Source organism: Saimiri boliviensis, chromosome 16 (assembly GCF_048565385.1).
Source record: "Saimiri boliviensis isolate mSaiBol1 chromosome 16, mSaiBol1.pri, whole genome shotgun sequence".
NCBI classification, from domain to species: Eukaryota; Metazoa; Chordata; class Mammalia; order Primates; family Cebidae; genus Saimiri; species Saimiri boliviensis.
In genome coordinates this window covers 79,014,569-79,158,747 of record NC_133464.1, presented here as the reverse complement: position 1 = coordinate 79,158,747, position 144,179 = coordinate 79,014,569, and the positions used below count along the sequence as shown (strand labels likewise).

At 39.0% G+C, this 144,179-nt stretch overlaps 1 protein-coding gene, 1 long non-coding RNA gene and 1 pseudogene across 2 annotated transcripts in view; 1 reads left to right on the top strand and 2 right to left on the bottom strand.

Moving 5' to 3' along the window:
• Positions 1-38,328: 38,328 nt before the first annotated feature.
• On the bottom strand, positions 38,329-120,865 carry UBL3 (ubiquitin like 3). Its single transcript, XM_003919713.4, has 5 exons — positions 119,734-120,865; positions 50,211-50,319; positions 45,099-45,185; positions 40,302-40,379; positions 38,329-40,009 (listed from the first exon to the last, which is right to left on the bottom strand). Exons 1-5 carry the CDS (start codon positions 119,773-119,775, stop codon positions 39,957-39,959), a joined length of 369 nt encoding a protein of 122 aa, XP_003919762.1. The 5' UTR covers positions 119,776-120,865; the 3' UTR covers positions 38,329-39,956.
• LOC101032770 (anamorsin pseudogene) lies at positions 59,836-60,801 on the top strand (annotated as a pseudogene).
• A 22,350-nt stretch (positions 120,866-143,215) lies between the features above and the next one.
• Positions 143,216-144,179, bottom strand: part of LOC101032229 (uncharacterized) — a 16,546-nt gene continuing 15,582 nt past the window's right edge. Inside the window, exon 3 of the long non-coding RNA XR_163816.4 lies at positions 143,216-143,752. This is a non-coding gene — a long non-coding RNA (uncharacterized LOC101032229). The remainder of the gene's footprint in view (positions 143,753-144,179) is intronic.

Sequence of the window (144,179 nt, the reverse complement as noted above, 5' to 3'; positions counted from 1 at the left end):
TTTGGATGGACTGAGCAAAAAGTGCTCTTGCTTCTGCTGGGTTAGTGATGGGCGAACGCAGGCAGCTGGGAAGATGGACCCTCAGCCCAGGTCACTGACAGGCTGCGTGCTTTCCCCCAAGTGTGGGCAGTCTGTGGCTGGGTTGGGGAAAGCCCTGGCTGGGTCCCCACAGGCGCTCTGATGCTTTTGGGGACAGAGGGTGAGCGGTCTCTCCATGCAGGCTCTTCCCTGCTGTCGATGCGGTTCGTACAGGTCGAGAAGGCCCGCTGGCCTCTGGCCTCCCCTCCGAGGCCACTCCCCTCCTCCTGCATCTGCCCCAGCTGATCACTGTCCGCTCACCTTTGAATGAACCTTGTTGTCCTGCTCTTGTCAGGGCTTTGCCTTTTGAGTCACTAAAAGCTCTGCTCTTAAAAATCAGAGCTTTGGCTATTTCTATGATCTCTGAAGTGGCAGTCAGTGGTGAAGCCTCGACCTGGCTCCGTGTTGTCTTTCCAAGAAAGCACCGTCTTAACTCTCCCCAGCAAGGGATGCTCTGACTTAAGAGTGCAACAGAAGAAAGCCCAGCCATGCATGACTAGCTTTAAAACATCCCGGTGCACGCCAGCACCCCTGCACCTCTCCCACTTGGAAGAGTCCATGGCTTTCTATTGTGCTCAAGATAAAAATACTCAATATGGCCCCAAAGAGCCCGAATGCTCTGGTTTTTGCCTTTCTGTCCATGTAGATATTTGCACTGCAGCCACTGTGGCCTGCTTTCTTTACCTCAAGTAAGCCATGCTCTCTCCCCCTGGAATCTCCTCTCCTCTTTCTCTGCCCCTAACTAACTCCCTCTTCTCCTTCTTCCAGAAGACACCTCTCAACCCACCCAGCTCCTGCGGTTCCTCCGAAATGAACCCCCATATCCTGCCTCCCTTTGTCTCAGGCGTTTCTTTTGCTTCTTGGGTGGGTTGGTTGGTTGGTTACTATGGCTCTCTCTCCCCGATTCTGTAAGCGGCTGGAGAACTGACGTGTATTTCTCTTTCTCATCACTGGGCTTTTGCAAATGAATGAATGGACTAGATGGGTGAATGGACTGTAGTTCCTCACGGAGAACAATCCTGCAGTATTTAAGTTTGCAATATTCTGGTGGCTTGATGCCAGACTAAGTCTTTGAGGCTTTGCCACAAATAGGGAAAAGATGTTGATGTGCAAAGCAGAGGTTAACCGGCTGGTGATATGAGAATCCATTGGGTCCGAACCCAATTTTATTATTCATCAATGTGATCAGTGGGCAGACTTATGAATGGATGGAATATATAGCCCCCTCTGGATAATTTTAAGTAGGAGAATTAAGTCTTCCTAAGTCACCTGCTCCTCCCCTCTGGAAATATAACCACTGTGGGAAATATTACCAATGTGGGCTGCTGTTCAAGAATCTCCCACTAAATTCAAATAATTCTAGGAGGGCTCAGTCCTCATCAGCTACACTTTAGGCAGCTGAGTGGCAGCTGAGTCCTGGAGACCAGGGGAGTGGGATGGGAAAGCAGGAGTCAGGCAGGAGGAAAGAAAAATGGAGAGGTGGTGGGGAGGCAGGCACTGCGGATGAGACCCTGACCAGGGAGTCGGGCATCAAAGGCTGTCACCCTCGCAGATTTGCCACACTCTGGTCCTTTTACTTTCACGCTTCATGATTTGACAAAAATGTCATTTCACCATTTTGACTTTTTTCCCACGTCAAGGAAGAAAGATAGCAAAACAAACAGGATAAATTTCTTTAGAGGTAAATGGAGGCATGGGGACCTTGAGACAGGGTGTTTGACATGTGAATATCTCCTCTGGAAAAGCTTCACTGATTCATCCATGTATTCCTTCTAGAAATGCTGTCAGGTGTCTACCACGTACCAGGCACTGTGCAGCCTGTGGAAGTAGAGAGCGAACAAGATAGACAGTTGTATGCCATAGAACTTCCCATGAAGGCTTTGAGACGAAAAAGCATGCATTCTCCAGTGTCTGCCCACACTCCGATGGCTCGGAACCGCCCGAGTATGATGGGATGTGGGACTTGGGAAATGCTGAGGAATATATTGTATTGCTGGGAGGCGTAGCAAGCATATGCCTGAAAAGAAAACACTCTTCTTTCCCATCATGTTTCAGTTTTGGTGAGAGGGCATGGGGAGATGAGGGATGTGAGTTAGATGCTGGATTCCAAAGAATGTCCTCACTCACGTTTGAATATCCTGACAGCCTGATGCCAGCCTGAGGCTTTGAAGCTTTGCTGCAGATAGGGAAAAGCTGTTGGTTTGCAAAAGAGACTCTAACTGGCTGGTGATATTAAAATCCATTAAATTTGTCATCTTATGTTATTTATTTCTTTTTGTTCCTTATATCCAATTTCTACACTTCTTCAGTTATGTAAGAGCTAGAATCCTCATGTCTTAGCATCTTACCCTTAATAAAATTCCTTTTCTTTCCTCACACTTATTACACATTCTCCCCCTCCCCAGGCCATTATAGTGGGCATGTGCAAAATAAAGCTATCCTGAGATTTCAATACAAGCCACATAACCTCTTTCCAAAGCACTACTGTGCTTTGAAAAGTCAATATTCTTCCATTGGCAATTTCCCACAATGCGATTAGTTTAACCAAATAAAATTTGAGAAAACAAAACATTGTGAGGACGATTGTGTTCTTACAAGTTCTCCTTAATTTTCTACTCTTTAGCATTTCTTAGAATTTGTCATGTCCTGCATCGCTGGCTAAGTGAGAAAGCCGGGGAAAGCCGGGAAAAGCCGGCCTCGAGCCTTTTGAGAGGAAGGGGTGAATTCGTTAGGGTGTCTTGCTTGTAAGTGAGAGAAACTTAATTTGAGCTAGCCAGAGTCATAAACGAGGCAGAGTAGGGATTGGGGCTCATTAGCAGAAGGAGAGGAGATGAATCCTGGGCAGCAGGATGAACAGGTGTCCACGTGGAGGCCAAAAGCAGGCGGCTCCCTCCCCTTCCCACCCACATCCAGACCATCAGGAGAAAGGTGGGGGGCGGAGGCGGAGGGGAGGCTTCTGCCATTGGGGAAAGGTGTCCAGACTGAGGGGTTGAAAGTGGTTAATTGGGAAAAGTGATTGTATTTTTTTTCCTGGTAGTGTGGAGCTCTCTTCTGCACCCCTTTGCTGGCAAAAAGGAAAACCTCTCCAAAGAGCTGTCTGCAAAAGTAGCGTGCGCTCTCACCAGCGCGCTCCTGTATAGCATTCACGCACCCGATACATTTACCTCTCCGCGAAGCTGTGCGGGACTAGATCACCAAGAGCCTCCATAATCGCCAACTCCAAGGGGCGTTTTGGCCCTTAAGTTGCCCTGTTGGACATACTCGTCCACTCCTCTTGAAACCTGATTCTTTCTTGGGCATCTGGGCCTCTGTCTTGGCCTTCAAGGTCCTGCACTCTCCTGGTTTGCACCTACCGCGTGACCGCTCTCATTCTCCTCTGCAGGCTTCTTCTCCCCCTGCTCCCTAGCTGTTGGGCATCATCAAGGCTTGGTCCTGGGTTCTCTTCTGGTCTCTGCTCCCTTTAAGTAGTTTCAGGTATCAGCATTTCCATCTAGAGGTCTCATAGGCATCTCCAATTCAGACTTGAAAACAGGACCTTTGAAGCCCTTCACTCAGTCCAAATCCAACCCTCCCCACATCTTCTCGTCCCCCTAAGAGGCATTGCCATCCGCCTGGGTACTAAGGCTCCTAATTACTGCGCACCATCCCTGACTCATCACACGTCTGTTCTCCTCTAGCTGACCTCTGTCTAACCCAGTGGCAAGTTCTGTTGGCTGCATTTTAAAGCATCATCTATCTGGTACAAGCCCATCTCTCTTTACCTCCACCGCAGCCATCTGGGTCAAAGTCACGGTCCTGTCTCACACAGCGGACGGCAGCAGCCTCCTCACTGGTCTCTCTGTTTCCTCTTTTGCCGCCTCCCACCATTTTCCACAGTGTACTTTGAAAGGCAGATTATGTCACTTCCCTACTGAAACTCTTTCACTGATGTTCCATCGTCCTGAAGATAAAGGCCAGCAAGGTTCTGCTTATTCCAGCTCCTCTGAACCTGACAGCCTCATCCCTTGACGGTCTCCTGCTCTTTTGCTCTGCCCGGGGTGTTCCTGGTCTGCACAAAGCTCTTCCCTGCCCTGGGGCCTTTGCACTCACTCTTTCCCCTGCTTGGAAACACTTTTCTCTAATTGTTTAGTTGTTGTTATATTTTTTCTAATCATTTATGATTCAGCCTAAATATCACCTCCTCAGAAACACGATTGCTTTCTAGCACTCAGCTATTTCTCTCCGAGTACAAATGATCATTTGCAATCATTTATTTGTTTAATTGTTTATTGTGTCTCACATTAGAGAGACTCCAAGGACAGGAATCGAAACATCTGTCATGTTCTCTACTTCTCATTAATGACTAGCCCAAGACCTGGTAGATAGTATGTGCTCAAGGAATGGTTTTTGAATGATGAGTAAAAATAGCATCAAGATAACTAACAGTATGCCAGTCAGGGCTCTAATTTTGAGTGCCGGACTATAAATGTTCTGTGGGTGAAACTTTTTTTGAAATATTTAAATGACCTAGAATTGAGATCATGTTATGTCTTAAGATGAACTTGGAGAATTCCATGCTGTATTTATTTATTTATTTATTTATTTATTTATTTATTTATGTTGAGACAGAGTTTCATTCTGTTGCCCAGGCTGGAGTGCAATGGCGCAATCTCTGCCTCCAAGTTCAAGTGATTCTCCTGCCTCAGCCTCTTGAGTAGCTGAGATTACAGGTGCCTGCCACCATGCCCCAATAATTTTTGTATTTTTAGTAGAGACAGGGTTTCGTCATGTTGACCAGGCTGGTCTTGAACTCCTGACCTCAGGCGATCTGCCAGCCTTGGCTTCCCAAAGTGCTGGGATTCCAGGCGTGAGCCACGGCGCCCAGCCTGCATGAATATTCAAATAGAACAAAGCTACATTCCTTTGGTAGGTATTAGAGGAGGAAAATTTTTTAGTTCCTAGCAAGTAGGATCTAAGCAGAAAATTATTGAGGTGGATAGGAAACTGCCATGGAATCTGTATCTATATGTGAAAAAAGGAAGAGTGAAAATAAAACTGATATTCTTTTTTGGAAACAAAGCTACAATTTACTGTCAAAAAGTTTCTGTTGCTGACCTGCTGCCCACCCCACCCTCCCCCGCCAAAAAATAAAACCCCAAGGAGTTATTTAAAAAGAATCCTTCAGAGTTATCAAGCAGGAGATTTGATTCCTTGAAGCGGGGTCTAAGGAGATATTCCAAGTTATTTCCTCTCAATGTCTCTAGAGGAAGGGAAGAAAGAGTTTTTCCAACGGTTGCAACATTTTCAACAAAAATATACTCACTATTCAACAATGACACCAGTGAGATCCTCTATTTTTTAAGCTAAATTTATTTTTTTCAGATGAACTTTACGAAAAGATCAAATTATATTATTTTCAATTATTTTTTATTAAATATTCTTCATTTTATGTTTTTTTGCTTATTTTTAATCTAATTGTTAGTCTTTAATAATTTAGTGTTCGGTAAAATATAACGATTATAAATTGTTCTTGCTGTTTGTAACATGTTTATAATTTCTCTGATGTGTAAAGTATTAAATATTTGCTTTCACGAATTTCTTTTTTTTTTTTTTTTCCTGAGGCAAGGTCTCATGCTGTCACGCAGGCTGGAGTGCACTGGCATAGTGTCAGCTTGTGGCAACCTCTGTCTCCTGGGCTCAAGCAGTCCTCCCCCGTCAGCCTCCGGAGTAGCTGAGACTGTAGTAGGCCTGCTCCACCACGCCCAGCTGATTTTCATAATTTTTCTAGAGATGGGGTTTCCCCATGTTGCCCAGGCTGGTTTTGAACTCCTGGGCTTAAGCGATCTGCCCACTTCAACCTCCCAGAGTGCGGTGATTATAGGCGTGAGCCACTGCATCCTGTAGTTTACACTGATGGTTAAAATAAATTCCTGACACTCATAAAAATGTCAGTACCAGTGCTACTACTTTATTATAAATCTAAACAGAGCAGACAACATGACAGCCTTGTTGTTTCGTTCCAGCGCTGTGATTGCCACCCCTGCCTGGCACCTGCAGCCGACAGTGGATGGGGCGCCCTGTCTATCACAGGATGCTTCCTGTTGATCAAGGTTTGGGATCAAGGTGTTCACAGCTCATCTCCTCTAATCTGGACTGGGCTGATCCAAATATGCCTGATCCAAGCTGAAGTTCTGCTGTTGCTCATCCAGGGAAAGAGGAGGACCCTGCATGGGACACGTGGTGTGTGTTCCTTTAACCGCCACAGGCGTCCTACCGTGTGGGTAGTATTGGTACTCTTTTCAGTTGAGGACTGTAGGGTTTAAAGAGGTTAAATAATTTCCCCAGATCCCACAGCTAGTGAGTGTGGGAGCCAAGAGTTGAGCCCAGTCAGACATCAAAGCCTTTCCAATCCGCCTCCCCTTCTGATGCCAGAAGCCACTGGAAACTGCACTTCGGCAATAACCAACTCCAACGTCTCTAAGAGACAGGGGTCGGGTGGCTCTGTGCTGTACTGGACCTGGAATAGAATTTCAGAAGCAAGTCCAGGGTTGCAAAAAGTGATCCCAGCAATGGACCAGGGAGGGCACCATGCAGAACTGCCCTGCCTTCTGTCGCTTGCTCCTAGCTGGACAGAAAATGGAGAAGGATGGTCCCTTCCTCGCTCTTGCCCCCAAGAGCACTTGACCCACTAGGAGAGAAGAGAAATTTCTTGATGGGAACTTCTGTGGAGGCTTTCTCTAAGTTCAAATCCCTGTAAACACCAATAATTCTGTACAATTTTAATTGCAGATATTTCATTCATTAAATTAGATAATAAGTACTCCTGTTATTAGTATCTTGTTATTGCTATCAATACTACTACTGGTTAACATTTTCAGAAACCTAACTTGACTCCTCCACTCCCGCTTCTTAGCTAATATATAATCTGTGGAGAATTTGATGAAGCTTTGGAGGGAGGGCGGGGAGTGTTGATGATGATTGAAAATAAACTTTTACTGTTTTGTGCACAGAACTCCAAGGTTCACATTTTAATTGATACTGTACGTATTTGAAAGAATTATCTTTAAATTATTATTATTATTATTTTTTGAAACAGAGTCTCATTCTGTCACCAAGGCTGAAGTGCTATGGCATGATCTCGGCTCACCACAACATCTACCTTTTGGGTTCAAGTGATTCTCCTGCCTCAGCCTCCTGAGTAACTGGGATTACAGGCATGCACCACCATGCCCAGCTAATTTTGTATTTTTAGTAGAGACGGGGTTTCACCATGTTGGCCAGGCTGGTCTCGAACTCTTGACCTCATGATCCCCCCTGCCTCGCCCTCCCAAAGTGCTGGACTTACAGGCATAAGCCACTGAGCCTGGCCAATTATCACTATTTTTAGTAAGGTCCTATATTCTAATTACAATCTAGGTACTTGTTAATAATATCAACTTGCATTAGGACATTTTGTATGCCGTTTATCTCAAATTGATTTTTAAATAAAATTCCTAGATTTTAACATTCAGCGCACATCCTAGCAGATTATGCTGTTTGCCTTTGCTTTCGACTTCAAATAAAAGTTGCTCCATGCTACATTGGATGGGTAAAATGTCCAAGTAGTAACTGACTAAGCAGTCGTGACTGTAGCAGCGTGCTTTACGACGACTCACTCAAGCACATCTGTAGGTACATGTTTTGAACTGGCCCAGCCTTTGTTCCAGAGTCAGGCACAAGTTGTGCAGTTACATTTATTTCTGGATTTTACTCTTGTCTATAATCTTGGAAACCAAGATAAGCAGACCAGGACTTTACAGATAAAGTAAAAATTCCTTTGGAAATAAATGAAAACAATTGTATGCACCCAAAGTATTGTAAAACACTTGGTCAGATCTCTCAAAGGAAAAGGCAAATCCAAGGGGTTGTCACATCTAGCATGTCACGCAAAGCCTGAGATAAATTATATCAGCCTTTCTCAACCCAAGGGTTGATTTCTCTTCAAAATAATTCAGAACCATACTAGGTTACAATAAAATGCAAATAGCCACTGGGTCTTCTGCATTCTAAGTATTCTAGCTAAAGACTAAAAATGAAGAGTTGGCCAGGCCTGGTGGCTCATGCCTGTAATCCCAGCATTCCAGGAGGCTGAGGTTGGCAGATCACCTCCTGAGGTCAGGAGTTTGAGACCAGCTGGCCAACATAGCCGGTCTACTTAAAAAAAAAAAAAAAAAAAAAAAAAAAAAAAAAAAAAAAAAAAAAAGCAAAAAAAGTAGCCAGGCGTGGTGGCATGCACTCGTAATCCCAGCTACTTGGGAGGCTGAGGCAGGAGAATTGCTTGGCCCTGGAAGGTGGAGGTTGCAGTGAGCCGACATCGCACCACTGCACTCCAGCCTGGGCCACAGAGTAAGACTCTGTCTCAAAAATAAAACAAAATATGCAGAGTCCCACCAAGACTTGCAGGCCACATTTTATCCACACTTCAGGGAATTCAACACTAAGAAGTCAGAAATACATTTGGTTTGCATGTAAGTTCTGTCCTCACATGGCCTTTCCTCTGTACACAGGCAGCCTGGGGCCTCCTTTTCCCTGTGTGTCCCCATCCCCTTTCCTTATGAAGACACAATCATATTCCATTAAGACCCACCCTATATTTTAACTTAAAAGACTTTGTCTCCAAACACGGTTACATTCTGAGGGCCTAGACCTCAGCATAGGAATCTTTGGAGTACCATTCGGCCCCTAACACAGTGTTTCTGTTTTCAGTCCTAACCTGTTTGTGCTGCACAGTGCATTGGTTTTAATGACACTGTGTAGTTTTGCACTATAGGTGGGCACCTGACTTTGAAAATGTATTCTCAGAAATGAAATCTTAGATATGGAAGTCCCCCTCAGCATCACTAGGATACAATGCGAAGGTTCTGCCACTTCTCCAAGCCTCTCCGTGCTCGCGTGGAACTTCATTCATGTTTCCATTACCCCGCCTCAACCGTGTCCTGGGTGCCTCCTCTTTCTCTCAACATGCACATGGGTTTGCCACATAGTAGCTATTACAAGTTGAATCATGTCCTACCAAAGTTCATATGCTGAAGAAGTCCTAACCCCAGGACGTCAGAATGCGACCTTATTTGGAAATAGGGTCATTGCTGATGCTGTTGGTTAAAATGAGGTGACGCTGGAACAGGGTGGGCCTTAATCCAAGATGATGGTGTTCTTAATAGAAAAAAAAGGAGATTTGGACTGAGACACATGCAGGGAGAATGCCATGTGAACATGAAATCAGAAACTGGGGTGATGCGTCTGTAAGCCGAGGAAAGCCAAGATGGCCAGCCAGCCACCGGACACTGGGTGTGGCAGCTCATGCCTGTAATCCCAGCACTTTGGGAGGCCAAGGTAGGTGGATCACTTGAGGTCAAGAGTTCAAGACCAGCCTGGCCAACATGGTGAAACCCTGTCTCTACTAAAAATACAAAGGTTAGCCGAGTATGGTGGTGGGCACCTGTAATCCCAGCTACTGGGGAGGCTAAAAGCAGAATTGCTCAAACCCGGAAAGCGGAGGTTGCAGTGAGCTGAGATCACACCACTGCACTCCAGCCTGGGTGACAGAGCAAGATTCTGCCTCTAAATAAATAAAAAATAAGTGAAAAGGAGCACCGTTAACAGCTACACGCAGGCCATAGACGTCACTGGGACATATGGCTCCCCTTCCTACAAATATTTGCCGAATTTGATTCTCTTTAGTTTCTTGTCCTTTTTTGCTGTCTCTCCTCCTGATAAGAATGTGTAGGATCTGGGTGACAGGAAAAAAGTCTGTTTCTTGTACTGCAGAATCTCGCATTCTACCTCCAACGAATCAAATGTCTTCCTAAGTGCTACACAAATCGTCATTTGCTTAAAGCAATGCAGACCAGTGAGAAGAGTTCGGATCAGAAGCAGCTAGCTTTATATAGATACACTCAAGCTTACCAGCATAAGCCTATCTGGAGGTGGGTGCGTATTTTGAACTGGCTCAGCATTTGTTCCTGAGTCACACACAAGCTGTGCAGTAACATTTGTTTCTAGCTTTCACTCTTGTCTATGATCGTGGAGAACATTCTGAAATATTTACAGCTACAGTTCTTACTTCTTACTTGGGAGTTCGTCTTGGGGATCCCCAGAGCAGTTTTGGGCAACTGACATCAGGGGTCAAATTTGCATCTGTGGCTGGTGAACCCACCCCATCCGGCAGGGCTAGACTCTACCTGTCCTGATGCTTAAAATTTGGGCATTCTTGCAGCTGTGGATCAGACAACAGAAAGCCCCAATTTTAATGTTTATTTTCCTGTTTGGTGTGGATACCCTGCCCATCTCTGCAATGCACTCATGACCACATAAGCAGCATATAGCTGTGGTGGGTCAGAGGTCAAAGCAGTTCATGAAGATAAATAAACTTTCTGAGAAATTTCTACAAAAATCTTTTGCAATTATGGGATGAGGATCATTATGTCTGATGTTTTCTACCATTCAGGAACTGTGTAGTCTCCCTCCCTTGGGAAGTGGGGCCAAGATGATGTGGGTTCAGGTTGTAGGAGGTGTCAAGGAGTAGGGGCAATATGTGGGGTGACTGGCAATAACTAGAAAGAAAAAAAAGCCCAAGGCAGTCCCAGGCCAGGGTCAGAATCAACCAGCACAGACCTCGCAGACACATGAGTCTGGTCTGGGCCAAGGTTTTGTGTGTGTGTGTGTGTGTGTGTGTGTGTGTGTGTGTGTGTGAATGCCCCAATGCATTGCAGAGAACAAAGAAGACAGAAATAGGATAAAAGTCTGGAGTCATTCTTGACCCCAAATGAGGCCACTTAAGTGCTTTGTTTGTTTGTTAAAGTAGCATCCATGGCTTCCGAGATGCATATGTAAGGTGCATATGAAGAAGCAGGGACGGCAGTTTCCAGCTGGTTATTATTTTTTTTTTTGAGACGGAGTTTCGCTCTTGTTACCCAGGCTGGAGTGCAATGGCGCGATCTCGGCTCACTGCAACCTCCGCCTTCTGGGCTCAGGCAATTCTCCTGCCTCAGCCTCCTGAGTAGCTGGGATTACAGCCACTCACCACCATGCCCAGCTAATGTTTTGTATTTTTAGTAGAGACGGGGTTTCACCATGTTGACCAGGATGGTCTCGATCTCTTGACCTTGTGATCCACCCGCCTCGGCCTCCCAAAGTGCTGGGATTACAGGCTTGAGCCACCGCGCCCGGCCTGGTTATTTTTTATATTGTCCCTTGATCAAAGGTCATTCTAGCACTTTGGAAGGCAGAGAGTAGAGGATCACTTGAGCCAAGGAGTTTGGGAACAGCCTGGGCTACATAGAGAGACCCCCATCTCCACTGAAAATAAAACAGTTAGCTGGGCATGGTGGCACACATGTCCCAACTACTGAGGAAGCTGAGGTGAGAGAATTGCCTGGCCCCAGGAGTTTGAGGCTGCAGTGAGCCACGATCGCACCACGGCACTCCAGCCTGGGTGACAGAGGCCCCATTTCTGAAAAATAAAAATAATAATTAAAAAAATAAAGATAACACTGGCTGAGCACGGTGGCTCATGCCTGTAATCCCAGCACTTTGGGAGGCTGAGGTGGGTGGATCATCTGAGGTCAGGAGTTCGAGACCAGCCTGGCCAACATGGTGAAACCTTGTTGCTACTAAAAATACAAAAAATTAGCCTGGCATGGTGGCAGGCACCTGTAATACTAGTTACTTGAGAGGCTGAGGCAGGAGAATTGCTTGAACCTGGGAGGCAGAGTTTGCAGTGAGCTGAGATGGCACCACTGCACTCTAACCTGGGCAACAAGAACAGAACTCTATCTCAAAATAAATAAATAAATAAATAAATAAAACACTGCAGTGAAGTTCTATGAATGCCTTCCTTGATATGATTCAAGTCATGTGATATAGGGATGTAGCTCTTAGCTAAAGAGTAGTCTAACAATAGTTGGGACAAATGGGCGTAGAAACTAGCTGAGCGTCTCCCACACCTGGTGAGTGGCAGACCTGCTTAGAGAAACTTCTGGTGTGCTCCTTCCACCAGAGGACTGTGACAACCTCTGCAGTGCTGTGAAAATCAGCACATTCTCTTTCTTACTCCAAAGGAAAAGGCTGGAAATGATCTCACACCAAGACCTAAGTGTTCTGCCAAGTCAATCAGCCCCGAGGCTCCGAAGTATTGGCTCCTCGGTGCTGACTTTCGTGGAGCCTCTAATGAAGCCCAGCATGGCCCAGCCTCATATCCTCTGGGCCTGGTCATCTGCCTTTCTTGGAACCTGGACTGAGAGGCTGTTTCGGATCCTCACCAATCAGGCCTTCTCTGTAGCCAGGAGGTCTCAGTAGACAAGCTGGGTAATTGAACATATGCAAGTTGTTTATTTTGCCCATAAAGCAGTGACCACACTCAGAGGAGAAATTGCCTTGTTAAAAAAAATGATTCTGTTCCTCATCACTCAATGCCTGGCTTTGCCAGCTGCGGGGACTTTCTTTCCAGCAATTAAAATAAACAATTCCACATGTGCACAGTCAACCTTGCAGAAAAAAGGTGTCAGGAAATAAAGATGTCACAGAATTTGAAATAAAATGTGTTTAAGAACAGCCTGGCTCTCTTGAATTGGAAAATGGCTTTTCTTGGAACTGTAAGAGTCTTAACAACTTGGGAATTGGAAGAGAATGCCGTGTTCATGATGTGGTCCAGCCTCCGTGTTGGTTGGCAAAGCAAACTGAGGCCTGGCTTTTCCCGGTTTTCCCAATCGGGCCATGGAAGAGCCTAGAAGACTATAAACCTGCTCTCGACTCTCAGTCTGTGCCTTCCTGTCCCTCAGAGATGGTCAGTGGGAACCATGGGGTGGGGGCGGGGGGCGGTCGAAGAAGGCTCCAGGAGACAGAGCTGGCTCTAGACCTGGCTCCAGATCTGGAATCAGAGGACCCAGTGGAGATCTACAGGGAAGGGGACAAATGAGAAAGGGAGCGAAGGCCCAGGGGCAGGAGTGAACAGCATATATTCCTGGAACCCGACAGGAGACTAGCCTGGTAAGTTTTTTGGGAAAGTGAGGATTACAGTTGGATAGTAAAATAAATACATTGATTGGTCAGAGGCAATATTCGCAGGAACCAGGTGCCAGGCTAGATAGTTAAAGCGGAAAGAATTTAGCAGTATATGTTACTTGGACAATATAAGAAGAAACAAACAATCTCTAGTCTTTAGGTTAAGCTTCCAAGAACAACTCTTTTTAAAAAATATATATAAATATTTTGACATGGAGTTTTGCTCTTGTTGCCCAGGCTGGAGTGCAATGGTGTAGTCTCAGCTTACTGAAACCTCTACCTTCTGGGTTCAAGTGATTCTCCTGTCTCAGCCTCCCAAGTCACTGGGACTACAGGCATGCACCAGCAGCCCGGCTAACTTTTGTATTTTTAGTAGAGATGGGGTTTCATATGTTTCATATGGGCCAGGCTGGTCTCGAATTCCTGACCTCCAGCGATGTGCTTCGCCTTGGTTGGCCTCCCAAAGTGCTGGGATTACAGGCATGAGCCACCAGGTCTGGCCAACCAAGAATGACTCTTTTTTTTTTTTTTTTTTTGAGATGGAGTTTCGCTCTTGTTGCCCAGGCTGGAGTGCAATGGCGCGATCTCGGCTCACCACAACCTCCGCCTCCTGGGTTCAGGCAATTCTCCTGCCTCAGCCTCCTGAGTAGCTGGGATTACAGGCACGCACCACCATGCCCAGCTAATGTTTTGTATTTTTAGTAGAGACGGGGTTTCACCATGTTGACCAGGATGGTCTCGATCTCTTGACCTCGTGATCCACCCGCCTCGGCCTCCCAAAGTGCTGGGATTACAGGCTTGAGTCACCGTGCCTGGCCCCAAGAATGACTCTTAACCACACAATAGAAGTGGTCACCAAGAAAGAAGAGGACTCTGTCTTGACCAGGCAGCTGCCACAGTAAGAAGCTGTCTCCAGACCAGGAAGCCACTGCCTCCAAACCAGAAAGCCACTGCCTCCAAACCAGACCCTGCCCTTGCCACAACCCGCGCTGGCGAAATGGGTGCGTCACCCCCATCTCTCTTCCACGTACCTCAGTTTTAAATCAAATCTCACCAAGTGCCTCTGACAGAATCTCCTCATGGCTGGGATTCTAGCTGCAATAGAGTCAGAAAAATGTAATTTTTAGCTCTCAATTCGAGCAGCTTATGAAAGGAAAGCTGGAAGGGTTTGGAACGGATGCTGAACAAACCGCTCCACGCTTTTCACGGCCCGTGGAGAGCTTGGGTTTGTGTGGTCAGAAGTAGGGAGTTGCTGATAATTTCTTGGCCAGAAGAGAGTCATGAAGAAAGTGATTTTGAAATGATTTCTCTAAAAATATTACGCAGGCTAGATTTGTCACCAGGAATTCTCGGTCAAAGAGGAATGTATAGGAGGTGATGGCATAATGTAGGTAAGAGATAATGAGGGCTTGGAGCAGGCTGACAAGAGTAGAGAAGACGAGGATAATAATAAACAGCAAATTGAGAAGATGTGATGATTAATGACATGGGAAAATGAACCATAAGCCCCATGAGCAGAGACTATGTCACTTGTCCTTTTACTGCGAGTATCTCTCCCCGGGCATCACATGTGATACACGCCCAGTGAATGCCTAGCAAATGAATCAGAAGGAGAAGTCCAAGAGGGCGGGTGATCACCGAAAGGAAAGTTTTAAAATAACTATTTAACACAGAGAGAGTCAATAGACTTTGCTATTTTCCCCTCTTTGTGACCACCAGCCTGAGAAGTAAATAGAGCACTTTACAAAGAGTCAAGGGAGAGACGGGATCCTGAGGGGCAGAGGAGTGGAAGAAATGGGCGACAGTGAAACATAGAGCAGACCCCATAGCAGAAAGGAGGGTTCCAGGACTACGCCTCAGCTGGAAGAACAGTGTGAAGCTCCATGTGGTCATGTTGACACCTGCCATTCCCACACCTCCTCTGCAGCCAGGCAGAGTGATCCCCGCTTCCGCACAGCAACACGGCAGCAGAGAGAGGTTCGCAGCGTCTCCAACAGGCTGCACATGGCCACAGTGGAGCTTTCTGCCTTTTCCTCCTATTCCCTCACCCCATTTCCTCACACTCCACAACACTGTAATTAGACAACAAAAGTGTAGATTTTTTAAAAAATCAAAGGACTAGGCCGGGCACAGTGGCTCACGCCTGTAATCCCAGCACTTTGGGAGGCTGAGGTGGGCAGATCATGAGGTCAAGAGATTGAGACCATCCTGGCCAACATGGGGAAACCCCGTCTCTACTAAAGTACAAAAATTAGCCGGGCGTGGTGGTGCGCACCTGTGGTCCCAGGACTCGGGAGGCTGAGGCTGAAGAATAACTTGAACCCAGGAGGCAGAGGTTGCAGTGAGCCGAGATTGCACCACTGCACTCCAGCCTGGAGACGGAGCAAGACTCCATCTCAAAAAAAAAAAAAAAAAAAAATCAAAAGACTAGACATAGCTGAAAATCCAAGCACACTGACATAGAAGAAAGGTTTCCGGTAATTTCAGTGCACACAAATGAAGATAACAGAAGTGTTAAAACAGAGAGGAGAGTGGATCCGGTACAGAGGAGAAAGCAACATAAGAATACTTGTGTGTTCCTGAAGCAGAGGATTGACAAGGGGTGGAGAAGGTTTACTCAAAGCTATCTACATGGGCTCTCCGGCAGGAATGAATCTGCAAATTAAAAGCACACCCCATGTTCTTAGAGATTTTGATATTCCAGGAGGTTCTGTGACAAAAAATTGCCAGGCATCCAGAAAAACACAAGTCAACTGCAACAGATATCAACTACAACAGACACAAATTAGGCCAGCCTGAGAATTCTTCACAGCAATCAAAGCCATAAAGCAATGGAGTAATGTCGACAGAGTTCTGAAGGGAAATGTGACCTGAGGCTTTCATACCTTGTCAAAATGCCATCCAAATAGAAAGGCAACAGGCAGACTTCTCCACACAATCTCATGAAACTTCTTGAAAAAATGTTTACAATAAAACGTCAAGAGTTTGAGACCAGTTGGGCCAACGTGGCAAAACCCCATCTCTACTAAAATTACAAAAAATTAGCTGGGCGTGGTGACACGTGCCTGTAATCCCAGCTACTCAGGAGGCTGAGACACAAGAATTGTTTGAACCCAGGAGGTGGAGGTTATAGGAAGCAAGATCATGCTGCTGTCCTCCAGCCTGGGCGACAGAGCGAGACTCTGTCTCAAAAACAAAAAACAGAAAAAACAAGCAAAAAAGTTACCAACTTTAGATGAATCATGATTTAGAAACAAACAAAAACGACAAGGAGTAGGGAAGCTCTGATAAAGGACTGGCTAGTAAGTGGAATCCGTTTAAATATTGAATTAAAACTGAACAATTAGGAGAACACATAACTATAGAGCATGGTGCAAGTGTTGGAAACCTGGAACGTTTTGAAATGAGCATGTAACCTACAAAATATGAAGGGGGTCAGGTGGAAGAAGTATTAACATCTTTGTCTTTCATAGTGGGGAGTCAGTACTTTGTGAAATTGATATGTAAAGCATAATACAAATAATAATACCAGCCTCTTAGCTTCTGTTTCCCCCATAATTACTCTTTTCTTAATCCTGGACAGATCTTTAAGAAATGATCCTTTGGGTTGGGCACGGTGGCTCATGCCTGTAATCCCAGCACTTTGGGAGTCTAAGGCAGGCAGATCACAAGGTCAGGAGTTTGAGACCAGCCTGGTCAACGTGGTGAAATTATATCTCTACTAAAAAAATTAAAATAGTCAGGCATCATGGCATATGCCTATAATTCCGGCTACTTGGGAAGCTGAGGCAGGAGAATTGCTTGAAGCTCGGAGGCGTAGGTTGCAGTGAGCCGAGATCACACCACTGCACTGCAGCCTGGGCAACAGAGCAAGACTCATCTCAAGAGAAAAAAAAAAAAAAAGGAAATAATCCTCTGGTAGTGAAGACATTTATACATGACGGTCAGTGAGTACTTCGGTTTCACTGTAGTTTCTTTTGTTAAATTTAACTAAAATTAAATACCTAAAATTTTTAAATGGCTTTAATTACATGATATCAAGTTTATAAATGTGATTTTATTAATCATTTCAATTATCTATATGAAAGGAAAATATTCTGTTAGTATTCATACTTAAGAGTCATGGGCCAAGTGCAGTGGCTCACGCCTATAATCCCAGCACTGTGGGAGGCCGAGGTGGGAGGATCACTTGAGGCCAGAAGTTGCAGACCAACCTGGGCAATATAGGGAGACCCTGTCTCCTAAAAAAAAAAACAAAAAAAAACAAAAAAAAACAAAAACTGAGGGCCTTGGGGTAACGTGAAACATTTTCATCTCTTCATGTTTAAGACTGTTTAAATTCATTATAGTAAGCATTTTTAAAACAAAAATGTATAATTTCTTGCAATATAAAAGCTGAAGGGAAATATGCCCAGGTGACAACCAGCGTTCATTCCACGTGATGTGAATGTGGATGATACTTATGCAACTGTCTTTGAAAAAAGCCCAAACCTCAAAGTCACTGGCAGGGTTTCCAAGCTTCCTCAGTCATATTCTTTGCTTACTTTTCCAGCCTCCCCTTTCTTAATTCCTCCCCATCAAAATCATGCCTTCCATGCTCTAGCCATATGGAGCTGCCTGTAATTTTCTGGTCATTTCACCCTCCCCGACTCTGGGCCTTTGCCCATCTGCTTACCCCACACCTTTGCCTCCTCCATCTGACTCTACACCACGCTCCTTTTCCTGGTTCATGCCTACTCTTTTGTTTTTTTAATTTTATTTTTTATTGTGGAAAAATGCTTATAACAAAATTTACCATTTCAACCATTTCTTTCTTTCTTTCTTTTTTTTTTTTTTTGAGACAGAGTCTTACTCCATCACCAGGTGCCAGGCTGGAGGGCAGTGGCATGACCTTGGCTCACCCCACCCTCCGCCTCCCGGGTTCAAGCAATTTTCCTGCCTCAGCCTCCTGAGTAGCTAGGACTACAGGCGCGCGCCACCGCGCCCAGCTAATTTTTTTTTGTATTTTTAGTAGAAACGGGGTTTCACCATGTTAGACAGGATGGTCTTGATCTGTTGACCTCATGATCCGCCCGCCTCAGCCTCCCAAAGTGCTGGGATTACAGGCGTGGGCCACCGCACCCGGCCTCAACCATTTCTTTTTTAAGAGCTGGGATCTTGCTCTGTCACTTAGGCTAGAGTGCAGTGGTGTGATCATGGCTCACTACAGCCTCAAACTCCTGGGCTTGAGTGATCCTCTTGCCTCAGCCTCCTAAGTATCTAAGACTACAGGCATGCACCACCATGCCTGGTTAATTTTTGTTTTTGTTTTTGTTTTTTGTAGAGACAGGATCTTACTATGTTGCCCAGGCTGCTGGGCGGAAACAAGGTCAGGAGTTTGAGACCAGCCTGCGTGGTGAACTGCTGGGTTCAAACAATCCTCTGAAAGTGCTGGAATTATAGGCATGAGCCATTTCACCCAGCCCCATTTTAACCAGTTATAAGTGTGTAATTCAAAGGCATTAAGTACATTCACAATGTTATGCATCCATCCCCACTTTCAATTCCCAGAATCTTCTCACTGTTCTAAAGTGTAACTCTGTATTCAGCAAACAACAACGCCCTATTCTTAGCCCCTGATAACCACCATTCTACTTTCTGTCTCTATAAATTTACCTATTCTTGGGACCACACATGAGTGGGATCATACAGTATTTGTCTCTTTATGACTGGCTTATTTTACTTAGCATAATGCTTTCTAGGTTCACACATTTTATAGCATGTCAGAGTTTCCTTCCTCGTTAAGGCTAATATTCCATTGTACGTGCTACATTTTGTATATCCATTTGCATTTTGTATATGCTACATTTGGTATATCCTTTGATGAACATTTGGGTCATTTCCACCCTTTGGCTGTTGTGAGCAATGCTGCTATAAACGTGAATGCACAAGTCCTACTCATTTGTAAGGATTCCTGTTGAATATCCTCTTCTGAAAGCCATTCCGGGTTTCCTTGTTTCGGGTTGGGTGCCTACCCATTGTGTTCTTGTGATGTCTTGTGTATACACTGTCTTGTTAGGTTATACTACGATTGCTGGTTTGTAAGCCCTGCTTCTTCTCCACTAGACTACGGGCTTCTTGAGAGTAGAGATTACTTCATTTGACTCGGAATTCTTACTGGCTCACCTAATGCTTAGAACACAGGCAGCAGTCAATACTATTACAGAAAGGGTTTTACTGTCCAGGTTTGCAACATGTTCTGGTAATACAGCTGGACCTCTGATGTCAGAGGGCACAAGAATCCCACAAGACAGATATGGTGGCTCATACCTATAGTCCCAGTACTTTGGGAGGAGGTTAAGACAGAGTTCAAGGCCAGCCTGGGCAACATAGACATGCTAGACTCCAGTGAGCCGTGATCACACCACTGCACTGCAGCCTGGGTGACAGAGCAAGATTCTGTCTCAAAAGAAAAATAAGAATACCTCAGACAAAGCCAGAAAACCAAATAAACAAGGAAGAGTGAGGCAAGGTCTCCAAAGATGTCCTATTCTTGGGGGCAATTATGGCAGGAGCCCCCCACCCATGTTGCTGAATGTTTTACCTTTCTTGAGAATTCTCAGTTGCTCAGTGCATCAGTCAGGGTTCTCCAGAGAAGCAAAACCAACAGGATGCATACATAGAAAGAGATTTATTACAAAGCACTGGCTTGCACAATTATGGAGGCTGGCAAGTCCCAAGCCCTGCAGGGGGAGTTGGCCAGCTGGAGCCCCGGGAGAGCCAGTGGTGCAGTTCCAAATGCTGGCAGGCTGGAGACCCAGAAAGAGCCAACATGTCAGTTCAAGTCCAAAGGCAGGAAAAAGCTGATGTCAGGCAGGAAGAATCCTCTCTTATCCTACGGAGAATCAGTCCTTTTGTTCTAGTCTAGCCTTCCGATGATGGGATGAGGCCCACCCGCATGGGAAGGACAATCAGCTCTGCTCAGTCCACTGATTCCAACACTAACTGCGTCCACAACATCCTCACAAAAGCACCCACCATAATGTTTGACCAAACATCTGGGCACCCTGCAGCATAGTCAAGTCAAACATAAAATTAACCATCACACATAGCTTCTCAAGTCATCCACATGCCTTTTTCTGATCCAAAATGAGGACAAGGCAGAAAATAACATTAAGAGGGTGTGAACCCCCAAAATTTGAGACAGGTCTTAGTTAATTTAGAAAGTGTATTTTGCCAAGGTTGAGGATGAATGCCTGTGACAGCCTCAGGAGGTCCTGACGACATGTGCCCAAGGGACACAGCTTGGTTTTCTACATTTTAGGGAGACCTGAGACATCAATCAACATATGTAAGATAAACATTGGTTCCACCTGGAAAAGAAGGACAACTGAAAGCGGGGAGGGCCTTCCAGGTCTAGGTAGGTAAGAGACAAATAGTTGCATTCTTTTGAGTTTCTGATTAGTTTCTCTGAAGGAGGCAATCAGATGTGTATTTATCTGCATGAGCAGAGGGGTGACTTTGAATAGAATGGGAAACTAATTTGCCCTAAGCAGTTCTCAGCTTGACTCTTCTCTTTAGCTCAGTGGTTTGGGGGTCCCATGATATTTTCCTTTCACAGGGGAAGCTAGCTTATGTCCCAGGAGGTGAAGGGAGCTGCCTTTGAAAGCATGGGTCCAGGGAGTCTGCACTTATTGCTGTGGACACAGGCTACCATCATCAGACTTAGCAGCTGGGGGATGAATGAGCACAGCTGGCTAGGAAAACACATCTAAAAGTAGGAAACAGGCCAGGCAGGGCAGCGCATGCCGGTAATTCCAGCGCTTTGGGAGGCTGAGGTGGGTGAATCACCTGAGGTCAAGAGTTTGAGACCAGCCTGGCCAACATGGTGAAACCCTGTCTCTACTAAAAATACAAAAATTAACCAGGCGTGGTGGCATGTGCCTGTAATCCCAGCTATAATCCCAGCTGCTCAGGAGGCTAAGGCAGGAGAATCACTTGAACCCAGGAGGCAGAGGTTACAGTGAGCCAAAATCATACCATTGCACTCCAGCCTGGGTGACAGAGCAAGGCTCTGTCTCAAAAAAAATAAAAATAAAAATAAGAAACAAAGTTCCCCGAAGCCATGATTACTACTTTGAAATCTTTTTTTGAGAAGACTGTATTCTATAGTTGAGTAAGCAAAACTGGAGAAAAATGAGAATAAAGTAAGACCATGGAATACAAGGAGCCCAGCCTTCTGTATGGAGCCTGGTTCATATACATTTTCTTTCCACAATATTTCCCCAGTCTTGGCATGTACGTATTAGGAATAATAAGTTCCTCTCCAAAAGGTTTAATTGTGTAATGTTCCTATCCTTTGTTTAAAAGCCCAACCTCCTTGTACTTTCTTGTTTCCAGCCTGCAAACCACCCTCCCACTCTAGTTGTGGCTGGACATGTCCAGACATGCCTTGTGCTATCACAGACAAACCACTCCCACCCCCTCCTTCCCTTACTAATGGAGCACTTACCATATTCAGAAGAGTTTAAGTCTTAGCCAAACAGGATCAGCTTAGATTGTGCGGTCCAATCCTAGCCAGCAGGGGAAGGACACAGGGACAGGAACTGCCTTAAGGATAAAAACCCCTTCTCTCCTTTGTTTGCTGTGCTCTTGTGATCATGACTGATGCAGGCAGCAGACTACTGCAGAAGTAAATTGCCTTGCTGAGAAAACTTTTGCCCGAGTGCTTCTTCGCAGCACCAAGCATTGCCCAAGCCTCTATTCTGTGGGAATCTGGGCTTAGAGAATATACTAAGGGATGGTCACATTTTAGTTAAAACATGAAAATGGTTCTTTGGAGAAACTGATGGTGTAAGGAAGTTTTTGTAGTTAAGTACAAGTCCCAAGATCATCCTGACGCGGCAAGGAAAAACATACTAGAAAGGAGATGGCAGGGAAGGGATGGGCTGCCTAAAGATGAAAATAGCAATGTGTGTAGGCAGGAAAATAACACTGAAAAGGGAAGAAAGGCAGGAACTAATGGAGAAATTAAGGAGGGATGGAATCAGATTTGAAAAGGTGCTTGGATGTAAACTAATTCATCCTTATGCCCAATACATGAATCTCTTCTCTATCCTTCCTACAAGGCCAGGCATTTTTGCTTTCTGACAGCTTCTGCTTGAACACCTCCTGCGATGGAAACTCACTATCAAAAATAGCTCCGTTCCTTTTTGCACAGTCCTGAGGCAAACTGAAACAAATTTCGTCTACTTGTGAATTCTGCCCATTAGCTCTGTTCTCACCACTGCAGCAACTCTTAATAGATACGATGCCTTTTGACATAGCAGCCCTTCCAGTATTTGAGGTGTCTTTTCTTTGGCTAGGGTTAAACATCTCCGCTTCCTCTGACAGCCCCACCTATGACACCATTTCTAGATCTTTCATGATCCTGCCTGGTCATCTGTGAACATGCTTCAGATGTGTCAATAACCTTGAAATGTGGAACCTAGGACAGAACACAAACATTCTATGTAACCGATGAAATTGGAGCACAACATCATTGCTTATATCCTGAGACTTACTGCTGTGTTAATAAAGTCTGGGATAGAATTTGCTTTTTGGCAGCCCTTCAACAATGTTGGGTCACACGGAGCCTAAAATCAGTTTTAAATTACTGCTCTGTCTTCTGATCATATCATATATTCCACGAGCTCTCTGATTATTTGGACTTTATTTCAACACTAAAAAAGGTTGAGAACAACATAGCAATATGGGAAAAAAAAAAGGTTCCAAGGAAGGATATTTTAAAATGACAAAATATTGGAGAAAAATGGTATCTGATGGAAAGTCATACCTAATGTAGAGTTTAAGAACTGGTACATATGTGAGCAAATATAAAAACATTTCCAAAGCCATCTTTTTATTTCTTTAAAAGATTACTGGCTGTTTAAGACAATCATTATACATTCTGAGATTTATAACATAGAAAGGCAAAATGTATGGCACAATAGCACAAAAGACAGATGTGGAGAAATGGAAGAAATCTGTTTTCAAGTCTTGAATTACATGTGAAGTAGTATAATGTTATTGAAGGTAGACTGTGAAAACTTAAAATGTATATTGTAAGCCCTAGAACAGCCACTAAAAGAAAGGAAATGGTACAGCCATTAAGCCAATTATAGAGTTAGAATTAAAAATATCTTGATATAAGCTTTCCATTTATAAATTTTAAAAAAAGAAAAATACTTGATCTAGAAAAAGTCAGGGAAAGACAAACAACGTAACAAAGAACAGGTGAGACAATCTTTAGTTTGTCACAACTGGTTTTCACAATGCCAAGACTTTAAACTGATATGTCCATAATTACATTGAATATAAGTAGTAAAAAGGTTGGGAGCAGTGGCTCACACCTGCAATACCACTACTTTGGGAGGCCAAGGCAGGTGGATTGCTTGAGGCCAGGAGTTCGAGACGAGCTTAGACAACCTGGTGAAACCCCATCTCTACTAAAAATACAAAAATTATCTGGGTGTGGTGGTGCATGTCTGTAATATCAGCTACTTGAGAGGCAGAAGCAGGAGAATCGCTTGAACCCAGGAGGCAGAGGTTGCAGTGAGTCAAGACCGTGTCACTGTGCTCCAACCTGACAGAGCAAGACTGTCTCAAAAATTAAAAGTAAATAGTAAAAGCACTCCAATTAAAAGGTAGAGATTGAATAGTTTTTGTAAAAAAAAATGTAATAACCTACTATACACAGTATGTAAGAAATACACTTTAAAGACACAAATAGTTCAAAAATAAAGAATGAAACAAGATAAACAATGTAAGCTCTAGTCATGAGAAAACTGAAGTGGTGATTTTGTAACCACCCAATGGTTCACCTTGCCTGCTGCCTAGACAGAGCTGATTTATCAAGACAAGGAATTGCAACAGAGAAAGAGTAATTTATGCAGAGCCGGCTGTGTGAGAGACTGGAGTTTTATTATTATTCAAATCAGCCTCCCTGAAAACTCAGGGATCAGAGTCCATTCCTGGATGGGGTACACAGGACTGGTTGGCATATCCAGGCTGGGGACACCCAGTTGTCAGAAATGCAGAACCTTGAAAAGACATCTCAACAGATCGATCTTTGGTTCACGATGGTGACGTTATCTTCAGGAGTAACTGGGGAAGTTGCAGATCTTATGACCTCCGGAATAACGGCTGGTGAATTAAGAATTCCAGCCCCTCTCTTCCTTACTTTGTGGCTGATGGCATTTCATTTGTTTTGCAAGAACAGTTTAGCTTTTGGGAAGGATGATTTAAACGCTAAACTAAGTTCCTTCCCAAGGCTAGTTTGGCCTATAACCAGGAATGGACAAGGATAGTTTAGAGGTAAGAAGCAAGATAGAGTTGGTTAGGTCTGATATCTTTCACTGTCATAATTTCCTTAGTTATAATTTTGCGAAGGCTGTTTCAATGTTACTATTAGGAAAAAATAGAATTTAGGACAAGTAACATTGAAGTAAGAGATGGGGCTCAAACACTGGACCAAATAGAGGACTAGCTAAAACAGGAACAGGGCAGAAATACCTTTCCATCAAGATTACCAGTATGCCTGTTGGTTTATCATTGCCATGGCAACACCTAGAACTTGCTACCCCTTTCCATGGCAATGACTCAGTGACCAGAAAGTCTGCATAATCCGCCCCATCATTTGCATATAATTAAAATAAATGTAAATACATCTACAAAACTGCCTCTAAACTACTACTCTGGACACAGTGACTATGAGGTATCCCTCCCTGCTCCGTAAGGAGCAGCCCCTCTGCCACTACTTCAATAAAAGTTGCTGTCTAATACCACCAGCTCAGTGTTAAGTTTCTTCCTGGACAAAGCCCAAACCCTCTCCTACTAAGCCTCAATTTTGGGGCTCACTTGCCCTGCATTATCATCACAAATGAAAATAAATGTAATGATAGAAGGAACAAAGAGGTATACCAATACTGATTGCGTATGCACCTAATTACCCAGCTTCAAATGCATGAAGCAAAAACTGACAAAATAGAAAGCATAATTAGACAAATTCAGATTTATAGTTGGAAATTTCAACAGTTCTCTTGGTAATAGAACAGACAGAAAATCAGTAAGACCTGAACAACACTATCAACAAGTTTGACCTGATTGAGATTTATAGAAAATAACATTCAACAATAGCAGAATTCACTTTTATCCAGAATTTACATCCCATTAAAGGGCACGTGGAATTTTTACTAGAGTAGACCCTGTGTTCTGGGCCATGAAGCAAGTTTCAGTACACTTAACTAAAATTATACAGAGAATATTTTCAGTCTCTAGTGGAATTAATTTAAAAATCAATAATTAAAAAATATATTTAAAATTCCTACTTGGAAAGGAAACACATATTGATAAATAACCCGTGAATAGAAATCACAAGGGAAATTATAATTTTTTTAACTGATTGAAAATGAGAACACAATATAGCAAGGTTTGTAAGCTGTAGCTTAAGCAGGACTTCCAAGGAAAAAAATTCATCTAAGCTTTCTATCTCAAGAAGCCAGAAAAAGTAAGAGCACATCAAGAAGCAGAGAGAGAAAAAAAGAAGTAGAAAGAGAAAATAAAATAACAGTGGAGATCAATGAAATAGAAAATGAATAAGTAATCTAAAACAAAAAACAATGAAAATAAAATGCTGTTTCTTTGAGAGCAAGAAAATATACAAGCCACTAGCTACACTGAAAAAAAAAAAAAAGAGAGAGAAGACAAAAATTACCTGTATCAGGAACGAATAAAGAAGATATTGTCAGAGATTCTATGAAAAGTATAACAAGTAAACTGATTATTAACAATTTTATGTCAATTAGTTTAACACTTGGATGAAATGCACGCATTTCTCAAAAGACACTAATAACTAAAATTAAAACGTGACGAAATAGAAAATATGAACAGCGATTTGTGATAGGGATTACAAGAGTGTAAATGTAACCGAGGGAGCGTCCCCAGCTCCCAGTTCTGAAGAGGTTCTTGGCCTCTCTAACTCGGAAGAACGGGGAAAGGGATCTCTGAGGCGCAGTGAGCTTACCATTCAAATAAATACCATAGACCCAAAGAGTTTTGCAGGAGAGCGATTTATTAGACAGAGAGAGAGAAAGAGAGAGAGAGAGAGAGCTCCCACGCTGCTGTGGGAGGGGATCCCAGAGCAGGCTATCCGTTCAGGTAAGGAGCAGCTGAATTTTAACACTTGAGTTATTCCGGCCCCATTCATGTTCTCGTCCAATGAGAGGAGTTCTTTCAAACTTCCTCTGGAGTCATTGATCTTTGAACTCTGATACCGGATTGGCTACTTGGTCCACAGCCCTGAGTTAGAGCCCCCTCCTCCCGGAGCTTTTGGCGGGATTTTTGGAACAAAGGCGCCCCACCTGGTTTTCCCTACCCGCATGGGCGAAAATCAAAGAACTTTACATTTGAAACCACTGTGGTTCCCAGATGGAGGCGTGGAGCCGGGCAACTCCTGCCTTTGAAACCACGCCCCTCGTGGACCGGGGAGAGAAGACCCTCATAAACATTTGTCAAAAGGCATGGACTCATATAGTTAAAATAGGTACGTTTTATTGTGTGTAAAGTTTACCTTGATAAAACTGATTTTAAAAATGTAGGTAGCAATAGAAATGTAAGTGGAGAGTAGTGTGTCCATATGTCCGTATGTATTTGGAGAGATGATATATTTGTTTATATGCTAAGGGAAATGACCTGGTAGAATGGAAAAAACTTGATGCTACATATGAGATAGAGAATTGCTAACTGTCTTTGAGGGGGTAGGGTTGGCCTCACACAGGAGCATCTAAGAGAGGAGGCTGAGCGTATGTTCACACATTCTGGTAGGTTGTACATATGGCAGAGGAAGAAGGAAGTTGGAAAGTTTCTCTTCTGTTTTCTTCTATTTACTCTGAATTAGAAAGCAGGATGGGGGAGAAGTTGTTGGCCATTTGGGAGAAGTGGTGCCCCTGTCATCCAGTGAGGTGAGTGGGAATGGACCAGGAGAAGATAACATAATTTCTTGGTAGCACTAAAAGCTCTCTTGAGGTTGTTACCCCGGTATTTCAGATTAGACCATGCAGTATAGTTTGTATTTTTCTTTAGTCCTACTTGGTTTCACAGATGCAAATGTAGAGCAGGTGAAGAGTTGGATTTAATCAGGCTTAGGATTTTGTCAACACGAAAAGCAGGAGCAGAACAAGAGAGCTGAGGGTGTGTGCAGGCAAAAGGGTGAAGTGTGGTTCAAAGACAGGAGGAGCAGTGGCCGGCTGCCTTGGGGAAAGCTGTCTTTGATGCCAAAGACCCCCCAAATCCTGAGGGTGTTGTAGGACCTGTGGCTTCTTGTGAAGAGGGAGACCCAGGCATCTCAGATCAGCTTCCCCTTTTCATTCCTAAGACTATAAACTTCCCCTTTTCATTCTTAAGACTGTAAACTGAAACCCTTTTCATATGTAATTCCTAAGACTGTAAACTGAAACCCTTTTCATATGTAAGTCCTAAGACTGTAAACTGAGACCCTTTTCATATGTTAAGCTATAACCTTAAGATTCTCCCACGTGTAACGTCTAAGTATAAGCCTATATAAAGAAGGAAACTTCCTTTGTTAGGCAAGCTTGGATATTAGGCAAATATGCCACCTGGCTCCCGGCCGAATAAACTCCTTCCTCCAACATTCGGTGTCTGAGAGATCCGTTTCCCGCGGCCGCTCCTGCTACACTTGATTTCACGCAAGAGAGAATTCTGGAGCAGAAACCAGGTGCAAAGCAAAAGTAACATTTGTTGAGAGTATTGCCCCATAGACAGACGAGCGTAATCTCAAAGGAGATGCCTGGGTCTTGGATTGGCAGTTTCATTGATTACATTTAATATATGCAATTAGGGAAGGGATTATTTATTCATAAGTATTTTGGGGAAAGAAGTGGGTATTTCCAGGAACCCGACACAGCCTCTTCTGTCACCATGTAGGGCTTTTTCTGGTGTTTCTCATTGCAAATATACACTGTCATGGGCAACGGGGTATGTTTTTACTATGGAAATGCCTAACAGTGAGCAAATGATGTCCCTCAAGATCTGCTTTCATCCAGACATTGGTGGCCATCTGGGATCCTGCTGGTTTGAAGTGGTCTCCAGCCCTTTGTTCCCTTTATAGAGTGGTTTTCACGGTCACAGGGTGTTTTCATGCCATGCAGGCAGTCACACAATTATGTAGCACAAACCCCTGTGAAGTCCTTATCAATACAGGCATTGGGGTGCTGGGTGGAGTGAGCCGGACAAGTGGGAGATGGTGGTTGGAGAGCAGGAGGTTTGATGTTGAGCTTATGGAGCAGTTGCTCTCATTGGCAATGAAAAGATCTAGAGAATCAAAATGGAAGGGAATGGTTGAGCAGTGGAGAGGACAGAAGGACACAGTAATGGGAGGATCATCTATGCAGGTTTTGAAATCACCAAGGATTTAAAAGAAGAGGAATTGATTTAAAAGAAACAGGTTTGGAGAGAGACAGTGACAGTGAACCAAGAGCTACAGCAGAAGGAGTGAAGAGTGTCAGGGATCAGTGGCTGACTACCAGGAGGAGTGACAGATACCCTTGTGTGATGACACGCGATTCAGATCCCCGGGGTGGGGGAGTGGCCCCTCGGGAGCAAATTGGCTCAAGAAGCACAGGGATGTGGAATTAAAAGACTCAAAGCCTCTCAAGAGACTTTGAAAGAAAACTCAAGTGCTCGCTTCGGCAGCACATATGCTGAAAGAAAACTCCAAGGCATTCTCCCAGTGATAAAAGACGGAGGAAACATAACAAATGAAATGCATGACACCTGATTGGGGAAAAACGGAAACAGTTTAAAGAGCATTAATTGAACATTTGGGGAAAATTTAATATTGGCTGTATTGCAGAGAACGTACTTTGAATCGATGTTAAATTTTCGGAACGTGAAGTGAAAAGGAATGTCCTTAGTCTTAAGAAATGTATGCTACAGTATTTAGGGTTCAACTGTCATATAAGATCTGCACTTTGAAAAGACAGCTCTTGGCCCCAAATTCTGTCTCTATTACGTTTTTCTCTCTCTCCTTAGCTATATGGAACAAATGTGGCAAATGTGAACCAATGCCAAATATATAGATGAAGGATACCCTTCACCTTTTAAAAGTTTTTATTAAGCTATTTTGACAACTTTTCTCTAGGTTTAGCCTTTTTCAAATACAAACTTGTATAGATTTTTACATTTAACATCCTTCGTAGAGTCAAGCATTTGACACATTCCTTTACTATTTCTATCAACTTATGTGTAGAAATATTTGAAGTAGTCTAGATGTTCAAAATTCAGCTAATGGTTGAAGTACCCCAAGATCAGGGGCGGCCTGGACTGCTGCCGTGTATTCCTACTGCCTTTAGATTCCCCGGCACATGGTAGGTGCTCATTAACTGTCTTTCTTTTTGCTTTGTTTTGCTGAGATTTAACTTTATACATCCCGAAATTACATACAATAAACTGTATAAATATTACAGGTACAGCTTTGATATAGTCTGAATATTTGTCCCTGCCCAAATCTTGTATTGATTTGTGATCCCCAGTGTTGGAGGTGGGCTAGGTGGGCCTCATGGGAGGTGTTTGGGTCATGGGGGCAGATCCCTCATGGCTCAGTGCTGTCCTCGAGGTGAGTCCACATGACAGCTGGTGGCTGCAGTGTGTGGCACCTCCCCTGTCCGCCTGGTCTCTTTCTTGCTACTATTTCACCTTCCACCATGAGTAAAAACTCCCTAAGGCCTCCCCAGAAGCTGACCAGATGGTGGTATCATGCTTCCTAGACAGCCTGCAGAACCATAAGCCAATTAAACCTCTTTATAAATTACTCAGTCTCTGGTATTTCTTTATAGCTATGCAAGAATGGCTGAATACCAGTCTGATTAGTTTTATGTGGGAGTAATAATACCCATGGAATCACCATCCATTTCAAGATACAGGATATTTTCAGCACCCCAAGGAGTCCTCTCATTCCCTCTGCTGGCGAATAGCATCCCCCACAAAAAGTGGCTGTTTTTCTGACTTCTATCATCATAGACTAGTTTTGCCTGTTTATGAACTTTATTTAAATGAGCTCATACAGTATGTATTCTATGTCTGGCTTCTTCCTTGATACTGTTTTTTCATGCAGCAGTTGTGTGTTGTTTTATGTTGCTTTGTGGCATTTCATTGTCTGAATACACATTACCATTTAAAAATCCATTCTGTTGGCTGGGCATGGTGGCTCAAGCCTGTAATCCCAGCACTTTGGGAGGCTGAGGCGGGTGGATCACGAGGTCGAGAGATCGAGACCATCCTGGTCAACATGGTGAAACCCCCGTCTCTACTAAAAATACAAAAAACTAGCTGGGCGTGGTGGCACGTGCCTGTAATCCCAGCTACTCAGGAGGCTGAGGCAGGAGAATTGCCTGAGCCCAGGAGGCGGAGGTTGCGGTGAGCCGAGATTGCACCATTGCACTCCAGCCTGGGTAACAAGAGTGAAACTCCGTCTCAAAAAAAAAAAAAAAAAAAAATTCATTCTGTTATTGATGGACGATGTGCTGGTTGTAGTTTCTTAATGAATTGGCTCTCTTGTGCATGTCTCCAGTGGACAGATGAATTCTTCCTGCTGGATATTTATTCTGGGGTATAACTGTTGCATCGGAGGGTATAAATATATATTTAGCTTTTTTAGATACTACAGAAGTTCTGTGAAATGATTTTTCAACTGACCTTCCACCTAAGAACATCTGAGTGTATTAGTCGCTCTGAACACTGACACTTGGTATCGTCAGTCCTTTGCATTTTAGCCATTCTGGCAGGGCTGTAGTGCTATTTCATTTGTTTTTAACATTAAATGGTGAAAATGGCATGCCTATAAAATGGAGTATTATAGAGCTATATGCAAATGTGTTTTCAAAGATTTAATATTCTGAGAATATGCTTGTGATATGTAAAGATGAAAATCACATACAAACTCTGTATATAGTACTCTTTTATTTTTATTTTAATGTATACATGTTAATAAAGAGGACTAGTGGAAATTCACCAAGATAATTAAGAGTTGATTTTGGATAGTGGGATTCATTTTCTTTCCCTCATACTTTTCTGTAATCATGAGATTACAGTCCTACAATGCGAAAATACCAATTTTAAAAAACAGAAAAAAAAATCATAAGGCATACTTTTAGGAATAGTCTTTGCCTGGGAACAATAAATCTTCAATGTTCAAAGGATAAACGGTACTTCTCTGGGCCTGTTTTATCATCTGTAAAATGGGCCTGTGTCATGAACACAGAACAGTGCTTACCATCTAAGTAAACAGTTATTAAATGATAGCCTTAAAATACAAAATACAGGATGTCCTGGAGCCACAGGGAAACTCCAGTGGGGACACTGAGAGGTGACGTGGCTGTCTGCAGTTCCTTGTGGTCTCAGAGCAGATGATGGTGGTAAGGTTGTCGAGAGTGCCTGGGTCTCACCCTCCACTTCTGACAATGAAACTGGGAGAGGAACAGGTTACTCGGAATGCAAAAGTTCCTTTAGAACTTGGAAATATAACTGAAATATAACTTATCTGGGTCTGGTGACTTGAACCACGGTAGCTGGGCACCTGCTTCCTGTCTTCGTCACCTCGGTTGGTTTCCAGTTCCACATTAACTGTCCTTATTCCCAGCTTTACAGGGTGCTGCCTTCTACTCTTGATTTGTAAGTGTTTCTGTTCTTAGTAATCTTAAAAAATAAGGCATCTGCTCCAAGTCACAGGTGTTCAGAATTAATGCGGTTGGTATGAGGCCCAGGCATCAACATTAAAAAGTAAAAAAATTATAATTCTCTAAGTGATTCTAACATACAGCCACAGTTGAGAACCATGGGGTGTATCCCTGCTGTGTTTTTTTGTGTGACTACAGCAAACATGTACTTTTTACTCGTTTTCTGGATATAGGAATGGGCAAAGATTTCATAATGAAGACACCAAAAGCAATCAAAACAAAAACAAAACCAAAAACTTACAAATGGGATTTAATCAAACTGAAGAGTCTCTGCACAGCAAAACGGCTCCGGCTCATCCCAGGCGTTTCCAACGTTATTCTCAGAGGTGTTTGGCACTTACTATCTTCCTCTTTGATTTACACATTTGAACTCCCATCTTCTGTTCATGTCTTTTAAAATTGTGAGATTGGAGAGCTGACGTGTACCCACAATGGTCTCTTCAGATGCCTCTTTTCATCAGAATAATTTGTGACTATACAGCAGATATTTATTTTTCAGAGATCTGAACACACAGAATCATCTACATATTTTCTCTCATCTTTTTATAAGCTAATTTCATAAGGTTTGGAGTAGATGTTGATGTCTAACACTCTCTTTATGTATATCGTGCTTTGAATTGGAAGAAGGAAAAAGCTCCAGTGAACAGATTACTTCTCAACAAGTACAGAGCATCGGGTTCCACACGGAACAAAGTCAGCAGCTCCTCCAACATATTGATTCATTGGTGTTCCTATCAAACTACCCATGACGTTCTTCACAGAACCAGAAAAGAACTATTTTAAAAATCATATGGAACCAACAAAGAGCCTCAATAGCCAAGGCAATCCTAAGCAAAAAGAACAAAGCTGGAGACATCAGAGGCATCAAGCCACCTGACTTTAAACTATACTATGGGGCTACAGTAACCAAAACAGCAAGGTACTGGTACAAAATCAGGCATGCAGACCAATGGAACAGAAGAGAGAGCCCAGAAATGAGGCCGCATTCTATGACCATCTGATCTTTGACAAACCTTACAAAAACAAGCAGTGCGTAAAGTTCACCCTACCTAATAAATGCTGCTGGGATAACTGGCTAGCCATATGCAGAAGACTGAAGCTGGACCCCTTCCTTACACCACAAAAAATCAACTCAAGATGGAATAAAGACTTAAATGTAAAACCCCAAACTATAAAAACCTGGAAGACAATCTAGACAATGCCATTCTAGACATAGGCATGGGCAAAGATTTCATAATGAAGACACCAAAAGCAATCACAACAAAAGCAAAAACTGACAAACAGGATTTAATCAAACTTCTTTGCACAGGAAAACAAACTATCGACAGAGTAAACAGACAACTTACAGAATGGGAGAAAAAGTTTGCAAACTATGCATCTAACAAAAGTCTCATATCTAGCAATCTAAAAGGAACTTAAACAAATTTACAAGAGTAAACAACCCCATTAAAAAAATGGGCAAATGACATGAACACTTTTCAAAAGAGAACCTACACGTGGCCAACAAGCATATAAAAAAAGCTCATCACTGATCATTAGAGAAATGCAAATCAAAACCACAAGGAGATACATTTCACATCCGTCAGAATGGCTATTCTTAAAAGTTAAAAAATAGGCTGAGTGTGGTGGCTCTTGTCTGTAATCCCAGGTGGACTGCTTGAGCACAGGAGTTTGAGACCAGCCTGGGCAACACGGAGAAATCTCATCCCTACAAAAAATATAAAAAGTTAGCCAGGCACAAGCCTGTAGCCCCAGCTACTCACAAGGCTAAGGTGGGAGGATCACTTGAGACCAGGAGGCAGAGGTTGCAGTGAGCTGAGATCACGCCATTGCACTCCAGCCTGGACCACAGAGTGAGACCCTGTCTCAAAAACAGTAACTAAATAAAAGTCAAAAAATAACAAATGCTGGAGAGGCTGTGTAGAAGGGAATACTTATATACTGTTGGTGAGGTGTTAATTAGTTGAACCATTATGGAAAATAGTGTGACGTTTCCTCAAACACCTAAAAACAGAAATATTATTTAAACCTAGCAATCCCATTACTGGGTATACACACACAATAGAATATAAATCATTCTATCATAAAGATACATGCATGCATATGTTCAGTACAGCACTATTCCCAATAAAAAAGACATGGAATCAACCTAAATGCCCATCAGTGGGCGACTGGATAAAGAAAATGTGGTATATATGCACCATGGAATACTATACAGCATGAAAAAGAATGAGATCATGTCCTTTGCAGGGACATGGATGGAGCTGGAGGTAATTATCCTTAGGAACCTAATGCAGAAACAGAAAACCAAATACTGCATGTTCTTACTTATAAGTAGGAGTGAATTGATGAGAACACATAGACACATAGAGGGGAACAACAGACACTGGGGTCTTCCAGAGGGGTAGAAGGGAGGAGGGAGAGGATCAGGAAAAATAATGGGTACTAGGCTTCATACCTGGGTGACGGAATAATCTGTATAACAAACCCCTGTGACACGAGTTTACCTACACAGCAAACCTGTACATGTACGCCTGAACTTAAAAGCTAAAAAAATTAGCAGCTCTGCAAGGGCAGGTTTTTTCCTTTCTCCTCTACACCTTCAATGTGCTGGCTTTGCCCTAAGGCTAGCTCCCCTCTGAGTCCCAATGTGGCTGTAGCAGTTTCAATCATCACATCCAGGCAAAATAATGTCCACAGGCAAAAAGAGTCTCTGGAAAGGTCTCCTTGGGAGTGAAGGAACTTTCAGCACAAACACCCTCAGCAGAGTTCCCTCGTGTCTCCTCTGCCAGGATGGAGTCCCACGGCCACTTCTAAAGCAATTACACCAAAGGTAACAGAGCTGGGAACATCCTACTTCCCTAAGCCACAAGAAGGGAAAGCAAAGTGACCCCTCAATATCCCAGCAAGAAGCAGGGATGCTGGCGAAGCAATCACCAGCGTCCGCCTTAGTTTCATCATTACCAGCGTTTGGGTGCACACCTATTTTCACTGTAGGCTCAAAACATTTTCTCTAGAATCATTCTTTCCCACTTGGCCAAAATGAATCCCAGAGGTTTTCTTTTGTTACTTTTGGTAACTTAACGGCATTATCGCAAGTCAAGAGTTAACCGGACTCTTAGGAAACAGGGCACCCAGCGAGGTCCAGTATAGCCAAACTACTGCATCACTACCATGTCTTGTCTCGGTGTTTTCCTGTTGCGGATTCAGAACAGAAATTCACAGCCTTAATCTGATGAAGGACAATATAACCCAACAATCATATTTTTGTCTTTTTTCATTATCCACAGACTCCCCATTTAATTACCCTCTCAGGTCTAAGTTTCCTTTGTGTATTCTTGCTATATTTTCCAGCTTTATTAGACCCATTTCTTTTTAACAGTAATGCATTTTTGTACCCTAGTAACAAACAGCATCTCAAATTATCACGGTCATGTTTGTCTTTACGTTAACATGTCCAAGCTCTATGACCTGGTACGTTGCATATATACATCTGAAGCTGAGTCACTACTGGGTCCCTGTTTTCCTTCCATTCCAAGAGCTTATTTTTGAGATCTCCCCACTCATCTTCCTTTTAAATGAACACAGTATCATTCGCATTTTCTCTGGCCTCTGGCCATTTCATAAGTTACTCTCTCAAAGTTTAGAGTATATCTTGGTGCCCAGCACTTTATTTCCAACATAAAGCCTTTGGACAGGTTTGCTAGTTTGTCATGAGTTCTTGGGCAAAGCAGTGCCCTGAATATTTATTTAAAAATAATCCTTACAACCACTCTCTAAACTAGGTGTTATTTTTATTTTACATATGAAAAAGCTGAAGCTCAAATATTAAGTAACTTTTTCAAAGTCACCCAGAGCAAAGCCAGGCTGACTCGAAAGCTCAGCTGTTCTTGAGGTTTTCTGAACTCTGAGGACTGAAGAACAGTATCAGTCAAAATGCAGATGTGTTAAAATTATCAGACTTAAAAAAAATGCTTCTGAGAAACACTGGGGGAGAGTGGCACCCTACCTAATGGAATCCAGGTAAGCGATGCCCACGGAAAACCATGTGATAAGGAAGGACATAAAGAGAACCAGGCTTCAGCATGCAGAGAAAAAGAAAAACCATCTCATCTGGCAGAAAATTGAGAACCGAACTCCCAGATGTCTTCTGTATGTTCCAACAAGAATTCTGAGGGTCTTGCTCTGCTACGGTTTGTCCTGGCTCCCCTCTAGGTTCTGCTGCCTCCCTGTATTATTTAACTATAGATAAGCTTCTCCCACTACCACTGTAAGACTTCCCTTACATCAAATAAGCTTCAAGAACATGTGTAGAAAATAAAAGACACCAAATAATGTTTGAACGTATAATTACATTCTAAAACCGGCCAGACTCTTGGCCTAAGACTTCCAACAACAAACCACTTCCAGAGCCATTTGAGAAAATGTGTCTACCCAACTCCTTTTTTATTGGTTGACTCATATGAAAGAGATGGGCATTTCCTTTCCCCAAATGGGAATTTACTATGCCCACTCCATATTTCTTGAAAGCTGTTATTTAAAAAAAAAGAGGCAGAACAGGAAAAATTAAAAGACAAACATCTGACATCACTGTCGAAGACTACAAAATAATGTAATTAATGAAATTAATTTTCACAGTTTAGTACTGGATGAAACTCTGATATTTAAGAATTAGATGTCTCTCAGTTCTATCCATGATCTCTTTCAGAAGTCACCAGCACCTCCTGTGTAAAGGGCTTCCTAGAAGCTGCTGCCTTCTCAAGAAAGCATACCAAGTGGTGGGGGTCATGGTAAGCCAGGAGTTACAGCCAACCACCAACTGCTCATGCCCAAGAACCCCACCCTTCCGTGGTCATAAAAACTGTGCCTAGGCTCCAGCACAGCCTGCAGCTGTGTTTCAATTGTAGCTGTGTTTGTAATTATAGGTCATGTGCCTTCTCTCAAGCCCACCTCCCACCCCAATCATTCCGTTTGGCTACCAGTGACCACATAACAACACACAGATGAAAAAAAAAAAAAAAAAGCAAAACTGGAATGCTCGCAAAAGTTACAAATAAAGACGGTATGAAGGCATATTGAATTTTGGCTGATACTTCTCTTTGATTTTGCTAAACCATAGCAAAGTCTAGCCCAATGTTGAATTTTACTGAAGAGTATCATAAACTGACAAAGAAAAAAGACAAAAATAGTAGAGAAATAAAGAACAAGCAAATACACCAGAATTAGGAATAGAAGTTGTTTTAAAGAAGAGAAATATTCTACAACAGATGAAGAAAGTTTTAATTTCTTTGCACATTAAACATTGTTTACCACAATCAGCTAACAGAAATTACTGTAACATTGGTCAAGATGAATTCATAAAACTTAAGATAAATGTTACGAGGAAATTTCATTTAACGTGAATAGTAATGTTAGATACTGTATTTTTCATGGTAAAATGTATCTTGAAGAGAAAGCAAATAGTTCAGATCAGGGAGACATGCTGAGGTTTTAATAAAGAAAAGCTTTGCCTTGTCCAGAACACCTGACAACGTTGAGGACAATTTAGGTAAAAGAGATGAGTGAGATGCCAGCGTCAGGCCGGGGCGCAGGCTCATCCTTCAGGCTTTATGTACATTTCTGGATCTGTGCAGCCCTCACCTTTAGGTAAGTGAGCTGTATTTCTGGCACAGCGATATTCAAAAGTAGCCTTGGATATGAGTAATCGTATTCTAACCATCAGGCAGTCCAAGGAATTATTTTTAAAGGGACAGCTGAGTATTTTCACATATATACTTATTAAGGCATCTAAATTTTTGGTGTTTTCAAGTATATAATTTTACTGCTACTTTTATTCTTTTTTCATTTTGTACAACTATGATATTAGGTATTAAGCAACACAATTCTTTCTCTACTAGTGAAACAGTTGATCCCACATCAAAAACTCTAAATTGAGGGAAATATATAATCTGAGAGAACACAGAAAAATATATTGAAAAATCGAGAGAATTATTTTTAACCATCATAAAAACAAAATCTTAATTAACTGATAGTCTTTAACTTAAAAAAAGTAATTAGAATGAAAATAGGCATTAAAATTACTAGTTTGTTTTACAAAACAATAGAGCCATAAATTGTTTAATTGCCCAGTTAAGCAACTACCAGATTCTTTAGTCAACACTAACAGAATTCACATTTCAGCTAGTCAACAAAGCATATAAATATTTAACATCTCTTGAATATAACATTTTAGTGATAACAGAGACTACATAATTCTATCCACTGTCGTGACTGTGTACAAATTAACCTGTGTTAATTAACTTGCGTACAGGTTAAATATCAAAGATACATTGGGAATACCCCCCAAAACCAAAAACAGAATATTAAATGAATTTTAAAAGCGTAAGAAATAAAAGAATGAGACAGTGCTTAAACAATTATTGACCTAATCAAGACCTTTAAAATTACCACCAAAATACACTATGATTTTTTGTTTTTATTTAGTTTACAGGAAGAATCTATAAGTACAGGTTGCAGAAAGCAAATGTTTAGTGCTATTTACATTTGTTTTAAAATTCTGCTCTATACAAATTTAATTCTGATCAGTATGAACAATATTTCTGTAGATCTACTGCATATAAAGCCTTTTCATCAAAGCATTAACAATGAATAAAATAACCTGATTACATTTAAACAATGCTGCCCATTTGAAACCATTTACATTTAATGTTTGTAAGGGCTGTTGACACTTAGTAAGTACAGAATGTAATGTCAGCCTGCAACTTCATTTTTATAGAGGCTAAAGTTATTTATATGGAATATTGTTCTATATACTACACGCCAATCTATATTTAAGTCCTATAGTTAGGTATTTTATAAGTCTTTTATTAAATATATTCTACACATATTTGTAATTTCATCCAGGAAGAATTTCTTCCCAGTGAAAAAATATAAAATCTTTCATATTTTTACAGGTTTAGATGAAACTAGCTCATGCTTTAGTGCTGTGCAAATTGTTTTTAGCATATCAATCTTTAAATTATTGGTACAAAGTAAAAGTGGCATTCCTATTTGTGTATGCCATAAAAATCAGCTTTTGATTTTAATACAATTGCAAGCACTAATATCAAATGCAAACTATATAAAGGAACAAAATTAGAACTATGGAGTTTTTTTTTTTAATTTTAAGAATTCATCTGAACTCTCTAAGGAGTAAGCATGACACTGGATGTGGTTACAAATTAACGATAATTATGGAAAATTTCAATTCGCTGATATTCAAATACATAAAATTGATCAATGAGGTTTTCTAATATTTCTGCACAGTAATGAAAGCCGACGAGTGACTGGAACTACCCTCCCACATTAAGGCTAGGAGTCGCACTCTCACCTCTTCTTGTGCTGTCTAAACAAGCCCTCAGTTACTGTAGGATTCAAGAGTGCATTTCTAAAAGGAAAAAATCAGCCCTCTACTGAGTGCTTTAAACAGGCACATTTTTTCATTTGTTGCAGTGAAAATAGTCACACTCAGTTTAGTATTCTGTGCCGGTGCAGCTCCCACAGCTGACTTTGGTAGAATTCACCCAACATTTTAGTTTCTTTTCCATTTTTTCCTCTCAAGTTTGCCCAGTAATTAACTTCATTAATTGCTGAGTGTCTTCTAGTGTGGAATTATATATATGTATTTCTAGGTACCATAAACTGTTATAAATTCTGCTGATGAGGAAAATAATGTCAATCTTTTTTAGTGCAAATTGTATTTGGAACACTTGATTTATTAGTTCTGATGATGAAAATTTTGTGGCAGCAAAATGGTTTCTGCTACGAAAGATAACTTGCTAGTTTTTCCCCTGGAGACTGACTGCATTCAAAAACCAACATGTTTTAAAATGGCTCAACATAAAAATATAAGAAATAAAAAATCAGTGAAAAATGTTCTTGGGTTCTTTTTACTTTCATGAGAAAAGATGACAGTGTTCATGTGGTAATTCAGTTCCATGGATTTACAGGCAGACTGTTCTGAACAGTTTCTGAAGCAATGTCGGGTCTTTTCTGTCCCAGCAGCATGAAAGACAAAGACTGTATCACATCACACTAGGCAGACAGTGATTACAGGATTACACAACAATTACTCTCTCCAGTCTTTTCACGATTCCTCTGACCTAGAGAAAACGAAGAAGAGTCTCATTTATAAAAATTCTAGAATTGGAGGGGAAAGGCAATCAAGTGTAGGAAGTAGTTTTGGGTTTTTAAAAATGTTTACATTTTTCAAAATTAGGAAGCTGCAATAAATGTTCTTTTAATTTTAGCATGTTTCAAAAATGTCTGGTTACTTGCTTGACAATCTCTATTCATGCAAACTTCCCTTCCCTCAGAATGTCCAAGAAAAACCCAGAGTTTTTGAATGCCTGTCTTTGTGCATCAAATGAGACACTTTTCCAGGGCATGGCTTACCTTGAGAGTTTGGCTCTGGCAACGTCTCTCTGGCCACCAAATGCATCACTGTAGTTTTGCCAAAAGGAAGTTTTAATGCTATGTGAAAAGCAAAAGACGATTAGTTACACATATATCGACGTATTAAAATCACTAACCAGATTTAAACCCATTTTAAAAATTGATTGCCTTTTTATGACTTTCTCAACAGATTGAACTTCTCAACTCAGAGTACCTTTACAAAATTAGATTAATATTATCAGAAAAAACATTTAAAATTTAAAAATTATTCTTCAGAGTTATAGCCATTTGCTTGACACATTTATCTCTATTATTTAAGAAATGATATAAGAAAAAGTATGCAATTAGCTAATATCAGAGACAACCTTTAGAGGAGAAAAAAATTAAACATTTTTTTAAAGAATACTCTTTTCTAGACTACGGAAAAATTTAGATTAAGAGATATTCATTTCTAAATCTAATTACTTGTCAATTGCCTAATAAAATTACTGCACTGAACAGGCTACTATGATGTAGAAATGCAAGAAACTAACTTGATTTTAAACACTTATTCTCACTCCTTTATTTGTCCATTAGAATTTTCTTAAAAAGATTAGGTTAAAATAATCACTGTCTTGGCATTATCAATAATCATTGTTTCCTAATCAAGTCTTTATGACATTTTTTTCACTCATAAATTTAATAAATTTTATTATGAAATATTTCAGACATATAATACACACCCATGTCCACTAAGGCAAATACAAACACCGAGCTTCATGGCAAATCCCTTTGTTACTCTGTGTATAAAATCAGAAGCAGCTGGTATATTTAACTTCCATAACTGTTTCTATAGTTGTGATATTTTAGTTCTGACACCTCTTCAAAAACTACAAACTGATGTAAGGCTTATGTTCATTATTTAGCAAGAAGGATCCTCTAGCTGCCTGCTTTTTAAAACTTGCTCTATAGGATGATGGTTAACATGCATATTTTTAAGATAATCATAATTATTATAATTATGATAAAATCTTAATTTTATAAGATTTAATTAAATCATAATTATTATAAAATCATAATTATAAAATCTTATTATCATAATCATAAGAATCATAATGTTCAAGATGAGTTCTCATCTTATTTAAAGTTAGCCAGCCGTTATTTGTTCTACACTTTTAACCTCTGATGTTCAAATGAAGCACCATGGCCCACAAATACATAATGAAAAAAGGGAGGCTTTTCGAATAACTTCCTAGGCCTGACTTAAATTAAAATGTAAATAAGACTTTATGTTATTAAAATTTTCACTAAATACTTGGGGAAGCCTGATCAACATCTTAAACCTTGAACTGAACTTAAAATGCACACATACCAAGCTGTATATCATTCTCATAACCATCCTCTTGACTCTAATAACAGACCTGGATTCAAAATTTTCATCTCTGCTACTTCCAACTATGTAACTGTCAGATAATTACGTACCCTCTCTCTAAGCTTCTGTTTCCTCAATTGAACTGGAGATACTAATTCTATTACCTGCCCTTTACAGCTGTGTCCATTAAATGAAACAATCCAAGCAAAGTACTTTGCCCAGAGCTTGGCACAAAGAAAGCATTCGGTGTATACTACCGTCATCATTTTGAGATACCAAGGAAAATGAATCCGAGAAAAACGGTGGGTGAACTGAGATATAAATGTAAAAAAATGTCAGACAGGCCTAGCGAGCTCCTGAGAGGCTTACCATTTGAAGTTACAAATGTAATGCATGGGAGCTGTTATCTTTCTTCTTCATCTGAATTTTAACTAGAAACAGTAGGTATTGATGTTAATAATATTTAAAAATGTGAAAGAAGAGGAATACCAGAATCGAAAATGATTCTCTTCCTTTCACTGTGGGTGCTTCTGCTTTCTCCTATGACATTCGTACAATATCCAGAATAGAGGTTTCCAACCTTTAGCATATATAAAAATCACCCAGGAATTCAATTCAGTAGTAGAATTAGGAGATGGGGGTTAGGGACAGAAGGCATGCAGAAATCCGCATTTTAAAGTAAGTATCCTAGATGAGTCTCATGCCCACCATTTCAGAACCACGTTTTTGGAAATGCTAATCTGGGACATATTGAATGCCAAAGCTCTAGCTGATCATCTTCACCCTCCAATTAACAAGGCTGCTGTCACACCTTTCCTTTAATGAACTGAAACTCTCTCTGACTATAAAGGTTCATCTCAAAAGGGGGGTTCAATTCAAGAATGGCAGAGAAGGCCCAGGCTTCCTACTTTAACTGTCCGCATAATGGCTGAATTCCACTCATGGCTGTGTCGTGGTAATTCACTGCTTGACCACCACCTATAACAAGGATCTCACTAACTTTCCCTGACAGTCTATTTGTTCTTTAGGTAGTTCAGTGTGTTCACATATTCTTTCCTATATTGATTTCCAGTTATTAATTCTAAGTCTCATTCACAGGGCTATATAGAGTGAGTTCTAGGGCCACGCAAAGCCTTCTTCCACACCAGTCACTCAAATATTGAAAGAAGGTTGCATTTCCTGGTGTGCTCTCTTCTTTATTATTCACATTGAAGGACACAGGGAGGCTAAAAAGAAAAACTGAGACCCAAAAGACAAATAGTTTAATGTTCTTATCCAAACTTGCTCAAACACACAACTACAATGATTAACGTGGAGGTCCAGGCCATGCTTCTACACTGTCTAAATCACTAAGGCCAGAGATAATTTATTGTTCTTGAAAAGAAGGACAGCAACACAGAATGACAATAATAATTACATAAGTCAATCTGTTAATTATTCTAAAACAAATTTCAAAAAAAAATACTGGTAAAAATTTACACTTTAGTGGGAATGAATCAATAATTTAGATTTTTAACAAATTCTATGATTTTTAATATGAAGTTCAAACTTTGAGGTCACAACAGAAAAGACAATTAAGGAATGCAGTTGGTGGGAAATTGCTCACATGGATCAATACTCAAAGGGAAATGGAGCATTTCAAGGTTCACTCATATAATCAATAGATTAAATTCAACCATCATTTGCCAATTTTTAATTCACATAGATCTTGTATGAGCCATAGAGAATTTTACAAACACTACAACATGGCCCCATCCTTAATAAATGTACAATATAGCCAGGGAGCTTACAGTCATTTCTTATATTAAGAGCATTAAGAGTTGGTCTGTCTATTTACACAAAAGCTATAAAAAGAGCTACAAATTTAAAAAGCTGTATTTTAAAGTACCAGATATCTCTTGGTAGACAGCAGCATTTTTTAGACCAGTTATACTACTACTACTGAAACTCAGTGTGAGATTATATCCCAAAATTTTTTCTTATGTGATATTGCCTTAAAATCATTTGCATTCATCTACTTTAGCCCTTATTGCCCAGTATTTTTACCAGTGAATTTTATCTGTTTGTCCTGTGTAATACTAGAACATCCTCAAGGGAGAGCTTCTGTTTTATTCAATCCTGTATTCCCAAGTGCTAAGCACAGTGTTGGCACATAAGAATTTAAAAAATACATGCTGTGTTCTTACTCATAGGCGGGTGTTGAACATTGAGAACACATGGACACAGGGAGGGGAGCACCACACACTATGGTCTGTTGGGGGGAAATAGGGGAGGGACAGCAGGGGGTGGGGAGTTGGAGAGAGATAGCATGGGGAGAAATGCCAGATATAGGTGATGGGGAGGAAGGCAGCAAATCACACTGCTACGTGTATACCTATGCAACAATCTTGCATGTTTTTCACATGTACCCCAAAACCTAAAATGCAATTAAAAAATAAAATAAAATAAAATAAAATAAAAATGAAAAAAAGAAAAAGAAAAGAAAAAAACCAAATACATGCTGAATGAATAAATGTAAATATTCTACCTTTAAGGAAAAATAGATTAAATATTAGCTTTTGAAGGGAAAATTCAGACTATATTTAGTGGAATAAATACATATTTAAATAGATCATTTCATTTGCCTATAAATTTCCACTTATCTGAATATATTTAAAACACCTATTTGCAAAACAAAACAAATCCAGTTGATGGCAGAAAATGTACCCCATAAGGGGGCACTACTGAGCTACATTTCTGCAATCATAAAGAACAATAATAGCTAACAATTAAGGTGTTTACTATGCGCCAAGCACAATTTATGCATGCAAGCACTTTGAATATATAAACTAATTTACCCTTTCTTAACCTATGAGGCAGGCACTACCGTAATCCCATTTTACTGATGAGGACACTGGAACACAGATTGGTTAAGTCACTTGCCCAAGGTTTACACAGCCAGAAAGTAATGAAGCTAACACATTAACAGTCTAGTTCCAAAATCTGTTCCTTCAGCTACTACACTAAAATGTTGCCCTAATGTCAGCCACTTACTTTTATTCTCACATGATTAGCATGATTAGCAATTGTGTCAGATAGAAACATCTGAAACATCCCTTCATATATCTGAAAACTATCATAAATTTTTCCTAGTTTGTGTGTCCAGTCTTAAGTTTAAAATACTATATCTGAATTACATTATTCAGAAATATAATAACATTACATTTATAAAATAGTAGGTATAGAATCCTACCTATACTGGGATAGAGTTTATTTCACAAGGTAGTAAATCCTAAAATTAAATTTAACAGAATATACAATATGAAGGAGTAGGCATACCAGAAATAGGCAGAATTCAGTTTGAATTTATCATTTTTTAAGTAAATTCAAAGACATTAGCATTTAAAACAAGTGAATCATGCTACCAAGAGACAGACATTAAATCCCATTACAAAGGTGGCTGTTACCTCCTAAAGTGACATTTCCATGTAGAAATCGTCCTTGATAAATAAGTCGTAGAATATTTGGACTGCTGACCTGCTCTTCTTCCCAGTCTGAAAAGAATCCAGTGAACTGGTTAGGTATATTCTAACAAAATAATTAGGGTACTAATATATTGTTTTAAAAATGCAGGCACAAATCAGAATACAAAGAAGACTCTTGGAGCTTCCAACTATTCAAAACGGTAACTATTCATATATTCACCACAACCTTGGTTCTTGCTTACTCTTCTTGTTAAGTAACAAGAGCTACAAAAAGACTTGTTTTTGCTTCTTAAAGAATACTAAAATGTACCAAATTGTAGTCCCCAAGTTTACAAAGTTAACACAAAAGTTGGGAAAGACCTACTGAGTAGTAAAAAACAGCAGGCTTAACAAAGATCTAAAAAACAATTAAAATATCGATACTGAGAATAACAAAAAAATTAAGTATTTACTTTTGGATAATATTGATTTATTATCTTACTGTCTTTTTGAAGTCAGTTAGTAAACATTAGAGAAGATACAACTTTAGTTCACCTCACCCAAAATGAAGACTTAGAAGAAACCCAAAAAATAATATATATTAGGAGGTACTGTACAAATATGAAAGCCAGAAAAGTGTACAAAGAAAATCAAAAGAAAAATTAGCAGGCATAATAGGTAACAGAATATTTAACTTCAGCCTATAATTTATATTATAGTAAAATATGGAAACCACTCCATTAAAATAAAGATTTAAGGATACCGATGTTATGATAGGGTAAGGGTTAGTAATTTTCATGAGCTTGTAGATGTAACAATTTAACCTTTGATTTTATTAATGATATGAGAATTCCTTTGTCTTTTTTGTCAGTAATTCTAATATGTTTGTTTCCTATAGAAAGGGATAATGGTCAACACAAAAAATAAAATATTCTGAAAAGAGACAGTGATAGAAGAGAAAGGAAGTAATTACAGACTTTTTTTTTTTACTTTTATTTTTTGACTGTTCAAAAGGACAAATATGAATTTGATAAAACCACTGCCTCTAGGTGACTTAGGCACAGCAGAAATCGGCAGAGAAATGAATCCCAATCATTTCCTGCCCCTGCTTACGCCTTTAGTCTGTTTCCCCTTCTCTCTTCAGGAAGCCTTGGTTGCCTTCTGATCCCATTGCTCCCAGGTCCCTCCTATTCTGGAAGAAAGATCAAATGTCTCTAACACTATAGTATGAATTGCTTTGAATTCATCACTTCCTAAATTATTGTTTAACAGAATATTTCTGGTCAAGATGGAAGTGCTCCATAGATACAAAGGTAAATAACAGTAATTGTTTAATTCACAGGAAACAAAGACTAATAATCTAAAAATACTTGAAAAATTTTTTTGAGATGCAGAAACCTGAAGCCACGTTTCATTATCTTACACAGAGTGTCATGATTTCCATGTACACACCCACCAGTGTAATATGCTATCTTTCTTCCCCTTGCCAAGGATCTGAAATTTAGAGAAACCTTAGAATATAGCTTAAATGAAGAATTTCAGGTGTTATTAGCATATCCTAAGTGTATCAGATTTTTTTGAACCTTTGATCCAGTAACAGCTATGTGTCTAACTATTCCACCCGTTAGTAATATTTCCACTAAATAACATAAGGGTATATTAAGAAAAACTATTTTTTTCAACAAGTAAATTGCACAAAGCATTTTCTTTTATTGATTTAATATTTGCCACACATTTGTTATTAGAATCAGTAAGTGTTTACATTTGCTGATCTTTATAATGTTATGTGATACAATATAGACTTACATTTTTAATTTAAATACTTTAAATAAAATAAAAATTAAAGTATTTCTCTTTATTCCTTGCAGTATCTAAAACTGCTGAATAGATTGGGCAACCTGAGGAAATACTGGGAATCAGAATCTTTTTTAAAAAAAAAAAAAGGGAAAATCCACTGATACCATCAATTTTCAGTACTGGTAGATGGTTTGTTCATTTGGGATTCTATTTATGGCAAAGACTTATACTTGAGTTTTGCTTACCTGTAATCAGGATCTTTTTAAAAAATTTAAACTAATTTTAATATCTAAGTAATTATGAAAGTATTTATTTTACCTCGTTATAATATTGCCCAAATAAAATAAATTTCAGAGTGATTACCCTTTTTTGCCTTGTGTTATCTCTTCTGTAATATCCATATATCAAAAGCTATTTCTACAACCACCACCCCCCAAAAAAAAAATCCCATAAAAGTAATCTTTTTGTATCTCACTTAGAACAACATCACTCTCAGATATTTTTAAATGCTTTTCATACTGATAGTTATCTATTACTGCCTGGCTATAAAGAATAGCCAATATTCTTAGAGCCCAAATTTAGTCTTCCTTAGCTTTTGTAAAATTCCTTCTTAGCTATAACCTTTATAGCTTCAGTATCTCCCTGATTTAGAAACTAGCCCCTTGGTTACTAATGGGAGGAAAGATCCAGTAGTTCAAAGTATTTGTGTGTAAATCAGTATTTCTTAAATTTAGGCCTGTGAATCCACAAAGACATGTGTTCTTAGGGTCTAAAAGTCGTTTTCAATAAGTTTTAAATTCTATTTTCATTTTAAATAAAATCTGTAAAATCTGTAATGTTTATGAAATCTGGAAGAGATTATGTAGATGATTTAAATAGTCACTTTATAACCAAGTGCAGCCTTGGGATTTTAGTACTCACGTGTGCATTAAATTTATGATTGTACCGGTGCCAAGCACTCAGTAATCCTTTAATTAAGAGGCTAAAGAGATAAGAACAGAGGTTCACTTAACAGGCAAACGATGCATTCTATCTAAGAGAAAACTGAATGACAATGTTATACTGTATAAATAAAGGTTTTACAGTGACTCTACAGGTAACTTGGTCATCAAACACTATGTAGGAACATAGGCATGACAAACTCAACAGTATTCATGGGGTAAGCAGTGAGTAGGCTTTGGCAAACATACATCATCTAGCACATTAGTGTTGTTAATTTGAACATTATTAGTTTCAGAGTTATATTTGCATTTTCTGAATCGATCTTTGTTTTTACGATTGTGTATATGAGTTAACAAGAATAAAGAGTTTGGGTTTATATTTCCACATTTTAAAATATGCATTATAATAAAAATAATTTAAGTCAGCACTAGAAATCTACAAGAATTGTCCTCCTCTGGAAAAGTTAAATATATTATTTAAGGCTGAGAAACACTGACCTAATTGATTCATTGTGTATATATACCATGCTGTCAAAACAAGTCTTGTCCTTTAAAAGTTCAGATTGCTTCTGCTAATAAAATTAAGTGAAATCAGCTGAAAAAAATCATATCACTATGATACATGACATAGGATCAAGATGACATTTAGGGAAGTTCAAAGGAAGAAAATAAACCACAGATTGATTTGAGGAAGGCAAGTTTTTTTGTTTTTTTGGGTTTTTTTCCCCTTCTTCGAGACAGAGTCTTGCTCTATCGTCACCCAGGTTGGAGTGTGCAGAGGTGTGATCTTGGTTCACTGCAACCTCTGCCTCTTGGGTTCAAGAGATTCTCCTGCCTCACCCTCCTGAGCAGCTGGGATTACAAGGGCACAACACCACACCCTGCTAAATTTTCTATTTTTAGTAGAGACAGCGTTTCACCATTGTTGGCCAGGCTGGTCTTGAACTCTTTGACCTCAAGTGATCTGCCTGCCTCAGACTCCTAAAGTGCTGGGATTATAGACATTAAACCACCATACCCAGCCAACAGTCTTAGCATTATATAAAAAAATCAGAGAAAGGAAGAAATAACACACACATTTTACAAGACTGTTATGGTTACTGGCTTGAAAATACAAAGCACAGACGGATATTAATAATCTTGACCTTGCAGTAGTTCAGAGAACATAAGAACTGACATCAATTAGAAGTTAACTTTGTTTCAAACTCAGTTTTAAATAGACTAACTAAAGAAGATCATAGAGAATGTATTATCATCTGTTAAAAATAGTGGTTCTTTGCTCTTTGTCTTTTGGTAAAAATGGGTTTATTGATATGAAGGTGTGTGTATATTCACTATTTTGTGTTTTTTCTTTTCTTTTTTTTTTGAGACAAGGTCTTGCTCTGTTGTCGAGGCAGGAGTGTAGTGGTGTGATAATTGCTCATGGCAGCCTCAAACTCCTGGCCTCAAGTGATCCTCCTGCCTCAGCCTCCCAAGTAGCTGGGACTACAGGAATGTGCCTGGCTAATTTTTAAATTTTTAGTAGAGATGACATCTTGCTATGTTGCACAGGCTGGTTGCAAACTCCTAGCTTCAAGCAATCCTCCTGCCTTGGTCTCCTAAAGTGCTGGGATTACAGGTATCAACCACCATCCCTGGCTGCATTTTTCTTTATTAAAAATATTTTTTGGCTGGCCGTGGTGGTGGCTCACACCTGTAATCCCAGCACTTTGGGAGGCCGAGGTGAGCAGATCACAACGTCAAGAGATCAAGAGCATCCTGGCCAACATGGTGAAACCCCGTCTCTACTAAAAATACAAAAATTAGCTGGGTGTGGTGGTGTGTGTCTGTAGTCCTAGCTACTCCAGAGGCTGAGGCAGGAGAATCACTTGACCCTGGGAGGTAGAAGTTACAGTGAGCCGGAGGTTGCAGTGAGCCAAGACTGTGCCACTACACTCCAGCCTGGCAACAGAGTGGAGTATTATTATTTAATTTAAATACTTTAAATAAAATAAAAATTAAAGTATTTCTCTTTATTCCTTGCAGTATCTAAAACTGCGGAACAGATTTGGCAACCTGAGGAAATACTGGGAATCAGAATCTTTGATTTCATCTCAAAAACAAAAAAAATTTTTTTTAGTGTGTTCACTTACATTTAAACAGTTCTAAGGCAGAAGCAGAGCCATTGTATCCTGGGCTCCTTTACCATTTGAGAATGAGACAGCTGAAGAGCAAGATAAGGAAGGATACAATGAACCTCTAAATCTGAGCCTTATACTCTCAAGTTTTGGTTGTTCTTTTAAAAGTTGCATGTTTATAAGAGTTTCAAATGTTTGTGAGACAAGGTAGGGCATAAAGAATCAACATTATTCATGCTCAAGAGAAAAATATCACTCACCCATTGGCCAATTGTCATATACATGCTTTGCAATGTCAGAAGCAGAATCGTTAGGAGAAAACAGGAACTCTTTTGTTTTTCCGCTTACCAGAATGAGGCGCAAATTTATCTGAAAGAAGACAATGATTATTTTAGTAAACATCTAAAAATTTTTTAAGTTAAAAAGACTCACAGGCTTTTCATTTCAATCACATTCTAAATTATTACCAATACCATATTGTGCCTTTTATTTGATTAAATTCTATAAAACTTTTTTTAAAAGAATGGGAATTTGATACTTGATTTTATTTCCTATTATTTAAGGGAGGGTTGTGTGTGTGTGTGTGTGTGTGTGTGTGAGAGAGAGAGAGAGAGAGACATATTTACCATAATAAATGAACATAGGAAAACCAAAATTCATTATGCTTTTAATTATTCCAACAATGTTCAGAATGGAACTTTTGCAAGTTATCACTGTTATTATAGAAAATACATTTTTACTCAAAATTAATAAAAATGTTGGCACTGCAGATCTCATCACTAACAGAAAAAATTTAGTTGATAGTTTACTTTTTTTTTTTTTTTTTTGAGACAGAGTTTCACTCTTGTTGCCCAGGCTGGAATGCAATGGATCTTGGCTCACCACAACCTCTGCCTCCTGGGTTCAAGTGACTCTCCTGCCTCAGCCTCCCGAGTATCTGGGATTACAGGTATGCACCACCACACTCAGTTAATTTTGTATTTTTAGTAGTGATGGGGTTTCTCCATGTTGGTCAGGCTGGTTTTGAACTCCCGACTTCAGGTGATCAATCTACCTTGGCTTCCCAAAGTGCTGGGATTACAGGCATGAGCCACCGCGTCCCACCTGATCCTCTACTTCTTAAAAAATATAAAAAAAAATAAATAAACTATATACAACTTTTTCTCCTATGAAAATTAAAACCTAAACAAACTCTCTCTCTCTCTCTCTCTCTCTCTATATATATATATATATATATATATATTTTTTTTTTTTTTTTTGAGACAGTCTCTGCTCTGTCACCTAGGCTGGAGTGTAGTGGTACAATCTTGGCTCACTGTAACCTCTGCCCCTTGAGCTCAATTGATTCTCCTCCCTCAGCCTCCCAAGTAGCTGGGATTACAGGTGCCCACCACCACATCCCGCTAATTTTTGTGTTTTCAGTAGAGATGAGATTTCACCATGTTGGCCAGGCTGGTCTTGAACTCCTGATCGCAAGTGATCTGCCCACCTCAGCCTCCCCAAGTGTTGGGATTACAGATGTAAGCCACCGAGCCTGGCCAAGAAACTTTAATTTTAAAGACTTTTATCATGGTTAAAGGAGGAATCAATAATAGTAGCTATTTTAGTCCCAACTGCATGACCATATTATTTTTAGGGGGAGTAGGGTGGGACACATGGGAGAAAGGATATAAATTCATCCTCAATGATAACCCTATGGGGATAATAGAATAAAAGTATTTGAGATCTACTGGCTTCACATTTCCAAGTCAATATATATTTCCCTATAACATTGTTAATATATTTCTCAAATGTTTAATTTTTATGTTATAATTAATTTAATATATTTTTTTTAAAAACACTGTATCTATGTATTGCCCTATAAGTCACAGAAATTCAAGTATTGTTTCTATTACTCCTGGCTTTTGTTAAAAGAGTAAGATCTTACTAAGAGTTGGGTCCGGTCCAGAGCTGAGCCCTGGGATAAGGCAATCTAGCCTACTTTCTTTATATATAAAGAACAGAGTATCTCATTGTACCAGTTTGAATTGTGCCAGGTCCCAAGTTACCCAAGCTCTCCTTTTCAGTTACTAATATTTTTTCTTATTAAAAATACTAGAAGATCTTTAAGATGTTAGAGTCTACAATGAATCAACTGGTGCCTATTTCAGCAGTTACTGATTTACTATCTTCACTACCACCATGGCCAATGTCACTCCCAGCACCTCATCAATTTGAAAATTTACTGTTTGAAAATTTTGTTGAAAGCTATAAAATATCTCCCCTATAAAAAGTTGTAAACACAATTCTGGATTCAGTGGTATCTGAATTTCCTATTATACGGAGTGGAAGTAGATTTCATATTAGAATCTGTATTCTATCTACATATTTCAATTAAAGGTTTTTTAAAAGATAAAAGAAAAAAATCTACATTCCAGGTGAAAAGTCCTTTCAAATATGTCCATTAAGAATTTCTTGTTGCTTTTCCTAATTAGAATGAAATTATACCAAATAGCTAAATACAAGAAGAGATCTGATAAAATCATGTTACAGTAAAAAAGTGATCTAAAAACCTTGTTGAGTTCCGCTTCAACAAATTCAAGTAGTAGTCTGCAAGAATGATTACATTCTACAAAAGAAACCACCTTATTTATTTCCTATAGGAAATAAGTAATCAGCAATTCTTCAAGCAAGGAACCTAACATGTATGCAACACAGATACATTACTACTCATGGCTTTCTCTTTAAGTATGAATAATAAATATATGTTACCCTGTGAACTTACATGCAATCTTTAAGGTTATTCAGTCATTAATGGCCAAGAAATTCTACCCCTAATAGATCAGCCACTTGTGTTTAACTAGAAAAAATATAATTAAATTCAAGCTTCCTAATTAAGAGTTATGCAAATCATGTGAACTTAACTACTTCTTAAAATTTTTTAAGCTTAAAATTAATTTCCACTGGGCTTTTACTCAATATCTTACAATATTTTAAAATTACAAAAGGAAATAGATTTAGTCTTTAGGACTGTAAAGGTAACACCAAAGCCTACTTTTGATTTTCCCTGATGTTTATCAATATGGAAATAAGAAAATAAATGATGGTATATCCTTACCATGGAAATCCATGCAGCTGTTAAATAACATGAGATAAAGATCTGTATGATCTGACATGAAAAAACAGCCACAATATATTAAATGAGAGAAAGCAGCCAGGTAAAAAAACGTATGTCGGAACAAAAGAACACATGCCTATTTGCTATGGACTGACTCATGTCTCCCCAAAATCTCTATATTGAAGACTCCCAAAACAACTGTATCTGGAGGATAGGGTCTTGCATAGTTCATTAAGGTTAAAGCAAGATTTTAAGGGCAGGATCCTCGTCTGTATAACCGCGGCCTTATAAGAAGAGAAAGAGTTCAGCTCCTGTGCTCTCTCCCTCTCTCTTCCTCCCCTCCAAGTGGGGACAGCAGGAAGGCAATGGTATTTTGCCTGTCTATTGTATTTTGCTGTGGCAGCCTAAGTTGAAAATACACTACTCTAACAAAGACAAATATAAAATGAGACATGTGATGCTCCCTTTAAAATGGGAAGCAGCTTTTTATAAAATAGAAACTATGGTGAGAAGACTGACAAAAAAAAATCAACAGAAACTAAAAACTAAATTACTTGAATGTAAAAACATCTTGGTCATTCAACTTTTGTGTTATAAATTCCTTTGCTATGCTGTAAGAGGCTAGAAAATATAGAATATATTCATGGGTTGCTAAACAAGTAACCTGTTTACTAATAAGGTTGAGAAAAGGTGTAACTAAGATTACATGTAACTATCCTATATTTTCTATCTTCAGTGACAAATTTTTCTACTTTGTTTTCCTGTCATTCCACATAGAAATCAGGACCCTCTTGCTAAAACGTTTTATTACAGCAACTTGGTTTCTTGCCTCTCTGGTACAGCAATCTAAAAGGTTATAACTTTGAATTAAGTAAAAGTGCTGGCCAGGCACAGTGGATCATGCCTGTAATCTCAGCACTTTGGGAGGTTGAGTCGGGTGGATCACCTGAGGTCAGGAGTTCGAGACCAGTCTGGCCAACGTGGTGAAACCCTGTCTCTAATAAAAACACAAAAAATTAGCCAAGAGTGGTGGTGTGCACTTGTAATCCCAGCTACTTGGGAGGCTGAGGCAGGAAAATCTCTTAGATCCAGGAGGCAGAGGTTGTAGTGAGCTGAGATCACACCATTGCACTCCTGCCTGGGCAACAAGAGCGAAAGTCTCTAAAATAAATAAATAAATAGTGCTTCTGACAGTTTAAAAACTTGAGCAACAAGAATGAAACTGTCTCTACATACACACATACATACATACATACATACATACATACATAGTGCTTCTGACAGTTTAAAAGCAGAACTTTGTTTACACCTCAGTAGTACTTATGTGTTTATCTGACACATATATACGTACAAACTAAAGTCTTGAAGGATATGTACCAAATATTACAGTACACATTCCATCTTTAGTTTCTTCTTTGTGTGAATTTTCAAATTTTTACATTAAATGTATATTACTTTTAAAATAGAATAACATTTAATTCAAAGAGTATTCAATCAATTCAGGATATTCATAATAAACTATTAATATTTTAAAAACATTAAAGCTATCAGTACTGTTTTGGTATGGGCTCTTGAAGAAATAGAAATGATTTTCTTAAATAGACATTCCTTTTGAGACTATAAAATAAAAAGTTAATAAACATATCAATTGTAAAAAATATACCAATCTGGTGGGGGAATGCTAATAACAGGGGAGGCCAGGTATGCATGGGAGCAAGTGTGAAGTAAATGGGAAACTGCCACCTTTTCAATTTTGCTGTGAACCTAGAACTGCTCTAAAAATAAAGTTGGCCAGGTGCATTGGCTCATGGCTGTAATCCCAGCACTTTGGGGGACTGAAACAAGAGGACAGTCTGAGGCCAGGAGTTCAAGACCAGCCTGGGCAACAAAGTGAGACCCTGTCTCTACAAAAAATTTTAAAAAATAAGCCAGGTGACGCACACGCCTACAGTCCTAGCTACTCTGCAGTCTAAGGCAGGAGGATTGCTTGAATCCAGGAGTTTGAGGCTGTGGGGATACAGTGAGCAATGATCATGCCATTGCACTCCAGCCTGGGTGACAGAATGAGACCGTATCTCTAAAAATAGAAAATAAAAATAAATCAACAAAGTCTACTTTTTATAGACAACATTAAGCATAGAAATACAGAAATACAACATTTAAAAATGAAGTTACAAGATATTCATGAATCCTCTGAAGATGGAACCGACGACCTTCTGTTGTAGATGTCTGGCTGAAGAAATTATCTTTGAACATTCCCAATTTCTTTTTTCCTCTTACAAGCTTAAAAACCAAAACAAGACAAAACAATACACACATACCGCACTCCATAAATTTAACTGTCTGGGTTCATGCCATAAAATTCTCAGTATTTCCTATTTTAAAACTAACATCACAGTTGCAAATAAACTGATATTACACTTTCATATTTCAAAAATCAATGGTCTAAAGAGTTCATATTTATCTAGATGTTCAGAATGTTGGAAACTTGTAGCCTCTAAATGTGTTTGAACTAAGTTCAAAAAAATTTGACTGGCTTTAAAAAAATAAATAAATAAAAATTTTAAAAATATATTATTTCAATGTTATAGGTAGCTATGACTCTTCGGTTTGACACCAACCCTACTACTCCCTCCTTCTCCGCCCTGGTCTGCTTCAGACACTCAGGAAACTGCCTAGTTCCAGAAAACATTTGAGTTTAACTCACAATAGAGTTTGAAAGTGGTTTGGGGTTACAAAGTGAGAAGAAAAAACAGGGTAAGATTTCAAAATCTCCTACTCAGAAGAAACCTAATCGCCTTTCCAGGTGGAGAAGGGGGAGAAAATGACACGTGCGTAAATATGTAAGTCTAAAAATTTATCAAGTTTTACAGTAAAACTGCTTCAGGAAAGAAGCTTACATCCAAAATTGAAAAAAAGCAGCAATAAACCCACAACACTACATTGTTGAGTAAAGTAACTCTTGCCTGAAACATCCAGTGCCTGGATCAGTGTCTGGCACGTAGTAGGTGCTCAGTCAGTAACTGCTAACTAATATTTCTGTTTTTTTTTTTTTTTTTTTCAGTTTCAAGATGCAAGTGAAAAGTGCCAACTAGAAAGGTCAGAGCTAATTCAAACTTAGGTTTCAGCGTTCTGGCACTGTATCAAATGGGTGGTGTAGTATGTCGAACAGGAATGGATAATAATTTTTTCTTGGTAGTGCTATGGTCATGCAGATAAGATAAAATGTGTAAACACCTCAATCTTTCATTTGTTTTGGGCTCTGGATCTTTATTGTCAGCAACATACCACAGTTAACATAAGTGCTATCATTTAGTAAGGTATTTTGAAAAGTAAAATTAATTCTAAGCTACCATATTAACATCTATATTTGGGCCTACTTTTCAAATAAAGATAAAGACTAGGTTAATAGATATGGAAGATTAACAGATTGGTCTTAACTTGGGCCTATGCTTATTTCTATAAGACAAACTTGCTGCTAGACTAGAGCCATGAATCTGCCTCAGTATGTTGTCAAGTTCATGTTAGGACTGTAAGACAGATGGAGGAAGATATTGGATTCCTGTAACTTCGTTTAGAAGAACTCTTGAAAGCAATCATGCAGATAAACAACTGGAAATCGCAGCTGGTTATTAGTTAATTGTTCTTGTATTATGGTAAGAATCTTCTGGGGCTTATTCAGATAAATAGTGTCAATTGTAGCTCCTGTCAGTAAATGTATGACAATTTCTACAAATGTGAGCTAGTTTCCTTTAAAATATTAAGTACTTATTATTTAAATATTTATTAATGAAAGACCTTTTTATTTCTTTGAAGCCAAGCTAAGTCTAAGTATAAAATACACTTAAAAACCTCTGCTTGTAGGGTAGTGGGATCCTTGACATATCAACAATGGGTTAAAAATAAAAATTATTGCTGGCCAGGCATGGTGGCTCACGCCTATAATCCCAGCACTTTGGGAGGCCAAGGCAGGAGGATCATGAGGTCGAGAGATCGAGACCATCCTGGTCAATATGGTGAAACCCCGTCTCTACTAAAAATACGAAAATTAGCTGGGCATGGTGGTGCGCACCTGTAGTCCCAGCTAGTTGGGAGGCTGAGGCAGAAGAATTGCTTGAACCCAGGAGGCAGAGGTTGCGGTGAGCCGAGATCGCACCATTGCACTCCAGCCTGGGTAACAAGAGTGAAACTCAGTCTCAAAAAAAAAAAAAGAATTATTTATAGTTTAAAATGTAATATACATATACTTTGAGTATATATTTTTCTAAAAGGAAACTGGTAATAAGGACTCTGACTTGGTATGAGATGGAGCTATTATGCAGTAAAATTCCTGAGAGATGGCATTTAGATCACCCAAATGAATTATATATTTTTTATAATTACTTCTGAGGCAAAACAAATTAAAACAAGATTATTAGGCAAAACTACCATGATGATTTCCTGTAACGCTGATGTATACAACAAGAACTCTTCAATGCATGTAATTTCAAGTTAAAACCATTTTTAGTTAAACTGCCATTTCTATTTGTTAGATATCAATTTGGGAAAATCTCACACAGAATTTAGTTTATATGTTTAAAAACATAATAATGTGTTTTTAATTGGTCAGGATGAAAAAAATGAAAGAAAGAGGGATGATGGAAGATGGAACTGCCCAGAACGGTCTTTGGATATAAAAGATAATTATGGAGATGGACCATGTCCTTTAAAAAGACTGTTTTCTACCAAAAGACAAATAGGTTGATCAGAAAAAGAATTCCCACTTCTCCTCTGAGAATCTCTTAAGAATAAAATGAGTCCTGGGATACTCTACTTCACATGCCAGTTTTCCTTAGGGAAAACCATCAACAGAAACATCCTTTGCCTTTCTACTGCTCATTTCCCCCTTCTTTGCTAATTGGCAGCAACAAGCAGGTGGCCAGCAGGAAAGGTATTAGATGTTTTTTGCAAATCTTTTTTTTTTTTTCAATCCCAACTTATATCAAGGGAATTATGCTTAGTGAAAAAAGTCAATTGCAAAAAGGTAACATACTACATGATTCCACTTATATAATATTCTTAAAATTACAAAATTATAGAGATGGAGAATGAATTAGTGGTGGCCAGGCTGGAAGTGGGGAGACAGGAAGGGTTACTTTGCCTATAAAAGGGTGGCACAAAGAACGCTTGTGATGGAACTGTCCTGTATTTTGGCTGTGGTAGTTGGGACAAGAATCTATCTGTGATAAAACTAAGTATAAATACAGAAACATAAATGTATATAAAACTGGACAAATATGAATAAAGTCTGTGAATTTTATCATTACCAATTTCTTGTGATACTGCATAGTGATTATGTAAGATGTTACCATTAGGAAAAACTGGGTGAACAGTATTTGGGATTTCACTGTATTATTTCTGAAAACTGCATGTTAATTTATAATTATCTCAAAACAAAAATATATTTTTTTAAAGAATTTTGTTTATGTCATTCTCTGATTATTTTTCTTATTTGCATTTGAAAATGAAGTGTTTTAAAAAAAAATGTATTAAAACAGCTACTTGATCTAGAAAAAAGATATAAACCTATCAGTTAACTTATTTTAATATGTAAATTTTAAAGTAAACATTTTCAAGAGTTATGAATTCATAAAGGGCATATTTTGAATTTTTCTTAATTGTACTATAAAAGAGACAAAGAAGGAGTAAGAGATGTGTTCATTTTCCTACGAAAGACTGATTTGGAATAAAAATTATTCAAACAATTGCAGTGCTAAAATATGGTGATTATGTGTTTCATAAACTTTCTTTTATTCATTTATTTATTCAAACATTTTCTAAAACAGACACTGCTTAGTACCTGGACTGTAAAAGGTTAATGGGAAATTTCCTGAAAATGCCATCACCTTGAAGCGATGAGAGATATACAAACAGGTAACTATGGGAGGGAGAAGTAATTAGGATATATAATTTTAAGTGCTTGATAAATATTTGCTGGATGAATTTTAAAAATAATAAAAAGGGGAGTAGCTACGGGTCTGAGATTCCAAAGTAGGCTATGGAACAGTGAGTTATAAAAAGTAAACATAATAGCTTGCCATTTACTGAGTGGCTTAGTATATTTCAGCTACTGCACTTGGTTACCCTACCTAGCCCATCTCTGAAAAAGGTATTACTATCCCATTCCAGAGTTGTGAGACAGAGGTTAGAGAGTCTAGTAAGCAGATAAGCTGATACCTGAGTCCAGGTACATCTGAGCTGACAGCACCTGGCTACCTTATCACTCTGCTAAAAACCAGCTGACCCAGCAATTCCCTACCATGGTCCCTATATGGGCCTGCTTATTCTCCAACATCATCTCCACCACTCTTGCCCTCACTAGGCTCCAACCACAGGGGTCTTTCGGTCAAAACTGCTAAGTTCTTACCTGCCCAAAGGCCTTTACAAAGGTTGTTCCTTTTGCCTAGAGTGCTTTGCACCCCTCACTCTCTACTTCAATTCACACACTCTTGCTTATAGATGTTTGAGAGGGAATGGCATTCATAAATCTTTTGGAGTCTAATTATCTTGGATGAAATAAAAACCCAATTTTTGAAAAAAAAAAAAAGAGTAGAAAAAGAATTTCAAAATAGAATTGGAGACATCAAGAAAGCATTTCTCTCTCCCACTAAAATGGGGCAGCAATCATATTTGCGAAGAAGTAATTTCAGTCATCCGTGAAAACAGATTTTAACCTATAAGAAAATGCATCTGGACAAGGCATGGGGTCGACTGCTGAGGAGAAACCAGGAGCGAGCCCAGGCGGCAGCAGTTTTCGGGTCCATCAGTACTGCACTGTAGGAATGGCAGATTTTGGGATTTCTGCTGGCCAGTTTGTGGCAGAGATCTGGGATAAGTCATCCCCAGTGGAAGCTCTGAAAGACCTAGTAGATAAGCTTCAAGTGTTAACCGGCAATGAAGGCTGCGTGTCTGTGGAAAACATCAACGAGCTGTTACAGTATGCCCACAAGGAATCCAGCTTTGACATTATTCTGTAGGGTTTAGTCCTGGGACGTACCACTCTGCACAGTGCTGAGATTTGGCTGAAAACACCCAGATCCTTCGGCCTGGTGGATGTCTTTTTCTGAAACAGCCAGTAGAGACAGCTGTAGATAACAATAGCAAAGTGAAGACAGCATCTAAGCTGTGTTCAGCCCTGACTCTTTCTGGTCTTGTGGATGTGAAAGAGGTGCAGCAGGAGCCCTTAAGCCCCGAGGAAGTACAGTCTGTTCGAGAACACCTGGGTCATGAAAGTGACAGCCTACTGTTTGTTCAGATCACAGGCAAAAAAACAAACTTTGAAGTGGGTTCTCCTAGTCAGCTTAAGCTTTCCAACACTAAGAAGTCATCTCCTTCAGTGAAGCCTGTGGTGGCCCTGCTGCCAAGCTTCGGACACTCTCAGCCAATGATACGGAGGACGACAGCATGGATCTCACTGACTCAGATGAGCTGCTGGATCCAGAAGATTTGAAGAGGCCAGATCCGGCTTCCCTGCGGGCTGCTGCTTGTGGGGAAGGGAAAAAAGAGGAAGGTCTGCAAGAACTGCCCCTGTGACCTTGCTGAAGAACTGGAAAGAGAAGTCAAGGGAATAGATGAGCTCCCAACCCAAGTCGGTTTGTGGAAACTGCTACCTGGGTGATACCTTCTGCTGTGCCAGCTGCCCCTACCTTGGGGTGGCAGCCTTCAAACCTCGGGAAAAGGTGCTTCTAAGTGATAGCAATCTTCACGATGCCTAGGAGAGACCCAACATGGACACATCTACTCCTCCAGCCAACTCCTGTCTCTCACGTCCCACCAACGTGGCTCCTCCCACCTCCTCTGGATTTGTTCACTCTGTTTGAGATCCATTTGCAGAGTGGGTGCTTAGCAGACATAGTGAAGCTGGCTTTTGGGCACAGTGGTGTGTAGTGCTGCTGTGTATCAAAACACCAAGGTATTATGGGGCCTGGTTACCCAGAATGGGATGGGTTTCATCACCTCATGTTAAGAGAAGGGAGTGTGTCCTGAAGAAGTCCTTCTTCTGTTAAAATGCTGACCAGAACACTCTTGAGCCCAGACATCCTTGAGCATTAACACTCTGTGGCAGAGCTCCAGGTCCCTGTGAGTCTCATCTCAGCAGTGCTGCCACCTGCTTGTCTTTCAGAGTTGTTAGTTTATCCCATTCTTTGTGACACAAGTCAAGTGTCTCACAACCTCCTCAGGGCTCCAGAGGAGTCACTCACTGGTTGCTGTGATGATACTCAGTGTCCCTTTGCCTGATTCCACCCCCAACCCCATTTTACTATAGCACTTCATCTGTGTCTTATTGTCATTTCTGTTAACCTTCAGGTATTAAACTTGCTGCATATCTTGAGACATCTTGAGATTCTGCATGTCTTGTAAAGAGAGGAGATGTGTATTTGTGTGTGATGTTGCATAGTCCTCCATGCTCAGTTTGGACCACTGGAAGAACTTAAGTGTCACACATAAATGGGGCTAGTCCCGTGCTTAGAATAGGGCCTGTCTGCCCACTTTAGGAGAGCCCAGGTTGGTGAGCATTTAGAGGGAAGACGGGCAGAACTCTTAACCAACAATATGTCTTTCTGAGCAGAGACCCCTTTGTTCTTGTTACCCACCCGTATGGACTTGGGATCACATCTTGCCAAGTATTTGGAGAGATTATGTGGATTTAAGAGACCTGGATTTTCATATTTTACTAGTAAAGTGTTCAATTGGTTAAAAAAAAAAAAGAAAGAAAGAAAGAAAGAAAGAAAAAGAAAATGCATCTGAATTCCTAACTATGAATTTACTTGTATTCAGTAGACTAAGGCAAGAAGTTGTCAACTAAGGTACATTTATTTAGATTTGCTAAATGGATGGAAGAGGCTATGGGATCTTTTTCTATATTCTGTTTAGCATTTAGTATGATATAGATTCTAATATTTATTAAATATTAAAATTAAATACTTAAAGGTAGAACACTCAGTGTGATTCTTTGGTTTTACTTGTGGAAACATTTACCTACCCCATGAGGTAGATAAGAGAGGTCAGAGAGCCCTCTAGTTTGTTTCCAAATAAAACTTTTACAGCATCTCATTTACTTACAACGTAAACTTCCAGAACATTTTAACTCATTTTAAAATGTAGGTGTAAAACTACATTCCAAAGCAACATTTAATAATTTTTGAATTGCAGAAGCCGTTCAACTACTTATTAGTTAAGATATTTTTGGGAGAACACTCAATGAGAACAAAAAGCGTTGGGCTATAGAGATAAATGAACAGTAATGGTAAATTAGCCTACTTGCTTTCTATGTAAACTGTTTGTTTTTTTTTTTTCCTCATCAGTGAAGAAACAGAAAACTTTGGGTTCTTTTAAACACATTTTGGAATAAAAGTATAAAACTCACAATTAATAAAACATTTAGTACCTAGCACATTAAGTCCCTAATAGATATTATCACAAATTATCATCTATCATAATCATCATATCCATCATCAGTTTAGTAAACGCTAACTACATAATGTTCTTTCCTTTAGTACTTTAAAATGTACATTTACTTTCAGTTTGGGAAACTTTGATAAAATTAAAATTCCATGAGAAGATCGACAGTATATTTTCTTGAGAATTCTTGCAAATTATTCTTAAAATTATTTTCTTTTTTGCAAGTTCAAAATCCTGTAAGCTTACAGAACATATTGATTTTGAAATTAAATTATGGTCTGTATCACTTTAAAACCTGACTAGAGGATACTCCTTTAAGACTTGCATCTAGGATACAAGGTAACTGCTTTAACCTGATTTCAATGTGCAAAGGTAGCCCTTTAGTTTTCTATACATACTATCAACTAAGTAATACATTTGAATGAATTCAAAAGTATTCTCTCTAGGGCATTGGATTGGTTTCTAGAGAAACCTTTGTTTTGGGGAAGGTAACTTTAGGTCACATGGCTCAGTAAATTAAGTCAGCACAACTGTCTCTGTCACCCATACACTGAAGATATTAAACTAAGATAGGAGAAAGGGAAATGGTAAAGGCACCACACTAGAGAGGACAGCAGGGAGGGGAAGAGTAGATGTTTTTCCCTATATTCATGATATAGCTTCATATACTTCAGGAAAATGACAATTCTATTTCCTCTGTCCACCTTCCATTAGTGGGGGCATGATGGTGGAAGTTTTTTGACTAAGACAGCACAAAATTATAGGGAAGAGAACTAATAATTATCGAAGACCAACTAAGCACCAGTTTTCCTTTCAATAGTTCTAGAAGTGCACAGCACATTTCCAGCACTTACTATATAGTACTTTTTCTTCTCTCTTAACCATCTAGTTACGCCAGTAAATCCAGGTATGGTACAGGATAAATCTTTTATGTCTACACTTATTTGCCAGGTATGGTACAGGATAAATCTTTTATGTCTACACTTATTTGCCAGGTATGGTACAGGATAAATCTTTTATGTCTACACTTATTTGTCTTGGCTTTGCCATTATTTGAGCCTTTCACAATATCCCCCATCCCCCACAGATGTCTGCTCCTTTGTTGTGTCAATTCCCAGATTCCCTCCCTCCTACTTATTCCATGCTATTATCAAATTCTCAGTACTACTTTAAATTCTATGCCTTTCACAATATTCCTCAATCATTCAACACAGAACAATTTTTAAAAGTAGGAGTCTCAGAATTCGTCCAGTTAATAGATAAGGAAAAGACCAGGGCAGAGAGGCCCTCAGAGGCTAGCTAGAACCTGGATTTCTTCCCTCCTAGGTCAGGGCTTGTTCCAGCAAAGTTTGTTTGATGCTGCCCCAAAACACGCTCTCAAAACTCCTCCTATTTCTTTCTAAATATTCAATTTCTGTGTTATTCAAATAGCCTCTCCAGAAAAGCTTATTTTCTCTTAGGATTTACACAACTTTTGAGACAAATATTCCTTCATTAATCTGCTACGTACTAACTGAAAACTAATCCTGCATTTCTCTGATCGATGGAATTTCTAGGGAAGAGAAAAAGAATTCTTAATTACCATGAAATCAGTTTGGAAATGGGTTAAAAATTCAAGCAATGCAGCTGCCAGGGGATGGACGTGGGACTTAATGAGGAATTATTTGTGTGTGTGTGTGTGTGTGTGTGTGTGTGTGTGTGTGCATGTCTGTGTGTTGGTTTTCCCACCCCCCCGCCCTCCCCGAGATAGTCTCGCTTTTGTTGCCCAGGCTAGAGTGCAACAACGAAATTTCGGCTCACTGCAACCTCTACCTCCCAGGTTCAAGTGATTCTTCTGCCTCAGCCTCCCAAGTGGCTGGGATACAGCTATACACCACCAAGCCCAACTAATTTTGTATTTTTAGTAGAGGAGGGATTTCACCATGTTGGTCAGGCTGATCCTGACCAACTCAGGTGATCCACCCACCTCGGCCTCCCAAAGTGCTGGGATTACAGGCTTAAGCCACCATGCCTGGTGGAAATTATTGTTTAATGGGCATAGAGTTTCAGTTTTGCAACATGAAGTGTTCTAGAGATTGAGGGTGGTGATGGTAGCAAAACATCATAAATGTACACCACCACTGAATTGTATTTTAAAATGCACTGAAACCATTTAAAAATGGTTAAGATGGTATACTTTATGTTATATGTATTTTATCACAATTAAAAAAATAGAGAAAATTTGAATTCAAGTAAGTTTCTTCATTGCAAAATTCAGAATCTTTCATATGCCAAAATCTCTAAAAGGGAAGCAGAGCTATACTTATATTAGTGTGTTCAAGATTGTTCTGCTTTCAGGTGATTCTTCAAAAGACTGAACCCATGAATGTGTGTTAAAAAGGTACTGGACGGCGGGGCGCGGTGGCTCAAGCCTGTAATCCCAGCACTTTGGGGGGCCGAGGCGGGTGGATCAGGAGGTCAAGAGATCAAGACCATCCTGGTCAACATGGTGAAACCCCGTCTCTACTAAAAATACAAAAAAGTAGCTGGGCATGGTGGCACATGCCTGTAATCTGAGCTACTCAGGAGGCTGAGGCAGGAGAATTGCCTGAACCCAGGAGGCGGAGGTTGCGGTGAGCCGAGATCGCGCCATTGCACTCCAGCCTGGGTAACGAGAGCGAAACTCCGTCTCAAAAAATAAAAAATAAAAAAACAAAAAGGTATTAGGTTAGATGCACTAGAAAATAGCAGGTACTTTGATCAAATAGATGATCAAACACAGTTGCTAACTTTACAGTACTTTGGGTTTGCTATAAGGCATTCAGCCACCTCAGCAGGCAGTGTGGGGCCAACACAATTCAAGTTTATTTGCCGATTTTAAATTTGTTGGGCACAATGTATTGATGTAGAAACAAAATTTCACTTGTAATGGAAAGTCAGCCAGAAGTCGTATGACATAGCATTGTTATCTTTTTAAAATGTTAAATAGCTGTAATTAAGATAATTATTTATGGTCTGTATTCTTATTGTTAGGGAATGTAAAAATGATTCCTCCCCTTTATAGCATAACTATGAATTAAATATTTGTATAATTGTTGCATGAAAGAGCAGAATATATCCAGAGATGGACTTTAATATTAGAATAAAATTCACATAAGATGGACACTGTTAAAACACAGATTTTTAAAAGGTGCATTTCCCCCCATACTTTTAAGAAAACATGGAGAAACGGTCTAATGCTTGATGCCATGGCTAGAAAATAAGATAATTTTAATGTATGACTTTACCCTATGAAAAGGGAAACTAATGGTTCTCAGAGGTACTGTTCCAGATGACTGTTAAAGTTTCTCACAAATATATGAAAATCATTAAGTAAAAAAAATGTTATTTATGAATATAATAATCTACATAGGACACACAAACATTTAATACTGACCAATTCATTCCTGTCAGTCACATGTTATACTTGAATTAATAGAGGTAAAATTACATAAATCCAGTGCCTTCATTTCTTTATCATTAACTTTTTATCTTTCATTCCTTTTAAACTTGTGTCTGTTGAAGCCATGTTACTGAACTGTGCTCTTAACAATCACTTATGACTCATCTAATGAAAACACCAAAAACCTTCTCATTTCTCATAGTGTCTCTGCAACATTCCACACAATTCAACTCCTTACTTCTTAAACATCTTTCCTCATTAGGTTCCCATAATTCCCAAAATGTGTTTTCTGGAACACCAACCCCTGAGAGGTATTTTGCTAGAGAAAGGGGTTCTGACGTCAGATAAATCTACAAAACACTACTTCATATGTTTCCTTCTTGGAGATGTGTCACGTAACATATTAACATATTAAAAGGGCACAGAATTCTTGAAGTCAATGAGTATTTAATCACAGTACCAATTTTATTTCCCATATTACCTGTTATCATGTCACAGAACTAGCATTTGGTAAAACATCCTTCAGGAAGCCTATTCTTGCTTATTTAATCCTTTGATCCTCTCTTTTAGTTGAGTTTTCTTCCTTTTATACTTCAAATATGGGCTTTTCTGAGGTTCCCTCATCAGTCTCTATCCTGGCCCCTGCTCCACCATTGAGAAATCTCATTCACTCCCATGGCTTCAACTGCCACCCATTTGGAACATTCCCAAACTAATTATCCATGAAGTGCCATTTCATTTCTCCAACTGCCAGCTGTCCCTTTCTGATTGGATAAATAGCCTCCTGTCCCCTCAAAAGTGGTATGTTTAAAACTGAACTTATTTCTTAACAACAGATATCTTTCCTGACTTATTCATTTCTGCTGAATTCTCCTGGTATCCCAGTCCTTTAGGCTTGAAAGCTCAGTCATCATTTACTCCTGCCCTTTTTTTCTCACTTGCTCTTGCCCAATTACTAATTCTTTCAAATTCTCTCTGCCAGTTTCTCAGCTCAATCCATCCTGCACTCTCAAAGACATTCTCAAAAGTTTAAAATTCTGTAGACAGCTAACATTTACCGATCACTTATAAGTGCTACACATTACTTTGTATTACAGAGGCACAAGTTAAACATCATAGGACGCTATAAGACAGGTATTATCTTCATTTTACAGATGGTAAACTGGGACACCAAGGTTAAGTAATTCTTAGAATCACATATTTAAAATCCAAACTCTTCAGTCCAACTACTACTAATTCCCTATCCAAATTTCTATTTCAGCCAAAGCAATATATTCATTTTAAATCCTATCCTGGCAAGAATCACCAGAATGATTTTCTGATTGTTCTTGTTCAGTTCTGACGTCACCTTTGAAGCCTGAGTGATCACTCAAACCTACACTACTCATTCTTTCCTCAGTTTCCATCCAATCACTGGCATATCTGATCACTGTCACCATTGGGTCCATGCTTGCCTAGGACAATTCTGATTCATGTTTGTTGTCTCACTATTACCATGAAGAGTACCCCCTTTCACTCTCAAAAGTACCTCAATTTAGACAATAAATTATAAAGTATATAATCACATATATCACATCAGTTACTATAGCAACATACTATTTATGTCCATATCTTACCAACTCTCTAATTAAATCATAGTCCTTGAAGGCAGAACATTAATCTTAAAACTTAAATTGGTCTTATTTCTCTTGCACCAGGCACATTTATTATGTGTATGTGGCTACAGGACAATTGTGGAGATGAGGTTCCTTTGGTTGTGTTTTGTTTCTCAATTAAATCCTGCTTTTAAATAAAAAAAGGAAAAATAATTCATTTTAAGTTAATTCATATAGTTAATCTCAGTAACAGTGCTTGAAAAAAGTAGGTATTTAATACTTTGAAAGGATGAATGAATAATGTATGAGAGTATGTATGCCAAACTATAGCCAACATTACTAAAAATGTCAAAGATATACCTGTAACTGGACACTTCATGCATAACCAGGAAGTAGGTCTACCAACAGTCACCAAGAAAAAATGTTTTCTAATATTTTTTACCATTCTACACAGTTAAGTGATAAAAGGCTCACTATTTTCCACAACTATTTTGGAATACAAGCTCTGAAACACACCACAGTGATAATAAAAACCAGTTGCCCTGAAGAGGAAAAAAAGAAAAAAAAAAGTTTTTTAAAAATCATCCTATTATTTATAGTATGTTGTCAGTCAACTCATTATTCAAAAGTGATAGCAAGCTCTCCTGTTTAAAAAGAATACACTCTGTCTATCTATGAAGAAAACGATTGTTTCACACTGCCTCTGCTTTGCAGTCCTATTCAGCTTGCACAGACAATTTGCATCAACCTGTGACTAGTGATACTGTCACTTAGTGGTGCCCCAGAGAGCCATGATCTCACGTGCTCTTAATATCGAGGTTCTTATTTATAAATTGATGTCTCTGGAATACTCATGAATTCTTACTTGAATACAATGGTGTTTTATTAATAGTTATTAATTAAATTTTAAAATCCTAATACATAATTTATCAATTTACTTAGAATTGGTATGACAAATTATTCAGCAGGACAGCTTTGCATAAGTAGGGAAAAAGACAAGCAAAAGTGACAAATGCACTGCTGTCACTATATAAAATATAGCACAAAATTCTGCATCTATGCATACTTTCTGAGCTAAGAATGCTAATTAACATAATATTAAGTGCTATTTATTAAAGGGGAAGGCATCATAGTATTTATGCTTTTTTTAAAAAAAAAAAAACCAGAATGCTCATAAACTCTTGTTAGTGAATGTAAATCTAGCAGCATCAAAACACTTCATATTACAATACAGAAAGCAAAACAAATGGCAGCAGATGGCTCCAAAGAGGGGAAATAAGAGAACTACAGAACAGTAAAGTGCAAATTAAAATTGAAATAAAAAATTTTAAAAAGAAACAGCTAAGGAAAAGAACAGAAAAACTCCTGTGGACAAGTCAACGACTAACAGACAGTAGAAATAATATTCATAAATAGGAAAGATTGGTATGTGCAGATTAGACAATTATCCACAGCCATGGGCATGAAAACAGCAGAATGCATCATTGTTAAAGAAAATTCAAGAACTAACGGATCCCTGGCACTGAGCTAGAAAAGATCACATTACATTTTTTGCAAATTTAGAATCAGGTTCAGAGTTTTTAAAGAATTGTCTAAGGTTATAAGGAAATGAGAAGACAGAATTCTAAATAAATTGGTATAGGTATGGCAACCTTCTGACTTGAACTATTTCCTAGCAATGTTCTATCTATCATTCTATCTATCTATCTATCTATCTTTCTTTCTTCTTTTTTTTTTTTTTTTTTTTTTGAGATGGAGTTTCGCTCTTGTTACCCAGGCTGGAGAGCAATGGCGCGATCTCGGCTCACTGCAACCTCCGCCTCCTGGGTTCAAGCAATTCTCCTGCCTCAGCCTGCTGAGTAGCTGGGATTACAGGCACGTGCCACCATGCCCAGCTAATTTTTTTGTATCTTTAGTAGAGACGGGGTTTCACCATGTTGACCAGGATGGTCTCGATCTCTTGACCTCGTGATCCACCCGCCTCAGCCTCCCAAAGTGCTGGGATTACAGGCTTGAGCCACCGCGCCCGGCTCTTTCTTCTTTTTTTATTATTTTAATACACCAAATGAAATGTCTTACTCTTTACAGATTACTAAAATGTTCTCTTTTTAATCAATGATACAGCCTATGCTCACATCTATTACTTACAATTATCTACTTCTACAATCCTCTAGAATATGTGAGAGATTCCAGAAGTTGCTACCACAGATCAATGATAATGCAGAGTAACACCACAAAACAGATACCAAGTCTGGAAAAGATTTAAATTAGTCTTTGGACCTCTCATTACAAGAATGACAGTGTTACTGTAGCTTTCATTTCCTTTAATTTCTTCTATTAGATATTTCTTTCCCCCCTCCTTTTTTTTTGTTTTGTTTTGTTTTGTTTTGTTTTTGAGACAGTCTTGCACTGCTGCCCAGGTTAGAGTGCAGTGGCACAATCTCAGCTCACTGCAACCTCCACATCCCAGGTTCAAGAGATTTTCCTGCCTCAGCCTCCCAAGTAGCTGGGATCACAGATGTGTGACACCACGCCTAGTTAATTTTTTATATTTTTAGTAGTGATAAGGCTTCACCATGTTGGCCAGGCTGGTCTTGAATTCCCGACCTAAAGAGATCCACCCGATTCAGCCTCCCAAAGTGCTGGGATTACAAGTGTGAGCCACTGTACCTGGCTTAATAGATTTTCTTTTATTTTCAGAGTAGTAAAGATGTTAATGTTTGAACACTTAACAATACTGAAGATATTGTCCTTAAGTTTTACAAAGTACGAATATGCCATAAAAGCTGATCTCTTAGAAAATACAGTAAAATTATTATTTTCTCAGTTTTCTTCAATAGCAATTCAACATTATTAAGAGAGAATCTTTACTAACATTACATGCACATATACACACACACACACACACACACACACACACACACACTCACACACACACCCCTACCTTATATGCATGCTGACCTTTTCTGGTCTGCTGTAGTTATGTTTGTTAGGTGAAAACTAAGTACCCAGGTATAGGTTAATTGAATTTAGAGAATAATAATGATTCTAGAAGTAAGAAGAAGATATAAAGAACATGGCTGGTAGCAGATATGATTTTAAATCACAAATATTTTTATATAGCTACACAGTCACTAGGTTTTATTAATTTTTCTTCTGCCCAGATTGGTCTTGCCCAGGTTTATCCTTTCTTTTTTTCTTCCATTCACCTGTCAGCATATTCATTTAGACTCTTATCACTAGGTAAGTAATCTACTAATGAGTGCTCCTGGGCACTGAGTGCTCTTTCGCCAATGTATCTTGCTCTAGTTAATCTTGTGCATAAACTTATCCATGCAGAATGTATTTATCAGGCACCTACCATACAAATGCTTCAATATTCAAGACCTGCAAAAGCAACAGAAATTGGCAAGTACACTTCAATATGTGCTTCTGAGATCATGAAATTAGCTATGTATTTGATTACATTTTCTTGCAGCAGGTACATGAAAAAATTAAATGCATGCATCAATACTATAAAATAACAAAGGCAGAATTCTACTCAAAGTGATTTACAATTATTATGAATTATAGCCAAAACATTCTTATCTTGACACTCTTAAATAAGATAGCAAACATTGTTTTCAAATTCAAGTACTCAGGCTATTCGCTAATGAAGGTGGTTAGTGATTTTGATCACATATATTCATACATAAACTTTCAGGTGGTAAGAACTAACGCCTTCAATGAATAACTCTACTACCAATGGCTTTAATCTAGCAAACACTGAATAATCTGGTGCCTAACCAATGCCGATTTATAAACTTTTATGTCCCAAAGGCTTAACTTGTAAATCCATTGTTTGCAACCTGGATTACATCTTCCAAAGGGGAAAAAATGGGCTGCATATGGCAGCAAGTATCCTAGGGAACTCCTCAGAATTTAATCTAATAATATGAATAACATATATCTAATATGCAGTGCAAAGTTGTAACACTATTAATAACTGCTAATACATATAACTCGATTCTCTGGTAAGGATCTAGTAATATTAATAATGTTAGTAACATTATTAGTTACTAACATTAATTATATTACTAATTAGCAACAGTAACATTATTTGTGTATTAATATTGTAAGTTACATTAATAGTAATAACACTATTAATAATTGCTAATCCATATAACTCTTGCCAGATCCTCTTTTAGGTGTTTATATATTGACTTATTTAATTCTCACAGCAACCCTAAGGAGAAGTGGCAGCTCATGTCTGTAATCCCAGCTACTAGGGAGGCTGAGGCAGGAGGATCACTTGAGGCCAGGAGTTCAAGACCAGCCTGGGCAACATAGCAAGGCCTCACCTAAAAAAAAAAAAAAAAAAAAAAGCACCATGTGGTGGCATGCATCAATAGTCCCAATTACTCAGGAGGCTGAGGTAAGAGGATCACTGGAACTTAGAAGTTTGAGGCTACAATGAGCGATGACTATGCCATTGCATTGTATCTTGGGTGGCAGAATAAGACCTTGGTCTTTTTTTTTTTTTAAAAAAAGAAGAATTTTAAGTTTTTCTTCATAGTAGCATTTTAAAATACTTAGTTCTATTGTTCAGTTCTTATAACTAGAAAGCCTGAAAAGAGAACAGAAGATAAAACTTGAAAGATCTACTGCAAAGGAAAAGGCATGTTAGAGCTGGCCTAATATAAATAATTATATGATAAAAATTAAGCCATTTGCTAGAAGGTTGAAGATGTGAGCTACTTTTGGAGCCCTTGGAGGTGGCTTTTGTGCCAGGAGTAGTTTTTGTGCACAAAAAATAGTATCTAAAAATTTTATTTTTTAATTAATATCTGATTTATCAAACTACAAGTTCAAAAAATTTGTCCCAGGTTTTAAAGTTAGCTTTAAGTGTTTACTTAACTTACAAATCTGTCAAAATGATCACTTACCACTGGCTTAATTTAGATTTCAAACTGCAATTATAAATTGAACAGATTCAATTTCTACTAAGTGCTGGTGAGTCTTCCCAATTATCTATAATTCTTATAAATCTAATAAACTGATAAAAATGGTCAACCTTTAATTCTCATTAATGTTACAGTACTATAAACTTATAAGCCTTTCTCCTAAAAATCACAAGCAAAATCATTACTCAATTACACATTTTAAATTGGAAGTGACACTGCCCAATAAGCACATGAAAAGATGCTCAGCATCATTTAGTTATTAGGAAAATGAAAATCAAAACCACAGTGAGATACTATCTCCAACCTACTAAGATGGCTATAATCAAAAACACTGACAATCTTTTAGGTGATAAATGATTTAATCTCAGATCTCTCCCATGACTTGGTCTGATTTCTCATCACAACAGTTAAGGTCGTTCTTCTAAAAGGTATTATTTGGAGATTGTTTCAGTCTTTCACTAGGTACTGTTTAAACTCAGCTGCTGTTCCTCAAGGGGTTCATACTCTAGATTTAGAAAAATAACAGGAAGATTTTAGAAAAAAATTTAAGGGCAGGAAGCATGGACCATATAAAGAGAATGTTGTCTAAGGTCTCTAACCAATGACATTTCAAATAATTCTATAAACTGCCATGGAATAAGCAGTTAATGCATTTAGAAATTAATTATTTACAAATTAATCCATAGAAATGCTTTATTGAAAACATTATCAAACAGGCTCTAAAGAAAAAAATTATCAATGTATTCTTATTACTCATATTTTAGTACCAGCTTTCTGTTGATTGGCTGGTCTTTGTCTCCCCATTGAAACTCTACATTTCTTCAGGTCAGAAAAGTTAAAAGAAACAAAATTACATGCTAGGGGGTACTTTGCTTCCTTGTGAAAGAGATGTGATGTTCATGGCAAAGAAACAGGCTTGGTGAGTAAAACATGATTTACAGAGTACAGACAGAATCTTAGAAGTACAGGAATGTAATGTCTCTCTAGAATATTTTACTCAAAATGTGGTTCTCTGGTGAATCCCCCTAATCCTCTTTAAGGTCTCCAAATAACATTTATCTGCACTGGCCAAGATAGTGCTGAAGACAGAACCCTTCAAATTCTACATTGACATTCCCCAATGCATTTTTACCAATACATTTTTAAATCTATAATTTGACATTACATATATTACCTACATGCATTTGGGAGGCACATTACATAACTGTTCATTTACCTTTTATGACCACTGCAAAACTCAAATAAAATAAATACGACCGGGTATTTTCTAAGTCTTAAAACTGTTGGTAGTCCTATGTTTATATGTAAGGGGTAGATTCAATGAAAGAAAATGGCTGTCCCTGATTTGTCCTTTTCCTAACCTTGCTCAATTATTAATACTTCCTTCCTTATATTAACACATGAAATTTGCCACACATTGAGGTCTGTAAATCTTTGAATATTACTTAAGTATCCTATCAACTAGACTGTAAACTCCTCAAGGGCATTCATCATGATGTCCTCTATTCCTCTGTCTTTGCTTCCTTCTACTTTTTCTTTTCCCCCATTAGCCAGTTTTTCACAATTTTTTTATTGCATATTAAACATCTTTAATGAAGGCATGGTGCAAGTACTGTTCATGCTCCCTAAAGTATGTCAATAAAATCATCAGGGGGCCATTAGAAATAAAAAGAAAAATACCATAATTACCATGATCACAGACAAGATCACATAAGCTTACTAACAATCCTTATTCCAAAGATTCAGGGTCCTCCAAATATGTCCAATCATTCTACAAATTTTTCACAGCATTTAAACCATTATTATTTTGATAATACAAGTATAAATAGTCTGAACCATGTAAATAGAAAATATGTGGAAAACAAAAACTTCTAGTCATACTTAACAACAACACAGCTATTTCACAAAGGATATGTGAATTCTTAAATGAGCAAAATTAGCAGAGAAATCCAAAAACTATAGATGCTTTTAAGTATCCATCAAACTTTATAATATTAGTAATTTTTGATGTGCTTGATATTAGCAGTGGTGATAACAATAAGAATATGGGTTAACTGGTCTCAGAAACTGTGTCAACTGTAAATATATAAAGTAGATATTACTATCTTTATTTTCCAGATAAGGAAACTGAGGCCTGAATGAGGTTAAACATCTTGCCAAAGGTAAGTGGGAAACTGAAAAACATCTTGCCAAAGGTAAGTGGGAAACTGAATACAGCTCTGTTTCAGAACCGAAGATCTTACGCTAAGATAGTTTCTCAACCTCAGCACAACTGATATTTTAGATGAGATAATTCTTCATTTGGGCAGGGGGCCGGGGAGTTGTTTTGTGCATTGCAAGATGTATATCATCTCTTGCTTCTATTCACTAGATATCAGTGGCATTCTCCCCTTGTCACATGTCCCCCACCCCTACCCCCCAATAATGTTGTGGAAATAAAAAAAATATGCAGACACTGCCAAATGTCTCCTAGGGGGCAAAAATGCCTTGGTGGAGAATCCTTGCTAAGCCTTTTACTGTGAGGAACCATCAAGAGCGCATTCTTGGAGAAATCTAAGACAACAGAATAACGTCATACATTTTGAACGACTCAGCAAATAGGATATTTCAAATCATTTGAAAACACGACTAACTGAAGATGTTATGTGGTTAAAAATGTCTAAAAGATATCTAAATGCAATAAATTATATGATCATATATTATTTTCTTTGCTTCTATACACAAAGACTATAAAATTATGAGTCTGTAACAAAAATAGAACTTTTTTACATGCATATGAGTGGTTCTTCAAAGTGGTCCCTTTGGTCTGGATGTGCACAATTGCTGCCATCGAAGGGAAAAAAAAAAAAGAGTCAAATCCTGCATTTTGGAAGTATTCTGAAACCTAGTTTAGGAGTACTTCCCTTTATTGTTCTCTATCACCGCATTTCTATATGGTATTTATTTACTAACCTTGCCTTATTATTTTACAAATCACATTTGGCTTTTTCTTTAAAGCCCAGAATAATATTATGCAGTTTATCACCATTTTATTTTAGACTTTGTTTTGAATGATTTTTGCTTATTTTCAAAATGAGTCCAAACATCAAAGGACAAAATTTGTCACATTTTGGGTATTAAAAAAAAAAAGGCAAAAAGAAAAAAAAAAAAAGAGTCAAAGTATTTTATGCAATGGTAGAACCAACGGACTGAGAATAAAATTTCCTAAGATGAGTAGGGCAGAGAGTAGGGGGAAGACTATACTAACATCCAAAGGTTTCAAAAGTTTATTTTAAAATCCAATTCCTGAAAAGTAATTTCTTTTCAAGCTTATATTCATGATTATTTAAGTTTTACTTCCACCAATACCCTGCAGTTAATTCAAATCAATAAATCACTGAATTTTTAAAATACCTTTTGAAATGCTAGTGTTAACATCTTGCTCTGCTGAAAATATGACAAAAGACACTAACCAAGTAACAAGACTGAGGGATTTAAATTTCAGTCTCTTATTTCACCTCCTAACCCTGACTGAATGAATAAGTTCTGATGGCCAATGAGTAGACAGATTTGAGGAGAGAGGAGCACTTGAACAGTGTAAAACCTTTTGAAAAGTCATTTGGCAATCAATACCATAAACTGTAAAAAATACTCCCTCTTTTTAACTGATAGATTCCATTCCTAGAAATTGATTCAATGTAAATAATTCAAAAAAGGCAGAAGAAAAAAAGCTATGACATATAAAAACACTGTCTTCTAAAATCCTAACCATGATAAAGAAAATGTGAATGTTTTAACGTATCTAGAAAAACAGAAGATAAAGGAAAAAATATGGCAGACTAACTTGAAAGAACATTATACAGCCATAAAGTTTTATAAAATATGGATGGAGTAAGTCAAGCCAAACTTTTGGCATGATAGTTACCTGCCAGTCTGTCAAATCGCTGGAGCAACATTGTCCTAATGAACAAACACTCAGGCTGGCAGCAGCTTTGCACCTCCCTGGGATGGATCTCCCAGAGGGAGCAGACAGGCTGCCATTTTTGCTGCTCAGCAGTCCTCTTTCCTGTTACCCTCAGGCTCAGAAGGCAGCTTAGTGGCTGGGAACTGACAGGGACCCTGGCAAGGCGCAGCAGCCTTATGAAAAAAGGGCCAGACTGTTTTCCACATGGGTGTTCACCTCTGGGTAGGAGCAGGGTGCCTCTCAACCTGGGCTCCCAGCACATCCACCCTGCCCCTACCCGAACACTTCAGTGGGTGGTGGCTCTGCATTTCTCTGAGGGGAAAATCCCAGAATCACAGCCCCTCTATTATTGTAGACGCAGTGGTACTGCCCTTGCTACCCTCAAGCTGAGGAACAAACAGAGGGCCTGATTGCAACTCCAGCATACCACAGCCACCACGAGGAGAGGAGACCAGCCTCTCTTCTCTGTGAGACCCCACTCCCCACTCTTCACCAGGCAAACCTACACTCGGGACCATAGAATAACCATCCTACCTGCAGCTGGGCATTCCCACTGCTAGTGACTCTCTGTTTCCCTGGGGAGGGGCTCCCAGAGGCAACCAAGAGCAGTGGTTCTGCCCCTGCTGCTCTTGGACTGGAGAAGAAACAAAGAGCCTAAGAGCTTTACTCGCACTTAGAGCATGACAGTCATTGTACAGAGGAGCTCAGCTGCTTCTCACTATGGACCCTCAACCCCTGGATTTTCCAGCAAACAGAGCCCCAAGTTCGAGCCAGCAGCGCAGCCTCCCCAGTCCTTGGCTGAACATTCTCGGTAGCAGTGACCCTGCATTTCTCTCAGGTGAAGAGACAACTGAAAGCCCCTCTCCCACTTCAGCTGTACTGCCCTTGCTGCCCTCGGACTAGGGAAGGAGCAAAGACCCTGAGTGCTTTACCTATACGTTTAGCAAGCCACAGCCGCCCTAAGGAGAAGAGGCCAGACTGCCTCCCCTCAAAGTCCTCTTTCTCCACTGCTGTCACCAGGCAGGATTCCCTGGCTTGAGCCTACTATACTGCCACCACCTCCCCTCTGCCCCCACCCTAGCCAATCACACTGATTGGTAGAGGGTCTGCATTTCTCTGGGCGGAACTCCAAGAGGCAAGTGAAAGGCTGTCTGCCACAGCCACTGCCAAGGTCCCTTTTCCCCGGCTGCCTCCAAGCTGGAAAAGGAACATAAAGCCTGAGCTCATCCAAGGGCAGCAGTGTACAGCCTGGGAGTGCCAAGGCCAGATGCATAGCCAGCACTTAAGTGGGAGAGGACCCCACATTTTCAGGGTATAAAGAGGAGGCACAGCTATAATGGTGAGGAGACACAGAGGGGCCATGCAGTAGAGTAAGAGCCATTACCCTTAAGCACCATCTACTGGATCACGGCTTAAACTTCAACACCAAAAATACTTTGCTAAAATACCCCACTGTGAAACCAAGGACAAGAACTCAGTGACAAAGACCCTGCACAAATAAAAGGCCAAGGGACAAAGCCTTGGCCTTCCGAAAACATCCAGAAAAGAAGTCAACTGACTGTACTCGAATTATACCAACAGTTAAAGGAACATCAGCACACACAGATGAGAAAGAACCAGTGCGTGAACTTCAGCAACTCAAAATGCCAGAGTGTTTTCTTTCTTCTAAATACACTACTTCCCCAGCAGGGATCCTCCAACCAGGCTGAAATCACAGAAATAGAATTTGGAATATGGCTACAAATGAAGATCACCAAGGTTCAGGAGAAAGCTGAAACCTCATCTAAGAAATCTAAGGAATACTATAAAATGATGCAGGAGCTGATCGATGAAGTGGTCTTTATAAGAAAGATCCAAACTGATCTGATAGAGCCAAAAAAAAAAAAAAAACATTAAAAGAATTTCATAATGCAATTGCAAGTACTAACAGCAGAACAGACCAAGCTGAGGCAAGACTCTCAGAGCTTGACGACTGGTTTGCTGAACTCAGTCAGACAAAAACCACAAAAAAAAAAAAAAGAGAATAAGAAAGAATGAACAAAACCTCTGAGAAATGTAGGGTTATGTAAAGAGACTAAATCTATGACTAACTGGCATTCCTGAAAGAGGGGAAGTAAGCAACTTGGAAAACCTATTTCAGGATATTGTCCATGAAAATTTCCCCAGCCTCACTAAAGAGACCAACATTCAAATTCAGGAAATGCAGAGAATCCCAGCAAGATACTACATAAGAATACCATCTCGAAGACACACAGTCCTCAGATTCTCCAAGGTCAGAATGAAATTTTTAAAATGTTAAAAGCTTAGCTGGGATGATGGCGCGTGCCTGTAATCCCAGCTACTCAGGAGGCTGAGGCAGGAGAATTGCCTGAACCCAGGAGGCGGAGGTTGTAGTGAGCCGAGATTGCGCCATTGCACTCCAGCCTGGGTAACAAGAGCGAAACTCTGTCTCAAAAAAAAAAAAAAAAAAAAAATTGTTAAAAGCAGCTAGAGAGAGGAGAGGCAGGTCACTTATAAAGGGAACCTCTTCAGGCTAAAAGCAGACCTTTTAGCAGAAATCCTACAATGCAGAAGAGATTAGGGACCTATATTCAGCATTCTTAAAGAGAACAATTTCCAACCAAGAATTTTGCATCCAGCCAAACTAAGTTTCATAAGCAAAGGAGAAATAAGATCCTTTTTAAATAGGAAAATGCTAAGGGAATTTGTTACCACCAGACCTACCTTACCAGAGGTCCTTAAAGGAGTGCTAAACATGGAAAGGAAAGAAGACCATTCCTAGCAACTAAAAAACACACAGAAGTACATACTACAAAAACAAAAGTACATAAATCACTGACACTATAAAAGAATGATGCAAACAAGTCTACATAATAACCAGCTAACAGTACAATGACAGGATAAAATCCACACATATCAATATTAACCTTGAATGTAAATGGGTTAAATGCCCCAATTAAAAGGCACAGCGTGGCAAGGTGGATAAGGAAGTAAGACCCATTGGTACACTGTCTTCAAGAGATCCATCTCACATACAGTGATACCCAGAGGCTCAAAGTAAAGGATAGAGAAAAATCTACCAAGCAAATGGGAAACAGAAAAAAAAAAAAAAAAAAAAAAAAAAAGAATCAAGAAGGGGTTTCTATCCTAATTTCAGACAAAACAGACTATAAACCAACAAAGATCAAAAAAGACAAAGGTGGGACATTACATAATAGTAGAGGGATCAATTCAACAAGATACAACTATCCTAAACATATATGCACTCAGCACAGGAGCACTCAGACTGACAAAACAAGTTCTTAAAGATCTACAGAGACTTAGATTTCCACATGATAACAGTGTAGGACTTCAACATCCCACTGACAATATTAGGCAGATAATCAAGACAGAAAAAAAGATTTTTCAAGACTTGAACTTGATGCTTGATCAAATAGACCTAACAGACATCTACAGAACTCTCCACTCAAAAACAACAGAATATACATTCTTCTCATCTGCACATGGCATATCCTTTAAAATAAACCACACAATCAGCCATAAAACAATCTTCAGCTAAATCCTGAAATTACACCATATTATTGGACCATAGCACAATAAAAATAGAAATTAATACTCAGAAAATCACTCAAAACCATACAATTACATGTAAATTGAACAACCTACTCCTGAATTACCTTTGGGTAAACAATAAAATTAAGGCAGAAATCAAGAAATGCTTTGAAACTAATGAGAACAAAGATATAACATACCAAAAATCCCTGGGACACAGTTAAGGGGGAAGTTTATAAAGAGGGAAGTTTATACCACTAAATAACCATATCAAAAAGTCCGAAAGATCTCAGATTAACAACTTAACATTACACCTACAAGAATTAGAAAAATAAAAGTAAAATAACCCCAAAGCCAGCAGAAGACAAAAAGTAACCAAAATTAGAGCTGAACTGAGGGAAACTGAGATGTGAAAAACCATGCAAAAGATCAACAAATCGAGGAGTTGGTTACTTGAAGATTAAATAAGATAGAACACTAACTGGAAAAAAGGGAGAAGATCCAAATAAACACAACAAGAAATGACAAAGGTGGCATTACCACCGACCCCAGAGTAATATACACACAAAAAAAAGCCTGAGAGACTACTATGAATACTTCTATGCACACAGTCTAAAAAACCTAGAAGAAATAAATAACTCCTGGAAGCATAGAACCTCCAAAGACTGAACCAGGAAGAAACTAAGGAACACAATAGCTATTATTTTTGGGTGATAGTATAATAACTGATTTCAAATTTCTGCTTTATCTTTTTCACATTTTTTCAAATTTCCACAATGAACATGATTATAGCTATAAACAACAGAGATTACAGAAATAGCTTATAATGCATTCAATCATTCCCACCTTCTAAAGATCTGATCATACACAACACATGTGCATGTCACCTGAAATATACATGGCACATATATATACAACTTGGTAACATATAATTCTATATTTCAGGTAATAATAACTTGAAAGAGCCAGATTATTAAATATCAAAACAGCCATCTGATTCAGAAATATGGGACCATTTAATTAAGCTAAGCCAATGATTTAAATAAAAAACAACTCTCTAAAAAGGCTACTCAATAATTAAAAGGTATTTAAAACTTCTGAAATGCCAAGATTTATGTAAAACATACACCTATATCAAACTAAGAATGTCTGCCATTTTATCACAATGAATGGATTAAATGGTCTATAGTAGCTTTCCACAGTAATTCTCTCTTGAGAATTCTGCCTGGAAAACAAACTCAATTTTAGAATCTAAATTCTTAAAGTTCCCCGATCTCAGCAGTCCTTGAGGGCAAGGTAGATTCAAAATCATCTAGGAGCTTTTTCAAATTCTATTTATTGGCCTGGGACCCCTCTTCCAAGAGTCTGATATGTCTGTCCTCTGGGACGAAAGCATGGGCATCTCTACTTGGAAAATGGTTCTTATACCCCCAATACTGCCTTCTCTTTGAGAAATATGACTATATATGCTGTATATTTTTTAATAAAAAATAGTCTCCTTAACCTTTGGGGGAAAAAATCACTACCTAGTACAACTGGCTTGGCTAAGTTATAAGTTGCCCTCCCATATTTTTTTATTGAATGAATGGCTGAAACATCACAACATTCAAGAAGCTGAGATGATAGAACATGATTTCACATATTCATTATATACAATTTCCACATGCAATTATCCAACATTCAATTATATACAGGCTAGACTTAAAAATAAATTCTTAACAATTCTACCATTTTCTAAAACTCCTAGGGATTTCCAGAAAACTAGGGCATTACAAATGTGATTCTGGAATAAAGTGGTATGCATGCAAAGTAGTACCTTGTGGCTGGACACGGTGCTTATGTCTGTAATCCTAGCACTTTGGAGGCCAAGGCAGGTAGGTCACCTGAAGTCAGGAGTTCGAGACCAGCCTGGCCAGCATAGTAAAACACTACCTCTAATAAAAATACAAAAAATTAGCTGGGCATGGTGGTGTGTGCCTGTAGTCCCAGCTACCTGGGAGGCTGAGGTAGGAGAATACCTTGAGCTCAGGAGGCAAAGGTTGCAGTGAGCCGACTGCACCACTGCACTCCAGCCTGGGAGACAGACCAAGACTCTGTCTCAAAAACAAAAACAAACAAACAAAAAAACCCACAAAGTAGTATCTTATATTTCTATATTAGTAAAATTACATACTAGCATCCAATTAGATAAAACTGTGCCATAGAGAAAAAAACCTTTCTTACTAGCAATCGAGTAGTTAGCTCTTCTTGTATGGTTACTGACTGACTTACCAACTTTTACATTAGTCTACTTTAGAAAGAAAAATACCCAGAAAATATCTAATGCCAGCCTGGAAAACAAAGTTTATCACTCTTGCCAATAATTTATAGCAGCTGGCGAAAATCTGCTCCATTAAGAAGGATCTTAAAGTCCAGGTTCAGTGTAAAATGAGTTGTTATTATCCATGTCTGTCTTGAGTAAAGGTAGGGCTGGGGGGCAGGGAGTATGGTGGGTGCAGTGATGACGTACAAGGGTGCCATGTATTTACTGACCTTGATCTAACACCTTCTTAAATTGGTCCAAGATCTTTGCTTCATTACAAATACTCAGGCATTCTTTGGATTAAACACAGAAATATTAAAAAGCATTTTCCTCACTCCAAAATTGGCTTCACATGGCCACTACTGAAGGGATGTATTGGCCATAGCTTTGTCATCTCTCCTGACCCAGTGATACCATGCCAGCTCATAATTCACTTTACTGTCTTTTGTGATCTGTAATACTTTCTTCAGTAGCTTTTGTGTCTGTGGTGCAATTTTTAGGTTTTATAACAATAACTTCTATCTTGTTCTTTCCTACTGTGAGATTGTATTTCCAAACTAATATTTAATATATATCATATCATTTCAATAATTATCAGTTATTCTAATATTCAGAATGATGAAATCACAAAGAAAAAGTAATGATACCAAAAAGGAATCGGTCAGAATATGAATTTGGGCATTTGACGGAAAGTTTACTATACTTTCTTTACTTTTCCACAGAGACCCAACTATTGTTAAAGAGAATCTAGGTGCCACAAACTTCATATAAGGTTAATATTTGTAGAATACATTTACTATAATGTCAATCCCAGTTCTTGCTCCTTCTTGTAGAGGAAACAAAGATTAAACTGTAAGTCAGGAACCGTGGACTCTCCTAGCCCTGGCTTTTACACTAGCTGACTATATAATCTTGGGTAAGTCACTTCACTGCTGAAGGCTCAATTCCCTAGCCCATAAACTGGGGAGGTACATAAGAATCCAGACTGCCATTCCAGCTCCCTTACTGCTCCTGAGTTCTGTGATTCTAGTACCTCAGACTTCAATTCTCATTGCCTTTTATTCCTTTGTTTTCTGCTCTCCACCAAATTACTGATTTCAATCACAGTTCTGCATCCAGATTTTCCTATTAATTCTAAGAATGTTTTTTTTTTTTTTTCAGACAGTGTCTCACTCTGTCACCCAGGCTGGAGTGCAGTGGCATGATCTCGGCTCACTGCAACCCCTGCCTCCGGGGTTCAAGCAATCCTCCTGCCTCAGCCTCCCGAGTAGCTGGGAATACAGGCACTTGACATCACGCCAGGCTAATTTTTTTTTTTTTTTTTTTTTTTTTTTTGAGATGGAGTCTCGCTCTATTGCCAGGCTGCGGTGCAGTGGTGCAATCTCAGCTCACTGCAACCTCCACCTCCTGGGTTCAAGTGATTCTTCTGCCTCAGCCTCCTGGGTAGTTGGGACTACAGGTGCATGCCACCACGCCCAGCCAATTTTTCTATTTTTAGTAAAGACGGGTTTTCACCATGTTGGCCAGGATGGTCTCGATCTCCTGACCTCATGATCCACCTGCCTCAGCCTCCCAAAGTGCTGGGATTACAGGCGTGAGCCACTATGCTCAGCCTAATTCTATGAATTGTTTTTGTTTTTGTTTTTGTTTTTGTTTGAGGTGGAGTTTCGCTCGTTACCCAGGCTGGAATGCAATGGCACGATCTCGGCTCAACCGCAACCTCCACCTCCTGGGTTCAGGCAATTCTCCTGCCTCAGCCTCCTGAGTAGCTGGGATTACAGGCACGCGCCACCATGCCCAGTTAATTTTTTGTATTTTTAGTAGAGACAGGGTTTCACCACGTTGACCAGAATGGTCTCGATCTCTTGACCTCGTGATCCACCTGCCTCGGCCTTCCAAAGTGCCGGGATTATAGGCTTGAGCCACCCCACCTGGCTAATTCTATCAATTTTTAAAGCTCCTTTTTATTCAGCAGTTAATATTATTTGGTAACTGTTTACACTGCTGTTCAATGAAGTATGACTTCTAACTCTAAGTATACTATCTAGTGTAGTCTTAATAGCATCATTGTTAGATCAAATATAGCCCTCAAGGAAGCAATCAGCTAGGACTGTTGTTCTGAAAAAGAAAAAAAAAAAAAGGAATTCTGAAGAAGAGAAGGAAAAAGTTGATTCAAGACTTATCTCTAACAGTTAACTGCAAGATTGGCAAGACAGAAACCAAAATGTTTACTTAGGCTATCTTTGGGAGGTATGGATGACTTTTTGCTACTTTTTAATATTTCCTACATGAAAAGAAATATCTATTGCTACTTAATGGTTAAATGTATTATTACATAATAATAGTCTATTTTATAAATTCTTTGTAGTGGGTAAAAACCACAATGATTAACAAACATGCATTAAAACAGCTTTTACAGTGCTTCTAAGAGGAATCAGGTGTGCATGAGGAAATTCTCAAAGCCTCTGTTTGCTAAAGGAAGGGAAAAATGAAGAAAAAGAAGCTGCTTAAGCACCTTTTATTACAATTGATTCTAGACCATTAAAATCACCTTCCATTTTTCTTCCAACTCTTAAGATGGAAAAAATAGTTAAATATTTAATGTATAGCTAGAAAGTTAATTCTGTATCAAATTTATGAAAAGGTGTCATGGCATTCTTATTTGCTCAGTGTATACTTAATGCATACAGTGTACATATGACTATTTAATAAAGCATGACATTACTATTTTAAATTATAAAATTTCAAAACCCAAGCTCCCACTCCCATCATACTATTTATTATTTATGAAGACATTCTAATATGTTACTATTCAACCCTTTGATTTTTCCATTTCATTATATAGCCTGGGTTTGGTTATCAACCCTACCACTTAATAGCTGCAACATCCTAGACATGCCACTTAACTGTTCTGGAAGCTAAGTTTCTTTGTTGTAAGATCATTACCACCAACATCTGTTTTGTGTAGTTTCCAAAATATTTTCATATATATTAATTCAATGGATACCCACACCACCATCGTTGTCTCATTTTGCAAATCACTTGCCCCCCAAAGTCACATGCCTAGAAGACCAGTGCTTACATAAAGTTAAATACCCTAACTACTCAGAAGACTATTGTAAAGCTCAAATGAGACAATCTGTATGTATTTTGTATGCTAAAATTTTTGTAAAAATATAAAGTAGCATATTATTTTCTATGTTCCCTTATTAGGGAAGTAGTGGTTGCATTCAATGATCTCCGGTTGTGCCCAGGTATAAATACTGTGAGTTAGAAGAGTTTTTAAGTTTTCTTTAATTGAAAAAAGCTGGATTCTTATTAACTAAAGAGTATTAATATTTTTAACACAGTATGATCATGCTGTGTTAGAATAGAAATCTTTATTTTTCTCCAAATAATATAAGCATTTCTCCAAGGTATTAATCATGAATTCAAAAAAAATTTTGAGCACCTACCCTAGACACCTACTGGGTACACATGATGCAAAACACAGATGGGTCTCTGACAACATGGAGCTAACAGTACAGCGATAAAGACAGGTAAACAAGCAAACAAAAGACAACATGTGGGAAAGTGATATAAACAAACAACAGAGTCAACAGGGTGCTAGAATAGGAAACCTGGGGAGAGGGAACTTGAGAAAGTGATACCTGCACTGAGACCTGAAGATGGAGTCGGAAATGCAAAGAGAAGGTGGTAGAACAGTTTAGGCAGTAGGAACTTCATGCATAAAGACTCCAAAGCAGAAAAGAAAAAGCCTTGGCACATCTGAGGAAAAAATAAATAAACCGCAACAGACTGGAAACTGAGAAAGAGAGCCACCAATGAGGTTGAAGAGCAAGCAAGAGTCAGATCTCACACAGCCTGGGGAGGATTTTAAATACTTAAGTGTTCCGTGAAACCATTCAAAAGTTTTCAGTAGTGGGGCACAATCCAGTTTACACCGAAGGTCATCATGGCTTTTGCATGGATAAAGCATTTTTTCTTTGGGAACAGAAGCTGACAGACCAGTTAGATGACTTTGCAATAGTTCAGTTGAGATGACAAAAGCCTAGACAGGGGTGGAGGCAGTGAAGAAAGTATGTTTCCATTAAATATAGTTATTCCTAGGTATTAGTGGCGGCTATGCTCCGGGACCCTACCCTCTGACCCTTGCCCACAGATAACAAAAACCAAGGATGCTCTAGTTCCTGATCTAAAATAGCACAGTATTTCCATATAACCTAGTGCATCCTCCTATATATACTTTAAATCGCCTCTAATTACTTTTAATACCTAATACAAATGACTATATACTACTTCATTTGTGTGGATCCAACACAGTACTCAGACTGCTGAAAATTCAAGTTTTGCTTTTTGAAACATTGTGAAATTTTTTTCCTGAATATTTTCAATTCACAGTTGGTTAATCCACAGACACAGAACCTACAAATATAAAAGACCAACTGTATATTTTAGGGGTAAAAAATACAACTTGCTGAGGTATGTGATGTGAATGATAGAGAAACTGAGGAACTAAGGTTATTCCACATATCTGACTAAGCAACTGGGAGAATGACGATGGCATCAATAGAATCAATCCTAAATTTGACATGTCTGTGAGGTTTTTTGTTGTTGTTTTTTTTTAAGTGGAGATGTAAAAACAACTGGCCAAGTGATTAAGGAATTGAGAGGAGATAGTCTGGGCTAGAAATACAAATTTGGGGCTCATCAGCATTTAAGTGGTATTTAGCCTGGGAACTGATCCAATTCTAGAAAAGAGACGAGAGACAGAAGAGAGCATAGACTGAGCTATGAAGAAGGTTCATATTTAAAAAGCAAATAAAGAGTTGGCAAAAAAAAAAAAAAAAAAAAAAACCCTGAGAGGGTACAGCTAATGATATAGCAAGAAAATCATGTATATGGGGTCACAGAAACCAAAAGAAAGTGTTTAAAAGAAGGCCAGTTGCTGTACTGTTTTAAGTGCTGCTGAGAAGCCAAGTAAGATGAAAACAAAGAATCTTTTGGATTTGTAAACTGAAGATCAGTGGTATATAGGACATTTTGTGCATAGCCTTTGTAAATATTTAATAACTAGTTAATATCCTACTGAGTGAAAATATAGGTATTTTTAGTGTAACAGTAGGTTTTCTACATGTGAATTAGATGTTTTAAATTAAGGAACATGATTTGCCTTATTTGAAGCAATGTTGTTTATAATGCAAGCTATGATTGGAAACCTCTACTTAGGAAGAAGTAGCTGCACACACAACAGAGGGACACAAAATGACTTTGTTTGAAAGGCTGGCTACAAGGTGGGAATGTGTTCTTTTCCTCCCTGTTAATAATTATGAATTCTGGGCCTTTACAATAAAGACCTGGAAAACATACTCAACTTATATAGCTATGCATAGACCCTTGACATAGTTCAAGTCAATGGTGGTATAGGTTAAAGTACCTGGGGAGGAAGGGTCCTTTCTCAAAGCACTGCTAGGGAAAACCCTTTCGCCCATCCACTTTTTCACCACCCAGAACACAATGTGATCTTTGGAATTATTATATAATAATCTTTGGACCATAGGGAGGAAATCCATAAACTAAGTAGAGTAAGTAGACAGGAGGATACTGGTACCCTGAAGGCATTTCTCAGGCCACTGTACTGGCCCTGGACTTCCACTTTCCAAATTTCTTGTTGCAGAATTGTATCAACTCTTTATTTATTTTGATCTACTATGTGTGATTTTTGCAGTTACTAATAACTAAACTCAATGTTAACTGATACACGCCATGTTCGTTTCATTCCTTCCTAAGAATATTTTAAAATGAAGCAATGTCTAACACAGGAGGACAGTAGAGCTACAATAAACTCCACTGCAACTAGCACTAGCCACGTGACCTAGTTCTGGACAAAGAGGTATATGGAAGACTGATGGGGGCTTCTAGGAAATTTAATCCTATGCTGAAAATAAGAGAGAGCTGTGGAAGGAAACTGGTAGATGGGCTGTCCCTGCCATGCCCTCCATGCCAGTCCTCCTCCCTTGCCCTTCTTGTCTTTGAATTGGTTGTGATACCTAGAGTCACACACACAGCTATCTTGAAACTACTGAGCGACAAGCACAAAGATAAAAAGCCTATCTCCAATAATGAAAAGAACCTGGCTGCTTGATAACATCACTAAGCTGCTAGACTAGCCAGAATGCCTTTTTCCCAATTTCTTGCTATGTCATTAAATATCTTTAGTGATAAAGTCACTGTTAGTTGGGGTTGTGTGTGTGGTTTTTTTGTTTTGTTTTGTTTTTGTTTGTTTGGTTTTTGGTTGGTTGTTTTTGTAGCTGAAAGCATTCCTAACTGATAAATTGTATCTTCTCTCAAATATCCAAGTATCTTCATGCTGCCCTTTAAACAAACAAAATTCAAAATTTTCTCCTTTACTCTGGCTTTCCATCTCACTTCAAAATTTCCTCTCCAATATAGGTTGAACCCGATGTTCCTATACTTGGAATGCTCCCCCATCTAAATCTTAGCAATTCGTAAAAGGCCTAGCTTAATTCCTGTATCCTTCAAGAAGCCTCTCCAAAGGGGCCACAGGGTTTATGTCTTGAAGTCCACAATGCTCTGCATTTATTGACACTCTCACCATTATCTATTCCTCATGTAAACCTTCCCTTTCAAATCAGCACAGGGTTTAGCCAATTCAAAGTTCAATTCTAAGAGTTTTCAAGTTGGAAATGTTGAATACCTGCACTTTGGGCTCTTAATGCTGAACTGTTGTACTAAGCCTGGCTGCAAGAACTACTACTCACGGTTACATTAAGTATATGCAGCTCATTTTCTCTTCAGGAGTACTAAACTCTTCTTAGTCAAGTGTATAAATCAGAATGTATCTGGGAAACTTTCCAAAATACATATTCCAAGGCACCACCCCAGACATACTGAATCATTTCCATGGTTATATATGTTGAAAGTATCAGATGATTCTGATGTGTACTCCTGGGTAAGATTTTTCTAACTCTAGATATTCTAGAACTGCACTATTCCATATAGTAGCTACAGGCCATATACAGCTAGTGAGCACTTGAAATTAATTTAAATTGAAAATTTGATATGTGAGATTCACTTACCAGAAAACCTTAAGTGTATTTGGAACTTGGGTATATGAATTTATTTTTTCAGCTGTAAATTTTATGAAATATATAGACTATTTCTAATGAAAATCTAAGATCTGAATTCAGATGTGCTCCAAGTATAATGCACCTTAGATTCTGAAGACTTAGTATGAAAAAAAGGTAAAACATTATCAATAATTTTGTATCAATTACATGTTGAGATTATAATATTTTGAATGTATCAGGTGGAAATGTTATTAAAATTAATTTCACCTATGTCTTTTAACTTTAATGTAGCTACTAGAAAATTTAAAATTACACATGTTGTGTTATATTTTTATTGGACAGTGCTGTTTTCTAAAGAGCCTTTTTTACCCAATTGTGACTAAGAGTTATGTCACTCAAAATACCTATTACATTTACTTGAAGAAAGCCAGTCAATGTCTCTTTTCTAAGGGCCTCTGTAAGACATTTCTCTCAGACTTCAGTGTCACAGAAAAAATTCCTTTTCCTAAGCAATTGGTATAGTTTTAATTTATGAATGTTACAAATCTTATTATCAATCAGGTATCTCTCTTTGCCTTGCTGAGAGCCAAATTACAGCCAAACTTCAGTAACTGCATAGAGCTTCAGGAAACACTTCTCCAGCTAGCCCAATTATAGTATTCTCCTTTATTTTTTCTTTGCTCAGAAATTAGTTTTCTTCTTGAAAGGCATAAATCTTTTTTTACAATGAGAAAAGAAATTATTTTCAATAAGAACCAAAGTCTGGACAAACACCAAAACAATTTAAGGCAAAGGCAAACTTATTTAAGTAAAATACAAGAAGTTGTAAAGTTGGCTGTATCCTCAAGGCTCCGCATTCGCAGGTTCAACCAACCACAAGTTGAAAATATTTGGGAAAAATAGAAAATGCAACAATTAAAAATAATGCAAATAAAAAGCAATACAATACAACAACTTTTACACCGTATTAGTGATAAGTAATCTAGAGATAATTTAACATATAGGAAAGGATATGCATAGGTTATATGCAAATACAGCACCATTTTATATCAGGGACTTGAAGCATCTGTGGATTTTGGCATTGGGTGATGGTGGGGTTCTCAACAAATCCTTCCCTCATACTGAGAGATGACTGTATTCAATTCCTCATACTGCTACTTTTAAAATTCACTTTGCATCCTTATTTTCAAGAAATAAATCAACCTTTAAACACCATCGCAATATTCTCTCTCATGTGCTTTGGGGAAGTAGAACCAGAGCCACTTTTGAAATAAGATGAAAATCCTTAGAAGAAAAAAACGTCATTAATGAATATTAGTGACACTGTTCTGGTTATCTAATGAGATAACGTTCAGAGTTACAAAAGAAGGAATGCAAATCATGCTTCTTCAATTTATTTAAGACGGTTAATTTCTATTCTGAGTGATTAGGTATAATCCAAGAAGAAACAGTAGTTTTAGGTCCAATTTAGAATCTTTCATTTTTTTAAAAGAGTATGCAATGTTATTTTGCTGTATGTTTTTTGAAGTTATATTGCACAGCCAATAGGAATAAATACAGGTTGTTTTTATTACCACAAATATCAAAAGCCACACAAGGTCTTTCAGCAGTTACAAATTTTACTCATGAGTCCTTAACTAAAACTGAGCTTTCCTACTAGCTTACAGATGTTCTCCAGGAAAACAAATTTATATTCTACCAAACAGAAAATCTAGAACAAATTAATGGCAACAACATGAAAACCTGCTAATAGCTTCTACTGTTATCACAAATGATCACTTAATATATAGAGATTCATAACAACTATGTAATAAAAATTTCATTTGAGACGCCAAGCCAAATTTTATACATGAGTAAAGAGAAAAACTTTAATACTCTTTCAACAAGTAATCAAATAAATATTAACACCCACTCTTTTCCAAGCTCTGTAATAGGCCCAAGATATAAGGGCCTATTATAAAGTTGAATAAGATGCCCATGTGTCATCTTATTCTCACTAGCACATGAGCTAGTGAGATAGACCAGAGTTTTATTAAAGAACGACCCAGGTGGGCTGCTGTCTAGAAATACACCACTGGAATATGAGGGCCATGTGTTGCAGTCAGCTGAAGTTCCAACACTGAAAAATACAGAGATTTTTACCAGTATTAATTAAATTTTATTGTGTAATTTTAAATGCCCTTCAGAAAGCCGTCTGGTTCAGAAAAATCATGCAATAAAAACTAAGGGATTAAAACTACCAAACTTTTGGAAATGTTTTGTCTAACCATTTTTTAAAAACTGACCCTGCATTGGCCAGCAGAAAACGAATTAGTAGGTATTTGTTTCTATATAGAAATGTTACAAAAAGAAAATCATTTTATTCCGCTTCTATTAAATATATGTTGGGCAAATATTTAAAGATTATTACTACTGCGTTAGTTTGTAACTATTAGTTCCCAACCCCTATGAATTGTCCTAACTGTGGGCAAAACACGGTAGCAACTGAAATGTCAATCCAGTGTGTACTACAACAGAAATCCTGTGTCACTGGGGCACAAACAGTGAGCACCAATACAGATTTACAAGAGTCTGAAAGAGCATCCCAGAGAAAGAGACTTAGCTGAGATTTCAAATAGGAGTTAGATGAGTGGGAAATGGGTGTGTGTGTTGAGGGGAAATATCTCATACAATAAATCTGCTTTAAACTTCTGAGATCCTCGGGTCTGGATACCAAAAAATGATAGATACATACTTTGGGAAATGACCATAAATTACCCACCTACCATAGATCAAAGATATTAACATTAAAGTCATTTTATTCGAGTTAGAAATGTGTTAATTAACTTCCTGAACAAATAAATTTGTGAGGTCTAGAAGGTGAGGAATATATATAACCCGCAGCTAAACTAAACAAACAAAACCCCATTTTATTCTTGCTCTTCTCAATGCCACTTTATTTCCAAATATGTACTATCTTTCCAATCCAGAACCACAAAATAAAACGTCAGGCAATGTTACTGACATTTTATGAAAATTCTCAGTATGCTTTCTGAATTGCCTAAAAATCTATCTAAAAGTTACCAGACGGGTGGGTTTCCATACCTATGTCATTCACAAAGTGATTAAACAGAAGCCAGTTCAAACAGAAAAGCACTCAATGAAAGATGTCTAGATAACTTACCTACTTCAATGAAGAAACTGAAATCATACAGGCTATCTTAGCTTTATTTTTGAGGGCTACCTCAACTTATGAACAGCTGAATAATCTATACATTTCTGATGGAGGAAAATTTAGCACCTTTCGATATCTATCAAACAATCAGTTTCCGCATGGAGTCAACATAAATATCATTCATCACATAATAATGCTTTTAGGACATATTAGGTAGGTGCTCAGGGCTATTTTCCCCTGAACTTTCAGAATGCTATGCTAGGAATATCTGTCAGCTTTGTAGGATTTTTTTTTTCCCCACTGTCACCAGGATCTGACTAAGAAGAAATAATCTGTTTTTAAATAAGACAATATGAATGAAAGTATTTTAACTGAAAAGCAAAAAGCACTCTGTAAACATATTACAATTTTATTACTGAATAATATTAATATTATTGTTCCTTTGTGTAGAGTCCCTTCTTCCACTCAATTAAAGTGATACGATATTGAAGAAATTGGCTAAATCATGGAATATAACCACAGTTTAGGGAGTTTACTTTTAAAACCAAATAACAATAATGAATTTTTACCATAAAAATTTACTGTTTTGACTATCTAAAGCAAATCTCTTGCTATGTGCTGAAATCATCAGTTTTAAACTGTTTACATAATAGCAAATGTGTCTAAAATAAAAGTAAATGAGCCGGCACTTTGGCTCATGCTTGTAATCTCAGCACTTTGGGAGGATGAGGTAGGAAGACTGAATAAGCCCAGAAGTTTGAGACCAGCCGGGGCAACATGGTGAATCAACAACAATAACAAAAAAAACACTGTTGGGCATGGTGGCACATGCCTGTGGTCCCAACTACTCAGGAGGCTGAGGTGGGAGGATTGCTTGAGCCCATGAGTTCAGGGCTGCAGTAAGATGTGTTTGTGCCACTGTACTCCAGGCTGGGTGACAGAGCAAGACCCTGTCTCAAAAAACAAAACAAACAAAAACAAAAACAAAAGAACAATGTTCAACTCTGGAAATCTTCTAGGAGTAAAGTTTATTAATTTGGTTACAAGAATCTGTGTAATATTTTTATTGCTTAGAGATATTTGTTATTTCCATGTTTTTGGATAAACTCTAGGGAGCAGACTGCTGTTATCCATAACTGCTAGGTAAAATAGGGTTATCTATCATATCTTGATTCAAGATGCGGAATATAAAAGTTATCCTGGCTGCATGTAACAATCCCCCAAAGAAAAAAAACATGGCAGTACTGCCATGCTGTTTCCTCATTATTCCTGGATACTTTGTACCAAGAACTGTTCGATTCCAAGATTCAGAGTGCTAAATACTAAACTCCTCAATCTTTAAAGTCATGTATAGCAGGTAAATACATTGACTTCTTATCTGCTACATTTTATTTATTCTGGAGTAAGTAAATAAAAGCATTTTCTAGTTTAGAATCTGAATGTCATTTTGGGAAGTCTACAGTTACCGTAGCTTGGTATGCTACACATTTAAGATAAAAACATAAACTGTAATAACTAAATCTCAGTTTTTCTGTTTATTTTGCCTCTTATTTGACAGATAAATGGGTAGCAGAACCTTCAAATTTTTTAAATGAATTAAGCCATTCAGGTTTGCTCCAATGTTTTAATCATTGCTTAGTCCCCGCTCTTTACTCAGTAGGGGAGGGGTACAGGGTTATGATGATAAAGTTGACTGAGGTGACGGAAATAAGAATGGGTCAGGGGAGGACAGGAAAGGGGCCATAAGCGAAATAGCTGAAATGTATTAGAAAGGAAAGGGTTTCTGGAGGTTTTCTATTTTTTTTTCAATGTAATCTGTAATCCAACTCTAAAAGGAGAAAGTAATCATAGATAATTTTTAAAATTCCATTTAGCAGAAGATCAATGCTAAAATCCAGTTTGTTCAGTGAAATGCTTAGGTACAAATTCACATGTACATGTGTGCACACATGTATAAACTTGTGCGTGTAGCAAATCCCTACTCTAATCCCAAACTGGGTCAGCATTCTGACAGATGGGAGAGCAGGGAGCTTGGGTAAATGGCAAACAGACATAAACAAGTGCTTTCTCTGTAAGCCAGGAATTCCAAATTAGATTTGATCCAAAGAATGTTTTAAACTTTTGCTTTTACTCATTTGAGCTACAGAAAATAACTTATGCTAGCTTGAACTTATAGTAAAAATTTATTTTTAAAATTTGACACAGCTGCTAGTTTAGCAATTTAATGTGCTTCATTCAGAAACTGCATTTAGTACCTATTTCAAGTCCCTGGTATGGAACATATTACATGTAAATGTTCTGGCCTAGAAGCTGCATTACAGCAGCATCAACTCTGCATTCACCCTTAACTGCATCAAACAGTGAAAAAAGGAAGTTCAGCAGCAAAAGAAGCTAAAAATAAGAAAACAGTCATATTCTACGTTCACATATACTCAAAGGTTTTCTAATTCATGATCAAGAAATCTAAATTTAGACTAAGGAAAAAAGATACTATCATACACATCCTTTTCAGTCAGGAAGAGAAAGTTATTATCTGCAAAGCCTTGAAACCACAGGAATTCAGAGACACTTAACATCAATTATTTAAACAACTACTATATCTTTTACAGAGCAAAGGAAAAGAAAACTGTTTAGGTCACTTGATCAGAGGTACACAAATAACTATTTTCTTCCTTTTTCTTCCAACAAAAAAGGAAGATGGAAACTTAATGATTTCTCAAATTAAGGCCAATTCACCTGACAGATTTTTCTCTGTTTAAGAACTATTTTTAGATGTTAAGGCAGTTTTTTAGGCTTTCAAAAAATAGTTGGTTCCTTATTTTTAAAGTTCTGACTTCACATAGTATACATATCACAAGTGTGCTTGCACTTCACATTAGTGGCCAATGTATAATAGCTTGTACATTTTGATTGCAAAATGGGACTTAATTTATTTTAAGACTGAAAAACCCAGAACTCTAAGAATACTATCTCAGACAGAATTAAAAAAGAGCTTTCTCCCCTTCTCAATGTTCACAAGACAAAAATCTCTTTAACACTATTCATGCTCTGAAATGTTAATTTTTCAATACCTTCAACTGCTAAGAGATAGCATCTTTACACGCTTTATAGCTGTGTATTTGATAATATTAGGTAATTGCTCTAATTTTTAATTAGTATGTGATACAGTATTATGGTTGTTTTAAAAATAATCACAATCTATATGATATATCTGGGAATATTTATGAATGACGTGGAATTTGATTCAAAATAATCTAGAAGGAACAAGTAGGGCAAGTACAAATACAGATACAACATTACTAGCTATGAGGCGATACGGATACATGGAAGTTTTATTGTAATATTCCCTCTATTTCTGTATGTTTGAAATTTTTCATGAAAGTTAAAATCCCACTTAAGTGACTCTCTAAATGTTTTATTATCAGAAAGAGCTGGGTTAAACCCCATGTTTACCTTTGGGACAGAAAATGAGAACTATGAAGTATAAGCGAAAGGGAAAGGTCAAGTAAGATGATTTTGTTGCATTTATTCTTAACCACATCAAGGGTATTCGTATTAGAAATCCTGGGACAAAGAAAGATGCTCAGAGTTCAGAAGAAACAGTTACCTGTGAATACAACATTTGGCCAAGTCCATAAACTAAGGAGGTTACAATGGTATTCTACAAACCTAGAAAGAAATTAACCTACCAATCACGGGACTAGAAGATTTAATATAACAACAAAGCAGCTATACTTTCTGTAATTGAACCTATATAATGACTGCTTACTTCTAATAATGAATTAAAATACTAGGATACCATGAATTATGAAGATTTCTTCTTATGAGGATTTTTCAAAAATAAAATCTCTTCTTCTACCAGAAAAGATATCACTTTTTTTAAAAGAAGGAAAAGTCAGAAGAGAACTATATTTCCAAGTTGAAGAGAAACGACTTAGAAAGAATCCAAGGACTTCCACCCCCAAGAATGAGCAACATTCATTAATGGCAAGAGGCTGATTTAAAGACCTGAGACCTCTATCACAGGTGATAACTGAAGAACAATAACCCTTTTCCCCCACTCTTTACCCTCAAAACTTTTCTATAGACAATTGTAAGGATAAAATGTCAACCATTTCAAAAATATAAAAGGTTCTACAAATAAAACTTTATAGGAAGACTTATGGTGCTCAGATAAGGCTAACAATGTCTCTTAACTTATTCCAACACCAACACATGTGTTTTTCTTTCTTTTCTGGAAAGCTTCTCTAATGAAGTCCTTAGTAATACTAGTATGTCAATCACCCTGAAAAGAGAGAGGTATCAGAGATTAGGATCCCACGGAGAAGTCCTCATTCTTTTTATAGTAACACAGAATGAATTCTGAGTTTTGGATACTTCTCAGATTCCTTGAGATCCTGGAGTTTATTTTTCACTCACGGTTCCTATATTTGAAATAGTATTAAACATTTAAAACTGTTATATCAAGCTTTTTTCCCCCTTGAGTTATCATCCACTTTATTTCTGTCCTTTCATTCTAATGAATTAACTATAGACATTGTTCAAATAAACATAAGAGGTTCTGGCTACGATAAAAGCAGTAAACATAATTACATGCTAAAGTTACTAAAGTCAACCCTTCAGTTTACTTACTATTGTTAAATGACTGTTGTCTTTTTGTTCTATAATCTTACCAGATGCATACATAAAATGAACTGCCTTATTTCTAGTATATATAGTATTTAATAGCACAGTACACCTTCCCAGGTATCTGGGAATAATAAGTTGTCACATAATAGGCTCTGAAAATGGAAAGCCAGGGTTTGAATCCTGGCTCCACCAGTTACCAGAAAACTGCTTTAAAGTCTCCATGTTTCAGCTTCCTTATCTGTAAAATGCGGATAATAGGAATATCTACCTAATAGCATTGTAGGGAAATTTTACTGAGTTAGCATGCGTGAAACAGAATAGTGCCTACCTGGGCATTCAATACATGCTAGCAACTTGTATTTCTTTATTAACAAAAAACAAAAAACACAAACAAGAAGAAAGCTTACTGACTTAAATACCAAAAGAACTTTGTTAAAAAAAAAGATAATGAAATCTGAGCAGTATTTCAATACATTTATACTTGTTTAATCTACTATTTATAGGTTATATATGCCTTTTTTACACTAAACTCATCACAAAGAAAATACCTTCCTTGTAATATAACAAAGCTGTGTATACATAACAGGACTAAACTTAAATTTGTTTATTGTTTACAGCTGTACTATGTCATGTCACAGTACTCACAATTCTTGGGTAACTAATTAAATTGCTCAGGAAGCCAGATATAATACCTTTTGCAGCCATCTATTGGTAGATCTAACTTTAAAACCTCTAAATTAAGATCGGGCTACTACTGCTTTCCAGATACTAAATGTCACTGGAACATAAAGACACTGTCATTTCCAAAAGAACAGGCTAACTTCTTTAGTTGAGCTTTCTAATACTTTGTATGTGTATCATTTATTCATAACATATGTATTCCATAGGTAGCAAAGTTCAGTTTTTAGCCAATAAAAATCTTTTATTTGCTTTATATTCTCTAGTGTAAGACCATACAAATATTTTTTACTAATTTTCTGTAAGTGTATTTTTGCCTTGTTCTATTGATCTCATACAGAATACAAAATATGAATTATCTGACTGTACACAGATCCCCAAAACAGAATCATCAACACACAGTGGCTCTCATGGAACGTAGATGAAATTAAGAACAATTTTATGAGTAACTGCTAGATGATTGCAACTAGTCCTAAAGCTCTTTGTTAAATTACCTAAATTAGAAGATCTAGAAACTTGCTCTCATTCAGGACTTTTGATTAAGTGTTGATGTTCTTAATTCTGATATAATTAACAATACCACCACTGGAATATGTTGCCTTGGTTGAATATATATGGCAGGAAAAATATCTTTGTGTTTTTTTTTTTTTTTTGGTGGGGGGCAGAGTTTCACTCTTGTTGCCGGGGCTGGACTGCAATGGCGAGATCTCAGCTCAACACAACCTCTGCCTCCTGGGTTCAAGGGTTCAAGTGATTCTCCTGCCTCAGCCTCCTGAGTAGCTAGGATTATAGGCATGCGCCATGACACCCGGCTCATTTTAGTACTTTTTTAGTAGAGATGGTCAGGCTGGTCACGAACTCCTGACCTTGTGATACGCCCGCCTCAGCCTCCCAAAGTATTGGGATTACAGGCTGAGCCACCACACCCTAGCAGGCACTGAAATCAATAAATGAACTTTATACAAATGTGATTTCTGAAAAGTTAATGTATGTATAAACTTTGTAAACCACACATTTAGAGATTTATTTTACTTTATTTACCTTTAGCAGGTGAAAGGGGGAGTAAATAAAATATAATTATAATCTAAAGATTCTTTTCAAAAGTCTTGTGTACTGCAGAGATATATAAAGACACCATATATGTATTTCAAACCTAGCAATAGGATAAAGTACTGACTGGAGCAGAGAACAGTTAAAAACAAGAGTCCTTCTGTGAGATCCCAAAGATTTTAAAATAAGCATTCCACAAGTCTCAAACACAAACTGAAACCTCTGCTCCTTTTGATTCTACTGAAATAGTCTGGTTTAGGTGAGTTTTAATTTGCTTTAATCTTAGTGAAATTACTGAATTAAAATTAGAAAAGCGTTTCTAGTTACTGGTACAACCATATTAATGTATAGAATCGCCTGGGTTGGAGTGCAGTGGTGCCATCACAGCTCAATGCAGTCTCAAACTCCTGGTTCAAGTGGTAGCTGGGATTACAGGCTCAAACCACCACACCTAGCCAAAGGTTGCGTTTTAAAAAGGAAAAACGGTACAGCTATGATGTCTTAAAAAGTAGCCTGTTCTATCCTTCAGAAAAACTCAAAGAACTAAAGGTTTTCTTTTGAGTGAGTGTAAATTGCCTATACAAAAGGGCACATAAAAGGGCAGGTAATTAAATTTGATCTTTAAGACCTCCCCAAATTAGAGCATTTCAAAATGAATTATCAACTGTATACACACACACATACACACATACATGCATACACATACATCACATCACACAGAATAAATCTGGAGTGTGGAGAGAAAAAACATTAATAGTATTCATATGTAAGAAGCAGAATTTTATAAATGGCATTATTTTCCTTAAAATGCTTTCTATTTTAAAAGTTTGACAATAATCTTATTGTTTTTCTAATTAGTTAAAAATTAGAATGAAAGAACAATAAACAAAACAGTACATTTGGATTTTTAAGTGCAGACAGATAAAGAGAGTATGGCCAAGAAAGGGCAAAACGGGACAAGCCACATAAATACTTCTCTTTAGGAACCACTGGTTAAGTACACTGAGAAATCACAGAGAGGATAAATGTCATTAATTTTACTATGAAGGATAAGTTCATTTTATCTATGGCTGAGTGGCAACCACATTAATTTCGCTGACACTGCGTAATGATAATTAGCTTTTCTTCTGAAAAGTTGTTGGAAATAGATGTTTGGTGCTCAAAGAAAAATTAGCACTGAGACAAAGGATTTTTTAGCAATGCGATTTTTACTTCCTGGACTGCAGGAAGGGTACTCTCACCAACCATTCTGCTACAAGAATACAAGGAACAAAGGAAAAGCAGACAAATTTATATCTTAAGCATTTGGGGTTGTCCTTACTGCTGCGTTTGATTTTTGTTGGCTGGAGCCAGACCTTACAATCTAAACGAAAACCTGACTGGCTAACAAGTTAAAACTTTGCTAAACAGATGAAAGCAATGGAGAGCTAGCACATGGCTGTGAGCATGTCCAGCACAGATATTTTGGTTAAAGTACAAGGACAGAGAATGTACTACAAGCTGTTAAACAAGCATAGCATGTTTAACAGCTACATAGAATAAGGCTTAACAAAGAATTATTAGCACACTTATGATTTATTCTTTAACAAGAAAGGAAACTTTAAAGAGGAACTTTTTTACTTCCCACATAAGTTAATTTTTTTATTATTTTTATTTTATTAAAATATTTCTATCAATTATACATTTATAAGAAATTACTCATTATTTTTAATTAAATTATTTTCTTAAAATGTTAAGACAGGAATGATCAATTGGGAAAGTTATTCTTCTAGCTTAAACTAATCATCTAATATGACCACATATATACTATGTTTCCAAATAGACTGTAAGTGGGTACACCATTGTTCCTGTCTTTGTAATAATCTGATGTGCCTATTCTAGAAAACCTCCCTTTTACACTTGTGATTATTTTTGGTGAGTTTTTCAGGTAATTATAAGTTACATAAGTTATTCAAGTTACCTGCGAAATAAAAAAAAGGGTTTTACAGTTTCAGTGTAGGCCCTTTTGTCCATCCTAAGATGGTCACTTGAACTTTTTTTTTTTGAGACAGAGTCTTACTCTGTTACCCAGGCTAGAGTGCAGGGGCACCAACTCAGCTCACCACAACCTCTGTCTCCCAGGTTTAAGCAATTCTCCTGCCTCAGCCTCCTGAGTAGCTGGGACTACAGGCACACACCACCATGCCCAGCTCATTTTTGTATTTTTAGTAGAGACAGGGTTTCACCATGTTGGCCAGGCTGGTCTCAAACTCCTGATCTCGTGATCCGCCCACCTCAGTCTCCCAAAATGCTGGCGTGAGCCATCACATCCAGCGAGATAGCCACTTGAACTATTTGAGGAAGACTTCAGCTGTCCATCTAGTGGTTCTAATTGAGAAATGAGATATGTAAGCATTTCTTTCAAAAATGACTCGTGTTGGGTTAATATGAGAAGCAGAAATATGATAACAAGCTTACATCTGCAGTCTGCAGTACATACAACTTATCAATGAACCCAGAAGAGAGATATTTAGGGAAAATGTTTTCTCAGCTTTTGATTTTTCTTGGCTGCCTGTTCTAAGTCCCAAAGGAATAAAGTAGACAATACTTTGGGGAATGAAAAAGCCATTTGCTTTCTTCCTATGCCAGCCAGGAATCTGATGTCCCAATTTTTTAGTAAAACTGTCTTTCTCTGGGTACAAAGAATTTAACAAGAAACAACATCTCTTAGCAAATCCTGCATCAAAGCATGAACTAGATGACTGCTACTGAACCAACAACCCTACTATTCTGTAATAGAAAAATTCACCTGTGTAAAATTAAAAAGGAATAATTTCAGAGCAAAAAGCAAGTACTATTAATGCCTGTCCTGTTTATATGCAGTAGTAAAGCAAAATATTATGACAATTAGAAAGTGCTGGGAAAATATAGATACAGCCACAAGAATGGAAAAAATTACTTCCACAAAAAAAGACATACTAAATCCTTCTATGCCTAGCATATTAATATGGAAGAAACCTACAAGAATTACATTAAAAATAGTCTTGACCACACTGAAATACTTGATAATATATTAAGACCCATATAGTTTTCGCCAAATTATACAAAATGGACTTTAGTCCATATTCCTCACCTCCCTGCTGTATCTACTGTTGCTGACCACTCTTCCTCCTAGGGTCTCTCCCTAGATGCCTTACTTGATATCTACTGTTGCTGACCACTCTTCCTCCTAGGGTCTCTCCCTAGATGCCTTACTTGATAATCTAGCTTTTTTTGTTCCCCTTTTCCTGTAACTCTGTTCTTTTTCTCACTTTTTTAATTCCCTTGTTCCCAAAAAGAGGCGTTGTGGCTTCAGGGTATCCTCCCTCCCTGCCTTGGTGACTCATCTAATCTCATATTGATACTTTTTCTTCAACTGAATGGTCACACAAATTTCTATTTTTTAACCTTTTCTTCTTTCCTAAGGACAAATTTCAGCTGAGAAGAGGTCAAAATGACCCCAGATTCCTATACTACTTGCTCTTTTTAAAAAGGTAATTCTACGAGCTTGATTATATGTCTTTCTATATCATAGTTGACTAAAATCAGAAAAGTTAAAAGGCTGATGACAGCTTACATAATGATAGAAAATAAAAAGAATATTGACATGAAGAGACAAAAAACCCTGAAAATCACAAAAAGTAAAACAAAAAGCTTAGCAATCTGGGACCACTTGGAATACAAGCCCAAAACGAAAAACAAAAAAAGTCAAAGATCTTTTTAGTCCACTGAAAGAATTATATAAACCATACAGCTGCACTGCCCAATAACAGCAGCCACTAGATACAGATAGATATTTTCATTTAGATTAAATAGAAGTAAAAATTCAGTTCTTCAGTCACACCAGCATGATGAAAGTACTCAATAGCCACATGTACCCAGTAAGTGGCTACCTTATTAGACAATACAATAAAGAACATTTCCATCACTGTGCAAAGTTTTATCAGACAGCTGCAGTGCTAACTCAACATTCATTGAGTTTTCCTTATTTCGTAGGCACCATGCTAGACACAAGAATTTAGAAAGATAAGGCCTCTTCCTGCCCTCAAAGAGTACATAGTCTGTTTAGTGGGAGAAACACACAAAAATACTTACAATTGCTAAAGCACAGGAATGAAATTTATGAAAGAGCAACTAATTCTGTGGCTCAGCTCTGAATTTCATACAAATTAGCTAGGATTCCAATCCTTTTACCTGACTTCTATAATCTATCTTCTACGCAGGCTTCACCTTGTTCATCTAGCAGTATGATTATATAGCAAATAATGCTGAGACTCACTACTAGCTAGAAATACCTGGGCCATCAGAACCAGAGACACTGACACCTGCATGGGAGTTAAGTTAGCACTGTTCCTCTGGAGTCTATGTTTTACACGGCTGGCAACCCCTGAAGGAAAAAGCTATCCTGCCACTCTGGCTACTTTTCCTTGGTCCCTCCCAGAAGTCAACTTTGTGCCAACTGTCATTTTTAATTTGGAGTTCCCAGCATGTTCTATACTTACAGTGTCTAGCTGCCTGACAAAGTTATAAAACATTACCAAGGAATTAGCACTGCAGTTGAGGACAAGTCTCAGGTACAAATGCAACAAGATAAAGAGAAGTCAAGGTCCACTTTAAGCAGAAAGGAAAGGCTCTGCAAGGAGAGAAGCCTAGGAGTTAAAGGAAAGATTATGGACAAACAGAGGTTCATTACAACTCAAACACCGGGTACATACAAGGGGCCAATCACAAGAGATGAGGCTGGAATGCGACCCAACTGCCAAGACAAGAACCTTAATGCTGTCATGGTAAGGAGGTTGACCTGGATTAGCATGTGAGTGACAGCCAGCCATCAGTAGGTAGTATAGTCAGACACTCAGATCTGTATTTTCCAAAGACAAATCCGGGAGAAGGGTGGAAGGCGGACAGTAGCAGATAACTAAAGTAAAAAGACGTCTGGATGAGACCTGGTTAAAAAGTAGTGGAGATAAAAGAAGAAACTAATTTGAAACACACTAGAGAAAAATGATTGGCTCTGACTATTGACAGGATCTATCTAGGGCACTGGCACCCAAAAATGTTTGCTGCCCAAATTAGTGAGGAAAATAATGAGACCACTTAGAGTATACAGGACAGAAAACAAGTATCACAAGAAACGTAAAAATTTGAGGAACTGGCAAAAGACACACTGAGAGATTAAAAAAGAACAAAGACTCCAATGAGGCAATATTCCCTCTGCCTAGAATACAATTTCCCAAGATAGCTGCAGGGCTTGTTCCCCCACCTCCTTTATATGCTTGCATAAATGTCAACATCTTTGTGAGCCCTTATCCATCCCACTATTTAAAACTGAACAACACAGACTTACTCTTAGCACTTCCCAACCCCCTTTTCTGCTTTATTTTTCTCTGTAATACTTATCACCATCTAATATACAATATACTTCACTTATTTTGTTCAATATCTGTATCTTTACTATTTAAACGTAATGTAAACTCTATTGGGAGAAGAATTTGTTTGCTTCATTGACCACTATACACCAGCGCCTAAAAGAGCGTCTGCCACATAGGAGGTACTCAACAAATACTTATTGACTGTCTGAATAAATAATGCAGTTGCTCATGCCTGTTAATCCCAGGAGTTATTTGGGAGGCCAAGGTGGGCAGATCACAAGGTCAAGAGTTCGAGACCAGCCTGGCCAACATGGTGAAACCCCGTCTCTATTAAGAATACAAAAATCAGCCAGGCATGGTGTCGCATACCTGTAATCCCAGCTACTCAGGAGGCTGAGGCAGGAGAATCACTTGAACCCAGGAGAAGGAGGCTGCAGTGAGCCGAGATTGAACCACTGCACTCCAGCCTGAGCGACAGAGAAAAACTCCGTCTTGAAAAAAAAATAAAGAAAGAAAAAGAACAGAATGATTACATGTAGACTAGTAAGTAAGCATAAAACTGATACTTAACAGGAAAATTCTGTTGATGCTAAAATGAAAAAATATGGATAATTAAATAGTCCTTTAAATATAAAAGGCTCAAAAATGTTTTCTTTTAAGTATGATGTAACATATTCAAATATATGTAATTTTTATTATAGTCTATTTACAGCCACAAAGTAATGAGAAAGATTTTACAGCTGGAAAAGTCACTCACAGTCACAAAGTAATGAGAAAGATTTTACAGCTGGAAAAATCACTCACAATACTTGATAGCCACATAGCAAATCCACCACTTAAAAGTACTTAAGTCCTATTAAAGACACCAAACTTCGGTTAATGTTTTCTCAAAACTTCAACTCAAATTTCAAATTTATTTTCTGACATTTTGACTTAAACAAATGTTAAAATTCACATTTAAATTATTAAATTACAAGCTAAGTTAAAATGTTAAAAATTAAATGTTAAGCAAAGGCAATAAACTCAGGTTGAAATATCAGAATATTAGTATAACCATAACCATTGGCTTTAAAATATAGTAAAGAGACTATGACAAAGTGAAGAATGGTGAAAAAATTAGAAAAGTAAAAAATCCAAGAACATAAAAAAGGCTACCTAGCTAGTTGGCTTCAGGAAAACAATCAAACATTACTAAGCTTCACTTTCTCTATCAGTGAAATGCAATTAACAGTAGCACCTACTTACCTGATAGGATTGTTTTGAAAGTTTTTTGATGGAATAAATTTGTTTCAAGTAATAAGCTTGGCACAGTGTCTGTAAGCAATCATTTTATCCTTTAATTCAAAAACATTTAAGAAAACTCTACTATACAAAAGGCACCATCGTAAGTACTGGTTACGGCAGCAAATAAAAATTATATATCCACCCTCCTGGAATCTATGGCCTACAGGGGAGGACAAATAACTAAATGACAAAGTGTGATACGTGCCCCAGAAGAAATCGATAGGGTCTTACAACAGAAACCAAGGGAGTAAGGGCTCTCAACTTTAGATGACAGGAAAAGTTTCTCTGAAGAAAGAAAAACTACCCATGCAGATGTACAGAGGGTACAGAAGTAGTATGAGTATCCTAAGCAAAGACTCAGTGATGCAGAGAGGGTATAGAAGTACATTGATGAATATCCAGGCCGGGTACGGTGGCTCATGCCTGCAATCCCAACGCTTTGGGAGGCCAAGGTGGGTGGATCACGAGGTTAAGAGATCAAGACCATCCTGGCCAACATGGTGAAACTCCGTCTCTACCAAAAATACAAAAATCGGCGGGTAGTAGTGGCGCATGCCTGTAGTCCCAGCTACTCCGGATGCTGAGGCAGGAGAATCTCTTGAACCCAGAGGCAGAGATTGCAGTGAGGCAAGATCACACACCACTGCACTCCAGCCTGGCAACAGAGTGAGACTCAGTCTCAAAAAAAAAAAAAAAAAAAAAAGAAGTATCTTGATGAATATCCTAGGCAAAGACTCAGCCTATCTATGGGATAGGCTTGCAGCATGTTTGAGGAACTGGGAGGAGCCAGTATAATTAAAGCATAGGAAATCAAATGAGATGAGATAATCATGTTAGGCAGGAGCTAGATCATGCAGGAGAACCCTGAAGTCCCATGGTAAGGATTTGTAATCCTATTCTATGGAATTTATTCTTCAATAGAAAACATTCAAGGTGTTTTTGGAAAAGGTACTACAAAGAATGTAAAGGAGAGTAGAAGGATTAGTTCATAGCAACCAGAAGGAGAGAAGAGAGAGGACTACTGATTCTACAGCACAAAACAGCAAAAATAAATAAATAAAACCAGAGTACAAAAAGAAAAGCCAATCAGGCTACCTATAAGAGAATACCAATATCAGAGCAAATTTCACACTGAAAACAACTATAAAAGTGATACAAAATGTCCCTAAATCCCCAGCTATTTGAAGGCTTAGGGAGAAGAACCAAGAGCCAGGACTTGAGGAGCCAAGATCCCTTAGAGAAGGAAAACACTTTGAAGATGTCACTTCAATTCCCCCTAAGGTATTTGCCAATCAGCACAGAGCAATAGGCCAAGCAGAAAGCAGTATCCCAGAACTTCTATGAGTCTCACTGGGCTGGGAAGATAAAAACTGAATGTCACACCACCAAGGAGCCAGGAATTGAAGATCTCAGGAAAAGAAAAAGGAGCCTCAAAGAAAGGAGCCCAATATTCTGTTCAACTTTTTCTCTTCAGTTATGTGCTGAATCATAAACAGCATGGATTGAAATTCAGGAAATCCCATCAAAAAGATGTTGAAAAGAGGTTTAAAAATAGCTTTCATCAGCCTCATGATACTTGAAATTCAGGACTTGCCAAGGAAGAGGTATCTTGGTAAATATGCCAAACTTTCAACTGAGATCTTAGCTAAGGGCTATACACCAGTAGTGAGGCTATCAGAATTTCCTGACTGCCCTGAATTCGGGCTCATGTTGTATCAGTCACGAATCAAAGCGATCAATGTTTTTCTAACTACTCGCCAGATGATATTAAATCCTATCTGGAGAAAGATAACCATAATTCAGATCCTCTATAATTTTTCATCACAGTGTTAATAAAACATTGCCAGGCACCCAAGGAAAAAGGATCAAATGATCAAAAACAAAACAACAGAAAAAGGCTCACAGGAAATCTAGATATGATGGTCATCGGAAAGGAATTTTGCAACAATAATTAATATACTCAAGAAAACAGATCAGAACATCATAAGAACTTGATTCTACGTAAGTTACAGGATGAAAAATACAAAAACTAAAATTAAAAACTCAACAATTAGAAATAACTGGATACTGGAAAGCGAAGATATAAGTGAACATAAAGATAGCTTACTAGAAAATCTCCAGACTTAGAAGAAGGGGAAAAAAGAATGGGAACAGTGACATGACCAATATGCAACTGTAGTCTCATAAGGAAAGAAGACAGTTGAACAGAAATAATACTTAAAGAATATTAGCTAATTCCTGCACCAGATGTGGTGGCTCATCCTGTAATCCCAGCACTTTGGGAGGCTGAGGCAGGTGGATTACTTGAGGCCAGGAGTTTGAGACCAGCCTGGCCAACATGACAAAACCCCATCTCTACTAAAAATTAAAAAATTAGCCAGGCGTGGTGATACCCACCTGTAATCCCAGCTACTAGAGAGGCTGAGGCACTAGAATCACTTGAACCCAGGAGGTGGAGGTTGCAGGGAACTGAAATCATGCCACTGCACTCCAGCAAGACTCTGTCTCAAAGAAAAAAAAAAAAAAAAAAAAAGAATTTTAGCTAATTCCCAACTGACAAAAGATAGTAAGCCAAAGATTGACTGAATACCTCAAGACACTCTACAAACTTTATGCACATTACAAAAAGAAAAAAGAGGCTACACAAGAGCACATCAATAGTAAAACTGGTGAAAACCAAAGACAAGATACAATCTTTAAAACAGCCAAAGGAAAACACAGTAACTTCAAAGGAATAACAATAAAACCAAAAGCTTGAGTTGACATAAACAGTGGCAGCCAGAAGATAATAAAACAACATCCTGAAGGTGCATAAAGTAGGGACCCTTTAAAAGTCAAGGTAAAATGAATACATTTTCAGGCAAACAAAACCAGAGAATTCATTACCAGAAGACCTGCACTAAAAGTTCCTTGGATAAAGGAAAATTACCCAGACGCACATACTATTACAAAGAAAGAAATGAAGACTTCCAGAAGGGTAAATGTGAGGACAAAGTTAAATGAGTAATCACTATTTTAACAACAATATTACTCTTACTACCACCGTTACTATTATTTTAATAATAATAATAATAATAATGACATCTTTGAGGTTGAAAACAAAGCAAAGACCGGAAGAGGGGTAAATGGAATTAAATTAAAAGGCCATTCTATTACCCTGAAGTGGTAAAGTCAAAAATTTATGATTGACAAAAAAGTTAAAGATGTCCACTGTAATCTCTAAGCTAATCAGTAAAGATAGTAAAATAACTTATAACAGAGAAACTAAGAGAAAGGGATATGGAAGACTATTTGATTCATCCAAAAGAAAACAAGAAATGGAAGGGAAAGTTATAAAGAACTGATGATGGAAGTAAAATACCAGTTGCAAAATGGTAAATTTAAACCCAAACAATGTGGTACAGTAATTACAGTAGGGGTAAAAGAGAGATTATCAAACTTAGTAAAAAAAACAAAAACCCAACTATATGATGCTTAAAGAGATTATCTTATATATAAGGACAAACAGCGGTTTAAAGAAAATGAATGAAAAGGAAAACAAAAAGAATGCTATATTAGCATGTCCCCCCAAAAAACTTTAAAGCAAAAAATGTTACTAGACATCAAGATGATAAAAAGATCAATCCAACAGGAAGATACAACAATCATAAATTTATTTGTAGCTAATAATTTAGCCTCCAAATGTGAGGCACAATTTGAGAGAACTAAAATCATACAGACAAATCTTCACATTTGGCAATTTTAACACAAATTTCTCAATTGCATGATTTTAAAAAGACAAAAAAAGTGAGTAGTAATAGATTGAACATGATTAATAAACTTGACTTAATTGCTATATATGGCACACCATCCTCAATTTTCTAAAACTGACCATAAAGCAAGTGTCAGCAAATTACCCACAAATGAAATAGTAGTTCCAAATCACAACAGATACCAAACTAGATATCAGTAACAAAAATATAGCTATAAAATCCCCAAATGCTTAGACCCCAAGGGAAATTTTTAAATATGCTTCACTGAATGATAATAAAAGTAATATACATCAAACTTGTAAGATCCATCTGAGTTACATTTAGAGGGGAATTTCATATACATTTTTTAAATTGCAAAAAATATTTAAAAAAAAAACAAAAACAAAAAAAAAACACAAAGGAGCCAGGCACAGTGGTCTGCACATCTGTACTCCCAGCTACTTGGGAGGCTGAGGAGGAAGGAGCACTTGAGCACAGGAGTTCAGAAACCAGCTTGCGCAACACAGTGAGAATCCCCCCCATCTTTTAAAAGGATTAAGATTAAAAAAAATAAATAGATAAGCTAACAACTAATGACTTAAGGACCCATCTCGAAAAACTTTAAAAAGAACAGAAAATTAACATTTTTTAAATAGAAGAAATAAAGGTAAAGGCAGAAATCAGTAACAAGTTTAAAACATTAAATCTGAAAATGGACTCTGAAAAGATTGAGTACAAAGAGACACAAATTGCCAATAAGCAGATTTTAAAAAGGAGAGATCACAGATACTGCAAATATCAAAACAATTAGAAAACGACACACAAAAAAACCCTTAAACAGAACAGGAAAATTCAGACAAAATGGACAAATCCCTTAAAAAGCAAAACTTGTCAAAATTGACAAAGAAATAGAAAATGTAAATAGCTTTTTATGTACTGAAGAAACAGAATCAATAATCTTTACAAGAAAACTCCAGATGGCTTCATCAGTGAATTCTTTCAAACATTTATGGATGAAATAAAATCAATCTTCACAAACTCTTCCAGAGAATTAAAAAACATTTCCCAGCTCATTTTATGAGGTCAGCATAACCTTGATACGTAAAACTGTCAAAGACTTTACAAGAAATTAAAATTGCTAGCCATTTTTTTTTGTGAACAAAAAAAAATTATATTATCTAGCATATAACATTTGAGTAATGTATAATGAAAAAGTTAGGTTTATCCAGAAATTCGAAGATGCTTTAAAATTAGGAAACAGAGCCGGGCACGGTGGCTCACGCCTGTAATCCCAGCACTTTGGGAGGCTGAGGCGGGTGATCACGAGGTCAAGAGATCAAGACCATCCTGGTCAACATGTTGAAACCTCGTCTCTACTAAAAATACAAAAAAAGTAGCTGGGCACGGTGGCGCATGCCTGTAATCCCAGCTACAGTACTCAGAAGACTGAGGCAGGAGAATTGCCTGAACCCAGGAGGTGGAGGTTGCGGTGAGCCAAGATGGCACCATTGCACTCCAGCCTGGGTAACAAGAGCGAAACTCCGTCTCAAAAAAAAAAAAAATTAGGAAATATCCTTCTCTTTCCCACTCATACCAAAATTAACACTTATTTTTGAGAGAGCAACTATATTACTAAGAGTTTTGTCCCACGGGAATAATCAGACAAGGCACAGAGATATGTTTAAGAATATCCATTATGTCATTGTTTTTAACAGTTTCTAAATACTCATGAATATGGAATTAGCTAAATAATCTATATACATCTATCAGAATCAGTTCAAAATTATAATATGGTTCTATACTTATTTGTATAGATAGATGTTCATAATATAGGCTGAACTTAAAATATGTAAGGAGGCAACTTAAGGCTAAACTTGATTTAACATGGCTAAATGAAAATAGCAGGATACAAAAGCAAGACTATTTCTAAGGCAAAGAAAAACACTAGTTTTATATGAAAGTAAAGAAAAACATAATTCATAAAAACATTTTGTCTAGACACAATAAATTGCCATCTTAAGTACATAAACAAAAACGTTAATGTCAAACTTCAACAATTTTCTTCAGCAGAAAGAACATTTTCTTCTCAAAATCTAGTCAGAAAACTGCCCAAATATATATTTAGTGAGACCAAAAATGCTACTAGATTTGACCAATCAATAGAGAATCAACCTCTCTCTCTATATATATATATATGTATATATATTTACATATACATCAATAGAGAATCTCTCCCTCTCCCTCTCTCTCTCTTTCTATATATATGTACAGTTAAAAGTATGGAGACAAAAACAAAATGCCCTGAAAGCACTAAATCCTTTACAAGTCAATCTATTTGTTACATATACAAAGCATTCAAAGTGGTACTTTATAAGAAAAATCCACTGTGTAACAATATATACACAAGAAGACTGAAAGTTTCAACAAGTTTAAAGGGAACTCCCTTTAATTTGACCAATTAGTAAGACAACCAACTTTAATTAAAATAATTCCAATATAAAAGTTACATAGTATATTACAAAGATACATAAAATAGGTTTTATTTCTACCAAACTAGCTCAGACCAATTAGCAGGGACTCCCTGGAGCAAGGTATCGAGGTATCAGAAGGAATCTAAGGCATTCTTCTTAGGATAATGTGCCTGAGGGATTCAGTGATGTTAGGTCAGTTATGGTTGTGGAGAGGGGTGTAAATGTTTATCACTATTGCCACCAGACCCAAATTCCTATTCTAGCTCAACTTCTTCCTCGTTATGTGACTTCAAACAAGTTCCTTACTCTCTCTGAACCTAGGCTGTAAGAAAGTAAAAATGAGCTTGTTTGATAACCAGACTGTGACATCTGAAAGATACAGAGAAGACCAACAGGTAATAAAGTTTTTCCCACAACCATGTTACAGCTCCAAAATGACTAACAATCTCCCTTTCTGTGATTAGTGCTTTCTCACCAATGACTTCCCAAGTCCCCCTCATTTATCCTGTCTCCTAAACAAAGACTGCTGAGACCCAATTACTAACCCACCTCCACTTGATGTATGATAGCATTCAATCCAGGAGTACCCCCTCTTCCAGTACAGCCCAAACAAACCCTACTGAAAACTCCTCCAATTCTCTTTTGAGAGAGTCTCACTGTCACCCAGGCTGCAGTACAGTGGTACTATCTCAGTTCACTGCAGTCTCTGCTCACCGCGACATCCACATCACAGGTTCAGGCGATTCTCCTGCCTCAGCCTCCAGAGTAGCTGTGATTACAGGTGCCTGCCACCACACCCAGCTAAATTTTGTATTTTCAGTAGAGATGGGGGTTTCACCATGTTAGTCAGGCTGCTGTTGAACTCCTAACCTCAACTGTTCCGCCGACCTTAGCCTCCCAAAATGATGGGATTACAGGCCTGGCCCTCTTACTCTCTTTAACTGACACTTGGCAGGATTCCTGTAGCATGTGCTCTTCCTAGCTGCAAACCAGTCAACCTAACTTGTTTCACTACAGATACATTCATGGTGGTCTTCATCTGGTGGGCATTAAGAGTTTCTTTATCTATATACCAACTATATTTACCCAGGGTCACTGTAAGGATTAAATTAAATGCTATAATGTAAAATGCTAAGTATCTGCCCGGTATTAGCAAGTACACAACAAATATTAGTTCTCTCTCCTCTATGAGCTCAAAGTAAAGTTACATACGTAATTTTATTTTTTTATCACTTAACCAGTTCTTTATTATCAATAATCTACATCTCTGCAAAACAACCAGAAAATTAGCCCCCAAATAAAGAGAATTCTAAGCAACCAAAACAGATATAATCAAGTCCATGAAATAAAAGATCATGCACTTTGTTGTGGGGTTACTCCTAAAAATCCTACTCAGACACCATTTGTTCATTTTAAACATATATCATTTTTAATAAACTTGGGAAATATGGTTTCCATACCAAATTAAAACCAGCAACTGTACATAGGAATAAGAAGACACACTGATCATAGGAAAAACAGCTGTTCAACAAGGCAGGAGACAGAAAACTCGTAACTATCAAGCACAAGACACAAATCTTTACCTAATGCAGTGGCTTCTAAATTTTTTTGACTGAAGATCCCAAATATAAAATATTTGAGGCACATACCTATACCTAGAGTATATGTGTACTCATTTATAAACATACATATAGTATAAAACAGAAAATAAAAGATTAAAATTTTGTTTTACTTTTTACTATTTTAACTACCAACTATTTTAAATATTAATTTGTTTTAATCTTCCAATCATTAAAAATACTATTACTATTAACATATTGCGAGCATTATTACTAAAGATGTCTCTATTTTTTAAAATCTTAGTTTCTCCATTTGTGAAGTTCAATATATCTTGACACTTGGTTTTAAGAGCTGCTGTAAGTCATAACTAAAACTTATCTTACAAAGATGAGCTCTATATAGAAGAACATGTCACTTACTAACTTATTAAATCATATTACTTTTCCATTCTATCACCAAATATGTAAATGTTTTTATTCAAAGTCAGCTACCTGATATCAATGTTATTAAAATTTTCTTTTTCCTGACTGCAATAAGGTATCTTTACAAACTAAAATGTTTGGCTTTTCAGTAAATTGTCCAAAGTCAATTAAAATTCGTTGTAAGGAAGATTTTCAACAGATTGGAAATACCTCAACAGGCTTTCAAAATGTTCTCTCCATAATTTTTCTTTGTTCTGTAAAGCAGGTTTTTTCTCACTTACTGCTTAAAATGTCGATGTTGCCTTGAAGTGACAAGTTAGAGATTGTTTTCTCAAAAATATCTGCTGATTTTTATTTTTGGTAGCCTCTTGTCATCATGGATAAGAACAGCATATAGAATTCTCATCTTTTGTAATAAAAATATGTGATTCATCTTTGAGTTCTACAACTCTTTTAAATGCTTTGACAGCAAACTTCTGTTCCTGTCTCCATCTCAATACAAAGTATCATAGATTCTTCTTTTAAAAAGTATTTTTAAAAGGGCTATATCACAGAAAAACTGGAAAAACTCTGAGAAACTCATGGTGCTGTTGTTGGCATATATGTTACAGCATTCACACATCTTCCCTCAGCAAACCACACTCTCCATGAGCCCCTGAACATGGGTGGACCTAGGAAAACCTCACAGCCAATTCATGTAATATGAATACAGAAGCTCAATTCTTCTCCCTTTTGGGGCAGAAAATAAACAAATAGAAGTTCTCACATTTACTTCTCACACCTCAAAATTTACTTGCTTCACCTTACTTTATAAATTACTGATCTAGAAGAGGGGCATAAAGCTTTACAATCTATATTAGATGCTCAAGGTATTATAGTTGCAGCTTATACCTGTGAATACTACTACTATATTACAGACACAGGTACCCAATAAACACTGATTGAATGCAATCAATATTATGCAAATTGTAGCTCTAAGCCATCAAAAATAAGTTAAATTAGGCATAGTATATTTCATTTAAGCAAATACAATGGTAATCCAAAATTGTTAAGACTGGGCTATTTTAAAACTCAACCTCCAAGTATTCAGAAAATTTACTAGTTCAAAACAACTTATTATAAAGGTTTCCAGGTTACCATGAATTCTACAGTCTCACTCCATTTTTCCCTCCCAGAATAAAACTTAGAAAATCAAAGAGCACATTTACTAAGTATATGTTTCAGTCTCCTAAAACACATTTACTGTTCTATATTATGAAAACTATTAGTGCCATCAGTATTTTATCCCCTAATTTAAAATAACTTCAAGCTTTAATACTACAAATATAGTTTTCATATTCCAAGTGATAACAAAAGCAGACATTACAGATTTCATATTTAACACGACTATTGGTATGGAACGATATTTACTTTTTCCATAAGTAAAAAAAGACAGTATACCTTTTGAGTCAAGAAAGTCACTCAACAATTTCTCAATGTCTAAGAACTATCAGAGGTGAAATAAATGTGATACTATATCCATGGAAATTTGATACCTGTGTAAGAGGAATGTCAAAAGCACTAAAGGAAAATGGTTTCCAGGAAGGAAAGGTCACCGTGGCCTAAAATGAACTAAAGACCATTTCAGAAACAAGCTGGGGTAGGATTCAGGGATAGAAAGAAGGAATTCAAAGCTGAGGGAAGCAATGTCATCTTTTTTCTAAATAAAAATGTCTAATTCAAAATACCAAATAATGAGATACATTCAAGTAAAAATTTAGAGAAACAGTCAATGCTTAATATATTTGTTATTAAGTTATTCAAGTCACACATATATATAAACAGTACTTATCTAACCTGTGGCTTTATAAAACCCTTCAACTTAAACCTGAAAGAAGAATCTAGGAAAAGAAAGAAAAATAAAAAGGAGCTGTAAGTAAAGAGGAAAAAGTCCTTTGGCATTAAATCTCAGTATACTTTTCTCAATGTTAAAAATTTTCTATTTTCTGGGCCTTTTACTTTCATGGCATTTTCTCCTAGTATATTTAACATTTGTCATTTTACTTTAACTTGGAAAAGTGATAAAAGTTCACTTTGAAAGGAAATACATTGTAGTAATAATTTCCTGTCCACAAGAGGGCTCCAATAATTCTTCCATGAATGGAAGTGGTATAACAAAAACTACAATAAAAATATTCATTAAGCACATAAAATATTCTGGAAAAAAACTTGAATTGTCATTATCTCATTTAACTCCTATTACAAATTGTTTTCTGTTACAATTTCTACGTTAACAGTTGTTAAAGACACAGGGCTTTTCTTTAACTGCTTTATCAATTAAAATGTTTTGAATCACAAAATTGCTTTGCCATTATTCTCAGAATGTCAATTTCTCTCTTAAAGTTTTCAATGTAATAGATACTATAAAGTATAATTTTAGTCCAAAGCTCTAAATAGTAGCCTAAATGTTGCATACGATACTCTTATAAAAACAAGAATGTACTTCCTGATAACTTTATCAATCCACAAAACAAAATTACCATTGCTGTCCAGTTTTAGACCTTATTATTAACATAGGCAGTAAATATTTTCTTGCAGAACACCTACAGTGGTTAACATAAGTCACACTGCAACTATATATGATGAATATTGCCACATCATGAACTATGATCTTGGCTGAAAAAATAAATCATTTAAGTATAACATATTATGATATTCTGTTTAGATATTTTCAGATTTTTTTTCACAAATAAGCTGCTACACTAGGATGTTATTAAATCTAGTTCAAACTCAATTACTCTTAGCAAAGAAAAACCAATATTTCAAATAAATACACTGGTAATATTTAGAGAACATATATATTACAGAATGTAGTAAAAGTACCAACTACAAATTATGTTTTAAAGGGTACAGCAAATCCATTCACTAGGGGTGCCATTCCCTCATCCAAAATATTGACATTTGGATTATTAAAAATGAGACTCCTTATGCTAAACACAAAAATTTATTGATCTTTAAAAATAAATTTTAAATGTGAGTTTAAGCAAAACAAAAACCAACGCTAAAAAAATCAATTTTTAAAGTGAGTCACAATCATGGCCTTAAAAAGACTTTACCAAAAACATCAATTGATTTAGCAATTATTGTAGTTCGAGAATAAATTCTGTCTACTGAAAATATGTCAGAGATTGTAACTTCACCACCCCATTCCATCTCCCCAACAGGATTTTCCTATACATCTGACAAGCACAATTAACACATAAAAGATTGACTTCAAGAGAAATGACACCTCCAACAAAGAGTGTAACATTTGTTTCTAAGTAGCACATACTGTCAACTAAGAGAAAGCTTAACATTTTACTGTATCTAGCAAAACGTATTTATTCATAAAGGCAAGTTTATTGGATTGTTAACAGTACATATCCTGATCAATTAAGGGTTATGCTGCAAGGGATATATCCTTAGCTTTGCTTTGCCATGCCAGTGGTGAGAGCGCTTCAAGATTTAGAGTGGTGAATTTGTTCCATCATGAATGTAAACTAAAATCAACTGTCAATTATTAATGGTATAAAGAGTTTAATAACTCTGAAGCATTTAATCAACAACTTCTAACCAATATGTCATATTTCAAAAAGTTGAGAATTCTAGCCATATAGCAAACGATGACACTTTTTAAGTAAAAATGCAAAGTTAGTAAGAAAATGAATGTTTTCACAAAGAAAAAATCTTAATCTCTAACCAGTTGAACAGCTAGAAAACAAGACATAAAACATACTCAGAACAATCAAACCTGTGCTGTACCTTAGAACCCACTCTGAAATAGCATCATCAGGGCATTATATGTTTATTACATAATATTGCTTTGCCCTTGCATATCACCTTTAATCAAGGGATCTCAAAGCACCACAGAATCATCAAGGCCTTAACATACAGCCTAAAACAGACAAAAATTGTTGTATTTTATAATTGCACATATTAATAAAACCCTGCGCCTACTTCCCAGTCTTCTGATCTTAACAACAGCCTCTAAACCCTCTCTCTGACTTGGAAACAGTATTCCCCAAATCATCTCAATCTGTGACTGATGCTACGCACATTCCAGCTTTTCTTCATTGGACCTAAAGGAAGTAGTGGCACTGTTTTAATAACACACATCGATTTCATTCCAACTTCCAAGAGAGAATAGATGGTACTTAGGGTTAACCTATCTTGCACTGTGCTTGATGATATAAAATGGAGGCTTTCGGGAGAGCAAATCTTTGCTCGAGGCAATGAACCCACAGATCACTCATCAAACAAGGGAAATAGCATTTCCCAGCTCTGTCTAGAGACCGCTCCCGGCAACTTCAAGGGCGGCGTGGAGGAAACCCAGTCCAACCGTACCTAACCAGGCAGGAGGCTATTTCACATGTGCACACCAGGAGAGAAGCGAAAACTAAAAGGACAATGCACGAATTTTAGGACTCAGGAAGGAGAATGTAAGGCTGTTATGAAGACACAACAGAACAGTGTTCTGTTAAGAGACAGAACCCTGTGTTTCACTTTGCAATAAATGGGAAATTAAACAAGAGCAAAATGCCTTTTAAATCAAGGTCAAAGTAAGCTATTTAGAATCATTTAATTTTTGCTACAAAATCTGTGTATGAGGTTTGCTCCTATAGAAACATCTGGCGTTTTAAAATTTAATCATCAGCAGGCTGGGCACGGTGGTTCACGTCTGTAATCCCAGCACTTTGGGAGACAGAGATGGGTGGATCATCTGAAGTTAGGAGTTTGAGACCAGCCTGGTCAACATGGTGAAACCCTGTCTCTACCAAAAATAAAAAAAAATAAAATAAATAAAAAAATTTTTTTTTTTTTTTAGCCAGGCGTGGTGGTGGGAGCCTGTAATCCCAGCTACTTGGGAGGCTGAGGCAGGAGAATCGCTTGAACCCGGAAGGCAGAGGTTGCAGTGAGCCGAGATAGCACCACTGCACTCCAGCTTGGGCAACAAGAGTGAAATTCCGTCTCAAAAAAAAAAAATTTTTTTTTAATTTTTTAAATAAAATAAAATTTAATCATCAGCAAAGTTCAATTTTTTTCCACTGAATACACAAACACTCAAATGTTAACATATGTGAGCACAACTATATTAACTTCAATTCTTTCATAAACAGAACTATTCCTCTTCCTGTTAATTAACTGCATTATGTTTGTCCTTAGGACTGCAAAGTGTAATTTCACACTCACACAAACCAAGCCCCCAGCACTGTAAGGTTACACGGTTACTGTTAGTCAATACTCACAACCTTAACCTTTATACACAAAACAAAAAGCGTCAATAAACAACAGTACTTTTTGTTTCAAGTTCTCAACACTCAGTGATCGAGGCTCAATACTATGTTTCCTTAGCTTTTTGTCTAATACGGAATCTACTATTAATAACTATTTGGCATTAAAAAGCCCTGGAATACTCATAAGTACCAATACGGGGTCAGCCTACGTCTGTGAAAATCCCAGAATATCTTAATATTTATGTTGCCGTCCGTGTTCTGACATTTCAAAAGGCTCACAGCAAATTCCAATCTACTTTTTCTTGAAGAGATGGGCATCACTGTTCTTGACAAATATCAAGTTCGTCCCCACTGCATTGATGATCTCGTCTGTGTCATAAAGCAAGATCCCCGTTTCCCTACCTATTCTTTCGTAGGGACACCCGTCCTCGGCTCTGCCCACCGTCCCTGACGTCTTCAGAAACGTTAATATACTACTGTTGGGAGGCTGCTGGCAAAGAGGGAGATATTCTGTCCCCTCAAGCTACCATGTTCCATTTCCCCACTTCTCCACTGTCTTCAGTGACTTAGAACACACGACCGAATGAGAGAACCCATATTAAAAGCAGTACTTTCTAAAAGGAGGAAACCAGAAGCTGCAACTTCTGCAAACCGCTCAGCACGGTGGCTCTCCGACAGTCCCCAGCAAACCTCCGCCCCACGCCTCGCCGTCTTTCCGACGAAACAAGATTGGAAACCACAATGAAATCAGAGTGTCATAACTTATCCGTCACTTACCATATCCGCCGGGACATTGCTGGACATCTTGCCGTTGGACATATACCCAGAGGCTTACGAAAAAAAAATAAAAAATAAAAAATACGACAAACAAAAAAAGAGCAGAAGTCTTCAAGCGACAGAAATACACCTTCACGATTCTCACTGGGTCGTGATGTGCTTTCTTTCCCCCCCAAAATAAGTTATTTCGGGGCCAACGTGCCGGCCAGGCCGAGGTTCTGGTGCGAGAAGGAACAATCCCCAGGAGCTGTGTGGCCGGAGCGGGAGGAAACTCCTGGGACAGCCGCGGCAGCCCCTGTCGTCGTCGTCGTCGTCAGCAGCAGCAGCAGCAGCAGCCCCGGGACCGACCGCGCCAGGTGGACCGAGCCGAGTGACACACGGACATGGAGCGGGGTGGGAGGGGGTTAAATCCGCCTTCCTCTTTCCCAGCCCCGGCAATGATTCACACTCGCTCCCGAGTCAAGTCCTCATTAAGCAGGAGAAAAATGCCCCGGCGTGGATGTACACAGATAACTATGTCGATACACATCGACGCGTGACCCTTGAGCGGCGGCCGAGCGGTGGCCGGACGCCGGCCGCGGACCCTGCGGAGCCGCTCTCGGGGCGCCGCGGGGAAACGGCTCAACTCGCACCGCCGGGGCGGAGAGCCGGGCCGCGGAAACCCGCGCTCAAGGGCATTTAACTAGTTGGGAACCAAAGCGAAAGCCCGGAGGGGGAAGGACGGAGAGCGCGGGGGCGCTTGAGGCCAGCCGGGACACTCCACAGCCCCTCGGGGCTCAGGCCGCGGGCGCCTCGGGGCAGCAACCGGGGTCCGGGCGCATCGTCTCCGGCTCCTCAGCGCTCCTCCCCCGCCGCCGCCTCCCAGGTCTCCGCCTTCCCTCCCCTCCCCGGCCTCGCGAGCTCCGGGCGACGCCGACTTCGGCTGGTCCCCGGAAGAGGTCGGGTCCTCCCTCTCCTCAGCCCGGGAAGGGGTTCCTCTCAGAGCTTTGTTTCTGCTCCTCCTAATTCTCCACTTTTCAGTCCCACGCGCCGCGGCCGCCTCCTGTCATCCCCTCTCAAACCAACATGGCGGCGGCGGCGGCTGCCACAGCGCGAGTAAGGGAAACGGGGAGAGCACGGACCCCCCCGGTGCAGCCACCGCCCCCGTCCCCGTCCTCCCTCCGCGGACACCAAGTGCGTCACCACGGAGACCACCCTCGAGCATCACGGGAAGTGTAGTCTCCGAAGGTGGGGGAGGGAGCCGCCGAACGCGTCCTCGCCCCGCTCCGAAGCCACGCCCCCCATAGCAACAGTTGTGAGGAAAGGAAAGCTTCCTTCCCTTGCTTTGAACGAGCTGCTGCCCGGGAGTTAGGTGATACCTGCTTCCAGGACTGCTGTGATCATGAGAACTGTTGGGAGAAAATAATTCTGCATAGAGAAATTCCCTTATGCACAATATGCACACAGAGCTAAAATATGCTCTACCTCTAAGCAGAATCATTCATTTTAATTACAGCACACTCCCCACATCCTGCAATCTCAATGCATTTTGTAGAGTGATTTCATCTAGGTCTCCTCAACATTACATTTTGAAGAACAAAAACAATCATTGATTTCCGATAAGGTCACTGAAGTTCAACAGGAACAAGGATCTCATTAAGCGATGAGAATGTTTGAACATGTGTTTCCTTGAAGACCCAGGGCCATAAAGCTACAATCTCTTTAATTGAAATTACCAAAACTCTATTACATACAACAGTGTTATCATATCAAATCTGTATCAGGAAATAGCTACTACAAACTACATGGAGATTCACCAGTTTACCGATCTGGACCCTAAATTCTATTCTATGTAACCCATAATGTAATTGAAAACCTGCATGCCTTGCAGTGATTAGCAAATAGGAGAAAATAATGCTGTTCTTGAAAGACCATTCAGATGGGCATTTGTGATTTCTGCATTTTGTTCCTAAATCTGAGGTCGACTCCTGAATCCCTATTCATATCTCTCTTAGTCCTTTGACAGAGTACTTGAGAAAGGGTAGTCTCAATATATTGACACCTATATATAAATCCTGATGGATTTAGAGTTTGAAAGCCACCTCTCCAACCTACAGCTATATGACCTCATCTGTGAAATGGTCTTGCCTACCTTCAGGGGTGAAGTAGGAGTAGTCGTGAGGATGAGGTCATGCATGGGAAATAAATCACTTTGTAAATAATAATGCATCATTTGATAGGAAATGTCACTACTCATTCTCTCATTCAGCAAACAAGTGTGCCAGGCACTCTACTAGGCACTGGGAGTTTAAAAGTGAGTCACTGTAGCAAATAGCAACACCATGTGGCAGAAATGCCAAGGCCTGAGGTTGGCAATGGGGGTCATTACATCCCTGCCAATAGGGCTGTCGAAAGGGGCAGAATCCAGTCACTGTCCTTAGGGAGCTCATTGTCTAGAATCCAGTCACTGTCCTTAGGGAGCTCATTGTCTAGAAGCCTACGTCATTCCCCACAGCAATCTCTCCGGTTGGGTTTCTCATCAGATGGAAACTCACAGGACATTTAGAGTACTTGCCTCTCAAGTAGCCTGGCTAGAGAAATTCCAGACACTCCTAAGGGCCAACATCACCCTGAAGAGGATAGATCAAATTCTCCAAAAAACCAAAGGGCAGAAGAGAAGAGAGGCCCAAATCTCACCTTGATTAGGCTTCAGGACTTTGTCTGGATATTTCTGAGTCCATAGTTACATGATTTTCCATGGTCTTTGTTATTTGGTTGCCCATTTGCCATGTTTGTTTGCCCATTTGCCATGACTCTCAACCAGAGTCCCCCTACCCCTCCACGAGCTTTCCAAGAAATAAGGCCAGGTGAAAATGCTTCAGTTGACCAATGAGTTCAGAAAGAATATTGGAGCACATTTTGAAAGCTCTAACTCACAGAGTTAGTCCCTCCACCACACCCTTGACTCCAACTTTTATCCCGTGACCGCCCTGGCCATGGCACTGCCAGGCCTAAGTGCTAGTGTAAGTAGAAAGGCAAGTAGCATAAGGTGGCAGGATGTATTGAAGCACCAACTCACACTTCCTCTGCCCCTTTTCAACAGCCCTATGGACAGGGATGTAATGACCCCCATTGCCAACCCAAGGCCTTGGCATTTCTGCCACATGATGTTGCTATTTGCTACAGGTTACCACTGCCACCTCTACAAAAGGCCGTGTCTTTCAAAAATCGCTGTGTTTCCAATTACTCTTCTAAGAAAGGCTGAGACGTTATTCTCAATAAAACTCATTATAACTCATCCCTACCATGGTTAAGGCATGAGGGAACATTATTGGACACAGTTGCAGATTTTTTCCACTCTGTCTTTTCCCTCTGCTTCCCAGCTCAGGCGGGTGACATGGGAGGCTGTAGAAAGGAGTTCAGCTGTGTCCGGCAGGAAAGGGTAGCATCTTCTCGACACTATGAATCTATCGTCAGCATCAGCTGGAAGAAAGTGAATGACACAGCATTTCTGTAAGGGAAAAATAACTTCACAGGAACTCAAAAGACCTGGCTCTGCCGTGAATTCGTTATATGACCTTTTGCCTCTCCGAGTTTCAATTCCTTCATCTGAGAAGCTTGAACTAAGTCTCTAAGGTCCCTTCTAAGAGTCTATGAGTGTCAAATCCTGGGAAAATAGGGCATGACATCCATGTCCTGTTAAAAGTATCTTCCCTCAGTGACTGCTTATGGGTAGGAGGGATTTGGGGGAAACAGGGAAGGCGGGATGGTGACAACCTGAAATGAGATTTTGGCAATGGTTGTAGAAATCTGTAAATATACTAGAAACCATTGGATTGTACACTTTAAAGGGGTAATCTTTATTTTTTAAATTGCAGCAAAATGCACATAACAAAATTCAACATCTTAGTCTTTTTTACATTTTCAGTTCCTTGGCATTAAGTACGTTCACACTGTGCAACCACTACCAGCATCCATTCACAGAACTCTTCACCTTGCCCTCTGAATCCATTAGGCACTAACTCCCCTTTCTCTCTCTCCCAACCACTATTCTACTTTCTGTTTCTATGGTTTTTTTTTTTTACTACTCTGAATACTTCATATGAATAGAATCATATGGTATTTGTCTTTTTGTAACTAACTTATTTCAGTTACGAAAATATCTTCAAAATTCATCCCTGTTGTAACATATGTCAGTATTTCCTTCTTTCTTATGGCTGAAATTACTCATTTATCCCTGGATAGACAGTTGAATTGTTTCTACCATTGGGCTATTGAGAAATTAGTGGATTTTATAATATGTAAATTGTATCTCGTACACTTGTTAACAAATATATCTCCACCATCTACCATGTAAGGGGTCTAAAATGACCCTCATTTTAAGATAATTCCTGAAGGATCCTCTCAAGGAACCTCATCAACGTAAATTAACTAAATGGAAGGATTACTTTCTATGAGACGAGTAAGTTTTTATCATGTGGTTCTTGCCATCCACTGTCATTTACAAAGGATCAGCAGGTAGGAAAATGCCATAAGAAGCAGAGACAGTCTTTGCCATCTCCATTCAGTTTTGCCCAAGGCTGGCCTGATCTGCAGGTACCCAGAACCCCAGACACAGTCTGGAGTTTCCCATCAAAGAGCAGCCGGAACCCTACGTTTCCTGGTCATGGCCTAAGGGCAGGGGCCTAGTTATGAGGGTGATCACAACTCTACCCTGCCTGAAGTTCTTCTTTAAGTCTTTTCTTTGGTTCCAGCCAATGTAAGAGTCACTTCAAAGACTTAGTAAAATGCTACTATACTTCCCATGAGAAACCTATGTGAAGCCCTCTAATATAGAAGGGGTCTCAAGAAATGTTGATTCCCACCGGGTGCAGAGGCTCACGCCTGTAATCCCAGCACTTTGGGAGGCCGAGATGGGTAGATCACCTGAGGTCAGGAGTTTGAGACCAGCCTGGCCAACATAATGAAACCCCGTCTCTACTAAACATACAAAAAAAAAAAAAAAAAATTAGCTGGGAGTGGTGGCAAATGCCTGTAATCTCAGCTACTCTGGAGGCTGAGGCAGGAGACTCACTTGGACCTGGGAGGCAGAGGTTGCAGTAAGCCAAGATTGTGCCACTGTACTTCAGCCTGGGCAAAAAGAGCAAAACTCTGTCTCCAAAAAAAAAAGAAAAGAAAAAAAGAAATGTTGATTCCCTATCGCAATTGGCCAAGGGCTTTCCTCTGAAATTGGAGATCATTTGCTGGCTGGTTTTGTAATGGATTTTCCTCCCTTAGTCTTTGCTCTTGCTGGAGCAGAATGAATGTGTGTGTAGCTTTGAGAATTGTTCTCTGAAGGAGTTTGCAATATAAAGAATAAAATTAAATCGTGTAAAGCAAGAAAATAGATAAGACAGGCTAGGTAACCTCTTTCCACTTCTATACACATATGGCAGATACCTCCAGCTCTTTAACCCCATACATTCCTAACCAGAGATTCTCAACTTGCTTCCATAAGAATCACTGGGATTTCACAGATAAGTGAAATCATGCAGTATTTATCTTTCAGTGCCTGGCTTATTTCACTTAATATAATGGCCTCCAGGTTCATCCATGCTATTGCAAATGACAGGATTTCCTCCTTTTAAGGTTGAATAGTGTTTCATTGTGTATATATACCACAATTTCTTTATCCATTCACCTGTTCGTAGACACTGGGGTTGATTCCATATCTTAAGGATGATGGTTACCAGAAGTTGAGGGAGTGGGGGTCGAGAGGAATGGAGCATTGTTGATCAAAGGCTACTAAGTTCCAGTTAGACAGGAGGAATCAGTTTCGAGAACTGTTGGCATAGTAGGAGGACTATAGTCAACAATAATGTAGCGTATGTCTCAAAATCATTGAGTAAGTTTCGGATATCTTACCACAAAAAGTAACGAGGGAGGTTATGTAAAGGAAGTGATAGCTACACTGATCAGCTTGATGTATTCATTCTGGGTTGTATACACACATCAAAACATCACATTGTACCCCATGAATGTATACATCATGATTTGTCCATTTAAATCATGATTTTTTAAAGAAAAATCACTGGGAGTCATTTAAAAAGGCAGATACCTGAACCCTCCTCCAGACCAACCAAATCAGACAGTACAGGGCTGGGCCGGACACTAGTATTTTCCAAAGCTCTGAAGAAATTCTAACGTGCAGTGGAGAAACACTGCATATGCCAGATTCCTTCTCCCCAGCTCCCCTCCTTTTCCCAGTTAGTTTCTCTTATAAGAGTGCTCACCTGCAGGCACTGCAATTTGTAAAGGTGCCCCATGGCCACAGTCTTGAGCGTTTTGAGGAACAATCGTAGCACATGGCTCTCTCCTCCCATTCCCCACACCGCTATATTCATGCACCAACCTAATAACTAAGACATAGACATTGACCTTTCCCTGATGCAGCCCTAGTCTTTGTCTCAAGATGCTTCCTGCTTCGTTCAGAGTCCAGTAAGAGACACAGACAAGTAAGGTGAAAATTAAAATGCCATGTGATGAGTTGTTAAATGCTACCACAGGAATCTGCACTAGGCACTTTGAAAGCACAGAGGAAATAAAGCAAACTAACTCAGCCTTGAGGGGTGTGGAGTTTAACCAGGTGAAGGCCGGGTGAATAAGCAGGGTAATCAGGAAGAAAACACGTGGGCCTAGACTCAGGCCAGAGTGGGGCAGAGAAGGGAAGTGGCTGAAGCTCAGATGGCTGCTTGGGAATGGAGGCAGGACTGGGGTTAGAGAAGGGCAGGAGAGAGAAACCAGAGGCAAATCACAAAGGCTTTGTAACTTAGGCTGAGCAGTTTGGATTTACTGATAGCAAAAGGAAGCCATTTAAAGGTGTTAAGCTGGAGAGTGTCGTGGTAAGATTTGTTTTTATAATGGGATAAAAAGAAAAGGATTCTAAACTCAACAATACTTTTTGTCTGTATGTTTTGGCTCAGTTGTCATGTGGTGTGACCTCTTAGACTCACATAATTTTAAAACTCTTAAGGGTTCTCAGAGATCATCAAATGCCATCTCCTTGTTTGGCAGATTAGGAAACGTACCAGTTTCATGGGCTACCAGGGCTGACTCCCAGTGCAGTGTTTTTTTCACTACCCGCCTCCTGCCAATACTATAAAAACAAGAAGGACTTTTAGTCATTCCACTACATAATATACATATAACCCAATAAAAATGTGTTTCCCTTTTGTTTTTAAAATAAAGAGTAACATCAATATCATAGCAATTCTGAAAATTAGAGGATCTATTTTTGGTTTTTGGTATATTTCCTTCCACGGTTGTGTGTGTGTGTGTGTGTGTGTGTGTGTGTAAAAATATCACCACTTATGGTATACATAAGTTTTTCTTTCAAATATTAAAAGCAAAGTGTTTTTCTTTTAAATAAAAATGTGCATTTTTACAAATGACTATGTCATCTTTCAATTCCTCATGTTCATTTTTAAGAGCCGCACACTCATCCACTGTATATTAATTGGTACATACGTAATCATTTTCTGTTTGGTAGGCATAAGATTGCTTGCAATTGTTCACTGTTTGTGCATATAAATCTGCATTTTGAATTACCTGTTTAGGTGAGAGTTCAGAAACTGCTATTACTGGCCACAAAGTCTCTGAGCATTCCTTTAGTGCTTGAATTGCACAGCCAAATTACTTTCCAAAAGGGTTTTACCTGCTAAGAATGCTACCTGTGCATGAGAATCCAGCTTTCCCAGTACTGCCTCCAGCCCTTATATGTGTCTACAGCTGTATCAGCATGTGTATAATATACATGCATAACCTTGACGCAGGGGCAGTGCACAGTGGTGACTGCAGGGAGGTCTTAGCCTCTCAATATCATCGACTCTCCAGGGCTGGGACTGACTTTGGTATTTTCCAAAGTCAACTAACTACTATACTCCAAGTAAAGATACAATCCAAGTAAAAATGAGTGTTTGCTCTACAAGCAAACACCCTCACAGCCCCCACTTCACAGCCTCCCACACCCACACAGCCACACACAAACACGCATTCCAACTGGATGGAAAAACCCTCCTATTTAGAAAATTTGGAACTGTTCCTGCCTATGCATGCTGATTTATTAGGTTAAAAAATGTACTTTGTGGTTGTCTGTTTTATATTTTGATGATTTCTATCGGACTGAGCCTTTTTCTATGCATAGGAAATGAAGATTTTTGAAGGGTTGCTGCTGAGCAAGCAGAAACAGGGCAGCAGGCACAGGTAGTTAGGTTTGGGGCTTGAGTGCAACTCGGCCCAGGAAGCCCACACTGCAGCCCAGGTGTTCCTCCCTTGCGGGGTGGAGACCAACAGCAGACCAACCACTCCTTATTCTCCAACTGCTCCCCCTAAAAGAGGTTCGAGAGGTTGCTGGACGACTCTAGACTCATTGTCTTGGCCCTTGAGTAAACCCTTGGTTTTAGAATCACTTTAGTACAAATACCAATCTGTTAAACTTTAGAAATCGTATTCTTATTCATAGACCATTTACTGCCATAAAATGGCTCCTGGGCCATCCATCGTGAATGTTGGAAGAGGCAACACCCAAAGCTACCGATTGGCAGCTTTGACATTTCTCTCTCTCTCTCTCTCTCTATCTTTTTAAATCACTAGTTATAGCAGCAATAGAATGATATTTGTCTCTTACATCGTCATTCATCTTTCCGTTAGTTTGTTACTGGTGTCTCCAACTATGTGTACACTCCTTAAGGCTGGAGCTGGGTTTTAGCAATCTTTGTATCCCCAGGGCTTAATCTAGTGAATAACACTCAAAAAAATCTTCTAAGTGCATTACAGAGATGAACATGTGATGTCTTAAAATCCTTTCCCAGTTCTATGATTCTGTAAACTCAGGGATTACCTTCTTAATGTTATCTTCAGACCTAGAGCTGTGTCTGGTTTCCACAGAAATGATATCCAAGGCTTAATTCTATGGCTTTCCCATGACTAAAAGAATATGCCAATGGCAAGAGGAATGATTTTCATGTTAAGGTTAAAGAAGTTCACTTTTGAAAAAACAAGAGTTACATTTTTTAATGGCAACGTGTTTTTTGCTATTTTGCAAACAATGGTGTGAGTGGGATAGTCTAAGAATTCATAGGCTAACAGAAAAGGAATCCTCAAATTTTATATCATGCTGACGCTCCCCAATGCCTTTCTTTGCTGACCTGACCTCACTTTGCCGACACTATGCGGTCATTGAATCATCCAATGCTGGGACTGAAAAATGCTTTGTGATGCTATCATCTCCACTTTGTTTTCCCCCCACAAATGAGAAAATAAAAACTTCTTAAGAAGCAGCCACGATTTCTTTGTAATTTTCAAATGTACATTAGAATGCATTTCCTCTAACTTGTTCCAGGAAATAAAAAGACAAAACAAATCCTAGTGACATTATGTAATTGTGAATTATTATATAATTTTATGTTAAATCATCTCAAATAAATATAGAATGTATCATCAAATTGATATCATAAAACATAATCATTGTTACTGGTTTTCATTGTCATAGAGATCAACCGATTATCACAGGGTTATTCAACAACAATTTTTTTTTTTTTTGAAACAGAGTCTTGCTCTTTTGCCAAGACTGGAGTGCAGTGGTGCGATCTCAGTTCACCGCAACCTCTACCTCCCAGGTTCAAGCGATTCTCCTGCCTCAGCTTCCTGAGTAGCTGGGATTACAGGCATGCACTCCCATGCTCAGCTAATTTTTATATTTTTAGCAGAGATGGGGGTCTCGCCATGTTGGCCAGGCTGGTCTTGAACTCCTGACATTAAGTGATCTACCCGCCTCAGCCTCCCAAAGTGCTGGCATTACACGAGTGAGCCACCACACCCAGCCAACAAAAAATTTTTAATGCCAAAAGTAATAAAACTCTATTAAAATTTTTTTTTCCTTAAAGTGGAGGTCTCACCGTTTTGCTCAGACTGACCTCAGACTCCTGGATTCAAGTGATCCTCCTGCCCTCAGCCTCCAGAATCTTTTGAGCCAGTCCACCATATCCGACCCCCGATTTTTTTTCAATCCTATATAAGAATAATATTTTCCTCGGTGTAGGCAAATGTACTCTTCTTAACATTAATCTTGTGTCATGAAGTGTAAATCCTATTTCTCTTGTACCCCAATAACCTCTAGCATAGTCATGCCATAAAGTTTTGACACTAGTTTTTTATTGATTACTTGATTGGTTATTCCACACATTCAAATTATGTTGTTTTATATTCACCAAGGGAGATAGTGGCACAGTTTATCAACAAATGTACTATACATCCTATTAATATTTGATAGGGCAAAATAAAGAATCAAGGAGAGGGTTCTCACAAGCCTCACGTTTGCTCTTGAAAGCTTCCACGGGAACAGAGAGGTCACCACAGCTCGAGAATGGCTACAGCCAGAGAGTGGCCTCTGTCATCGCTGATTCAGTTCCTGAGTCAGGCCTTATTGGGCAACGTGGTTGAATTTCATGACTCTGTTTCCCAAACTGAACCATCTAGTTAGCATGCACCTCCTCCAGCCTGCCCGTGAGAGATCTCACAGAAGAGCCAGGGGCCTAACACTCTTACAGGGGTAGCAACAACATAGAGACTTGATGACCCTGTTTCGCTTGGCATCTGGCCTAGCATGCCAGGAGCCTTCATATCAGATTACTGGCTCATCTTTTTTAGAGGATTCAGACATGATTAATTTATCACAATGACAACCTTTGACTTAATACCACAGATAAAAGAAGACCTGAAATGAACTTAAATAGATTGGAAAGAGAGAGAGAAAAATGACATATTAGTTGAGTGCGAGCTCTAAATTCAAATCCTTGCTCTGCCATTTATTAGATACGGAAGCTTGAGTAAGTTTCTCATCTATTAAAAAAAAGAGGGGCCTGGGTGCAGGGGCTGCAATGGCTCACGCCTGTAATCTCAGCACAATGAGAGGCCAAGGCAGGAAGTTCTCTTGAGCCCAGGAGCTTAAGACCAGCCCGGGCAATATATTAATATAGTCAAAACCTGTCTCTACAAAAAAAAAAAAAAAATTTAAATTAGCTGGACATGGTACACATCTGTAGTCCCAGCTCTCTGGGAGGCTGAGGTGGGAGGATTGCTTGAGCCCAGGAGTTCGAGGTTGTAGTGAGCTGTGATCATGCCACTGTACTCCAGCTTGGGCAAGACCCTGATTCTAAAAAATGTTTTTAAATAAATAAATAAAATTTTTAAAAGGAATAATAAAAGTAGAAGAGTGCATACATTTAGAATCTTACATCAAAGCATATAAATTGGAAACTCAGAACACTTTCTGGCACAGCATATGCTATTATTAGAATGATCATAATGAAATGGGATACTACTCTTCATATGTGATGGAAACACTATGAAATTAACTTCTCTTAGAGCATGTGTTTTCAGTTATTTGTTCATGCTCAGCACAGATCTACCCACATCATCAACCTTTTTGTATAGAGACCAATGGAGCCACATTTGTGAAAAGGTTGGCCTCATGACTAAGATTAAAGCAAATTGGGCCTGGGAATTTGAACTCCAAACTGCGAGCTTAGGGCCACTTACATCACAGAGAAAAGGAATCAAGTAAAACATTTCACACATTTGTATCCATTTCCTTACCCCTTGCCGTCCACACTTACTCTGCCCTCATCACCCTCCTGCTTCAGGGAAGCCCTATCTCCCTGCCTTCTAAAACCCTCCACCTGCCCCATAGCCACTCCCTCTGTTTCCAGAATCTTATTCTAACAAAAAAGCCTTCCATCTCTTACATCTTCTGCCTCCTTCTCCCAGGGTTCTCCTACCTATGGGGGCCATATAATATGTTGTCCAAACCAGGAAATATACAAGGAAAAAGGGCACTGTTAATAATTCCTAGCAACAACAGGTGAGTTGGGGTTATCCCAGGCAAACCGGTCTTCTCTTTAGAATGGAAATAGGCTTAAGCCTCTCCCATCTTGAAAAATGAGGCCTTCTCATTTCTGAGTGCTCTTGCTCTAACTTCTAACCTCTCTTGTTCTTTGCCTTAATACCACACTTCTTCCAAGTATGTGGGAGCACCTCCTCTATACTCCACGTAACCCTCAGGCAGAACTGCTGCAAAGGGCCACGCAGACTGCACACCACATAACCCCAGGAGTGGCTCATACTGGCATCGATGTGAAGGGCACCCCCTGGAGTTACACGGTGCACATATATCAAGACCACGTATGGTGGCTCTATCCACTTCCATGTGGCACTCCTCTTTCTCGCCTTTCCTCACACCTCACTGAGGCCCTCAAGCTAGGATTTCTAACTGCCAAATACCACAGACACATTTCAGGCCTTGTCATTGTTGACCAATGCTCTGATTCCTTGACAAGAGAGGCCACTCCCTCGCCCTTGGATGAGCTCTGGACTCAAACCACATAGGACAGGATTCCAGCTCTACCACTCACTACTGTTGCGGGAATTGCTGACTTCATTGGGTAAAATGTGAGCATTTCAACTGTAGAAATGGTTAAGAAAGGTAGCTACTTCATAGGGTTGTTAGGAGAGCCAGTGGAAATAGTTTGCAAAGCACTTAGCACAGTGCCTGCTAGATAGAGGGCATTCTGGAAATGTTCATTGTCATTATCTTTTAAAAAATGGCACGTAGTTTTCTACAGTAACACCCTTTCCAGGTTTTCTGACTCTCTCTTTGCTCTCTTTCCATCTCCTTCACTAATTTCTGTCTTACGTCTGACCCTCAAATGTTGACATTCTCTAGAGTGTCAGTTTTGATCTCTTTCCCCTCCCTCTTCCCTTCTCTTCCATCTATCTCCCTCCTTCCCTTCCCTCTGCTCTCTGAGCAGCCTCCACAGTGGTGGCTTCCAATGCCTCACTGAAGCTGATGATGTTCAGTTTCGCATCTCAGGCATCAACTGCTCCAGACCCATAAATCCCAACTTCCCATGAGACCGCTCTGCTAGGATGTCCTGCTGGAGCTCCCAGGTTAACACATTACAAATGAAAGTACCACATGCCTGCTTACCAAGCCCCCTCCCCTGCTGTGTGGCAGCAGCTTCTTCTTCTTGTTCTTGTTGTCCGCCCTGGGCTTTTTCCTATCACACATCCCCAACATCCAAGTCCCGCTCATTCTACCTTCTTAATAATTCTTGAGTCGATCACTCACACTTCCATACCCATTTGGACAATCGTAGTTCATGTGTTCACAAGTTCTTTCTGGGACCAACTGCCCTCCACGGTGCCTCCCTGCATCCAGGTTCACACCCTCCATACAGCCTGAACATCAGCGCTTCCCAAGCACCAATCTTGGATCAAATTTTTGTTAGTCTTGGGGAAAATGTTGAAGAATGCAGTGAGTTTTTCAAAAAGTAATTTCTTTTTTCAATTTAAATAAACATTCACCCTTTGTTTGGAGAGAATGGTCTTCCAGCCTTTTTGGTGATAAAATAATTCATTATGAAATGGTGATAATAGGTCATTTTTATTACACATACATATTTTAAGTTGGCTTTCCTACATTAGTCACTAATGGTTTTTAGAAATGTTTTACAAATAGTAAACTAAAAAATGTACAGTTTGGCAGGGCACAGTGGCTCACACCAGTAATCCCAACACTTTGGGAGGCCAACGTAGGAGGACCACTTGGGCCCAGGAATTCAAAGCCAGCCTGGGCAACAAAGGGAGACCCCATCTTTACACACAAAAAATTTTAATTAGTGGGACACACCTGTAGTTTCAGCCACTGGGGAGGCTGAGGTGGGAGGATCGCTTGAGCCCAGGAGGTCAAGCCTGTAGTGAGCTGAGATTGTACCACTGCACTCCAGCCTGGGTGACAAAGCAAGACCATGTCTCAAAAAAAAAAAAAAAAAAATTACAGGTTATTGTGCCTCAGCTATAATCAACAACGTTTTTAAAAAGATTTCCCATTGTGAAATCTGTCAATACCTGTCAATGCCTGCCATGTACCTATGTCAGAAGGCACTTTCTAAAGTAGAAACTTTTCATGATATCCTCAATAATAACCTCCAAACTTAAAGCACTTGCACATTTTTATGTGCCCATCACAGGGCCAAATAACTGTATACACTGATCTTCACAACAAATGTGTGAGGTGGGGTTTTATCATTATCCCCATTTTACAGATGAAGAAACAGGTTTAGATAGTAGGGCACACAGCTTATAAGCCGTGGAACTGGGACGTGGACCCAGGTTTGACTGACTCAACAGCTCTGATTGGTCTTACTGCTGTTTTAATGACTCTTTACTTAGAAATCTTTTAATCACATTCCAAATACCTTAGTTTATCTCCCTCAGTATCTGGTCTCTTCTCTCTATGTCTCCCTCTTTTTCTCTCCCTCCACTTAATTTTTTACCTCTCTTCAGGCCTCACAAATCCAAGAACGTGATACCTTCTCTCAAGGGAACCATGTCTTTGTATGAGCTATTTCTGTTTCCAACCCGGGTCAGTTCACCCCTCCTTAGGCAACCTGGTGCTTCCCTGCTCCCGGGAGGTCACCTTTTTTTTTCTTTTTCTGATAGAGAGTTTTGCTCTGTTACCCAGGCTGGAGTGCAGTGGCACGATCTGAGCTCACTGCAACCTCCGCCTCCCAGGTTCAAGCTATTCTAGCTGGGACTACAGGCATGTGCTGCCACACCAGCAAATTTTTGTATTTTTAGGAGAGATGGAGTTTCACCACGTTGGCCAGGCTGGCCTCGAGCTCCTGACCTCAAGTGATCCACCTGTCTTGGCCACCCAAAGTGCTGGGATTACAGGCATGAACCACCGTGCACCTGGCAAGGTCAGTATCTTGATGCCAAACTTAGTGCAGACACACAATCGGCATAGCCTCTACAGCCCAGAATTTCTGGGCACAAGCAATCCTCCAGCCTGAGCCTCCCGAGTAGCTGGACTACAGGCATGTGCCACTGCGCCCCGGGCATTAGCTGTTTTCTCTGCCTAGCATATCTTTTCCCTGGTCCATCACATGGCTAACTCCTACTCACCCTCTGAAACTCAGTGGAGTCCACAACCTCCCCTACCCCTCAACCAATCTCAGTTTCAGCCTTTAAAGAACCAAGAGTATTATTGGCGATATCACTGGAGTCCAGTGTGGCCTGTGGCAGCCGTTGACTGATAGCACTTTGGCAAGTGTGTCCTGCTCTGGCATCCATTCACAGACCTGTGTCAGGCACCAGGCGAGGGCACAGAGCAGGACAGGTGAGGCCCCACTCTTAGGCAGCCTCTATTTTTATAAGAAGATGGCTAATAAACCCAACAAGTAAACATATGAGTATACAGGATAATTTTAGGTAGCTATAGATCTATAAATAAAGTAAAATGGGGTACTCCGGTGAAGAGAGACAAGGAGGGTGGTCAACTCAAGGGTGGATGGTCAGAGAAGGCCTTGGAAAAGATGGCACTTTAGCAGAGACCTGAATGAAAAGCAGCAGCTAGCCAAGTGAAGCACTAGGGACAGAAGTTTCCAGATATTCTTCACTTAAAGGAAGTGTCATGCATAAACATCTAAGATCCTAACCTTACCTGGCACATCAGCAGGATTCAACTCGTCATAGTTGCTCAGTAAGTGCTGTGAATTGGATTGTTCAGCCAAAGAAACTAGGAGAGCTCTGTAGCTGTGCTTTTTCTCTCTTAGGACTCTCCTAACATCCCCCTGTTGGGGAAATATCACTACTTTACAAGATTCATTGGCTTCTCTTGGGTAAGCAAAGAAAACAGAGTCAGGCGGGAATTGCTATGTTTTGAATTACAAACACAACCTGCCTCTGGCCCCTGGGAATGCCCAGTTCTGACATTTCCAAAGTCATCTAGTGATTTGGAGAGAAATGTATCATCTTGTCTTTGTGGGTAGGTTTTTCACAAAATGTTCCTCTGTATATCTCCTGTCGTTATTTTCTCTACTGTCACAATTCCATCCCTGATCTTATACCCAAGTGACATTACAGTGGGACTAGAAGTACTTCAGTGAGGCTAGGATTTCATGGAAAAGACAGTGACACAGCAGTTTTAATAATTTTTTTTTGAGAATACACATGTATTAAATTACTGATATGCTACAACATGGAATTTCTGAATTCCAAATAAATACATTTCACCTTTTAAACATTTTTTTTCTGTTACTTTTTTAGCACCAACAGACTTGACAGCAGCCTGCTGCTGACCTGACAGTGGGTTGATGACCTTCCCCCACTGGCCCTTCAATCTGCTTAATCACAAGCCCTTTGCTGCTTCTCATCCTCCCAGGGGATGGCCTACTGCCCTCTTTTCTGTACAACCTGGGCAAGCCGACTGGGACGGTAAAGTGGTGTCAATGAAGCAGTCCGCACGGCTAGAGAGGCAGTTTTCAGCGTGAGAGTCTAGGCAGTTCCTTGGCCTCTTCACTCATTTGTCCTAGAATAGCTTCAGGAAGCAACACACCTGTGCTACCACCCTGCTTCAACCACCTCGCCCAGCTCTGTCATTGTCCCTGTGAGGCTCAGGACCTCTCATTTTCCTTAAAGCCCCAGGAACACATTTCACAATTGTACTTAGTTGAATGTGTGTCCTGACATATTTAAACAGAACCGAAACAATAAACCACCTGATTTCGTTTGAAAATTAAAACATGCATAGGTCCTAAGCCAGCTTCAGTTGAGGAAAAAAAAACCCCAAAAACTGAAGCCAGCTTCAGTTCAGTTGCTTCTTACTCATAAAAAATCTAATATATGAGATTTCCCTAAAAGACTTCATTTTGTAACTACCTGAAAACATTGCAGCAATTTGAACAAAGATGTACTGGGTGATGCTCACGTTGTAGACAATGCTGGTCTGAAGATTTGAATTGTTAACGCCAGCATTTTCCATGATCAGTTGGAATCTCCATTATTGATCATGAAAGTTGTCATTTCCCTCAATCCTAGGGGGCTCAGAGCACCTGAATCCAAAAGCATTTGGGTGCTCCATAGAATACAAGTTGAACATTAACAGAAGGGAAGTGGGAGAGAGGGAAGCAGTATACTCATAGATAAAGTTTGCAAAAGGGTGAGCTAACTGAAAAGCAACAGCAACAAGCACAGAGGAGCCACGCCCTGGGCAAGAGGCAGGGGTTGGTGTCCACGAGCTCTGGCTGTTCTGCTTCTCCTTGGAGGAGCCCAGGGCAGGTGTTGTTGAACTTCCCCACCCTCATAGCTCTCAACTCTTACATTTGTTTATTATGCCCGAGCTGTTTAGTTACCTTGTTCAAGGGGAATGGTACCAATTACAGGAGCATGGAAATGAATGGATTGGTGGAGCTCTTTTCCTTGCAGTTTTGCATACTGCACGGGGTTTTCATCAGGCATCAGAAGGGGAAAGAACATGGAATAGTCCCCACAAGCCTTCATGGGCTCTGCCACACGTCTGCTGTATTGAGGATGTAGAAGGTGAGGACAGGACAAAACAAAACAAAAACCAAGAGGGGGATAGAAAGAAAAAGGAGCGGACGCAGAAGGGAAATTGGATAGCCCTGATGGTCCCCAGGTGACCTCCTTGTGTCAGGCAGCATCTGGGTCTATAAATACTTTGGTTCACCTAATCACTACAACAACCCATTGCAATGCCCATTTTCACATGTGAAAAAAAGAGACTCAGAAGCTAAATAACTTTCTTTTTTTTTTTTTTTTTTGAGACGGAGTTTCGCTCTTGTTACCCAGGCTGGAGTGCAATGGCGCGATCTCGGCTCCTGGGTTCAGGCAATTCTCCTGCCTCAGCCTCCTGAGTAGCTGGGATTACAGGCACGCACCACCATGCCCAGCTAATTTTTTGTATTTTTAGTAGAGACGGGGTTTCACCATGTTGACTGGGATGGTCTTGATCTCGTGACCTCGTGATCCACCCGCCTCTTCTTGTGGTCACTGGGATTCATACTCATGCCTGTTTCCCTCCAAGGATTAAAGAGAAGGGCAGGGGATGATTAGAAAAGGGACCATGTGACAATTTGCACTAACACACTAATACAGGGTTAAGATCTCAGAAGAACATGAGCTTCACTCTCCTTAGCTCATGCATATTCACTTTTGTTCCATAAACAGAAAAAAAAAAAGGTCAGCAGCTTCAGGGACCCAGAAGTAAATGATTGGTTTAATAAAATGCTGGCCTTTGGGTTTACTTTCTTTTAAAGACACAATTTATCCATCAAATCCACTATTGGTTTGTCTTATTCCTGGAAGGGTGTTCCTACCTTCTGCACAAATGTGATTGCAGGCAGATCTGCGTTGGGAAGCAGTAAAAAAAAAAAAAATGTGAAATCAAATGTTACCATTTATTTAAAAACTAACTACACCCTTAACATTTATTAGTATATAACAATGGCAAGCTTAAACATACCTCCCGACACTGTAAAATGCTTAGAGGCCAGAACAGATCTACTGACTTTTAATCCTTCTTTTTCTTGCCGGCTCTGTCCTGTTTGGGCACAAGCAAGTGGCCCAAAGCTCTTTTGCTTTTTAAAAGTGTTTAGGGATGGGTGCGGTGGCTCATGTCAGCAATCTCAGCACTTTGGGAGGCTGAGGCAGGTGGATGGCTTGAGTCCAGGAGTCCGGGACCAGCCTGGGATGCATGGTGAGACCCTGTCTCTACAAAAAATACAAACCTTAGCCAGACGTGGTGGTGTGCACCTGTAGACCCAGCTACTTGGGATGCTAAGGCAAAAGGATCGCTTAAGCCCAGGAGGCAGAAGTTGCAGTGAGCCAAGATTGCACCACCACACTCCAGTCTGGGTGCTAGAGTGAGACTCTGTCTCAAAATAACAACAACAACTACAACAACACAGAAACAGTGTTCTAAAGGTTAAAGATGTGCTGGTCAGACTTTAAATTCAAATTTTCTTTCAGGCTACTTGTCGAGGAAAATGAAGGATGATTTTGTTGGAAGCCTGAGTTGGTTTCACCCACCACCTGGTGATTCTTCTGGACTTTATATTGCATGGTAATTAAATTAACATAGTTTCACTCTAGAGTGAAACATAGTTTTACTCTAAATCAGGCTATTCCTTTGGAATATGCCAAATACTGGTCATGAATATACTCTGGGGAGTGCTTTGTTGTTATTGTTGGGACTGTTCATCCTTTCATGAATGTAAACTCCAATGATATTTGAGTAGGTGGATGCTCTGCACACAGGCATGTGCTACTTTGTCCCATCCAGGTCTCGTGGTAGTAGAATGTGTGAGAGTTCAAGTTTCCAAACAAACTGTACTAGTGATGATTCTTATGAAGTTGACGATGAAATTAAAATTCTTAATTATAAACCACCAGCATCTCCATTGTCAGGGGCGTGCTGGGATTCTCTGAACAGCTGCGTAATGATCCTCTATGCTTCGGTGGCGTTGGCATGCCTTTGAGTTTGTTCCTTATGCACCATGAGTGTGTTTATTCTCATTCTTATAAAAACTTTTCTTTTTTCCCTGACTGCAAAATATGACCGTGCTTTCATATCAAGGACAGAGACCTCTGATTTTTGGAACAGATCCTTCTTTATGGGACAATTCACCATGGACTCTTCAGTTAAAGAGGATGGGCTCTTTTGTTTTTAGCTCTTTTTTTGTTTTAGTTTTTTTTTTTTAAATTGTTTATTAGTAGGTTTTAGCCTTTGTTTTTAGCTCAGCTAACCCAACTAGTTGCGGATCTTGAATTCGCTTTATCTGCACAGACAACTGAGGGTAAAGCATGTTCCTGGATGCAGGGTGACATTTTTAGGTTTTGATTAGCTGACATATTCTAGTGCCCCATAGAATCACAGGACCGTAGAGTGGCAAAGCCCTTCAGAGTTAATCCACTCAGTTTCCAGCTTGGGTTTCTTGATGCCAGGGATCTGAAAAGATGGTGATGGGAAAGAGAGTAGGCCAGTCCGGGAAACATAGTGAAACCCCATCTCCACAGAAAGTTTAAAAATTAGCTGGGTATTGTGGAGCACACCTGTAGTCCCAGCTACTCAGGAGGCTGAGGTGGGAGGATTGCTTGAGCCTGGGAGGTCGAGGCTGCAGTGAGCCGTGACCATGCCACTGCACTCCAGCTTGAGCAACAGAACAAAACCCTGACACAAACAAACAAACAAACAAACAAACAAACCAAACAAAACAGGAAAGAAAAGAGTGTAGGGATCCAACACTTTTTAAAAGGTAAAAGAAATTGTTTATTTATGACTGATAAGGCTTCCCAGGAGACTTAAATATCGGATTTCTTAGATTTGAGCTGGAATACTACAGCATTGATTATCTCATGGGAAAATCTGTTAGTAAAAACTCAATAAATGCAGTTCAAGAAATAGAAATCTTTTGGAAAAAACGGAGTACATTGCAGAAAGGTAATAACAATCTCCTGTTAATTGCTTTAGTGCAAACCCTTAGCACTGCCTTTGGAAAGCCACAGTGTTGGACATCCGGCCACAGCAGGAAACAGAAGACACAAATCCCCTGATCTTGTGAAGCTGCATTCTGATATGGAAAGACAAAAAATAAATAAATAAACAGGTAAGCAAACAAGGAAATGAATAGCTGAAACTGATACTGCCACTTGAGATTGTGCTAAGGGCTATGAAGAAAATGGCCCAGGAAGACAAGAATGAGGGGACAGGTTAACTTAGATTGGATGATTAGAAAGGCTTTTCTGAGGAGGGATGCTTGTGCTGAGTCCTGAAGGGAAGAAGAAAAGCCACATAGGGAGTAGGAGGGGAATTGAGGTCCAGAATCTGGATTTTGGTAAACCTTTCCAGGAGATGTCACCCCAGAGGCCGGCAGGGGAGCCAGTCAGCTGTGTCCCTCCCAGGCAAGACCCCTGCCCCCACCTTTCTATGCCAGATCTCAATGTGGCTGCAAAACACTGTGGTCACTTTGCTTAGCAAAATGTTATGATTTGACAAAGTAATGATATATGATAACTGTATTTGAAAACCTATAGTTAAAAAAAATATGACAGAAATCAAACTAAAGCCAAAAAGAATTTTTCCAGCAAAGAGACCCTCTAGTGCTAAGACCCCAAGATGGGAACAGGCTTGATCGGTTCAAGAAACAGAAGATTGGAGTAGTTTGAGCTTGCTGTGTCAGGGAGAAAATGGCATGGTATGACCTTAGAGAGGTCAAAGTTAATGTAGTTCGTGCAGGTCCCTGGAGATCTGGCAAAGAGTTTGTGTTGCTACAATGCATGGGGAAAATGTGCAGGGTTGAAGCAGGGCAGGATCAACATCTGATTTACATTTTATATCAATCTCTCTCGCTGCTATATGGAGAATCAATTATAGAAGGACGTGAGGAGAGGCAGGGATATTGTCTGTAGACTTTTACCATCATTTAGGTAAGAAATGGTGATGACTTTTTTTTTTTTTTTGAGACAGAGTTTCGCTCTTGTTACCCAGGCTGGAGTGCAATGGCGCGATCTCGGCTCACCGCAACCTCCGCCTCCTGGGTTCAGGCAATTCTCCTGCCTCAGCCTCCTGAGTAGCTGGGATTACAGGCACGCGCCACCATGCCCGGCTAGTTTTTTGTATTTTTAGTAGAGACGGGGTTTCACCATGTTGACCAGGATGGTCTCGATCTCTTGACCTCGTGATCCACCCACCTCGGCCTCCCAAAGTGCTAGGATTACAGGCTTGAGCCACTGTGCCCGGCTGATGACTTTTTAACTTACAGAAGCAGAGAGTGGAACAGTGGTTGCCAAAGGCTGGGGGAGCTAGAGGTGTTGGTCAAAGGGTATAAACTTTCAGTTGTAAGATGACCAAGTTCTGAAGATTTAAGGTGTAACATGGGTGGTGATGGATGTGTTCATTCATTCTATTATGGTAATCATCACGCAGTGAAAATGCATATGAAATCTTCACGTTGTACACCTTAAATGTATTTGATCTTTACTTGCATTAGGTTGGTGCAAATGTAATAGCAGTTTTTGCATTGTCAACATTTGGCATTTGATACTGAAATACATTCTTAAATAAATGTGATTATGTTATACATCATTTTAATGTGCATTTCTTGCTGTTTTTTGCTAATGACTTATTTGCTGTTTATTTTAGACTATGAAAATAATGTTAGAGAGAATGCTAATTCGAGAGATTTTCTTTTTCCAGTTCAAAATGGGTCTTAAAGCAGCGGAGACAGCTCTCAACACTGACAATGCATTTGGCCCAGGAACTGCTCACAGACTTACCGTGCAGTGGTGGTTCAAGAAGTTTTGCAAAGGAGGTGAGAGCCTTGAAGATGAGGAGTATAGTGGCCAGTGCGGAAGTTGACAATGACCAACTGAGAGCCATCGTGGAAGCTGAGCCTCTTACGTGTTGACCACTCTATAGTCGTTCAGAATTTGAAGGAAATTGGAAAGGTGAAAAATCTTGATAAGTGGGTTCATTGTGAGCTAAGTGAAAATTTAAAAAATCAACGTTTTTGAAATGTTGTCTTCTTTTATTCTACGCAACAACGAACCATTTCTTGATTGGATTGTGACGTGCCGCAAAATGTAGACTTTATACAACAACGGGCGACGACCAGCTCAGTGGCTGGACTGAGTAGAAGCCCCAGAGCATTTCAAGTTAAACTTGCACCAGAAAAAAGGTCATGGTCACTGTGTGGTGGTCTGCTGCTGGTCTGATCTGCTGCAGCTTTCTGAATCCTGATGGAACTATTACATCTGAGAGATATTCTCAACAAATCAATGCAACGTGCTGAATACTGCCACACCTGTGGCACCGGTCAGCAGAAAGTGCCCGGTTATTCTCCAAGACAACGCACGACTGTACATTGCAAAACCAGCACTTCAAAAGTTGAACAAATCAGCCTACGAAGATTTGCCTCATCTGAGTATTCACCTGACCTCTCGCCAACTGACTACCACTTCTTCAAGCATCTCAACAACTTTTTGCAATGAAACGCTTCCACAACCAGCAAGATGCAGAACATGCTTTCCAAGAGTTTGTCAAATCCCAAAGCATAGATTTTTATGTGACAGGAAATAAACAAACTTATTTCTTATTGGCAAAACTGTGTTGATTGTAATGGTTCCTATTTTGATTGATAAAGATGTGTTTAAGCCTAGTTATAATGATTTAAAATTCATGGTCCCAAACTGCAATTACTTTTGCACCAATTTATAAATTTTAAATAAAAAGAAACGATGATGACCTGGACTATTTGGGTGGGAGGCAGCAGAGGAGGACAAAAGGTTGGATGCTGGGTTCTTTCAAGATGGAGTTGGCAGGATCAGCCAAATCTACCCCCTGCAGCAGCCACTGCAGGTGGTCACATAAGAGAAAGGATTACAGAAAACACAGTGATGATATTATAGAGACAAACTTATATGTCAAAATATAAACGTTCCTGAGGAGCTATTGCGGTGGTGATAAGGAATGCCAATTTAATTAGTATGGTGCTCGTGGCAGGTATATCCGGAAGTGTGCTACAGCAGCAAAGAGCGCTGTGCTTTTGCTTTTATCTCCTGGAGAGCTTGAAATTCTTCCTGCTTCCCTTCGCCAAAGAAGTCTCTAATTCTCCCTGTACTTTCCTCCCTGGTAAGTCATCACCATGATAGCACACACACGCAGGGCAGTCTTTGTGACGGTGGTAACGACAACAACTCTCCCCGGATGGTAACTGACAAGTGTGCAATCTGTCCAGACAGGTGGTTATCGGAAGTAAAAGAGAGTCTAGTTTGGTTCCAGTGACTCAGATCCCAAGGCGTGGAGGACTCTGTCCAGCCTCACGTCTCAGGTCTGTTTTTACCTACCGATTTCTGCGGGACAACTGCAAAGTCTATATTCTTGAGTCCTACTCTTCTTCTTCCCATTTGAAGCCAAGCTATTCTTCCTGAACACCAGAGCAATGTTTCTGCTGGGCTCTCGATTCTAGTCCCAGCTCTAGCAGAGCTCCCAGTTAAACATCTCTGACCCAAAAATTAGGTCTCTTCTGATGCTCAGCTTTCACGGAAATAAAAATTAAGTCTCCCTTTTGGAACTGTCCTCTGTTCTCTGCTTGTATTCCCGTTTAAGCTGTTGTTCACTAGATTCTAAGCCATCTGGTTTTTCCTGAAGGAATACAAAGAGTATCTTTTGTTTAGTCATTAAAATGTAACCCTTAATAATCAGTGACAGTCATTTAACAGACATACATAATGTACCATGTACTGTGTCTAGATGAAAACTTGCCTAAGTAAGCCATTTGATCCAAACTTTCTGTGCAACTGGATTGTGACCACCGTAATTCTTGGGGATCTCTATTTATTTTGACAACACCTAGATGGTTTCTTTAACTCCAACCTTTGCAAAAATAAGAAAAGGATTAATTAAAAATTACTGGGCCTAGAGAAGGCATAGAAATGAATTTTTTAAGACTGGGTGAGAAATCACAAATGTAAAAGTAATGCATCCTCACTAGAAAAATGTCAAAGGACATAAAGCCAGAAAAACAAATCCCACCTCTAACCCCAACCCTAACCCCTACCACCAACCCCAA

Bases quoted from the DNA above. Each gene is read 5' to 3' on its own strand.
- UBL3 (XM_003919713.4), bottom strand. From the start codon at position 119,775: ATGTCCAACGGCAAGATGTCCAGCAATGTCCCGGCGGATATG. The intron at 50,320-119,733 runs GTAAGTGACGGA...GTCTTCTTTCAG, and splicing joins GCAATGTCCCGGCGGATATG to ATAAATTTGCGCCTCATTCT. The intron at 40,380-45,098 runs GTAACAGCCACC...CTTTTCACATAG, and splicing joins TGGAAATGTCACTTTAGGAG to CATTAAAACTTCCTTTTGGC.